At 45.2% G+C, this 142,887-nt stretch overlaps 4 protein-coding genes across 13 annotated transcripts; 2 read left to right on the forward strand and 2 right to left on the reverse strand.

Annotated features, from left to right (window-relative positions):
* The first annotated feature begins 11,953 nt into the window (after positions 1-11,953).
* Positions 11,954-25,591, forward strand: LOC128841095 (aldo-keto reductase family 1 member B1-like). Of its 4 annotated transcripts, none has more exons than XM_054035810.1 (10): positions 11,954-12,041; positions 16,252-16,419; positions 17,147-17,263; positions 18,042-18,119; positions 18,843-18,965; positions 20,748-20,854; positions 21,681-21,762; positions 22,238-22,321; positions 24,163-24,245; positions 25,241-25,591. In XM_054035810.1, the coding sequence occupies exons 1-10, from the start codon at positions 11,976-11,978 to the stop codon at positions 25,278-25,280; spliced, it is 948 nt and encodes a 315-aa protein (XP_053891785.1). In that variant the 5' UTR covers positions 11,954-11,975; the 3' UTR covers positions 25,281-25,591. The 4 variants fall into 4 exon arrangements, with proteins under 4 accessions (XP_053891785.1, XP_053891792.1, XP_053891800.1 ...); XM_054035825.1 differs by lacking the exon at positions 11,954-12,041 and adding an exon at positions 17,561-17,586 and having other exon boundaries at positions 16,329-16,419; XM_054035817.1 differs by lacking the exon at positions 22,238-22,321.
* Positions 25,592-30,003: 4,412 nt separating this feature from the next.
* LOC128841127 (perilipin-3-like) lies at positions 30,004-39,195 on the reverse strand. Of its 3 annotated transcripts, none has more exons than XR_008445778.1 (9): positions 37,432-39,195; positions 36,786-36,856; positions 34,881-35,076; positions 33,944-34,026; positions 33,309-33,558; positions 32,559-32,746; positions 31,329-31,457; positions 30,824-31,234; positions 30,004-30,710 (listed from the first exon to the last, which is right to left on the reverse strand). XR_008445778.1 is itself a non-coding variant. In XM_054035879.1 (9 exons), exons 1-8 carry the CDS (start codon positions 37,598-37,600, stop codon positions 30,884-30,886), a joined length of 1,437 nt encoding a protein of 478 aa, XP_053891854.1. In that variant the 5' UTR covers positions 37,601-39,195; the 3' UTR covers positions 30,004-30,710; positions 30,882-30,883. The 3 variants fall into 3 exon arrangements, 2 of the variants coding, with proteins under 2 accessions (XP_053891854.1, XP_053891842.1); XM_054035879.1 differs by having other exon boundaries at positions 30,882-31,234; XM_054035867.1 differs by having other exon boundaries at positions 30,004-31,234.
* A 5,433-nt stretch (positions 39,196-44,628) lies between these two features.
* LOC128841139 (aldo-keto reductase family 1 member B1-like) lies at positions 44,629-69,282 on the reverse strand. The gene is made up of 10 exons (XM_054035894.1): positions 69,155-69,282; positions 64,112-64,279; positions 57,004-57,120; positions 55,291-55,368; positions 54,411-54,533; positions 50,775-50,881; positions 50,515-50,596; positions 49,790-49,873; positions 48,623-48,705; positions 44,629-45,234 (listed from the first exon to the last, which is right to left on the reverse strand). The coding sequence occupies exons 1-10, from the start codon at positions 69,218-69,220 to the stop codon at positions 45,192-45,194; spliced, it is 951 nt and encodes a 316-aa protein (XP_053891869.1). The 5' UTR covers positions 69,221-69,282; the 3' UTR covers positions 44,629-45,191.
* A 43,837-nt stretch (positions 69,283-113,119) lies between these two features.
* Positions 113,120-138,279, forward strand: BPGM (bisphosphoglycerate mutase). Of its 5 annotated transcripts, XM_054035925.1 has the most exons (6): positions 113,120-113,236; positions 115,667-115,755; positions 117,012-117,107; positions 119,763-120,414; positions 134,166-134,379; positions 136,959-138,279. In XM_054035925.1, exons 4-5 carry the CDS (start codon positions 119,814-119,816, stop codon positions 134,345-134,347), a joined length of 783 nt encoding a protein of 260 aa, XP_053891900.1. In that variant the 5' UTR covers positions 113,120-113,236; positions 115,667-115,755; positions 117,012-117,107; positions 119,763-119,813; the 3' UTR covers positions 134,348-134,379; positions 136,959-138,279. The 5 variants fall into 5 exon arrangements, with proteins under 5 accessions (XP_053891900.1, XP_053891882.1, XP_053891892.1 ...); XM_054035907.1 differs by having other exon boundaries at positions 113,121-113,236; positions 134,166-138,279; XM_054035917.1 differs by lacking the exon at positions 115,667-115,755 and having other exon boundaries at positions 113,121-113,236; positions 134,166-138,279.
* Positions 138,280-142,887: the final 4,608 nt, after the last annotated feature.

A 142,887-nucleotide genomic window follows, 5' to 3' on the forward strand; every position in this document is an offset into this window, starting at 1 on the left:
CATGTTCTTTTCCTACTTTAGCCTCAGAGCCTATCCCATTTACACTGTTGTTTTCTATGTTAGCCAGCTGATCCCTGCTAACTTTCTTGTGAAAACTGAAACAAAAAAGGCATTTAACACTTTGGCCATTGCTGCATTTTCTGTTGTCATCTTTCCCTCCTCATTTAAAAGTGAGTTTAACCTGTCCCTAGTCTTCCTCTTGCTTCCCATGTATTTACAAAATGCTTTCTTATTCTAGCTAGTTTAATCTAATTTTGGCCTTTACCTTTCTAATTTTGTTCTTACATGCATGTGGAGTGTGTTTATATATATATTATATATATATATTCATCCTTTGTAATTTGACCTTTCTTTTTTGAGTTTTTGGTCATTGAAGATCTCCTCGTTAAGCCAGGGTGGCTTCCTACCATATTTCCTATCTTCCTATGTATTGGTACAGTTTGCTTGTGCCTTTAAAAAACTACTAACTCTCCTGCACTCTTCCCCCCCTCCCCCCTCAGACTTCTTCTCATGGGCTCTTAACTAACAATTTTGTGAGTACTAAACTCTGCCTTCTTGAAGACCTTTGTCTTTATTCTGCTGTTTTCCCTCCTACTATTCCTTAGAATCATTAACTCTACCATTTCATGCTACTTTTACCCAACCTGCCTTTCACCTTTAGATTCTTAATTACTTCCTCCCAGTTTGTCAGCATCAAATCCAAAATAGCCTCTCCCCTAGTCTTTTTCTCCACCTTCTGTAATAATGAGTTGTCTCCAGTGCATACCAAGAACTTGCTGAATAATTTATGCTCTGTTGTATTATTTTCCCAACAGATGTCTGGTTAGTTGAAGTGCCCCATCACCATCCAATTCCTGTGTTTTGCATGTTTTTATTAGTTTTTTAAAAAAAGTCTCATCCACCCCTTTTTCCTGGTTATCTGGTCTATAGTAGACCCTTACAATGACATCACCCTTCCCCCCTTTTATCCTTATCCTGAGACTAGCAAGAGGTCTGCCTCCCACTTTTGTCACAACCTCAATGGAAGCGTATACATCTTTGATATACAAGGCAACATCTCCTCCCTTTTTTCCCAGCCTGTCCTTCCTGAACAAGCTGTACCCTTCTATGCCAATATTCCAGTCATGTGAATTATGTCACGAAGTTTCTATGATGCCAATTATGTCATCTTTGTTGGGCCCTACCAAATTCATGGTCCATTTTGGTCAATTTCACAGTCATAGGATTTTAAAAATAGTAAATTGCATGATTTGAGCTACTTAAATCTGAATGTTCATGATGTTGTAATTGTAGGGGTCCTGACCCAAAAAGGAGTTGTGGAGGTGGGGGTCACAAGGTTATTGTAGGGGAGGTTGCAGTACTGCTACCCTTACTTCTTCGCTGCTGCTGGCAGTGGTGCTGACTTCAGAGCTGGACAGCTGGAGAGCGGTGGCTGTTGGCTGGGAGCCCAGCTCTGAAGGCAGAGCCACTGCCATCAGCAGCGCACAAGTAAGGATGGCATGGTGTTGCTACCCTTACTTCTGCTTTGCTGCTGGTGGGGCGCGGCCTTCAGAGCTGGCGCTGTCACTTTCCAGCCACCCAGCACTGAAGGCAGTGCAGAAGTAAGGGTGGCAATTCTGCAACCCCCCCTAAAATAACCCTGTGAGGGACCCCCCCACAACTCCCTTTTGGGTCAGGATCCCCAATTTGAGAAACACTGATCTCCCCCATGAAATATGTATAGTATAGGGTAAAAGCACACAAAACACCACATTTTGCTGGAGCGGGACCAGATTTCACAGTCCGTGACACTTTTTTCAGGTCCATGAATTTGGTAGGGCCCTAGGTATTTGTGATTATTCACTAGTATTTCTACTTTTTCCTATTTATTCCCCATACTTCCTGCATTAGTATACAGACATCTAAAGATGTTTATTAGATTTCTCCACTATATTTTCTTGTCTTGACTTTGTCCATGCTGCGATTTTCAATGTTCGCCCCACATTCTGACCTTTCACCCAAGTCTCCGTGTTTTGGGCTCACCTGTGGGCTTTTGCCTCCTGCCCGTCGGACCTAGTTTAAAGCCACCTCACTAGGTTTGCACACCTCCCAGCATGCCATTCAGGCTTGCAGATGGATGCCTCTGTCCCCATTAGAAGGGAGTCACTAACCACCACCACCCTTTGATTTCTCTTGGGAGTGGTGACGCGATTCTCCCAGTCTGGGGGGGTACATTGTTTCCTTGTACTCCCCGGTCTTCCAGTATCCAGCTGTCGTCTTCTCTAATACTTCATGAGGCAGGGACCATCTTTGTGTGTGTTTGCATAGCACCTAGCGCAATGGGGTTCTACTCCATGACAAGGTCTCCTAGGCACTATGGTAATACAACTGATAAATAAAATAATAATAAACCTTACTGTATAGTCCTCATTGAGATATTACATTGTGGCAGAGCTTATAAGCAACACCTTTATTCACTTGGAAGTAAAATGAACTCAAAATATAATTGTCAACCATTATATAAAGCTTATATATAAACAAACATTTATAAACATTATATAAAGCTGAATTGGGTCACACCTATAACTGTCTGTAGCACAGAAAGTAGAAGGATGTTACAGGGGATATTTATTCTTAGTAAACATTGAACCTAGAATAATTGATTTTGGATGCAGTGGAATTATTTAGGTTTAACACACATATGGTTCAAACTCTAAATTCATCTCCAGATTTGGATCCAAACTTCTCCAGAAATTGGGAATTTGTTCCCATCATTTATAGACAAAAGGGCCAGTTGACAATTTTGAAGCTAGATGCAAACTTTCCCACAGGAACGTTAATATGCAGAAGTTTCAATTCTGCATTGTGCCTAGTAGCTGCTCAGCAATGCTAAGGGAAGAATTACACAGGAACTTACATGTTACTCTGGATTTAAACACATGTAACTTTTATGTAGCAATGTAATTCAGTTGCAGTCATTTACTGTGGATTTATGCTAGAGTAATGTAGAGCAGAATTTGATTTATTTAACTCAATCCTGCCACACAGTGACTGCTGAGCTAGAATTGATATGCAAACTAGACACAATCAACTCCGGTTTGAATAAGGACTGGGAATGGCTGAGCCATTACAAACATTGAATCTCCCCTTGTAAGTATTCTCACACTTCTTAACTGTCTGTACTGGGCTAGCTTGATTATCACTTCAAAAGTTTTTTTTCTCTTAATTAATTGGCCTCTCAGAGTTGGTAAGACAACTCCCACCTGTTTATGCTCTCTGTATGTGTGTATATATATCTCCTCAATATATGTTCCATTCTATATGCATCCGAAGAAGTGGGCTGTAGTCCACGAAAGCTTATGCTCTAATAAATTTGTTAGTCTCTAAGGTGCCACAAGTACTCCTGTTCTTCTTTTTGCAGATACAGACTAACACGGCTGCTACTCTGAAACCTGCCACACAGTGGACAACCGAATAGATGACTTGCAAAGTCCTATTCCAACCTTAATTGTTATACTCCTAGGTACATTTGTTTGCACTAGGGCATTCACCATGAAGCGTTCTCCCTACTGGTAACACCTAAGAGTCATTTAAGATAAATTTATTTATTAACTTTCTTCTCCGTTGTAAAGAGACATTTCACCTAAATCAAAAGCTACCTTGAACTGAACTTTGTTTCTCCAGATACTAGTTATTGCAAATTTTCAAACCGAGTTGGAAAATTCTATCTATACAAGAAATTGTATACATGTATAGCCTTCTACTCAAAGGGAAAGCTTGGCTAATCTAAGTTATATACTTTTCAGAAAGTATTTATCTAGCTAAGTTAAAAAAGCCTACACATGGTTTAAATATAGTAAACCAAGATTAGGTTTATTACTTGTTATATCTACTGTTGATTTTTCTGATGCACTAGAGTTACCTTTGAATCGTGAAGTGCACACTTGGGTTTAATATATAATGTCTGCATGCATGCACAAAAAATAATTTTGGATAAGACATTATTTGGACAGGCAATGAGGAATGCAAACTATAAAACAATGACAATTAGGTTTTTTCTATCACCTTTTAATATAGGAATAAAAACAATCAGTGAGAATAATTTCCCCTTCTATTTTACTGCACTCATTATATTTTGTGTGAGAAAATTTAAAATATTTGGAACCTTAGAGTCTGAATTAAAGCCGAAAGAAGTCAATTAAAATAATTCCATTGATTCCAATGGGCTTTGGATCAGGCCCTTAGTGGATGGCTTAAAGGAATATGATTTCCAATACAGCATAAAGAACAGGTAGCATCTATATTTTTACTAGCAATAATTAAATCTACAAGGCTATTAATCCAGATGAATCAGAATATAAACTGATTACCAACTGGGGACAGGAAGAATTTCCCCTCAAAATATTGTATTGTTCTATACACATTAGGGTTTTTTTTGTTTGTTTTTTTTTTTTTTGTGTGTGTTCCCCGAAGTAGTCATCATAGGCTAATTCTTCAAGAAGGAAGTTGGACTTTGTTTTCTGCAGTATGTTTTAGGATATAAATATTTATTGAGAGAGAACAGGGAGTGTGAATAATGAGATCAATATAGTCAAACTTAAATTTCTGCAATGATTGTTCCCGGACCTCCAGACTAGCTCAGGGTGGGGAAAAGTATGTCAAATCTATAAGAATTAAGAAATAAAATAGAACAAATGATAACATTCTTTCTCCAAGGCTGCATATCCAAGGACTGGTTTTCTAAAATATCTTTGTAATGAAATGCCATCTTCTTTGCCTATTTATCAAAAGGGTCATACTGTGAGGTGGTTGTATGCAACACTGTATGTAAACTAATGTACAAAGATAATAGACTTGCTAAATACTAGGACAAACAGCATTAATGACATTCTTCACTGCCTAAGTACAAAATGGAGTCCACATAACAATGTAGTTATTTTTTCCTTGCAAACAAGATATTAGTTTGTCCACAACTATGCCATTAGTTACTTATGGCTGACATCACTTTGGTATTGGAGCACCTTCCAGGCATTGATCAATTTACCCTCACAAAACCTCAGAGGATGCACTTCACTTACTTTTCCTGCAACGGAGCCTCTTCTTTGGATTACGAATGTCGTCACTTTGGCCAATAAGGTAGCCTGTCAACACTACTGCTTAAGTAGCTGGTGTCACCTTTGATTGATAGGATGTATTTTCTCCTACCAGGGTCTGACTTGATGCATTTTAGCCCTGCTAAACGCAGGAAGCACAGACACAGAAGTGAAACTGTTTTTGCTGCATGGCAGTGTCACAGGGTCAGCGCAAAGGACAGATAGCTAGCTGCATCATTTTCAGTGTGAGATACAATGGGATTGTCAAGGCTGTATCCCCACTTTGAACTTCAGGGTACAAATGTAGGGGCCTGCATGAAAACTTCTAAGCTTAACTACCAGCTTAGCTCTGGTTCCGCTGCCACCAGTTCAATGGATTCCCTTCCTGGGAAGCCTTGAAAAACCTTCACCAATTCCCTGGTGAATACAGATCCAAACCCCTTGGATTTTAAAACAAGGAAAAATCAATCAGGTTCTTAAAAAGAAGGCTTTTAATTAAAGAAAAAAAGTAAAACTCATCTCTGTAAAATCAGTATGGAAATTAACCTTACAGGGTAATCACACTTAAAGAGCTCAGAGGACTCCCCTCTAGTCTTAGGTTCAAAGCACAGCAAACAAAGATAAACACTCAAGTAAAAGGTACATTTACAAGTTGAGAAAACAAAGGAAAACTAACACGCCTTGCCTGGCTATTTACTCACAAGTTTGAAATAGGAGAGACTTGTTTAGAAAGATGTGGAGAACCTGGATTGATGTCTGGTCCCTCTCAGTCCCGAGAACGAACACACTCCCAAACAAAGAACACAAACAAAAACCTCCCCAGCCCCCAAGATTTGAAAGTATCTTGTCCCCTTATTGGTCCTTTAGGTCAGATGCCAGCCAGGTTACCTGAGCTTCTTAACCCTTTACAGGGAAAAGGATTTTGGAGTCTCTGGCCAGGAGGGATTTTATAGTACTGTACACAGGACAGCTGTTACCCTTCCCTTTATAGTTATGACAGGAATTGTGTTTGATTGGTAACATTTGAGGATGATCTAAAAGAGCGGTCATTGATATGAATTGGACAAGTAGCATGATGTGTGGAATAAAGCCACAAAACCATACATCTGCAGTTACAGGACATCTCCTTGAGGCTACATCTCCAGGGGGAAAGGAATTTTCACACATTGTATGAGACAAATATATTCATGCTCTTGCCTAGACCAAGAAATGAGGCCATTCACAGCAGCAAGACCTTCAATAAAACAAACAGAAAAGGCCAAAAGCAGAGATATAGAAGACTTACTGCTGGCACTGGTAACCTTTCTATTCCCTCTCTTGCTCTTAAGATTTCTGAGTCTTACTGAAAAGGAGCACTGAGGTAGAAACAGCAAACTGTGCTAATTCCATTGCTTGATCTCTGGCTGACTCACCCTCAGGCTTCAGATGTTCTTCAGTTCCAAGAAACAGCAAAGAAAATAGGAGAGAGTTATTTTGGCATTAGTGGGAGTCAGTATTGGGTAACTCATGAATATGTTATAGCAGCTTAATATCACTTGGACATAAATGTTTATTTCAGGCTGAAGTTTGGCTTATGCAGTCTGAACTGAGTAAAAAAAAATCTCCCCCCCCAAAAATAATCACACTATCAACTTTAATTTATTAATGAGAAAAATATTGTGTAGAGTTCCTTTTTTGTGATTAATAAATTAAACTGATTCTGAAATTAAACAGAATCAGACTTGTCAAGTGATTTGCCTTGTGGGCATTCACCCAGGAATGACACACAGAAGAGACATTAAAAAGGACCTTTACACTCAGTGAAAAGACAGAGTGTAATGAGACTGTTTACACTAAACACCACTGAACTGGGTGAACAACATTAGGGCATAACTGTTAACAATTTGAACAACTACTGATCACCAGGGCCGCCCGGGGGGGGGGGGGCAAGTGGGGCAATTTGCCCCAGGCCCCTGACTCCACAGGGGCCCCCACGAGAATGGCTGAGGCTCCCTCCCCAGCCCGACCCCACCTCTGCCCCTCACCCGGAGCCTCAGCGCACTGCATCCAGGAGCAGCCCTGGACAGAGCTAAAGCGGCTGGCTCCAGCGGGGCCTGAGTTCCCTCCCCTTGGCCTGGAGCTCACAGCCCCGCCCCCTTACCACGCGGCGCTGAGCGGGGAGGAGCTCAGGCCCCACCGGAGCCACGCTGCAGCGCTGTCCAGGGACGCTCCTGGATGTGGTGCGCTGAGGCTCCGGGTGAGGGGGGAGTCAGGGGTAAGGGGCCGGGGGGGTTGGATAAGGGGCAGGGAGTCCCAGGGACAGTCGGGACAGGGGGGTTGGATCGTGGGTGTTCCAGGGGTTTGTCAGGACTTGGTGTGGGGGGATGCATAGGGGTTGGGGCAGTCAGGGGACAGGGAGTGGGGTGGGGTCCTGGGTGGTGGTTGGGGGGGGTCTCTGGGGAACGGTGAGGGGACAGGGAGCAGGATGGGTCGGGGATTCTGAGGGGGGCAGTCGGGGGGCAGGAAGTGGGTGGGGGTCGGATAGGGGGTAGGGCCAGGCTGTTTGGGAGGCACAGCCTTCCCTACCCTAAAACTCATTCAGCAGTTTGAGGCTTGCAGAAGAGCCAAGCTGTTAGCTTTTGCCTTAGGGCTACCATCCCTTTCACTTCTCAAATGCCAAATTATAGTTTATATTTAATTTCAGTGCCATAGGGAGATTAATGTCAGGGAAGGGAAACTTCATTTAAAATTAGCCACTGGGGGAGGGATCACATGAGAAGAGCAATATCCTACACCACCTACCTCCTTCCCAACCCTACCAAGGGAAGCCTCCCACTCCCCTGCATTCCCCAAGGCTTCAGAGGGGTTAATTCAGTGGTTCTCAAACTTTAGTACTGGTGACCCCTTTCACATAGCAAATCTCTGAGTGCGACCCCCCCCCCTTATCAATTAAAAACACTTTTATATATTTAATACTATTATAAATGCTGGAGGCAAAGCAGAGTTTGAGGTGGAGGCTGACAGCTCACGACCCCCAGTAATAACCTCGTGACCCCCTGAGGGGTCCTGACCCCCAGTTTGAGAACCCCTGGGTTAATTTAATTTTAGCACCCTGTGTCCATTTACATGCGTGTGCTATTTTGAGCATTTCAGTTTCACAACATAGGCTCATCCCAGATTATGGAACAAGCTCAAATGCTTAGTTCGTGGAGTATGTACATAAGCTATACTAAAGACAAACCCACAGTAACCATCTAGTTTGTGAGGGACCCTATGGAGCTAGTCTCTAGGAAACAGTTAAATGCATGGGTTTGTCTAAGTCCATTAATGGCTATTAGCCAGGATGGGTAAGGAATGGTGTCCCTAGCCTCTGTTTGTCAGAGGGTGGAGATGGATGGCAGGAGAGAGATCACTTGATCATTACCTGTTAGATTCACTCCCTCTGGGGCACTTGGCATTGGTCACTGTCAGTAGACAGGATACTGGGCTGAATGGACCTTTGGTCTGACCCAGTATGGACATTCTTATGTTCTAACCTAAATGAACCCAATGTTATGGAGACAGATACGAGTCAAGGAAGCCAGCAGAATATCAGAAACCTGGAAAAATCTGACTGGATGGGCTCAGGCGTTTGGTCACAAGCTGAGGTGGTTCAAAAGTTTTGGATTTTTTTTAAGCAGAATTTTTTTATTGTTTCTTTAAACAATCAAACACAGCATGCAGCAAATATTTGGCCACACACTTCTGAAACCCCAAACCATGTTCAGGTTTTGGCAGACTAATTTCAGCTTTTCAATTAAAAAGAAAACAACAAATTTTGAAGGAAAGCAGACATTGTCAGTGATTTTTCCTGCTTTTTAAAAAACCCTAGTTTTTGATCCAAAAAAAGTTGACGGAAAATATTTGTCCAACCCTTTTAATGAGCTTTAGTGCCTTTTAGCACTAGCTGATGCTGAGAACCAGTGATACCTTGTAAAGAAGTTCTCAAAACTGGGTTTGTGCCAAGGTGCGGAAGGTTTGTTTTTCCCAGGGCTGCTCATGGGGGGGAGCAAGTGGGGCAATTTGCCCCAGGCCCCACATGAGAATATAGTATTGCAAAAAAAATTTATGGAAGGGGCCCCTGAAATTGCTTTGCCCCAGACCCCCTGAATCCTCTGGGTGGCCCTGCTGATCACAAGAATTCTTTGTGTCTAGATGAATTCTACTGCCTGAGGCCCCACATATTCCTGCAGAAGAGCCATATCAGGGATTCTAAAGTCTTTAAGGCTATGTGCTGGGCTGGTGGCTCTCAATTGTAGTTATTGCCCTTCTGACCCTGTGAGCTGAGGCTCTCTCTGGTCCTTAACTGGCTTCTCCAGAGCCTTCCTGTAGCTCTTCCTTTTTGGGCTGCTATTCATAGGGTTTTCTTACTGATCTCCCCTCTTCAAGGTGAGATGATTCTTATTCTGGCCTAAGTCAAGCCATCCCTTCCCCAGGCTGAATTTCAGAAACCCCCCCTCTGTCCTTTCAGGGGGAGAGAAGATGGCTCCCTCCAAATTCCATTCCTAAAGCAATCTGACTGGCTAAGAGGGACTTGGCTCTTCATCAAAATCTCCTCTGAATCAAAGTTGCAGCTGTGCAGTGCCTTGCTGAAAAGACAGTCCTGGCCTCTTGTACAAGACCATTTTCTTTGTTTGATGGCACATTTCTTGCCCATGAGCCCAATGGAGAAGCCTGCTGCATTTCCACCATATTCAAATAGGAGCCTCAAACAGGCTTCAGAAGAGATTTTTCTGAGGTAAAGCCTTTTCAGAAAAGGAATTAAAATGCACAGACTCCTCAGAGGGCCCAATGTGACACAGGAATTTTTGGTACCATATTAAGTTTGGAGCCTCAGTCGGTCTTTAGAAAGAATTTGAGGTAACTTTGTTCATAATGAGCACAGACTCCACAGAATGTCTAATCAAAACCCATAATTGTTAAATTAAATTAGGAACTTCAAATAGGCCTTAAAAAGGGATTTTCTGAGGTAATTGGTTTTAGAATAGAGTTGAATGCCCAAAATTAATTATTATATGGAGATATATCTCTCATAGAACTGGAAGGGACCTTGAAAGGTCATTGAGTCCATTTCCCTGCCTTCACTAGCAGGACCAAGTACTGTCCCTAAGTTTTTTTTTTTTTTTTTTTTTTTAAATCCCTAAATGGTCCCCACAGGGATTGAACTCATAACCCTGGGTTTAGTAGGCAGATACTCAATCCACTGAGATATCCCTTGGTGGTGTTTGGGGCCTGTGCTATACAGGTGGTCAGACTAGCTGATCTGGTGGTTCCTTCTAACTTTAAATTCTGACTTGAGCTCTGTGCAACTAATAAGAACATAAGCAAGGCCATAGTGGGTCTGACCAGTAGTCCATCTAGCCTGATATTCTGGTCTTCCAACATTGGCCAATGCCAGATGTTTCAGAGGGAATGAACAGAACAGGGCAGTTATTGAGTGAGCCAGCCCCCTTTGCCCAGTCATAGCTAGCAGGAGTCAGAGGTTTAGGAATACCCAAAGCGTGGGGTTGCATCCCTGACCATCTTGGCTAATAGCCATTGATGGACCTCCCCTCAGTGAGTTTATCTAATTCTTTTTTGAACCCAGTTATACTTTTAGTCTTCACAAAATCCCCTGGCAATGAGTTCCACAGGTTGACTATGCGTTGTGTGTAGTACTTTCTCTGCTTTGTTTTAAACCTGGTGCCTATAAATTTAATTCGGTGACCACCTCATTCTTGTGTTGTGAAGGGGTAAACATTTTTTCTCCACATCATTCATGATATTCCCCCTCTTAGTCTTCTTTTTTCTTAAAATGAGAAGTCCCAGTCTTCTTAACCTCTTCTCACAGGGTAGCTGTTCCATACCCCTAATCATTTTTGTTTCCATTCTTTCTACTTTTCCCCCCCAATTCTAATATACATTTTTTTGAGACGGGAAGACCAGAACTGCATGCAGTATTTAAGGTATGGGCATACCATGGATTTATATAGTGGCATTATGATAGTTCCGGTCTTATCTATCCCTTGCCTAATGGTTCCTAAAATTATGTTCTTTGACTGCCACTGCACAGTGAGCAGATGTTTTCAAATAATTTATCCACAACGACTCCCAAATCTTTCTTGAGTAGTCTGAGGTATTTTAGACCTCATAATTTTGCATGTAGAGTTGGGATTATGTTTTCCATTGTGCATTACTTTGCATTTATCAACATTGAAATCCATCTGCCATTTTGTTGCCCAATTACCCACTTTTGTGAGATCCCTTTATAACTGTTCACAGTCAGCTTTGGACTTCACTATCTTGAGTAATTTTGTAGCATTTGCAACTTCCCCACATCACTGTTTATCCCTTTCTCCAGATCATTTATGAATATGTTGAACAACAGTGGTCCTACTACTGATTCTTGGGGGACCCTGCTATTTACTTCTCTCCATTGTGAAAATGGACCATTTATTGTTACCCTTTGTTTCCTATTAATCAGTTACTGAGCCATGACAAGACCTTCCCTCTTATCCCGTGACAGCTTACTTTGCTTAAGAGATTTTGATGAGGGACCTTGTCAAAGACTTTCTGCAAGTCAAATACACTATATCCACTGGATCACCTTTGCCCACTTGCTTATTAACATCCTCAAAGAATTCAAATCATACAAGGACACATACAAAGCCTACTGCAGACTTGCAGACTGTAATTCTTCCTCTTTGGAGAATTACAAAGCCCTGTAGAAGGACAAAGCGAAACCTCCACCTTCTGAGGCTTCTCCCCTTCATTCTCCCTTCCTACTCCTATCTGCAGCCAATCACCAGAAAGCAGGTGGAGCAAGAACCTCTTTAAGGCTTTTGCCAGGGTACTGCCCATTCTTTTACATTTTTCCATTCCAAAGGGGATTAGAACAGACAAGCCATGACAACCTACGTGGAACTGAGCACAAAAGCAAAGATGCCTATCCTGGGACTAGGAACCTGGCAGGTAATGATGAGACCTGCCTACTCCAGTTCTGTACATATGCTTATAGCAAATCTAGTTTGTAACCTGTATGACACTATGAAACTGCTACGGGTCATCAAGCCTGTTGCAGCTGTCTCTCCAAGAGAGTGCAACTCCTACCTGGGAGCTTATGGTCTCTTGAAATTCTGCAGGTGTGACTGTTCAAATACAGCTTTAAGCACTTGTCAAATCTTTTGAGAGTGAATGGGTGGTGTTTATGTGGAGATTTGCCTTTTGATGTAAGGGCCGATGTCCCTGAAAACTGCTTAATGTGATATTTCCTTATACTCAATGCTCATCTGTTACTTAAATTCATTCTATCATCTACTCTGATTAAAAATCAAAGTGGATTTACAAATGGAACTTTGTACTAACTACTTGGATGTTGCTTTATTTATAAAGCACCATAGTTATGCACAGGGCTGCCGAGAGCGAGTTCAGGCCCCGGTGAAAAACTTTTTTCGGGCCCCCCAGCAACGGCGGACCGGCTAAACAGGGCCGACGAGGAGATGGGGGTGGGAGGGAGCCAGGCCCGGAATTTTTTCGGGCCCCCCAGCCAGGGCGGACCGGCTAAACAGGGCTAACGAAGGGAGGGGGGGAAGCCAGGCCCGGAATTTTTTCAGGCCCCCCAGCAAGGGCAGACTGGCTAAACAGGGCCAACGAAGGGAGGGGGGAAGCCAGGACCGGAATTTTTTCAGGCCCCCCAGCAAGGGCAGACTGGCTAAACAGGGCCGACGAGAGGGGGGGGGGAAAACCAGGGAAGCCCGGCCCTGGCCCCCTTCCAGACCGCTGGGCCCCAGTAATTTGTACCGGCTTTCCCCCCCCCCCCCGGTTATGCATGGTACTTTCCAAATAAATAGGTAGTGCAAGTTCCTGCCTGAGGATCTCACATTTCTGATTTGGGGTGCAGGAGAAGGTTTTTAGAGCCTATTCAAATTAATTTCCAAGAAGTAGGCAAAATGGACAAGTGTCCCCAAAATCTGCAACATTAAAAGATGAAAGGTGTTCAGCCATGTGTTTTATTAAAGCTCTGTAAAAGGTTACATTCGTTCTATATTTCCTCTCAGGCACTGCTGATTCTCAATGTATTTGTGTGTCAATAGGGTTTACTTATGTTTATACTTTCCAGTTGTCATCCTCTATGTGGGTCTAATCACAAAAGGTGCTAAGTGCCTTCAGCTCCCATTGACTCCAATGCTAATTGTGCATGCCCAGTACTTCTCAGGATGAGGCCCCTGAACTCATGTTACAATCCCATGCTTGCAATATGAGTTATCAGTGATGATTTGTGAAATCTTTGAATGAACCTGATAAGTGCGTCAGGCTGACAGGAAAGATTTTGGGATGTAAGAAGCCCCTGGCACCTGCAAAAAAACTTATCTAGATGCAATAAAAATTCAATGTTTGTTTCCACAAAAAAATCACTAGGGTTATTTTGTCAAGACTATTCAGTATTAATGTTCCCACAGTATCCTCAACTGTATCTGCATTACAACAGGATCTTTCTTTACACAGTCACACTGTACTCAAATTGAAATGCTATTCAGTAAATACAATGGAATTTAATACAAGGGATTAAATTCTGAATCTCTCATATTGCAGTGTTGTGTAACCATGGAACAAATTGCCAAACCTGTCTCTCTCCCTGCGCCACCAACCAACACAATGGGAAAGACCACGTGTTTTGTTTCTTCACAAAAAGCTTTGTCTTCCACACAGAGCTTTTATACTATACTTTAGTACAGCGGCTCCTAGATACTGTACAGCATATCGTATAGCGGTGGTTCTCAAACTTTCATGCTGATGACCCCTTTCACATAGCAAGCCTCTGAGTGTGATCCCCCCCCTTATAAATTAAACATTTTAATATATTTAACACCATTATAAATGCTGGAGGCAAAGCAGGGTTTGGGGTGGAGGTTGACAGCTCATGCCCCCTCCCCCCCCCCCATGTAATAACTTCACAACCCCCGAGGAATCCAGTTTGAGAATCCCATTGCATAGCGACTGACTCGGACAGGAGCACTCACCTCCTGACTGTCTCCTGTCAGCTGGGTGTGGCGCTTCAGTCTCTTTTTCCTGCTGCTCCTGGCACCCTCTGTAGATTGCCAACCTTGCTAGGCAGGTCTTCAGTGGCTCAGCTCTCTGGCCAAGTACCACAGTCAAATGGATGAACTCCCTCCAGAGTAGCAGAGTTCAACACTGTTAATCCTCACCAGAGTCTTCAGCCATGTCTCCAGGCCCTTTTTAATCCAGCCCTTCACTAGGGTTTAGGCCACTTTGCCACTGGCAACACCTGGGCCCACCCACTACTCCAGGTCCAAACCCAAGGTCCCTATAAACAGCAGCCACACACCCCACCTCCTTTAATTCCTTCAATTAATTCCCTGGGCCTCTTCCCAGCCATCCATTACCTTAGGGCTAGAGCTCACAGGTCCTCTCACCCCCAGATTTGGCAAATACAGCCCATCAAGCTCCCTTGGCCCCGAGTTCCCTCTGGCCCCAGCCATGAACTGACCTATTCAGCCACTGCAGCTCCTTTTATCTGAGATTGCTGGGCTTTGATTGGCTGCTTCTAGGCAGCCTCTCTAGGCAGCTCTGGGGACCCACCTTTGCTGCTCCTTCCTGGAATGGGGTGATGGTAGAATTGAGGGGCCTCCAGCAGGGGGCCACACAAAGAGACTGGTACATCCTGGAATGCTGCCACTTTTACATTCACCAGCTAGCTTTCCCACGCTGCTGAAGGAACTGCAGTTATTGAATCTTATACAAGAAATGAGATGAATTCAGACCGCAAGAGTTATACAAAAAGTAGACATTCACTAGAAGGGATAACCAGTTCCTGCTTGTTTTTTACCCCAGGCAAGAAGCCAGATAGAGGTGTTATTTTTAGAGTAATAGAATTTAAGGCCAGAAGGTACCACCAGATCTTCTAGTCTGACCTCTTGTATGTCAAAGGCCACCATCATCACTCAGCACCCGAACCAAGCAGCCTTTGATCAGCAGGACTCAGAACTATGGGCTTAAAAAAAAGTGATCAGTGATTATATTGTTTATCTTATAATGCATTAAATGTAGGAATGTGTAGTTTTGCTTTTGCTGCAAGTTCTTACTTGAGATGCCTCTCCTCTTTCCACTTGACTTGGTATAAGGTTGTCAAACAAATTTTCAGTGTTCTTTTCTAGCCAAGAAAGTTATGTGGTTCATATTGATAATGAATCCTAAACTATGTGCCTTATCCAGAGAGTGGCACTTTCTATAAGGTTTTGCATTGTATCAACATATGCCTCCTGTCCCATCTCCTCAATAGCAGGCTTGTTTATTTCCAGGAGTCAAGAGGATTTCCAGTGATTTTGTCTTTCCTTGTGTTTCCCAATACCCCACCTTAAACTTGGTTTCTCCTCTTTTTCTCTCTTGGCAAATTATAACTTAATTCCAGGTGTTGATTCCAAGTAACTCAACATTGATTCCTATGGTCAGTTTAGCAGAGCTCTTCAAAGATTATCCTGTCAATTTCTCACTCTCAGAATGACTGTGGCTGCAAAGGAAATGTTAAGCAGGTGAATGAAGGTTTCCAACAGGGATGTGGAGAATCCCCTGGAGGGCACTCCTAATGAGACAGTTCATGGCCAGTAACTTTCAGCAAGGGAGGACTGGAGAATTCTTGTATCACGTTTTCCTTCCTCCATGCTCTCAATCTGATGTCTCCAGGAACATGTACTTACATTGTAGGGAATTCTTGCAAAGTTTCCACGTACAGATCTTGGAGTCTGTTACTGTGTTTTCAAAGCAAATGTTGAGCAATATGATTACCATATCTTACTTTGACTCCCATTCCTTGAGATTTGCCCCTTTCTTGCCCACCCTCTTGATCTACATGATTGGCCATCGGGGCAGATTTCACCCTAAATAGATGCATATGGCATAGTACAGTCTTGTATCTATCTTGTCCTACCTGTCTATGGTATTACTTGGGTGCCTATTATCATAGTTTGTGAGTGCCAGTCACAGGTGGCTTAAGACTCAAGGTTGTCACTGGTTGTTTTGTTCCATAAACCTCAGTGAAAATGGGAATCAAACTAGGATCACTCAAATACTACCTGATTTTAGGAGAGGATGAACCATTATCACACTGGAAAGCTGGAAATATTTTTCAGATATTTAAATTTCTGGCTTTCTCTTTTCATTTCAGTCCCCAATTGGGAAAGTGAGAGAGGCCGTGAAGTTTGCCATTGATGTTGGATACCGCCAGTTCGACTGTGCCTATGTGTACCAGAATGAAAATGAAATAGGGGATGCGATCCAAGAGAAAATTGAGGAGGGGGTTGTGACACGGGAGGACCTCTTTGTCGTCAGTAAGGTACAGCTTTGATTTACCTGAGTCTAAGTATGGGGTCAGGTTGATGGCTGGCAGGAAAAGAGACAAAGATCACATAATGCAAAGGGCAGGCTCCATGGAGTAAAGCTAGTCAGCAAATTAACCCCTTAATACTGTATCCACTTTATTAATTTTGTTTTCTTTATTCCAGTAGTCAAGTAAAGGGGATGGAGGGAAGGAAAAAAGAAACTCTTAAAAATCCATGGCTGATTAGAATGCACTTTTCTGTGTACTCCTCTTTTGCCAGCAATAGAACTCAGCCTCTGCTTTCAGTGACTCCGAGGAAGAAAGCATGGCTACAGTATTCTTGCTCATTCCTGCTGCAGGATTGAATTTATTAATTTATTAGTATTATGTTAGGTTTTCTCCCCGGCAGCAACAAGGGTAAGCAAAAGAAATAGTTTTCTACCTACTGGAAAACTTGTGAGTGGGTCGTCACCAATCTTGCTTTTTGCATTATTTTCTTTAATTGCTGTCTTAACTGGTGACATTGTGCTATATCTTAATCTGGCAGAATCCTAATTTAGTCAAGTGTACTGCCAGTAACAAAATTAACTGTAAGAAAATACCCATCAACTCCACCTCCCCTGTAGATGAAAGGCATAATATTCCCAGACCTGCCTCTGGTAGGTGTGACATGCCCCTGTCCTGCTGCGGATATTTCATAGTCATTTAAAGTCAACTGTCATGCTTAGTTTTCTCTCTCTAGCTGTGGTGCACATTTCATGAGAAATCCCTGGTGAAGGGAGCATGCCAGAATACACTTGCTGCACTGAAATTGGATTATCTGGACCTCTACCTGATGCACTGGCCCATGGGATTCAAGGTACTGTGACTTTAACTCCTCTAAGCCTTTCTGTCAGAGTCCTAGGGAGGCAATTTCCTCTTCTTAGCAGTCATGCCATAGTTATCTTCTAACCAGGTAAGGAAGACTAGACTTTCTTCAAAGTGTATTGGTGCCACTCCCAGTACCCTCTGGAAAGTAGTGCTGCCCTTGACTGGTAAGGCAGTAGCTATCTCACAAGGTCATTCTTATTGTACGTCTATGCCGCAGCTATGCCGCTGTGGCACTGTAATGTAGCCTTTTTGTCATTCTTATTTTCTTTCTTTTTTGCTTCTACAGCATTTCCAGCACTTCTGGATTACAGGGTAATTGATACAAATCAAATGCAGGTCTCTTGGCTCATAATATCTAGTCATTTGGCTGTCTACAATATTCTACAATATTTCTGTCTGATGGTGTCTATGTACTGAATTCTTATCTATCTCTGTCTTTACTTGGGATGATAGCTAAGTCCTCAGCTCCCTACTCCAGCGACTGTTCTGTCAACCTCCATAGAGCCCCTACAAACTGACAGAAGCACTGATAAGCTTCTGTCCTTCCTCTGCTTGAGTTGCAAGTCACACTGATTGGCATGGTGCCAGTCTGCTCATAAACTAATTACTTTAATAAGAGTTATTCTTTTTTCCTTCTTTTTGCCCCCAAAAACTCAAGTCAGGACACCCTGTACAAATCCATCTTCACTCACTTGCAAATTAAAAAAAAAAACAATAGCTATTTCGGCATGGAGGATATCTTTAAACTATCTGTCTTACAATGACAGGTCGGAGAAGAACTATTTCCCGCAGATGAGACTGGTATGATCATTCCAAGTGGCACAGATTTTCTGGACACATGGGAGGTGGGTTCACTGATCAGTTGAGATTCCCTTTGTTTCTGTCAGAAATGCTATTGGATGAGGGTGGCAACAGGAACTGTGTGTGCTCAACAGTGCTATGCCAAGCCTTCAGGAGAGAGGAGAATGAGATAGTTGTCACCAGATTTAGAAGGAATACTTGGGAATCTTGTCCTTTTCTCCATTCTGTCAGATGGGGGACTGAATCAAGTCTTATTGTTGACTTACAGGAATAAAAAGGAAACTGCAGACTGATACTAATGATAACAAGCACAAAAAGAAAACTGTTCTTAAAAGAGAATGAGATGTCTCTGCCTCCTAAGGGGAGGATGTAGTGGGCTATTTTTTGTGTATCCCCTTTCTCAGCTAGACTCTGGGACCTGAAAAACATGATGTATTTGGCAGGTCCAACTACCTGGTTTATCATTTGGTTTTGTGAAAGAAAATAGGCAAGTTAACAATAAGACCACCAACACTTTGTGCCATGTTTGTCTACATGGGGAAACTGACTTGCATAACTTTTCTGGGATAACTCTGAAAGAAAAGTGACATTATTCCAAAATTATTATTCTGCTTTGTAAACAGACTAATTATTCTGGAATAAAATTACTTTTATTCTGGAATAGTGTGTTCACAGGGGGAGTTATTCGAGAATAACTATGCCAGTCAATTTCCCTGTGTAGATAAGCCCTTAGTTATATAGAATGTCTGATTCTCTTGTATCCTTAGGCTATGGAAGAGCTGGTGGATGCAGGACTGGCAAAATCCATTGGAATCTCCAACTTTAACTGTGAACAGATAAAAAGGCTCTTGAACAAACCTGATTTAAAATACAAACCAGTGAATAACCAGGTAGACTGCTTACAGACTCATTAGTGTTGGCAGAACACCTGTCTGAAGGATGCTGCAGGTAGATGATGTGACTTGCATGTGTGTCTGTGTATGTTTGGGAAGGGTGTAATTGGTGAATGGACCAGTTAATTAGTTTTTCTATGATACATAGAACTAGAGTTATATAACTTGGAATTTCCATCCCGTGGGAAATTCAGACATTTAACATTTTTTTTGTTCTAAGTTGAAATTTCAAAATTGCTCACAGAATAAAATTTCTGAAAAAAAATTAGTTTCAGGTGAATTGAGACATTGTTTCTATTTTGATGTTTTATGTATTTTTAATTTTGTTTTTATTTTATATTTTCTATTATAAATTGGTAATTGTTTTTTAAAATTGATATTCTAATTGCTAAGTAGTATTCTAATCGTTAATTTGCTTGGTAATTGGTATTCTAATTGGTTTGGTAACTGGTACTCTTTGCTATTCTAACTGATCATTTGTATTGTTATTCTAATTGGTAACTGATCTAGTAATTGGTATAATATAAAAATAAAAAATAAAAAAATATATAAAAATGTAAAATAAACATTTTTGAAACAAAAAGCCATTCTGAAACAAAAAATTGAAATGTTCCATGGTGATAAGGTCAAAATGGAAACCGAACATTTCAACCTTATTAAAAATAAAGAACACATGATTAGTGACCACCTATGAAAAGCTCGTTTAGTTGCCCACAATCACAGTCACTCTGTGGCATATTACCGAATGGAAGCAAGCTTAGCACAAGGTTGTGCTTAATCAGCAATGAGATCACAAGAAACTAAAAGTACAAACCAATCCAGTTCGTTCAAGTCAGTTCTTTAACTATTCCTTGCAGAAGGAGTGCCTTTAGATAATTTAAAGTACAGTAGAACCTCAAAGATATGAACACCAGAGTTATGGACTTACCAGTCAACCGGCCACCCTATGAAACCAGAAGTCATCAATTAGGTACCAGCCCCAAACACCAGCAAATACTGTACTGCCTCAGGGCTTTAGCCCTGGGGCTCATGGCTTCAGCTGGGGACTTCTGACCCTCGGGAGCACTGGGGCTCAGGGCTTTCGACTGGGGGGAGCACTGGGGCTTGGGACTTCAGCCCTGTGACTCCGTTCCCAGCTTCAGCCCTGGTCATCGGGGCTCTAGCTACGAGGGGAGTGTCAGTTTCAGCCCCAGTGTTTCCCCCCGATAGCTAAAGCCCTGATGCCTGGCAACTCCCGTGGGGCTGAAGCTGGGAATGGAGCTGCGGGTCTGAAGCCCTGATGCCCCCTGCGAGGCTGAAGCCAGGAACAGAGAGGCGGGACTGAAGCTTCAAGCCCTAATGCTCCCCCCAGGTCTAAAGCCCTGAGCCCCAATGTTTCCATAAGGCAGAAGCCCTGAGCCCCCTGCCAAGAGTCCTGGCGGCCCCTAGGGTCAGATGCCCTGACCCCCATCCCCACCCTGCAGCTGGAGCCCCAACTCCCCCGTGACTGAAGTCTGTAATGTTTTGTTCAGAGTTATGGACCATTTCAGAGTTATGGCTAGCCTTCATTTCTGAAGTGTCTATAACTCTAAGGTTCAACTATATATTGAACTAGTTATAACTATTGAACTATATATATAACTAGTTCCAAAAGAAGCCATCTTCTGGAGGTTAGTGGGGATGTATTCTATGGAGAAGCTTGTGCTATTATATATCCTTCAGTAAATCACCACAGTGTCCGTACTCTGAAGAACAGTAGTACAGTCTGCCTTTGCATAAACTTAGTGTTCATGCTTGTAGATTGAGAGCCACCCATACCTTCCTCAGGAAGAGCTGGTTAAGTATTGCCAGTCCCAAGGGATCGCTGTCACTGCATACTGTCCCCTTGGAGCTCCCAACTGGCCTTGGTAAGAATGTTTTCTATATCTTGTTTTCTTTTTAGATCTGAGTTCAATAAATTAATATTCACATATTACCATAGGTGGATGAAATAAAAAATGAAAATAATTGATAAATTATTATAGATTACAAAACCTCAAAATTCCTCTTAAATCTGCACAATTACATAGAAACCATTAATCTCTTATTGAATTAATGGATTAATGTGTGGGACTCAGTCTGATTGGATGGATGTATTTTAATAAAAAAACAAGCAATCAATTTGTGAACTGGTGAAGAAAATTCTTAGTTGAATTCTGATCAATTTATTTAACATTCTTTAACAACTTAATGAAAGATTACAAAATCATAATAAAAAACCTGTCATGAAAACATCAGTTTCATGCATTCATTGTAACAAACATTTGGTGAGCTTGAGATAGCTTGTCTCTGGTTCTAATCTTCAAAACCCTCTAGACTATCTCAGAGACATCCACTCTCCATCCATTTCCTACCAGGGAAACTCTGATCATGAAGGATGAAACTCTTGGGAGCCAGAGGGAAGATATTCTCAGTGTTAAATCCTAGACTATAGAACATCTTATTGGAGTATATTGGAATGAGCTATATCTAACTTCTATGCAAAACTTGGCTATTCCCAAATGCCTACTCATGATAAAATAATGTGAAGAATGATATTTAGGGGGGAAAGGGGCAGCGTGAGGGGGTGAATTAAAGTATGCCATAAATTCTTTTGTTCCTAAATTACCAATTATCTTATGAACCCTATGATGTTTAGTGGTGGAAAAACACAATTATCTTTTCCATCAAAGTGTCTACTTTTTATTTTTGTAGGCCCAAGTCCGAAGACTTTTTCCTCTTGGATGACCCCAAGATAAAGGAAATTGCAGCCAAGTACAGCAAAACCTCAGCTCAGGTACAGACTTATTATACAGCTTTTTTTTCCCTTTCTAAAATGTAATCCTCTTGTGCTGGCTAACGTCTTTCACAAAGGAATTGCACCCAATTCTGTCCCCTGTTATGTTTCCTTTGTAGTATGATGCTTTAAATATATCGTATTTAATCTGATTGCATTACAGAAGGGATGGGGAAAGATTACTGACCAGTAAACTGTGTGAAATTGAGGGCATTAGCTTGAAAGGGGTAGCTACATCATTCATATGCATCACCATTAGTCAGCCTCAAATTTTCAGTCAATGGCAGTCATTAGTTGCCATCTTGGTCTCATGAATACTAGTAATAAATGAGTATGTGCAAAAATTAGGTTGGCTTTGCTACATTGCTTCCTCCTGTGGTAACTCTTCGAGCTAGGGGATTTATTCACTATGGAATGTGAAAGGAGGCATGGCATTGTCTTCTGAATTTGCCACATTCCTGATTTGTTGCTGTAGGTTCTGATCCGGTTCCACATCCAAAGAAATGTGAGTGTAATTCCCAAGTCTGTCACTCCACATCGTATTGAGGAGAATTTTAAGGTAATGTTGCAAATAAGATACTTATAGGTCCCATTGCAAGTTTATACAGGAAACCTGCTTTACCTTACCAATATCATAGTTTTCCCTTATACACCTCTACCCCGATATAACGCGACCTGATATAACACGAATTTGGATATAACGCAGTAAAACAGCACTCTGGGGGAGTGGAGGGGGGTGGGGTGCATGCTCCGGCAGATCAAAGCAAGCTCGATATAACACGGTTTCACCTATAACACGGTAAGATTTTTTGGCTCCCGAGGACAGCGTTATATCGGGGTAGAGGTGTACTTAGAATGAGAAATAACTGGGGTCTCTCAGATATGACTATATGATAACATGGTAAATGCTGAAGTTTTTTTTTAAATGGTGACCACTTAGCTTACTTCATCAGAACAACCAGCAAATAAATAAATGTGAAACCAAATCCTCCCTCTGGAAGAGGTGACCTAACAGTTTGATTTAAAATTCTATTAGTGAATTGCCTGTTTACGTATACTACTTTCTTTCAAAATATGGTCTCTCTCTCTCCATCATCATGTCAGTTCAATGCTAGACCATTCCAAAACACCCAAATCCCTTTGTTTAATGTACATGATTTCCCATACTCAGTTGATTCTTCTAGGCTCCAGTAACTGTATAACAACTAAGAATTTGGAGACAATTAAAATAGAGTAAATAGAATTCTCATTGACACCATCACCTCTTTGAGGTAACACCCACAGATCTGAAGCTAAGTCAGTCACTCATACCTACAACAATTCTTAAGTGCTAACACAGGCTACACTGTGGTTACCCCTAATGAAGAGCCAAACCCTGCATACTTATACTAAAGTAAATATCCTACTGAATATATGAGAGATGGCTTGAGTAATGGTTTGGAGGATCAGGCCATGCAAACATATGTTTCCTTCCTCTGAATTATCCCTCATTTGTAAACATTTGAAAGTCTAACTGAACTATCTCTTTCAGCAAAATAAAAAAAAAATTGATCTTGTCGGTGAGTTGAGTGGTTAGTGACATCCTAAATTATAATACAAGAACCCAGCTGGTAGAATCATGCTATATTGTATTGTAGAGTAGTATTCATAATTCAAGGCCAAAATTTGGAACATGCAGCGGTGGCTCCAGGCACCAGCGCTCCAAGCACGTGTCTGGGGTGGCAAGCTGCGGGGGGGGGGGGGGGGAGGGGCGCCCTGCCAGTCCCTGTGAGAGCAGCAGTCAGGCAGCCTTCGGCAGCATGCCTGTGGGAGGTTCGCCAGTCCTGCGGCTTCGGCGGTAATTCGGCGGTGGGTACGCCGAAGCCGCAGGACCGGAGGACCTCCCGCAGGCATGCCGCCAAATCTGCGGGACCGGGGACCTCCCGCAGGCAAGCTGACGAATCTGCGGGACTGGGAACCTCCCACAGGCAAGCCGCCGAAGGCCATCTGCCTGCCGTGCTTGGGGCGGCAGAAAAGCTAGAGCCGCCCCTGGAAACATGGCACCAATAATTAAGCATATAAATTAAGTGACCTGATACTCACAGGTGCTGAGCACTTGCAAAGCCATTACAGGTCCCTTTGACTAAATTAGGAGTTGCAACTGTGAAAATCAGGCCATTTAATTTATAGGCCTGGCTTTAGGTACCCCACATTTGAAATTTTGGTCCACATATTTTATTACCCACTCAGAAATGTGGGCATTCATTGCAACATTTGCTCATGAAGTTGTGTTCCTTCTGTCACCTAAACAACTATAATGCATTCCTCCTCATCTCTGCAGTATCCTGACCTGGAAGCCACTTAAATATACTTCTTGTACATCTTATTTTGTGTGTTTGCCTCTCTTGCTCTCCTTTTAAGGTGTTTGACTTTGAATTAACTAAAGAGGAGATGGAAACCATCCTCAGCTTTAAGAGGAGATGTAGAATCTGTTCCATAAACATGTGAGTGTCTCATCTAGCAGAATGCATGGCAAATCCACATTTATTGTAGAACATTTATATCCTCATTTTTTAAATGGTGAGTAGGAAACTGAACAATGGACCTCTAACAAAATGTCATATTCAAAGCCACTGAAATCCCATGCTAGCATTCACTAGAATACTAGTCAGCTTGTACCCCTTTGCAGAATTGTGATTTATACAGGATTTATCATGTTAAAATAGCTTTTAATATGTAGATGTCAAGCTACTATGAGCTAAACATGTGTTAGCAAATTAAAATAGATTTACAGCTCCAAAATAGATAGGTTTCAGATTTCTCAATTTTTTGCTACTCATCTGACTAAAATATGTTCAGTGTAAAATTACAATTCAGAAATTAATGTTCTACTAAATTATCTAATCCTTGTAAGTTAGTAAATCTAGAAAAGAGAGGTCATGTATTACCCATACAGAGATTATTAATGTAGTGTCTGTATTGTAGAGTGGTTGGATCCTGACATTTCAGATCTATTCCTAGCTCTGCTATTTATTCTCTTTTCCCAATGTAACAATCTGTGAAGTGACTACTACGGACATACTGTACCTCACAAATGTGTGGCTTAATATTGCAAAGAAATTTGGTAGCCTCGGTTACGGTGTGCTAAATAAATGTAAAGTACAGTATATTCCTTCTGACATCAAGATCATAATGTAAAATCTAAACAGTTACAAATCTACAGGGGAAAACTACCTTTTGAATGACAGGAGTTCAAGCCTGCCTATTTAAATTGCAGAATACCCAAATCCTCTATTGATTACAAAAAGCAGAGAGTTAACATGAGTTATCCTGTATAAGTTAGGCCAGTGAGGGAGGCTGGATAAACACTTTAAATGTCCACTATAATTAGAGATTATGCACATTTCAAACTCCTCTCTTTAACCTTGAGACTGCATCAGTGCTGATCCTTGTAGTGTACACTGTAAGGACTTTAGAATAACTTTCTCTCTTTCTCTAGGTGCACAAATCACAAGGACTATCCTTTCAGAGAAGATTAAACCTGGCATTGTCTTGACATTCTTCAGGGCTTAGAATGATTGGATTCTGCTGATCCTTTAGTCTGGTTAGCTGAACTGATGAGCATGTTCACGTGCACTATACAATTATGGCATCATTTAATCACCAGTGTAAATGTATTATGTACTGCCTACTGGCAGAGAAGATTCTACAAGAAGCTTGAAGAACAAAGCCTGAAGACAGTCCAATTTGCTGCCCTTACATCTACTATTACTACTGTAGTCCTTTAGCTGTCTGAGATTTTGTTTTTACAATAAGCAACAGAGGGTCCTGTGGCACCTTTAAGACTAACAGAAGTATTGGGAGCATAAGTTTTCGTGGGTAAGAACCTCACTTCTTCAGATGCATCTTCTTCAGAAGTGAGGTTCTTACCCACGAAAGCTTATGCTCCCAATACTTCTGTTAGTCTTAAAGGTGCCACAGGACCCTCTGTTGATTTTTACAGATTCAGACTAACCCGGCTACCCCTCTGATACTTGTTTTTACAATATAAATGCATGTTTTCACCTTTAGTAAAATTTATTCCACAGGCCTTTAGTAATGAGACAGGTAAACAAGTTTTAATAATCCTTGACCTACCGGCCTTGTGAACAAATTTCTAGCAATTAAAGTAAACAATATCTTTTGTAGCGGTATTAACAGAATGCTCATGGCATTTGGACTCATTTCTTTGTATAGTAGCAGAATCTAGTCCACTAGCATTAAGACACCTAGTCCATCGTTAAAACATAATTTAATCTCAGAAGATATGTTGACACCTAAATACATAGGCATAAAACAGCTCATTCAGTTTCAAGATGCCTTCATGAGATAAGTGGATATAAATTCTTTGTTGCTATAACTTCATTTAATACAAGGGAGCAGAACAGTTAGGCCTGGTCCCCACTAAGCCCCCGGACTAAGGTACGCAAATTCAGCTATGTTAATAACGTAGCTGAATTCGAAGTACCTTAGTCCGAACTTACCGCGGGTCCAGACGCGGCAGGAAGGCACCCCCGTCGATGCCGCGTACTCCTCTCGGCGAGCTGGAGTACCGGCGTCGACGGCGAGCACTTCCAGGATCGATCCAGGATCGATTTATCGCGTCTTAACCAGACGCGATAAATCGATCCCAGAACATCGATTGCCTGCCACCAGACCCTCCGGTAAGTGAAGACGTACCCTTAGACTTTAAGCTGTTTAGGTCAGACTATTTTACTGTGCATTTATACCTAGGGCCCTACCAAATTCACAGCCACGAAAAACGTCACAGTCTGTGAAATCTGGCCTTTTGTGTGCTTTTACCCTATATTATACAGATTTCATGGGGGAGACCCATGTTTCTCAAATTGTGGATACTGACTGGAAAGAGAGTTGCGCGGGAGGGGGCGTCACAAGATTATTTTAGGGGGATTGTGGTATTGCTACACTTACTTCTGCGCTGCTGCCTACAGAGCTGGGTGGCCGAAGAGTGGCGGCTATTGACTGAGGGCCCAGCTCTGCAGGCAGCAGCACAGAAGTAAGGGTGGCAATACCAGACTAGGCCATCCTTACTTCTGTGCTGCTGCTGGCAGCGGCGGTGCTTTCAGAGCTGGGCTCCCGGCCAGCAGCTGCCGCTCTCCAGCTGCCCAGCTACGAAGGCAGTGCCACTGCCACCAGCAGCACAGAAGTAAGGGTAGCAGTACTGCAATCCCTCATCCCCACAACACTCCTTTTTGGGTCAGGACTCCTACAATTACAACACTATGACATTTCAGATTTAAATAGCTGAAATCATGACATTTATTATTTTTTAAATCCTATGACTGAAATTGACCAAAATGGCCCATAACTTTGATAGGGCCCTAGTTATAGGGCATCTAATGGAATGAATCTTCCCCCCACGCTCAGATAGGGCCTTTAGGTGTTGCTACACTACTACTACTGAACCCCCAGAAGCTGTGGCTGAAGACAGAATGAGTAGTATTTTAAGATAATACAGCATCCCATACAATAATGATGCACTTTATACAAAATGTATTAGAAGTGCATCCATCGTTAGGGAACATGGGGCTGCTTAAGCTTAAAGAAATAGCCACTGTTGAACTAGTTTCCTGCATTTCCTGATGAGCTAGCTGTGTTTGTTTTAATCTTTTCACATTGTAACCCTCTCCCAGTCAGGCCACACGCTGATGGAGGAGAACAGCTGTTTTGAACAGTGAGCTGAATCAGAAACAGACACCAAGCAAGAGTAGATAAACAGGGTCTGTGTTTGGGGGTGGGGGGGGGAAGAGAGAAGGTTATGGAAGCTAAACAGGAAACTTCACCTCAAGTATATTCCTTCCCCTTTACTGATTCCTGTTATTTAGTGCAGCTTGTGCTTTCCTACAGGTCTACAGTAGCCTCCACAACTGGCAAGGTGCTACCATTAACTTGTGTTAGTCAAGGGTCCTTGCTACTGAACTCAAACTGATGATTGAAGTTTGAATGTTGCCCTGGGTCCCCTCACAGTATAGTAAGAAGACAAAGTTGATGAGTGTGTGATTAGAATACAGTAACTCCTCACTTAACATTCCTGAAAAATGCAACTTTATGCAAAATGATGTTAAGTGAATCCAATTTCCCCATAAGAATTAATATAAATGGGGGTAGAGGAGAGTTAGGTTCCACAGAATTTTTTTTGCCAGACAAAAGACATTATATACATATACAGTATATGTTTTAAACAAACAGTTTAATAGTGTACACAGCACTGAATGATTGTGAAGCTTGGTTGAGGTGGTGGAGTAAGAGGGTGGAATATTTCCCAGGGAATGCCTTGCTGCTAAATGATGAACTAGCACTCGGCTGAGCCCTCAAAGGTTAACATGTGGTTGTTAACATAGCCTCACACTCTCCAAGGCAGCATGGACTGAGGCAGGAGGGAGGAAACACAGTAGATGCCAGGCAATAGCTGCAAACACTTCACTGCAAAAACTGAACATGATGATGAGCCCATGCTATCCAGTTGGAGTGCACCACTCCCTCCTCCTGACAGTACATGCATGGCTGCTGGGGAGTAGGTGCACGAGTGAGAGAGAGACGTGCATTGCCCCTTTAAGTACGCTGCCACCACTTCAACTTAGTTGCCTTTTTAAGCAGAACGGAAGTAACAGCTTTCAGCAAGCTCCCTCCTTTCTGTCCCTGAGCCTTGTCCCCCTTTGTGGAGAGGGGGCATGGAGCAGGGGGACATCCTGATATCAGCACCCCTCTCCCCCCACAAGCAGGAAGCTTCCAGTAGCAGCTCCAAGGCAGAGCAGGAGCAGCACAGAAATGGGGGAGGGGGAGGGACAGCTGAACTGCTGCTGGGCAACATACCTTACAGGGAAGCTGATGGGGAGTGGGGCTGCCAGCCCCCCCTTGGTTCTAATTGCCACAAGGAGGGGCTGCTCTTCCAAAGAATCCTGCAAGCAGTGGACAAAAGCAGGCAGCTGCCAAATGATGGAGCATTGCACAACTTTAAACGAGCTTGTTCCCTAATAGCAACACAACAAAACAATGTTAACCTGCCCAATATTAAGTGAGGAGTTACTGTACAGGACTAGGAGGTAGGCTGCTTGGCTCTAATAGACTTTGTGTGACCCCCACCAGGTGACTTTCTGCACTGCAATTTCCTTATCTGTAAAAAGCAAAAAAATAGTGACCTGTGCAGGAGCCTGTTTGTATTTTGTAAGATACTTGTGCAGGTGGTGGTCTACAAATGTGACGTTATCATCTAATTGCATTTCATCCCAAGTGAGTAGAAAGCACTGGCCTGAGAGACAAAACAAGCCATTTCAAGCAGAATGGTTATGGTGCAGTAGCACACAACTGCAACATGACCCCTGGAGATTCTAGGTCCTGTACCCTTTATTAGAAAAATAGGAAGTTTTGAAACATGACATCACAGCTGTAATTAAAAAGTTGCTTCAGTTAGTACGTGGTCTACTATTCATATGTAGTTCCCAAAAGCAGCAGATGTAGTGGGACTCATGCTTTGGGAGATCTATAGATCAGTAGCAGGTAGTACTGAGTAGACAGCAGTAAGAACATTAGTTCAAAGAATAGTAAATGGATGCAGGACTCATTACACAACCTAGAAATTTGTGTACAAGATTATTAACCAACATGTATACTGGTGTAATTTCACATTTTATGCAAATTAGTAGAGCCACACATGCTTTGAATTATTTTAATCCCTGTTTTATGAAACCAGAAGCTCCTGCAGTGCTATATCCAATTTGGAGATTTTCAAGTTACCATTTTTGATGTTGAGGCTAAAGGCACCCTCTACTCCTACTCTCCCTCTGGTCTGATACAGAGGGAGGCAAATAATGTTTATCTAACCCTCAAAAGAAGTTTAGGACCCTAAGGGCCCAGGAATGAGGATCTTTATTGGTCCCAACTAAACTAATAAGAATTCTGGGATGCTATGTGGAAACACTATCTTCCTTAAGATCCTGATGAAAGATGTGCGTGAAGAAAGGACAGGCAGCTGTTTGTATGGTCTCATACCTTTTCTTAATGGTATCAGGTTGCCAAGGGTTGTTGTTGGTTCTCCAGCCCTGGAAATTTTTAAAGAGATGCTCATTCACTTACAGTTATTAGACTTCCTGCAATGGATTCCTGTGTTATGCAGGAGATTAATTATAATTACAGTAGTCCTTTCCAGTATTTAACTTTAATCATAGCTAAAGCAATTCAAGAACAAGCTCAGACAGGTTTGTATGCAATATATATGTTTATTTTACAAGAGACAAAAGTTCTCTACTACAGCAGTTTGAGGAGAAGTTACAAGGGAATATGAGTCAGTTACCAAAACAAGTGTAAAGGTAGTCACCAGTACACTAGCCTGTGTGGTATGGTTAGTCATCTGAGTAACAGTATATATTTTCATGCACTAGAAAGGCCATGGTTTATGTCAATGACTTGTTCAGCAATCCGCCTAAGACACCTAGAGCTGAAGGTGTATTTATTACCATTTCTCCCTGCTTTAAGAAGGAAGTCTTGAGTTCTAGCAAGAACTTCTCTAAGTTGGAGAAGTCTACTTCACTAGAGCAAAAACAGCTTTCACCAGAAGTAACCTAGTTCTTAGCCACTACACTTTAAGATTGTGGGGAGTGTTCCAGATGTAGGTTGAGCTCCTGGAGTATAGTATGCAGTTCGTGTATTGTTTTACATTCATATTTCACCCTCACTTTAGAGAGATACTTCTGGTGACATCATTGCTATTTAGAAAGCAAAAAAAAAAAAAAAAAAAAAAAACCCCCCACAAACAACCCACCATTGTTTTTATCTTAGCTCAGCCCCAGGTAGCATGCAGCCCATGCAAGATGTGAGATTGAGTTCTACCCCATGCTATCCAGGGGAGGAAGTGCCTCTCCAGGATTGTGGTGAAGAATGTTTGAACCAGGAGCTGCAAGCAGCTTCATTTCCTACAAGAAAAAACAATTCAATCTAATGTCAGGAGGTGGCTGCACAAAGGTTTAAGCTTTCAGACCTTATTTGTTAATCACTATAAAAGTGTAAGAAAAATTTGGTCCTTTACCAGTGAGCTACAGTAAGTTTGACAGAGCTGATTACAGAAGCTATTTAGTCTTCCCCACCTTCATTCTGATGGTTCCATGGCTTCATCTGGTAATTTACCAGACAGCATGAAGGGTCCCACTAGCCAGGACAGAGGAGTGTTGTGCACTATGTATTCTAGCAGCTCATCCATGTACCCCTGGGCTTTGGTGACCTGTTTGCGGCTCTGGGTCAGGATTCTGCTAGAGAGGTCTTGGAAGGAGTGGACCGTGGAGAATGAAGCCTGGAGCTCTTTTGTGCTGTGGCGAACCTGCTGCACCTTATCCTGGATGTTGGAGGGGAAGCCTTGGATGCTTGACATTAGGGTCAGGCAGGTTGCCTGCAGCTGCTGAATAATGCTCTGAAACATTGTCAGAGCATGAGACTCCAGTTGCTGAAAGGAAACAAGTTGTTAGTGAGGTAGAAGAAGACTCTTGAGATAGGCAGAAATGCCACCGCCCAAAGCTGGATCCTGGCTAATTAGATACCTCAGGTTGTACCAAGTCTGGGTCCTCACCCCCTCCTGTCTGCCTCTTGCTCCAGTCCAGCCACATTTGGTGGAGCTTCTCTTGGCCATCTTGAAGCTTCTGATCCACTCCTTGCTTCATGTATTCGATCTAGAGGAGCAAGGAGAAAAGGAGTCTTACCACAACATGTAGCACCTTTTATACATCACAAGCATTTTAGAGCATCTATGAGATGCTGGAGCTTCCTCCATGCCAGTGATGACTGGACTATATTTCAGTATGTTTGGCATATATGCCAGAGACATACACAGAGTGCTCCATAGCCAAGAGGAAATTATCTCCCCCCCTGCCCCCCCACTCACAACACCTGCTTTCTTCAGAGATCTCCCTTTCAGAGAGGGAGTTGGCCAGGTGTTGCTTAGCTTGTGAAGTTTGATGGAACCAAGATATTATGGCAGTTGGAGTTGGCTGCTTGCCTAGACCAGAGGTGGGCAAACTACGGCTCACAGGCCACATCTGGCCCGTGGGACCCTTCTGCCTGGCCCCTGGCTCCTCCCCTACTGTTCCCCCTCCCCTGCAGCCTCAGGTCACTGTGCAACGAGTGCAATGCTCTGGGCTGCGAGCTCTTGTTGGGCATTGCAGCTGCAGAGCTGTGGCCTGAGCTGGTGCTCTGTGCTGCACAGTGGCATGGCTGGCTCCAGCCAGGTGGCATGGCTGCCTGTCCTGGTGCTCCAGGCAGCATGGTAAGGGGGCAGGGAAATTTGGGGTGTGGGGGGGTCAGGAGTGGGGATAGGTGTCAGGGTGGTCAGAGGATGGGGCACGGGGGGGGGCGTTGGATGGGGCAGAGGTTCCCGGGGCCGTGAGGGAGAAGAGGTGGTTGGATAGGGCAGGGGTCCTCGGAGCACAGTCAGGAATGAGAGGAGGGGTTGGATGGGGCAGTGGTCAGGGAGGAGTGATGGGGCAAGGGTCCTGGGGGGCATCAGAGGGGCCAGGCCACCCCTGGCTGTTTGGGGAGGCACAGCCTCCCCTAACCGGCCCTCCATACAATTTCAGAAACCTCAGGCCAAGAAGTTCGCCCGCCCTGGCCTAGACCCAAGTTAGAGACTAGCTTAGGAAGCAGCTAGTTCCAGTGGAACATAGGTAGTCAGGGAGAACAGGAGAGCCTAGACACCTTGTAGAGAAGACACTTTGGTCTCCGTCTGCTCAGCACAAATCAGCTCCAGAATAGAATGCTGCAGAGAAAGTGCCTACCAGATCAATGGTTTGATGAAGCTGGGAGAGAGTCTCTTGGATACTCTGCCTGGTATTTTTAATCTTGGCTAGAGAATGCTGGTAGGCACGGTGGCGGAGTTTGCTTGACAGGGAGCCTAAGCGCACAAAGTAACTTTGAGGCTGGAGAGGAGCCACTCCATCCGCCTTTATAGATGTTGCAAGTTCAGCTGAAGGAAATAAATGGGGTTTGACACAAAACAAATCACACACTTCATGCCTTCCTCCCTTTTGCCATACTGCTAGACTACAGCTACTTTCCATATCTTGTTGGATTCATTATGTCAGGAAGTTGCTAGATGTGTCACAAGCAATAGTAATCACAGCTATTCCTATTTGGAAATTGCCTTTTCAGGCACATTTGATAGCTGCACTAGGAAGAGTTGAAGGGGAATGAGTTAGTGTCCAAATCCCTTCATCACTCCCCCCCCAAAGAGCCCAATACATCTCATTGTCTGGATAGATAAGCCTCAGGATACAAGTTACATTCTAACCATCTCCACCTACTTTACAGTAGCCTGTGAACTGGTCAGCACTGTTCAGCTACCTTTGATGGTACAGGAAAAGCAGATGTCTAAATGAAGGACCAGATGTGTGAATGCAAGACAGGCTGAGCATAATATTTGGCTCCAGCTTTGCAGGTCATAAGGTGAAAAGGGCCTTCTTGAAAATAAAAGAACTAAGACCTCTAATGAAGGCAACCAGCATCTCATGATTCAGATGTGTTCTGACCTAGTTCCTCATCTGTTATGGGGAGATATTGATCTAACAGCTCCTCCGATTTCTCCAGCACTGCTTCCACACCACTTGCAGCCATCTGGCCCATTCTTGAACCCATGACTGTGTTCACACTGTGGGTCATAACTGACTTGGTGGACTCCATACTCTCTTGCACAGCTTCTCTGGTCACATCTACTAAGCTGGAGAATCTGCTGGCAGCTTCCAGTTTGGATGGCACCAGCTCCTTGGGGTCTGAAGCAACCTACAGAGGTGACAGCAGAAGATATTTGATAATTTTTCTTCATTTATTGTTTATAAAATTCTCTGCTTGAAATCCAGAGGTCTGTCCCTCCTCCCCCCACCATACCCTTTCCTCAAATTCTACATAGCCTTCTCTAGGGAAGAATCATTATACCACGATCTAGTTGAGCACTATTTACTAGACTTTAGCTACCCTCCTACTTTTGCCTCATTCTAGATAGGCAACAAATCTCTGTTCCTGGGTAGCTCCTTTACATGATTCAGCCACTTTCCTGAACCAGAGTCTGTTCATGAGGCTGCCTCCAGAGCTCTGGACTGGTCCAGTTCTTACCCTACATGGTTTATGTGGCTACAACCTTCTCTAGAGAAAAGCAGAATAAGTTTACCTTATCTGCTGTAATTTGAAGGCTTGGCAGCTTCTCTTCCAGTGTGTCCAGTCCCTTAATAGCATATTCATTTGCTGTTGCAACTATAGAGAAAGGCAAGTTTAGTCCCCTACAACTCAAACGCAGTTTGATCAACTAAAGTGCAGGGTCACTGCTATGACGACAAATTCAGCCAGATCTTCTCCAAGGGTAGTAAGCTACTGGAGAAAATGTATGTAGGATTATGATGGAGACGCCATCCCTGGGAATTTAAGTCAAGATTGGATGTTTTTCCTAAGACATATGCTTTAGTTCAGCCTTAGCTATTGGCCTTTATTTCAGGGAAGTCCTGCATTATTTTTGGGGCTTTTGTTATGCAGCTGGTCAGACTAGATGGCCACAGCAGTCCTTTCTAGCAACCAAACCCATTCCTGCATGAATCTTGATATTTAGAGGGACCTGACTTTTAGGTGTTCAGCACTTCTGAAAAATGAGCCCCTTAAAAATCTAAGCATGAGCACCCAGGAGTCATCCCAGATTCCTTATTTCTAAAAGGCCATTAGAATTTAACAGGTTTCGCACTCAAGAGGATTACTTTATGTGGGCAATCTATGGATTGGGTTAGTCAAGTTGTCTGTGCATCACTAGAGACTGAAGACAGTCTTGCAGTCACTGAAGTTATTTGGCAATGACTTCTCTGCCTGTGAGAAACTGACCAAGTCTCAAAATAGGCAGGAACCTTAAAACGAAAAAAGGTAGATGCTCAGCAGGGTAGGATCTCTGGACTGTAGTTATATCAAGGAGTAAGGAGAAGACCCCCCAAGCATAAGTGCAAGATATAGGCCTTCAAAAAGAAACATGAGACATGGGACTGTGAGCCATTGCACTCTATGTCTGCACTTGTGATGGAGACACTTATGTTCATTCATAAAACAACCTGCAAGCCCAGCTTACTCACTCTGTGGTTCAAATGAAGTCAGAATTGGCTGTGCCCTGCTGGCTGCAGCCTCACTAATGGTCTTCACGCCTTTCTCTGCCACATCACACAAGGACTTTAGATAGGGGTGGCTCTCCTTGGTGGAGGTGTAGGCAGTTGCAGCCATGTCATAGGCAGAGCTGACCAAGGGCAGACTGGCCACCCGCCTCAAGAGATTCTGCAAGCAAGAAGGGGGGGGGGGAAGAAAGAGAGAGAGAGAGATTTGTGAAAGAGCCACTGAGAGCATCATACTGGAAAGCCTACAGAGGCAGGAAAGTCAGTTAGCACCTTGCAGGTATTTCATAGTCATGAACCTTTCCTCCCACACTAATTCAAAGGCTCTCAAGTTCTCAGCAGTCTTAAGGGTTACAGAGTCAAATGGTAGTCTAATTACTATGGGATACTGTATTAACTAGTTGAAAGATCCAAGTGTGAGTCTTCCTCTTTGAGGGGAGACCTATTATTGCAACTTAAGAGCTATTAGTTATCTGGAAGGTTTATTCAGATTTATAGATCAGTTCCTAGAGTAGCTTTCAGCTAGGTCAAGCTTGCATGTTTTAAGAAAGTTTCATTAGTGCTGAAGAAAGCCAATCACACTGTCTCCTTCATAGGATGGGAAACAATCACCATGAATATTCAGCTCTGGAGTCACTCAACTCCAGACTATGATGGATTGCTAGAACACAAGAAAGACCATTGGTTTGATCCAGTATGGCTAAATCTACCCTAGTATATAGTCTTCCAATCATGGCCAATGCCAGATTGCTTCAGGAGGGAATCAAGTGATCCATCCCCTGGTGTTCACTCCCGGTTTCTGGCAGTCAGGCTAGAGAAACACCCAGAGCATGAGGTTGTATCCCCTGGCCATGTTGGCTAATAGCCAGGAATGGACCTCTCCCCATGAACTTATACTTATGGCCTTCACAACATCCCATAGCAATGAGTTCCACAGGTTAGTGTGTTGTGTGAAGTAGTTTTTTCTTTTAAGCCTGCTGCCTATCAGTTTCACTGGGGGACCCCTGGTTCTTGGGTCATGTTTACTCCTTCACAACACTTCCCTATTCACCTTCTCTACACCATTTGTGATTTTATAGACCCCCCCCTTAGTAATCTCTTCTCTAAAATGAGCCACCCCAGTCTTTTTAATCTCACCTCATATGGAAGCTGTTCCATATCCCTAATCATTTTGGTGCCCTTCTCTGTACCTTTTTCAATTCTAATACATCCTCTTTTGATATGGGGCAAGCAGAACTGTGTGTGGTAGTCAAGGTGTGGGTATATTATAGATTTATATAGGGGCATGATGATATTTTTCTGTTTTATTATCTACCCATTTCCTAATGATTCCCAACATACCTAGCTTTTTTAACTGCTACTGCACATTGTGGATAGTTCTCTGAAAGCATCTGCTCAATGACTTCAAGAAGTTTCTTTTGTGAAAACAGCTAATTTAGATATCACTTGGTGTGTGGGATTATGTTTTTTTCAATGTACATTGGCAGATGAGATTCAGCTTTGATAAATGCAAGCTATTTTGTTGCCTAGTCACCTACTTTTCTGAAATCCCTTAGTTCTTTTCAGTCAGCTTTGGACTTCACTATTTGCAAATTAATCTAGTTGAATGGGACTCTCTTCATTTCCTACCTGTACTTTGCCAGCTTCCATCCTCTCCTCCTTACTAAGAGATAGAGAAGCCCCATTAATAGATCCTCTCCTAAGGGATGTCTCTGTCCAAATCATGTACTCCTCTGCACCTGATGGCTTTCCCAACCGCTACACTTACTTTAAAAACACCGCTACAACTTTTTTTTTTACATTTAGTAGAATATCTTTTAGACAGTGATAGGGGAGAGTCAGTATATCACCCTCTTAATACCATGTACATACCTGTTGCTCCTGGTTCTCTAAGGAAGAATCATTTATTTGCTTCTCAGAAGACATAGCGGAGTCAGATACAGCTGAAAGGCAAGAGAGGTGGAGCAGTTACAGGTCAAGAGCACAAACTCATTTGACTAACGTTGCAGCTTAACAACATTCACATCAATCATAGCTTAAGAACTATGAAATATCTAGTTTTAACCTCTTAGATATAATTTACAGACTATTTCTCACATATGATGTAGGATTAAGAGAATCTCTGAGCAGTCACATTTGAGAGGAGTTCTATCTCACCAGCCTAAAGTCTTGTTCTTACATATCAGGCAGGAAAGAAAAAAAGCCAAAGCTATCAGTTATAGATCACAGTAAAGAAGCCCCCAACTTAATGCCTCCTCCCTCTCCCCTATCAGGAAGGAAGTAGAGAAGGAAAAAACAAAACAAACAAAAAAACCACAAACCAGAAATACAAACTGCATCACTCATAAATTTTAAAAAGTAGCATTTTACACAAATTACTATATACTTGAAACTAATAAATGCATAAAGAAAACAATCAAAGTGTTTTATTTACCATCATCTCATCTACAATAATTATTTACCTGGCCTTATCAGCTGTACTTGATATTCTAGTAAGTACTCACATCAACCTACTCACCTTTTATGTACCTGTGGTGATGTCTTTGGGGAGGAAGGTGGTCAGGAGCTGAAGACTGACAGTTCAGCAAACCTGTGAGAAAGAAGTACTCTCTGCTGTGACCAATGAGGATAGAATGTATGTGGGACAACATACAGGGGTTCTTGGGAAAGTGAATAATTGTACACATATGATTGCAATTGACCCCTTTGGTTAATTTCTTAGTAGTTCAAGATGAACTCTCCTGTGAGCAGTTTGGTCCAGATCTACAGAGGTCTTAAGGCACTTAATACTCATTGCTTTCAATCAAAGTTAGGAGTCTAAATAACTTTAAGGAGCTAGGCCTCACTACTCTGTGCAAGTGTTTCTTATTGATGTAGAGCAGGCAGTGAGAGAGCTAATCTGCATGGATTCACTTTGGGTAATTTAAAAGCTACAAGTGTATTATTGTGAATTTTTTAAACTTATTTGCTATAGGGTAATATTATAAGTAGTATAAATGAGAATCAGAAACCTGGGTCCTGAGTAACTTTCCCTTCCCATCATCTTACTGCCTAATGAGCAGCAGGGTTGGGAGAATCTTTGCCCATAACTCATCCTAAAATATAGCTTGCTACCAGAAACCATCTCATGGTATAACTAAGTGGTCCCCAACCTTTTTGTGGCCAGTAGCACATTCATGTTTTCAGAAGAGCGTGGCGGGCGCCAACAATTTTTTAAGGCTTGTTTTGTATTTGTACATTAAATAATACGAAAAACATAATATTTAATATTACATAATATAAGAATCCAGAGAGAAGAGAGAAGCTGGAGAGAAGCCGTGAGGACAGAGAACACTGGCACCTGCAGCCCTGGAGTTCTCCGTCCCCAGCAGGCGCAGGGCCCTGGCTTCTCTCTGGCTTAAGCCACGGCCCACGCCTGCCAGGGACCAAGAACACCGGCGCCTGCAGCCTGCAGCCCCGAAGTTCTCTGTCCCCTGCAGGCGCAGGGACGCAGCTTCTCTCCCCTGCTGGGCACTAGGTGGGAGCACATAAATGTCCCGGTGGGCGCCATGGTGCTCACGGACACCTCGGCGCTCGCGGGCACCGCCTTGGGGACCACTGGTATAACTTGTTATTTTTTATTAGTTATTTGCATAATTGGGTAGAACAGCAAAGGGCAAGAGAGACATGGACAGAACAAAAGAGCTAGAGGTTCTTTAGTTTGTTCTTCATCCATGTAGCAACTTCTCTTCTCTTCATTCTCCACCCTTTATTATTATTTGTATTATTATAGTGCCTGGGAACCCCTGTCATGGACCAACACCCCACTGCGCTACGTGCTGTACAAGCAGAAAACAAAAAACAGTCCCTGCCCCAAGGGGCTAACAGTCTAAGTAAAAGACAAGAGACAACTGATGGAGATGGACAGATGCGGGAGTACAAGGAAACAATACACCTCTACCCCGATATAACGCAACCCGATATAAGGCGGGTTCGCATACAACATGGTAAAGCTCTGACACGCTGCTCTGAGCAGCTTGTTAAGGGTGCTGGGCCAGTCCGGGGCTGAGGGGTTGGATAAGGAGCAGAGGGTCTCGGGGGCGGTCAGGGGCTCCCCCCCCAGGGTCTGGGAGGCAGGAGCTGGGGGAGGGCACTTTTGGGGACCCTGCAGTCCCAGAGTGGCCCAGAGGATTAGTGGGAGGCCGGGAGCAGCCCACTCTGCTTCCCTCACACCAGCTCCAGCCGTGTCGCTTGGGGGAGGGGGCTTGGAGGAAGGGATTCCCCCTTCACTCACCAGCAGCGACGGAAGCAGAGCAGCCCGGCCCCAGTCCGCTCCACTCTGCCAGCTCCCAGCCGCAGTGCTCCGCTTCCCACTGCAGGTGAGTATGGGGGGGGGCATCCTTTCCCCAACCTCCCCGCACTCACTGGCAGCAGGAAGTGGAGTGCCGCGGCTGGGAGCTGGCGGAGTGGAGCGGGCTGCGGCCGCATCGCTCCGCTTCCCACCGCAGGTGAGTGAGGAGGGCGTCCTTTCCTCAACCTCCCTGCACTCATCAGCCGTGGGAAGCGGAGCAGCCCGGCCCCAGCCCGCTCCACTTCGCCAGCTCCCAGCCGTGGCGGTCCGCTTCCTGCCACAGGTGAGTGCAGGACCTTGCACCAGCCGCCCCCCTTGTGCCGTGGCAAGGAGAGTGGAGCAGGCTGGGGCCGCGTTGCTCTGCTTCCCGCCACAGGTGAGTGCGGGGGGCGGGGGGCATTCTTTCCCCAACCTCCCTGCACTCACCGACGGCGGGAAGCGGAGCTGGTGGCTGGGAGCTGGCGGAGTGGAGCGGGCTGGGGCTGGGCTGCTCCACTTCCCGCCGCTGCCGTGAGTGCCTGTCAGGGGATGGAGGTGTGGATAGGGGTGGAGCAGTCAGGGGACGGGTGGGTTGGGTAGGGGGTGGAGTCCTGGGGGTGATTAGGGACAGGGGTCTCTGGAGGAGGCAGTCAGGGAACAAGGAACAGGGGAGCCAAAGCAAGTTTGATATAACGCGGTCTCACCTATAACACGGTGAGATTTTTTGTCTCCCAAGGACCGCATTATATCGGGGTAGAGGTGTATTATATTTGTCAGCATGATAAGCTGTGGTCTCAGCACAGCTAAACACTGTTAAGTTTTTTGTAGGCCTGCACCTTTAGAAATTCAGCTAGCCCAGGGCAAATCTCCCAGCTACAGGAAAAGGTCCCTGATGTGCACTGAGCTGTCCGTTGTCTCCAAAGGAATGGGGACACTTTCCTGCAAATGGTGCTCCCTGTATGATGATATCCTTATAGACAGCCCCTTGGTCATTGTGTATCAGTACCCAGATTTCTTTGCCTAAGCCTGTTTCCTTGTGACAGATCCTTTTCCTGAGCTCACATGCTTCTAAAGAGTCCTAGTCCTGCATTCCTCTCATGAGGGCAACTCACCCAAATGCAATCTCCCAGGCAGCTCATTATGGATTGGGACTTTTTATGTACAGACTTTATGATCTTGTCTCAGTTAAAAGTTCAGCAGATGATCTCTAAGGAATCCAGTAGATATGTTGGGAGTGAAGTGATATCAGGGAGATGTTATACTGACACAAAGTTTGGCAAAATTGTGCTCAGCTGGTTCTGTGTGTTACCAGGCAGCAGAATGCCCCTTTATGAAAGGCTTCATTTGAGCTCCAACCTAAGACTTCCCCCACCTCCACACTGGTGGAAATGGAACTGTAACTGTGGGTCACCATGACCCAGTACCCCTGAGGGGTCAGAGGGCTCACTCTACACCAGCACAGACCCCCTCACCTCCCATTTACCCTTGTAGCATATCCCTGGCATCTAGCCCCTCCTGAACCCTTTTTTATTACTTTGTCATGACTGTGTTGATGGAGTCCATCTCTGTGCTCTTCCTTTCCTGAGACTGGAGCCTTCTTCACCTCTCAGTCATAGGGAAAGGTAGAGAGATCCTGGAAGCCAAATTTAGACTGCTGGGTAAAGTCCAGGACCTCTATGGTAGCATTCTCTGAAATGCTTCCAGTTCCACATGCAGGGCCAGACAGACAGGCAGAACTGCAGGATCTCACTGCATGGTTGAGATTGTGTAGGGAGGAAGGTGTTAGGTTTATTAGGGGCTAGGGAAGCTTTTGGGAAAGGAAAAGCCTGTACAGGAAGGACCAGAATTGCTGGCATATAAAATTAAAAAGGTTATAGAGGTGTTTTTAAACTCTGGCTACAGGAAAACCAACAGGGTGAGAGGAACACACTGTTTGGACAAATACATCCCTAGGGGAGGCTCTATTAATGGGGATTTTTGATATCCTAGTAAAGAGGAGAGGATAGAAGTTGATAAAGTACATGTAGAAGTTGAATAGAAACAATCGAAAGTCCCCTTCAATTGAATATATGCCTATCTCATAGAACTGGAAGGGACCCTGAAAGGTCATTGAGTCCAGCCCCCTGCCTTCATTAGCAGGACCAAGTACTGATTTTGCCCCAGATCCCTAAATAGCCCCCCCCAAAGGATTGAGCTCACAACCCTAGGTTTAGTAGGCCAATGCCCAAACCACTGAGCTATCCCTCTCTCAATTACATTGCATGAAGGCAGACAACTAAATATGGACACATTTAATAAATGCTTGTGTACAAATGCTAGACATCTAAGTATTAAGATGCGGGAACTTCAGTGCCTGGCCTTAAGCGAGGCTATTGATAAAACAAGCATCACACAAACTTTGTGGAACGATGAGAATCAATGGGGGACGGTAGCATCAGCATAAGGTATATAGCAGTGGTTCTCAACCCATTTACTATTGTTGGCCACATCCAATACTACCTGTATGGCCCTGAGGATGTCACACGGGCCGCGGCTGCATGCTGATTTGGCCGCAGGTTGAGAACCACTGCTATATAGGAATGCCAAAGTAGGTTGTGCTGGTTAGGGAGTGGCACTACATGTGAAAGAAAGCAGAGTCAACTATACGAAAAAGCTTAAATGAATCAAAAATACCATAGAAGTTCTGTGGCTAGAAATTCCCTGCTTTATTAAGACGAGCACAGCAATAGGAACAGACTACTGACCACGAGGGTGATTGAAGTACTCAAGGAGATTAGAGGCTACAAAAATAGAAAACTCAGTAATGGGGGATTTCAACTATCCCCATATTGATGGCGTAATGTGTCACCTCAGGACAGGATGTAGAGAAAATTTCTAGACAGCATGAATGACTGCTTCTTGGAGCAGCTAGTCCTAGAACCCACAAGGGGAGAGCTAATTCTTGATTTAATCTTAAATGGAGCACAGGATCTGGTCAAAGTAGTGACTAGAGCTGACAGCTCAGCCATAGTGACCATAATATAATTAAGCCCCCACAATAGCACCTAGTTCCAATTTTTGAAGCTACACAAAAATGAAGAAACTAGTTAAATGGAAACTAAAAGGAATGGTCAAAAGAGTGATGTGCCTGCAAACTACATGGAAACTGTAAAAACCACCATAACAGAGGCTCAAAATTAAACAAAAAACAGTAATAGGACCAAAAAAAAAAAAAAAAAAAAAAAAAAATTCCACCATGGCTAAACACAGTAAAAGGCGATTAAGAAGCAAAATGGCATCCTTATAATTTTTTAAAGTCAAATCCTACTGAGGAAAATAGAAAGGAACAAACTGACAAGTCAAGTATAATTAGGCAGGCCAAAGGAGAATCTGAAAAACAGCTAGCAAAAGACAAAAACTAAACAGCAAAAAGAATTTTAAGTACAGCAGAAGCAAGATGCGTGCCAAAAAGTCAGTGGGGCCACTGGACAATCGAGGAAGACAAGGCCGATGTGAAGAATTTCAATGAATTCTTTGCATTAGTCTTCACTGCACATGAATGTGATGAAAATTTCTATACACGAGCAATTCTTCTTAGGTGACAAATCTGAGGAACTGTTCCAGGTTGTGATGTCACTTGAGGGGCTTTTAGAACAAATTGATAAAATGAAACAGTAATAAGTCACCAGGACCAGATGGTATTCACTCAAGGGTTCAGAAGGAACTCAAATATGAAATTGCAGTCATGGGATAAGAGGGAAAGTCCTCTCATGGATCAGTAACTGGCTAAGAATTAGAAAACAAAAGGGTAGAACTAAATGGTCAGTTTTCACAATGGAGAGCAGGAAATAGCAGGGTCCCCCAAGAATCTGTACTGGGATCAGTGCTGTTCAACATATTCACAAATGATCTGGAGAAAGGGTTAAAACAGTGAGGTGGCAAAATTGTGGAAGATAAAAAAAATTACTCAAGATAGAGAAAAAGCTGACTGTGAAGTGTTACAAAGATCGCACAAAAGTGGGTGACTGGGCAACAAAATGGTAAATGAAATTCAAAGTTGATAAATGCAAATAAATGCACATTGAAAACTATACATACAAAATGGCGTCTAAATTAGCTGTTGCTACTCAAGACAGATTTTGGAGTCATCGTGGATGGTTGTCTGAAAATATCTGCTCAATGTGCAGTGGCAGTAAAAACAGGCTAACAGGTAAGGAATTATTAGGAAAGGGATAGATAAGATTTATTGGAAAAGATACAGAGAAGGGCAATAAAAACTATTAGGGGTATGGAACAGATTCCGTATGAGGAGAGATTAAGAAGACTGGGACTGTTCAACTTAGAAAAGAGACGACTAAGGAGAGAGATGACAGAGGTCTATAAAATCATGAATGGTGTGTGGAAAGTTATTTATCCCTTCACATAACACAAAAACCAAGGGTCACCCGATGAAACTAATAGGCAGCTGGTTTAAAAAGAAACAAAAGAATGAACTGTGCGAAGAAGTACTATCAGCGTAGGGAAATTGTGAAGTCCATAAGTATAACTGGGTTCAAAAGAAAAAAAAAATTAGGTAAGTTCATGGAGGGTAGGTTCATCAACAGCTCTTAGCCAAAATGGTGAGGGATGCAACCCCATGCTCTGGGTGTCCTTAAGCCTCTGACTGCCAGAAGCTGGTCTGGACAACAGGGGGTGGATCACTTGAAATTGCCCTGCTCTGTTCATTCCCTCTGAAGCATCCAGCAGCGCCCACTGTTAGAAGACAGGATACTGGGCTAGATGGACCATTGGTCTGACCCACTATGGCCATTCTTCTCTTCTAGAAACCCAATTTTCTGTCAAAAATAATTTGCCAGACCATTTTTGACTAGCCTCAGTGGCAAGTGCTGTAATTATGCACATATTAAGCTCTGTACTGGCACTAGCCCCTTCAGTCATCACTAATGTGTGCTAAAAATACCTTAGTTGTGAGGATCCTAAAATGTGGCCTGAAGTATAAATGCAGCTGATGAATTTCAAAGTATAGGAAAATGCATATCATTGAAGTGGTGGCTTTATGGTTATTGCAATTTATCTGATTTGCGGATTCTTAATGTAGGTGTTTTTGCACACCATCTTTTAGTTTGGTTATTTAAGAAAGGCTGAAGACTGCTTTTTGTAGCTCAGTAAGCCTTTGGTGTAACCTTTGTACTGGCCATCCTAATGCACAGTACTCATGTGTTTTTGCATCAGTACCACAAAAGCTGCAGGATAACCAGGATAGCAGGTTCTGCATAAGAAGTTAGTATGACAGGGAAGTGAGCTTTCTGTGATTAGACACTAAGAATGATTTTCTAGTCTCGTTTGAGGGCTGGAGACAGCTGCACACAAAGGGGCAGCTGCAGAACTACTGTCACGGCAATGCTGAAATAATCTCATTACACGTAATAACTAGACAACGTTTTATTACAAGCGAAGAACAGATTTATATTGCCAAAAAAGCGCCATTGTTTGGGAGAGCTGCACAGGTAGCAAATGTCCATACTCAGAAGTCAACTGGCACTTCAACCTGGAGTGAAAGGTAAAGGAGTGTTCCAAAAAAACAGGAATTTAACAGACAAGGCTTCAGAATTGCCTCTTCCAAATGAAAGCAGTCTAACCCTTCCAGCTGGGAGCAGAGACTAATCTCAATCACATTACAACCTGTTGTGAAACAGTGTGAACAGAGAATTTGAACTACTGTATTTTCTGTTCAACTTGAGCCAATCTCAGCCAGACATCTTGGCAAAAAACACTCCCACGTAATAAGGAGGTCAAAATTATATTCAGTGTTTTGTTCTTCAGACTCCTTGTAAAATTTCCTTTGAGCACATACACTGTACTTCTATTTTGGCTACAGAAGGATAGCTTCAGTGTGAAAGACAGCTATTGGGACAAATGAACAAGTCAGAGGAAACAGCAGAAGTGAACCACTGCCAGGGGTCAGGAAGCATGGCAAGACACCACCAGCTTTAATACTCAGCTTTGAAAGGATAGTCCTTGTGATTTGTGCACCTGAGGAAAAGAAACAGAAGAAAGGTTATTCTGAAATCGGAATTAACTACTACTCATGTTGGCATTGGTGCCTTTTTTTGGACCGACAAGAAGGGTCTGAATGGTGCACAAGCAGTCCGCACTGGCATTAAGTTCCTACCAGCCTCAAACATATCCAGTTTATACACAAACTTCCCCAACGCCTTTGCATTTAGGCATTGAGAGGTCACAGGCAGGGAGATCTGAATGCTTTTTAGATTAAGTGTTTACATTTGTGCTGTGTCATTCAAATGACAAGTTTTTAGATTTTTGAACAATCAGTTTTGATGTCTGAGCTTGATATTGCAAGGTGCTATGATCTGTATAGAAGTATTAATACTTCATACTAAACACTTCAAACTTCAACACTCAATATCCCTAATGAGATCATGTCCATATTTTAAAGATGGGGGGGGGGAAAGTCTGGCAGAGAGATCAAGTGAATTGTATGTGACAAATAAGCTGGACAGCCAGGCTCAGGATTTGGGAATTTAACTCCTAATATTGTGTTAATTTCTCTATATTGCAGTCTCTTTAATTTCATACAGACAAATGCAAGATTGCTTGCTAAATTTGTTATTGTGTTAGAATTCTATTTACAAAAAACCCAAAAGACCCCAAAAAACTTTCACTCAGTTTTGAAAATTTAAGCTTAGTTACATCATTGACCTGTTCTTCAGATGGGACATTAGTAATAAGTATCTGAGCTATTTTAAATTCACCCAAGGCAAAACAACAAAAACACCACTATTGTTTAGGCTAAAACAACCTTACTCAGAGCTCTGTTTGACACTTGATTTGAAACAGGGTTACTGTCCATTTAGGACAGCACCCTTTAACACACTCCGTTCCAGAGATCATTTCAGAGTGCGACAGAAGAGTGAGAGCACTCTGCATAGACATGCACACGGGGTGTGCCCCGGCACACCCTAATGCCCTGAGCTCCGGCTGGGAAGGCTGCTCCTCCCCCGTCCCCTCCTCAGCTGTTTGCCGGGCAGGCTCAAATCAACTGCTTCCTGCCTCCCTGCTCCGGCAGGGGCCGAGTGAGTCTCACACAAAAAGTAAAAAAAAAGCCTTAGGGTTAGGTGTGGGCGGGAGTGCGGGGCTATCAGCAGCAGCACAGCCAGCCCCTGCTTGCCTAGGGCTGCCCCGCACCTCTTGGGCTGGTGGCCATGGCGTCCACGTGTATGGCTGCTCCCTGCCAGCCAGGCTCCACTGCGGCCACAGCAGGTGACCCACGGGAGCCCAGTTAGGCTAGGGCTGGGTGCAGTGGGAGAAGCTCCAGATACCGGCAGGAGCCATGCGGGGGTGGGGGAAGAGAAGCCCCAGACGGGGCTGGAGCCACGTGGGGGGAGGGAGTGGGGGTGGAGGAGAAGCCCGGCAGGAGCTGCACTGGGGGGTGGGAGTGGTGGGGAGAAGCCCGGACCCGAGCAGGAGCTGCACTGGGGGGAGAAGCCCAGATCCCGGCAGGAGCTGCACTGGGGGGGAGGGGAGGGGAGGGGAAGGGAAAGAAGCCCGGACCCTGGCAGGAGCTGCACTGGGGGGGAAGGGAGGGCGGAGGAGCCACACTGGGACAGGGAGGAATAGCCCTGGACCCTGACAGAAGATGTGGGGTTGAAGACCCCGTCTCGGGAGTCCCAGCCACCTTAGTGGCAAAAGTTGCAGGGCTGAAGCCCTGACCCCACTCTGTGTGGAGCTGGCCAGAGCCCCTGTCTCCCATCCCACCTGTGGAGCTGGGGCTGCAGCAACATGCTTCTGCGGGGCAGTGTTTGGCTCCGCAGAGAGGCTAGGACCCTCATCTCATGGTAAGAGGTCCAGGGTCAGGGGGGTTGGATAAGGAGTGGGGGCAGTCAGGGGACAGGGTGGGTTGGATAGGGAGTGGGATCCTGGGGGGATGGTTAGGGGCAGGGGGTCTCTGGAGGGGGCAGTCAGGGAGCAGGGGGGGGTTGGATGGGGCATGGGAGTCCCATGGTCTGCCAGGGGTCAGGGGGTGGATAGGGGTCAGAGCAGTCAGGGGACAGGGAGCAAGGAAGGTCCTGGGGGGGAGGGGGTCTTTGGAGATGGTGGTCAGGGGACAAGGAGCTGGGGGGGTTGGATGAGTCAGGAGTTCTGGGAGGGCTGTCAGGAGGCAGGGGTTGGAGAGGGGTTAGGGGAGGCAGGGAGCAGAGGGGATTGTATGGGTCAGGGGTTGGGGAGCGGTTGGATAGGCGTGGCAGTCCTGGGGGTCTGTCTAGGGGCAGGGCTGTGGATAAGGGTCGGGGCAGTCAGGGGACAGGTAGGGGGTTGGGTCCTAGGGGGGCAGTCAGGGGACAAGAGCAAGGAGGCTTAGATGGCGGAGGGGTTCTGGGGGGCAGTTAAGGGCAGGGGTCCTAGGAGGTGGTAGTCAGGGGACAAGGAGCAGGGGGGGTTGGAGGGAGTGGATGGGGGCAGGGCTAGGGCAGGGTGGGGCTCCGTGAGTGCACACCCCAATGAAATGGGCTGCGCACGCCTATGACTCTGATTCTGGGATTGCCTAAAGTCTGAGACTTCCCACTCAAAAAAAAAAAAAAAAAACGTAGTTGAAAAGAAACAAATAAACAAACCAACTAAACAAAATCCCCCACTACACCCCAGCAACAGATAATCAGGACTGCCTGATTTCCTCTCATCCATTAAGCAAAAGGGAACAAAGGGATAATTTTGAATCATCATGATGAGCAGGGATATGTTCATGCACAGCTAAGTAGGAATGCAGATCTATTTGGATGGAAGAACACTAATTACTGGTTTCATCTTGGCAGGTATTAAAAATCAATTTAAAATTATTTCATTTTATAATGTGGACTGAAAACTCAACTGACAGCACAGAAGCTGATCAATGCATCTCAAGTTTTAGGGCTTCCACAGGCAATTTAATTCCTTAATTCTCCATTGGAATTAAGTATTTAGCATGCTAAACTCCAGAGAGGTAGGTATCTCCATTCTACTGACAAAGCATGAGGCAGATAGTTAAAAGGCTCAATCAATATCACAGATACAGTCCCATGTCAGAGCTAGCTTTAGAACTAGATACTAAGAACTACTGTGTTTAGGGTCTTACTTCTTGATAAATAACTGAGTTTAAATCAAATGTAGGTATTAAAAACAAGGCCACATGTTTATCACTGTGAAGATGTTAAAACCTTCCTGGGAAGGAAAAAAAAAAAAAGTTTTGGACAGACCTGTTTGTCAGACAGATCTTAGGCAAATTTCAGTTTGCAGAGGTTTTTTTTTTTTTTTTTTTTTTTTTTAATCACACACACACACACACACACACTCACTTCCTGGATATTGTTTTAAGCAATCTGCATAGAATACTTAGCACTCAGTGTTTTCAAACATTGTCACCTACATGGTGAATGCACAGGCTCTCCAGTTCCTATTAAAGGTGAGGATGGTTTCCATCTCCTCTTTAGTCAATTCAAAGTCAAACACCTGACAAGAGAAAAACTTTTAGTTAGCTTTTCAAACAGTGTAGTCAAGACTTGCGTGATCACAGATTCACAAGACTGAAAGAAAAGCTTCATAAACACTCCCAACTTGACCTGAAAAACTGGTGCTGGTTAAAAGCAATGATTGCTTTGTACAACTAAAGTATTTCCCTTTGGACAGCTGCAGTCTACTGGTAGAGAAAGGTGTAAACTGAAGTGATAGACACGTCAGCTATACTGAAAGCTTTTGTGAACTGTTACAATAATTAGCTACACATTCATCCTGCTCTTTTGTTCATATTCATTGACAGCTAACGCCTCTGAGTATGGGTAATACGTTTTACTGGCCTGTTAAGAATACAATGCTTGAAAAATTCAGTGGTCCAGTTAGGGTAACCAGATGGCAAGTGTGAAAAATCGTGACAGAGGGTGAGGGGTAATAGGAGCTTATATATTTAAAAAAAAAAAAAAAAAAAAAAAAGGGACCCAAAAATCAGGACTGTCCCTATAAAACCAGGACATCTGGTCACCCTAGTTCTAGTTAATCCAATGTGTAGGTTCTCAGAACTTGTTTAATTTAGCAAATAATCAAAAAGTGTTTTTAATTCACTGGTAATTCAGTAAAGTACCACTGAATTAAGAACAATTATATGACAAATTGTGGAGGGAGAGAGAGAGAGATTGTGTGTGGAATATATGATATCAGAGACTGGATCTGAGTAGAGGAAAGCTATTTTCTTGACACTGCTTTGTATACTCAGTTTTTGTGGCACATGACTCCACTCAGGTATTAGGCAAGCTTTACTTGCTGGTTGTTCAGCACACAAGAGAAAGGAAACACTAACTAGGACCCTGAACAGTCACTTTGTGCATTTATTTTTAAACCAGTTCTGCTCACTTTTGCCCTTAATCCTGAGTGTTAGTTTAACCTTCATTATACTATATATAAAGGTACTAAAGAACCTTCCACCTCCTTTTCAGGGTAACCTGGGAAGAGTGAGAAAGTATGGCTACCTTCCACATAAGCAGTTGGACTCCAGCTAGTTACTATACTTCAAAGCCAACCTGAATGTTATTTGCAATCTTACCTTAAAGTTTTCTTCAATACGATGCTGTGTAACAGACTTGGGAATCACAATCACATTTCTCTGGATATGAAACCGGATCAGAACCTACATAATAGAACAGCAGTGTTACTTGCAAGTCATTCATCACCAGTAAGAGACCAAAACCTCCTGTTCTAAACAAACAATACTATTAGAGCTAAGATTCAAAACACACTAAGATGCAATTTATCAGAACCACTATTTCTAATGCTCCTCTTTTCATCATTGCAGTACTTAAGACCAAGCTGACACTTATTGAACTGCAAAAACAACAAGGAGTCTGGTGGCACCTTAAAGACTAACAGATTTATTTGGGCATAAGCTTTCGTGAGTAAAAACCTCACTTGCATCCAAAGTGAGGTTTTTACCCACAAAAGCTTATGCCCAAATAAATCGGTTAGTCTTTAAGGTGCCACCAGACTTCTTGTTGTTTTTGTAGATACAGACTAACACGGCTACCCCCTGATTATTGAACTGCAATGAGTTGAACAGTGGTGGCCAGGTGAAAGCTGGATGTTTCCCTTTCCTCGGTTATCCAAATACCTGGTGATCATTAATTCCTTACCCTTACAATGAGATTTTAAAAATGGAATCAGATTGCAAAGGATGCGGAGTCTACACAAGATTAGAATGCTGAAACAAGAGGATACATTACAAAGGAAGCAGCAAGTATCATGCAGCGACCTCACTTTGCTGGGCACAGATACCTGAGCTGGGGTTTTGTTGTGCTTGGCTGCAATCTCCTTAATCTTGGGGTCATCCATGAGGGAAGGGTCCTCTGGTTTAGCCCTGTAAAAGCAAGAGATGGAAAGTAAATGGTGGCAAGTTTTCATAAGATGACTCTACATACTAACAGAAACATGTACCCATTACAACTGCCTTACTTGTTCAACTTGCCTCAGAGTTTCAAGTTCAACATTCACATTGTCACTATCAGGCAAGTTAGGCTGAAAAGCATTCTTCTTACCATGGCCTGTCAGGAGATCCGAGGGGACTGTATGCTGTGACAGAGATTCCTTTGGATTGGCAATACTTAATCAGCTTTTCCTGGGTAAGGTATGGGTGGCACTCAATCTGCGAGCACAAGGACATAAATTTACTCAGAGGCAGACTGCACTAATGCTGCTGTGTTCCAGGGATCATTTCCTATTCCACTTACAGGAAATATCTTTAGTAGGTTGGAAAGTTGTGATTAATTATACACTCTGTGTATGTTACGCAACTTGTAGTTGTTTGGTATTTTATGAAATTTTCTTAGTTTTGTGTTTTATCTGTTGGGTTTCAGTTATTACAGGATATTGCAAGGCAGGGGAGGGGAGGGGGGGAGCATACCTCACTTATGTTTTAATTATCAACTTTGTTCTCCAAAGATTTACAAAATAGTCAGCCTCAGAATTATACAACTGAAGTAGGACAATAAAGGTCATATCCAAAAGTATAGCATAAAATCAGAGTAATCTAGTTGAAGTGAAATTCAAATGACTAGGGCTATTTCTTCCAATTTAAAGTTTTCTTGTTTAGCTTCCCTAATTAAAGATACAAATATTTTGGAAACTACTGTAGCATCAATACTATGAACTGCAGTGTTCCAGACCATTACTTTAGAATAACGTAAAATTGTTTTGATGTTAAAGGGTAAGGTACATGTCAATCAACTAATTTATAGGGAAGTTTCAATACTGGTTACTGCTGTACATGAGTGCTCTTGTTGAAAGTGGCCCTATTCAACCAAAATGTAACTACTGAACAAAATTTTAAATTGTTGTCTGTTATGGAATTTCTTTTCCAGACAATACATGTGTGTGCCTACCATTAGTTTTAATGGGATCATCTGCACACCACGCAGAGCAGAGAAAAGACTACAGAACCCTTAATGTTGGACCCACATTCTGGTAAGCTACTGCAGTACAACCCACAATACAACCAGGATTATCACAAAGTCATGGGGCACTGGCTCAGTTTGGACAATTGAGGCTTTGGATAATTGAAGGGATTTTCAGGCTACCTACATATTGGGGAGCCTAACCTTGTTTAATTGAGCCTGTCCTGTCTGTCATTCAAACCATCTGGATTGTTGCTTTCAGACCGAAGGCCTTGAAATCTCATGCTGCTGGCAGGTGGACCAAGACAGCAGTGCACGGCACGGAACTGCAGCCTGCAGTTTTATTTATGGTTCTAGCTGCATTGCTGTTAGGAGATGATCATGTGGCCGTTTCCCAAAACTCCTAAAATAGTTTGGAATATTAGTCACCGCGCAGCTTTCGGCTGGGTTCAGCTGGATAGGTGCCGCATAGCTATTTTGTTTCCTCAGCATGCAGAAATCCAGCTACTCGTACAGTCTATAATGAAGGTGCCCCTTTCCATTGGCTGGAACCGCAGCCACTCGGAGCTGCGAGCGGCTGTACCTGCAGACGCTCAGGTAAACAAAGTGTCTCGCGGCCTGCCAGGGCTTACCCTGAACAAGCCGTGAACCAAGTTTGGGAACCCCTGGCCTAATAGAATAAATAGAAACTACTTTAAACAATTGCTAAACCCTGTATAAAACATATGAGCGAGTATTGGGGTTAAAGGAAAAGACCTTCCATCAAAGATTAAAATTAGGATTTTTTCCAAAATGAATTGCAGATAGAATGGTTCATGTGTGTTTACAGAAGAATGTTTGAAAATATCTGCAAATAACTGAGTGGGAATTTCATCCTCTAGATTTTATGGATCATTGGGCTATGCATGCACTACACATCTATTCTTGGGAACAGACACCCATCAGAATTATTTCTAGCTTGTATTAAACAGGTTTCCAGTTTGTCTTGTAAAACAAATTGCTCCAGAAGATGTTATGTAGGCCAAGGAGTATCAACACCCAACTGCTGTACTTCTTAATCAAATGAATATATAAAGAGGGGCAGCATTTGAAATGGAGCTTTTTTCCCCTCTGACATGTGGCGGTCTATGCAATAAATGAATCCACACTATCGTCCTTTCAGTTAAATACAGTATTCCTTTGGCCTTCCCTCTCCCTACCACTCTAAGTTCTATGTTATACAAATTTCAATTTAACATCCCCTGCCCCCCCCCAAAGAGCTATTCTAAAATATTTTGTATTGAACTAGAAATATGCCAAAAATATTAGTCTTTGCTCTGTTAGCTGGACAGGAGCTCTAATTTATGAGCAAAAGACCACAGGATGCCAATTCCTTGATTTCCAACTTTTACAAAAAAACAAAAACAAATGCTAAATAACAAAGTTGCTTTTACAATGAAAAACTTTAACTAAAAAAAGTCATTATTTGACCTGCCGACCCACTACTATCTTTGTTTGAAAGAAAATTAATTTAACTGAATGGTGAGATACACTTTCAACATCCATAGGAAGGAGGCATATATTGATTTTGAAATATTATAATTACTATTACTAACAAAATACAAGAATGAGGTTCAGATTTTGTTCTCCATTTTCACTTAGGCATTAAAGTAACCCTCCCTTTTGTTCCTTTGATAAGAGAACCATTATTGAACTTGGATCATTTATACCACGGTACCAGAGAAAGGTAATAATCACAATCTCCTTATTTTGTATTTGAGATTTTAAAAACAGACCAATCAAGCAAATCAGTTATTTTTCCTAACACAGCCATTATTTAACCCCCCCACCCCCCACATTATACTGTAGCTCAGGGGTTGGCAACCTTTGGCACGCGGCTCGCCAGGGTAAAAACCCTGGCGGACTGGGCCAGTTTGTTTACCTGCCACGTCTGCAAGTTCGGCCAATCGCAGCTCCCACTGGCCGTGATTTGCTGCTCTGGGCCAATGGGGGCAGCGGGAAGCGGCAGCCAGCACATACCTCAGCCCGCGCCTCTTCCCGCTGCCACCATTGGCCCGGAGCAGCAAATCGCAGACAGTTGGAGCCGCGATCAGCCGAACCTGTGGACGTGGCAGGTAAACAAACCAGCCCGGCACGCCAGGATGCTTACCCTAGCGAGCCGCGTGCCAAAGGTTGCCGACCCCCACTGTAGCTAGTAGCTGAAGTATAGGCAAGATGTTTCTGTTAAACACTTTTATTCTCTCACGTATGGCTTAAGCCTGGCAGCATCCTCTGAAGTCAATGGGAATGGAAGGTTCTCACTCAGCCCCTTGCAGGATGGTGCTCTTAGCTTTCTTAGGGGTTGTCTACATGACAGCAGTGATGACTACAAGGGGTGTAAATTGTACAGCATGCTAACGTGCTGCGCTATAACTGCCCTGGTGGCGAGAACTAAAAAGGTACCGAGTTCGCATTGAGGTAGTCCCATTTCAAGCAGACTACATTAACATGAACTAGGCACACTTCCCCACTCTGTGCCCCCGTTTCCCCACTGTAAAATGAAGATAATGATACTTACCTCTGTCGCAAAGCATTTAGTGCTTTTCATCAGGAAATCACTAAGAGCTACGTATTTATTAACATTCACTCCCTCAAGCACCCCTTCAGAATTCTAGAAGGACTGAAAATGCATTCTATGCCTACTCTATTTGCCCACTCCTTACCTCCCCACTGTAAAAGAACTGACATGATCAGATCCTCATGATCCCAGAGACACTGAGCTGTTGCCTTTAAGCAGCTTACCTGGTTGTTGGCAGGCCTGTATTTTAACCCAGGCTTGTTCAAGATTCTTTCAATCTGTTCATGGTTAAAGTTGGAGATTCCAATGGCTTTCACTAGACCTGCATCCACCAGCTCTTCCATAGCCTAAGGGGACAAGAGAATCTGAGTCTATGTAACCAGATACACAAGGTAGGGCCTAAATAAGGCATTCTTGCTGCCAATATGGTATATTTCTTTGACGATAACCAGTGATGGGACACTTAGTTGGACTCATCACATATGTTCTGGAGTCCACCAGGGAAAAGGATCCACTAGGGAAAAGGGATGCAGAGAGAACAGTGCTTCTCTGAGATTTCTTTTCTGGCTGTGAGGTTTTTATGCATCTTTATTAATCATATGAGTGAGTTAGAAGAGACCTATGTCAAATAACCCAACACTGGCACAATAATGGACTATCCTCAAGATTGTGGGTAGTATATAAACCTACAATTCTCCTTTTACTTCTGCAAGTAATAAGCAGAGCTGAGGATTTTCAGCAAAATGTTAAAATTTCAGCGAATTTACTTTGACTATGTCCTGACACACTGCATGTTTGTTAGTATTCTAGCAAAGAAGGTTTTCAAAGTTTGAAGCTGAATCAACTGAAAATTTACATTCTCATTTCCTGTGAGCTAAGTTACCCAAGGCAGCCAGTCAGGGAACAAAAGTATCATCTGACTTACATAAATATACAGTGCAAATTTTGGAATATTTACATAGAATTCTAAGTGATGTGCAAACCAAGAATGAAGGTATTTACAAATAATTTTGAATGAATTATAAATTCTTTGCAGAGAAATCAAATATAAAAAGATAATCTAAATCAGAGCCAAAATGAATCTCACACTGCAATAAGACTCACCTCCCAAGTGTCCAGAATATTTGTGTCACTGGGCAAGACCATGCCTTTCTCATCCGCAGGAAACAGCTGCTCTCCAGCCTGTCAATGCAAGACAGAAAGTCTGAAATATTCTGTTGAATTTTCTGCTGAAAGACTAGAATTCTTGGGAAGTCAAACTGAACTCTCATTCTGTATAGTAGCCCAAACTCTTAGGGCAAAAGAAGAGGAATAGTAACTCCTATTTAAGTTGTTCAATCTGGCAAGGTCTCCCTTCCTCATGCTACACATTCATCATTCCAGCCAGAGAATCCACCCCAATAAATATGGTTAATTCTGTGGCTGGTCTGCAGGTCAGTGATAGATCCAGCAAAATAGAACAGTGACCCACCATAGTACAAGTACAACGGGGTTATAGATCTATTCCCAATGGGTGTAGCAAAGCACACAGTTTTTACACGTTGTCCCATTATGTACATGCAATCTATACATTATGTACATAATGGGACATTCCTTTATTAATCCAGATTTATATTTGATTACATCTGTTGCATGAGTGATGGTGTGCTGTTGCAGGCCTTCAGTGGGAGACTATGTGTAGATTGCAGGGAATGGGAGAAAGACAATGGAACGGACTATGTGCATAAATTACTGTCTATGTTCTTGCTACTATGAAAAGCTCCCTTGTCTAGACTCCTTTACAGCCTGCCTGCAGAACTGTGATACCAGCACAGCCGCATTTCATCTGCTTTGTCCATCCTAAAAAACAGTTAAAAGATACTGGAGAGTGCATTTGGGAGTTGCACAGAATACCAAGGAGAAGGTATTTTTATCAGGCTCTAACAGAAAAGAAGAGCCAAGACAAGAGAGTCAAAGTGAGACATCACCAGCTTCAACCATATCTTTAATCTGCATATGGGCTTTACAATGAAAGTTGCCACTTCTGAACGCCAAGGATTACAGAACAACAAGGCTCTTATGGCAGATGGTAACTACAAGTTTGTACTGTGCTTGGGGATTCCAAGGGCAGGGGGTGGGTGTCAGAGAAAAGAGAAATTAAGAGCTTATTTTATTGCCTGCTGCTTAAGTAAGGCCATGTCTACAATATCAATAGATCAGCGCAGCGGGGTTCAATTTAGTGGGTCTAGTAAAGAGCTCTCTCCACCGCAACAAGAGGAGTAAGGTAAGTTGATGGGAGACGCGGTGTAGACACCGCAGTAAGTCAACCTAAGTTACGTTGACTCCAGCTACATTATTCATGTACCTGGAGTAGTGTAACTTAGGTCGACTTACCCCGGTAGTGCAGACAAGGCCTAAGAGTGCTACTAGCAACAAAGAAAACCAGACTTATTGTTAAGAAGAAAGGGATATAGTTGTCCTTCCCATAAAGAGGAAGACAAACCAGTACAGAAGGAATTGGTAATCAAATGGTTAAAGGTATAAACTGCCCTGTCAAGTGGGAGACCTGGATTTGATCCGAGATTCATCTCTCCTTGGATCAACAGGGGCAGGGAACATGGCAGAAGCAGCATGCTCAGCTTCACGGATGAAAGCTTGTTCACACACCCATACAGTAAAGCTGAATAAGCAGCACAAAAAGAGTGATGCTGAGATACCCCGGAGGTATCCTCCTTGAAGGTAAGAGGGTTGGGGCAGTAACAGGATAGCTTACCAGGAGGACAGTGCTTCTCCAGAATCTGTCAGGAAAAAACAAAAAAGTATTAAACGCTACAGTACCTTAAATCCTAAAGGCCAGTGAATGAGATACAGATCCAGGTAATTCAGTTTCAATGCATCAAGGGTTTTCTGGCATGCTCCCTTCACCAGAGATTTCTCATGGAATGTGGACCACAGCTACAAAAGAAAAACCAAACAAAGCAGTGATCTCACAAGCAAACGCTCTTACAAAGCTCTCCCAAACAGGACAAAGTCATATCACACCTGCAAGAAGCAGGTGTAGGAATACTATTACCCCCATTTACAGGCTCAATCTGTGAGCAGAGACAGAGGGAAAGTTTCTTGATGCTAGTATTTTCAGTAGCATTTACCTGACAAAACTGGGTTCTGACCGATTAAGATGGTAAAAAAATTCCACCAGTTAAGGCACCAACAAAAAGTCACTTATTGCAAGACACAGTATTGGGAGAGAGAAAACTAAGTGCTACAAGGTAATGAAGCTTTCCAGCCATCTGTGTCCAGAAGCAGGAAGATGGGGAAAAACCTCCTGCATGAGTTTGGCTCCTTCTGATTTGATCCCCTATTGAAGAGCCTAGATAAAGAATAGTTTCAAACACATACAGTGCAAAAAATGTATTTGGGCCCCCATGGTTTTTGAATTGTCACATGGGCCTGGGTTCACAAAAGTACTAAGGCACCTTAGTCACAGCTTTAGGCTCCACTGGGAACCAGGAAACTCCTGCCAAACCCAACAGGCTCCTAAACTCAATTGGCACCTACATTTTCAGGGTAAAAGTTCCCGAAGTGTCTAAGTTTCTGCCTCTGGGCATGCTCACTGCTGCCCCCACACCCTGCATCTGGATGCCTTTCTCCCACCTAAGTCCCAGAGCAATGCACAAGCCAGGGGAAGATAGCAATTTGTCTGCCTAAGTCACATGCTGGGCCCAATCCGGAAAGCATCTTCCAAGGCCCACTACCAGATCAGGTATAATTCTAAATCTCATCAAGGGGCACTCACCTGGGACGTGGAGGACCCAGGTTCAATTCTCCCTTCAGGCAGAGGGGAAGAAAGGATTTGAAGAGAGGTCTTACCTTTCAGGAGAGTGCTCTAACCATCAAGCTTTGGGATATTCTGGTGTGGATCTGCAATCCCTAAGGAAGCTATTCCACTCCAGATAAATGATGGGCGATCACTCGTTACCGAGTATGATCATCTTCCATGGGAGTTACGGGTCCTCAGGTGGCTAATAAGACCAATCCTTGAACCACAAGTTCTATTACAATGAGGGTAGATGTTTTCAGGCTCAGCAGGAGGCTGTTGACCATGACTGGAAACCAGTCTCTCCTTCCTCCTGCACCTCTTGTCCTCTTCAGCTTGTCGGCGAGCAAGTTCAAAACGCAGGCGACCGTCACGTAGGGCTTCACTCCATATTAAGCGATCCTGGACAAGTGTCTCCCAAGTGTCAATGTCAATATTACACTTTTTTAGATTGTCCTTCAGCAAGTCCTTATAATGCTTCCGTTGTCCACCCACGTTATGGTGCCCTTCTTTCAGCTGAGAGAATAGGACCTGTTTTGGGAGTCTGGCATCTGGACAACGTGTCCAGTCCAGCGGAATTGCTGATGGATGATCATTGCCTCGATACTCGTAGTCTTTGCCTCTTCCAGCACACTAATATTGGTGTGCATGTCTTCCCATTTCATCTTCAGAATCTTACGAAGGTGGCGTTGATGGTGCCTCTCAAGGACTTTCAAGTGGTGTCTATAGGTTGTCCAAGTTTCAGACCCATACAACAGTGTTGGGAGAATAATGGCTTGATAGACAAGAAGCTTGGTGTCTGTTCAAATATCATGATCTTCAAAAACCCTGTGCCGTAAATGAGAAAAAGCTGCATTGGCACAGTTCAGGTGAATTTCTGCATCAATATCTGCTTTTGATGAAAGAGGATTTCCAAGGTAGAGGAAATGATGGACATTCTCCAGTACCACTCCATTGATTTTGACAGACGGGGCATGTAATACCACATTTGGAGAGGGCTGATAGAGCACTTTAGTCTTCTTGATATTAAGAGTGAAGCCAAGACATGCTTAAGCATTGGCAGACACATTCAAGATAGTTTGAAGATCTTTCTCAGAGTGGGCAAAGATTGCATTGTCATCAGCATACCAAACAGCTTTCCATCCATTCTGTAAATGATTTCAATGCAAGCTGTAAACTTCCCAGCAATTAGGTAAAGAATTATGGCAATAAAAACTGCAAACATGGTTGGAGCGATGATACAGCCCAGTCTGACTCCTGTTTGTACTCTGAAAGGTTCACTCTGGGAGCCAATGCTGCTCAGAACAGTCACTTTCATGTTATCATGAAGCAATTTTAGGACATTGATGTATTTATCAGGACATCCAATCTTAGAAAGTACAGTCCAGAGGGCACAGCAATTCACTGAATCAAAGGCTTTAGTTAGATCAATAAAAGCCATGTACAGTGGTGGGTTTTGCTCCCAACACTTTTCTTGCAGCTGCCGTGCTGTGAAGATCATATCCACAGTTCCATGACGTGTCAGAAACCACTCGGTGACTCCGGTAAAATTTCTTCTTGCAGGGGCAGAAGGCGGGTTGCAAGGACCTGCACCAGAACTTTTCCTGCAATGGCTAGGAGGGAGATACCACGATAATTTCCACAAACCACTTTATCCCCTTTCTTGAAGAGAGTGACAACACTGGTCTACAATTTTTGAGAAGTCGTCTGCTTCAGAGATAAAATGTGCTATTTATTATGTATTTTGGTGTGCTGAATTCAAATATGACAATTAAAACAATTGATTGGCTACTGTTTCTAAGATATTTCAGTTTTTACATTTTAGGTCTATGTATATTGTGTAGATAGTAGAGTTTTAATCATAAATTGTAAACCTAGGTCTTTTCATGTGTTTATTGTTGCTTTACATGATAATATTTCACTTTTTCTGTTTATGTAACACTTTAAAAATCAGCAGAAGGGTTATATAAATAAAATTTATTATGAAACAAAAGGCAAAAAACTATTATGTACATAGTTTAGTCCTATTCAGTGTCTACTCGGCGCTTCTTGGCTTGTCTCTTGTATTCATTAAATGGAGCATCTCTTGTCACTGTCCAGCAATAGTCTGCAAGCATTGATGGGCTCCATTTGCCCGGATAGCGTTTCTCCATTGTTGCAATGTCCTGGTGAAATCGCTTGCCATGCTCGTCGCTCACTGCTCCGCAGTTCGGTGGAAAAAAAAAAATCTAGATGAGAGTGCAAAAAATGTATCTTTAATGACATGTTGCAACCAAGGCTTTTGGATGCCTTGAGGAGGTTTTCCACCAACAACCTGTAGTTGTCTGCCTTGTTGTTTCCGAGAAAATTTATTGCCACTAACTGGAAGGCTTTCCATGCCGTCTTTTCCTTGCCACGCAGTGCATGGTCAAATGCATCAGCTCGAAGTTCACGAATCTGAGGACCAACAAAGACACCTTCCTTTATCTTAGCTTCACTTAACCTTGGAAATTTTCCACGGAGGTACTTGAAAGCTGCTTGTGTTTTGTCAATGGCCTTGACAAAGTTCTTCATCAGACCCAGCTTGATGTGTAAGGGCGGTAACAAAGTCTTCCGTGATTCAACAAGTGGTGGATGCTGAAAACTTTTCCTCCCAGGCTCCAATGACTGTCAGAGTGGCCAATCTTTCTTGATGTAGTGGGAATCTCTTGCCCGACTATCCCATTCGCAGAGAAAACAGCAGTACTTTGTGTATCCAGTCTGCAGCTTTAAGACTCGTCTTCGATGAAACAATGAACAGTCTCCACTCATCTGGATCGTGAACGATGTTGAGGGCTGCCATCACACCATCGAAGTTGTTGCAGGCTACAAGATCACCTTCCATGAAGAAGAATGGGATAAAATCCTTTTGACGGTCACGGAACATGGAAACCCTCACATCACCTGCCAGGAGATTCCACTGCTGTAGTCTGGAGCCCAACAGATCTGCCTGCCTCTTGGGTAGTTCCAAATCCCTGACAAGGTCATTCAGTTCACCTTGTGTTATGAGGTGTGGTTCAGAGGAGGAGGATGGGAGAAAATGTGGGTCCTGTGACATTGATGGTTCAGGACCAGAAGTTTCATCCTCTTCCTCGTCTGACTCAAGTGAGAATGATTCTGGTGCATCAGGAACCGGCAGTCCTTCTCCGAGGGGTACTGGGCGTATAGCTGATGGAATGTTTGGATAATGCACAGTCCACTTTTTCTTCTTTGACACACCTTTCCCAACTGGAGGCATAGATTTCCTTTTCCTGTTCAACCACTGGCGAAGATTTGTTGCACAAGTGTTGCAGCATATGTGTGGGGCCCACCTCTTGTCCTGCTCTCCAATTTTGCAGCCAAAATAAAGATAGGCTTTCTTAACCATAGTGGTTATATTGCGCTTTTGTGATGCAAAAGTCACTTCACCACAAACATAGCAGAAGTTATCTGCACTGTTCACACAAGTACGAGGCATCTCTGCTCACTTTGGCTAAACAGAAATGTGTCCCTTTGCAAAATCAAACACTGACAAATAAGAGAGCACGACACTATGATTTCTAGAGCTGATATAGGGCAATTTGTTCAGCAGAGTGATGTAAGCTTCATTATGATTGCATCATCCATGACTACTAGGAATAACATGATGCAATCCATATCATGTATGACGCAATACCAGCTTCAGAGTGCATCATTCATTGTTTTGCCTAAAAAGCAAGTACTGTCCAAACCCAATCATAGATTTATTCATAGATCCAGTTAAAGATGTATTTTAGTAATTTCTGGTTTAAATTGAGATCCCTTCCCTTTATAACTCACTTATCCTCCGCCATTCCCAAGTCAAGGGTCGTATATACTGACCCAATAGCATATCTTGAAAACTAGAGCCAATCAACAATTTTAAGCATCATTTTTGTTCTCAGTGACCCAGAATTAGTAAAGTTTGACTACATTTATTTCAGAAGTATTTTGGCTGTAGAGCAGTGCAATCAGGGCATCCCTCATTTCACTGGATATCTCCTCCTTTATCCAGATTTTAAGGATAAGCAGGTAAAGCTGCCAAATTAGCTCTGGTCCATCATCTTTAAAGATTTCAGTGAGGATCCCATCTAGACCTGCTGTCTTGTTCTTCACCTGCTTGTGTACCTCATACAAATTGGGAGGGTCTCCGACCTCATCCCTAAATGGGTTGAGGGATTTGCTCAAGGACTTCATCTGCAACCACAGAATTACGGTTAAGGAGATCTTCAAAATGTTCTTTCCAGTGAGAATGGATGGCTTCGTTGTCCATCAAAAGTGTGGTTCCGTCCTTAGAGCGAAGGGGATTCATACCATGGCAAATTAGCCCATAAACAGCCTTGGTGGCACTAAAGAAACCACATGTATTCTGGATGTCCGCGAGATGTTGGACTTCTTGTGCTTTCTCAGTCCACCATTTGTTCTTGAGTTCTCTAGTTTTACATTGGACTTCCACCCTCGCCATGGCATGGACTTCGCTCTTTATATTACAATTTATGTGCAGATAAATAATGGACAAGCAATTGGAGCAGAACGACTGGACGTTGGGTCTCCCAAGTGTGCAACTTAATGACCATGCTACAGAGTCATTCTTGTGTGCACACAAAAAAGTCCCATAGTTCAAAGGTTAGCCCACCCTCCTGAGAGGTGGGAGATCCCTGTTTGAATCTATTATTATCCTCTGCCCGTGGGGGAGAATTGAACCCACTGGACTAGCAATCATACAGTGGATAGCATCACCACTTTGTCTGGTGTTAGGCACCCACCTGATTCATTCTCACAAGAAGCAGTTTAACTGCCTAAGGTGCTTGACATCAAGAGAGCAGTTCCTATTTGTCAATCACTAGCAGAGACTGGTGCCTATTTCAGAGAGAGGGGCGGGGCTTAGCAGACATCTCTCAAACAACATCTCCCATTGGTTAGATTAAATGGCTCCCCACCTAGCGGGATGGCTTTTGTGAATTGCATTCTTAGCTGTTCATTTCTCCCCATTCATTGCACAGGAGTCCAGGCACTTCACTCAGGCTTTGTGAATTGCAGTGTGCTCCTGTGATTTTCTAGGTGCCCAAAAGTTAAGTGTTGCAATACTGAAATACCTTTCTGAATACAGGTCAGTCTCAGCAAGCCACAACCTGGTCTCTCCTTCCCCAGCAGCAGAAATGGAAAGAGACCCAAATGGTAGTTTGCCGCATTGCCCCCACTCTGGAAGTTGCACTGGAAGGGTGTGTGGAGGGGGGGGCGGGGGAGGAGAGAGAGAGAGAGATCTTGTAGCCCCTAATGCCCTCCCATGATTTGAGGACTTCAGTAACTCAGCGAGAGGTTAGGGGTCTATTACAGGAGTGAGTGGGTGAAGTTCTGTGGCCTGCAATGTGCAGGCGATCAGACTAGATGATCATGATGGTCCCTTCTAGGTCCTAGGTCCAGCTCTAGGTCTACATCAGGGGTCGGCAACGTTCGGCACGCGGCTTGCCAGGGTAAGCACCCTGGAGGGCCGGGCCAGTTTTATTTACCTGCTGATGCGGCAGGTTCGGCCGATCGCGGCCCCCACTGGCTGCGGTTCGCCGTCCCGGCCCAATGGGGGCGGTGAGAAGCCGTGGCCAGCACATCGCTCGCCCGCGCCGCTTCCCGCCGCCCTCATTGGGCCAGGACAGCGAACCGCGGCCAGTGGGGGCCGCGATTGGCCGAACCTGCCGCGTCAGCAGGTAAATAAAACTGGCCCGGCCTGCCAGGGTGCTTACCCTGGAGAGCCGCGTGCCGAACGTTGCCAACCCCGTTCTACATTATAAGCTCAGCATGCCAGGCAAAAACAGTTGTCCCTTCCTCAATCATTGGAAGGGCACAGTATTCCCACCTCCATTGCTGGTATGTTCACTAGAGAAGAGCCACTCCAAACAGGAGAGAATCCAAGATGTCTTTTATTCTTCCCTGTGCATGCCCTTTATACCCATCCCACATGAACATGTGAATTAGGAAACAACTCAAGGATGAAATGTACCATGTCTTGAATTGCTTTATCCCACAGAGTCAGAAAGGAGTGAGGTGTTTGATCTTTCTACAACACCCTGGGTTCACTGAATCGGCCCCATGACCTTGATCTTCCTGCCAGAACCATACCTTACTGACGACAAAGAGGTCCTCTCGTTTTACAACCCCTTCTTTGATTTTCTGCTGGATCCCATCCCCTACTTCATTCTCATTCTGGTACACGTAGGCACAGTCAAAGTGGCGGTATCCAATGTCAATGGCAGCCTTCACTGCATCCTTTACTTTCCCTGGTGGAGACTAATCAAAATAATAAATTAAAAAAACCACAGACACTCTAAAATATCCCATTTCCCAGGTGGCTAGAGGCTCAGAAACCCCAATAAACTTTATTTCTTCTATGGTGTTCACCTTTCAGGCATCTGGGCACCTTGCAATCAAAACAAAAAATGTCTCTCTGTGGTTGTCTAGTAACTTATTATCTGACTTAATGACAGCATCCAATAATGCATCTAGCAATCCATCCTGCATCTTACATGGATCGTTTAGCAAAACAAAGCTGTCTCACACCATGACCCTACTCTGGATAGCTGTCAAGGAGCTATTTCTATGTGAGAGGGCTCTTTAGCAACACCCCCTTCAAGTGGTCCTAAGAAAAAAAGCTATACTGGGAACTAGATGTCAAGGCTTATTCCCCACTCTGGCACTTCAAGTGCAGAAGGAGGGGGCCTGCAAGGATTTAAAAATTAAAACTGACCACTCCAGGCTTGTATTAAACTCCCAGGGTTACAGCTTTTCTCTGACTTTGGATGGTTAGATGCTGCCACCACCCAAGTGCAAAAAACTCTTTTGGAACCCAGGAAGGCGCACTTGGGAATTCCTTCCTGTGGGGTACCCTCAAGTCCTTTCACCCCCCACCCCCAGGGAAGAGCTTAGAAAGAAAACAAAAGGAAATCAGCTGTTGCCACCAGTTAATTAAACAACACACGGACAAACCTCTTAGGGATACAAAAATTCAATCCTGTTCTTAAAAAAGGTACATTTTATTAAAAACAAAAAGAAAATACATCTGGAACTTAGGCTTTTTGCTAGGTTTTTTAAAAAAAAACACACACAATTACAAGGATTAAACATCAAGATAGCTTCTTGAGGTCCAGCTTAAAGGTTACAAGCAACACAAAAGCACCTGGGGTTAGCACAGAGGAGTCCACAAGCCATAAAGAAATAAAAGAGATAAACCTAATCACGTCTTCCTAGACATTTCCTGATCTACTTACATATCTGGGGTTTCAAATGAGTAGTTTCTAGGTATGATCTGATGAGTTTACATACCTGGCCCAAAGCTTTTTACAGTATAGTTCCAGCCCTGTCTCCTCTCTCCGGAGAGCAGACAGACAAAGGGGAAGTTTTTTCCCCAATTTTAAAAAGTTCTAGCCTTCCCATTGGCTCTTTTGGCCACTCCCATCCTTTTACCTATGGACTTTAACCCTTTACAGGTAAAGCAAGTAGAGGACAGCTACTAACTGGGATTTTATAGCTAACTGGCTGGCTGGGTGTCCATAAAAGGGAGCTCTCCCCCATCTTCACTTATCACACTAGCAGAAGCAGCATCCCATCTGAGCCTATGGGAGGCAGTGTGGTGCATTGGGAAACGCAAGGGACAGAGTCAGGTGACCTAAGTTCTGTGTGATGCTGGGCAGATGACTTGACCTCTCTGTCCCTCAGTTTCCTCATCTGTAAAGTGAGGATACTAATAACCACCTTCTTTGTAAAAGCTTTTCAGCTCAACGGACAAGAAGCGCTATAGAAGAGCTACGTATTAATGATCACAAAGGGAAGCATCCCACAAGAGAGGAGGCTGGGGAGATGCAGAAGCGTCCCGATCACTAAAAGAGTGCAATCACCACTCTGAAAAGAGAATAGGGAGCCAGAAGTAATATGGCAGATGCACAGACTGCTGAGGGGAGGACGATTTCTAATGTTACATAAAGCATGGTCAAAAAAAAAAAAAAAAAAAAAGAGGGCTTTTCCAGCAAGGATTCTTAGAGCTAGCCTCCGCACCTCAGAATGCACTCATCTCACAGTACAGCAGGGGAGTCACTTAGGTACCAATGACCAGTTCTACTGTCTTGAACCCCGGCGCTTTGGGCATGCAGAGGAGATTGCTTAATGCTTCCCCTGAGAAGACCATTTTCCTGCCAACCATGGGAAGTGATCTGAACTGTTGCAAACCAGGACCTTGCCACAGTACCAGAGCTGCTGCTCTGTCCCTCAGGGCACATGACTAGACAACAAGATGTAGACCAGTCTACTGACTGACATCTATGAACCAATATTAGATTTCGGAGTCTGCAGTGTGTATTAGACAAAAGAATTAGAAGGAGAACATTTTGCTCAAGCAAAAAAAAAAATCAGCGCCTGCATTTTCAGGTATTGCATAAATCCCGCTGTTGCTGATGACTGCTATTTGATTTTGTTCCAATTCTGCTGGTCAAAAATTGCTTGAAATACCACGTTTACCTAAAACACTGGCTTGATGCTCTCAAAAGGTAAAAATAAGCAGACACTGGATTTCAGGTTATGCTATGGTATATCCAGCACTTCGGGCCTGCATAAGGCAAGTTCTCTGTGTAGGAGCAGTATGTGATCCTCAGCCTGTAAAAGGCCAGTGGGAAAGACGTGGGGAGAAAGAGACATAAGGAAATTATTTATATGAACACACAATGCATAGGTGCTGACTTCTGCTCCCCCCCGGTGGATGCTCGACCCCCCCCTCTGCCCCTGCCCCAAAGTCCCCACCCTAACTGCGCCCCCTCCCTGCCCCTATTCCGACTCCTTCCCCAAATCCCTGCCCCAGCCCTGCCTCCTCCCCTGAGCACGCCACGTTCTCGCTCCTCCCCCTCCCTCCCAGCACAGGGCGGGAAGCTGGGAGGTAGGCGGAGAAGTGGGGACTCAGCGCGCTCAGGGGAGGAAGAGGTGGGGTGGGGGGGGAGGAGAGCTTGGCTGCCAGTGGGTGCAGAGCACCCACTAATTTTTCCCTGTGGGTGCTCCAGCCCTGGAGCACCTATGGAGTCGGCGCCTATGACACAGTGGCCACTATGACATATTGTTCAGCAAGTCACCTATTCTATTCCACTATAGCATGCTGTTTGAAATAGCATTTTACAGGAGCGTATGAGACACTGTCAGCTTTGTGGGACCACATAATGCAGAGCTCTGTCATAAGGCATACTTACAATGGCATACACTTTGAAGTTGCAAGTCCGGTTGGAGTTTGGGCTATGAACCCCCCTTCCTAGGCTTCAGAGCCCAGGCTCTAGCCAGTGCTTCTATATTGTGATGCCAACTTTTCCCAACCCAGCGCTAAAAATTTCCCAAATCTGGTGAAAAATTCCCAGATAAAGGTTTTTTTTTTTTTACAGTGCTTCTATATCCTGGGAAATTTCCCCAAACCTGGGAATTTGTGCATAAAATATTTTGAATGAACATTCCCAATTTGCCAAGTTGAAACATTTTACGCACAAATTCCCAGGTTTGGGGAAATTTCCCAGGATATAGAAGTACTGGCTCTAGCCTGAGCTGCAACTTCAAAGCGTTAGCCCTGCTACCCCAAATCAGTCAACCAACCCAGGCTGGCAGGCTCACTACCTCAGGCGATGTAGACACACCTTACTTTACAGATACCAAACAGATTAAAATTTTGGATCACCGCCCTGCATTAACTTAGTATTGGGATCAGCATATCAAGCAATGGATAGCAAAACCATTGCACAAAGCTGACATAGAAAAGTGCTTTTAAAAAATGTAAAAATAGCTCGGTTTACCTATAAATCTGTTTGGAACATATACTGATTTCACAGACAGAAACCATGAGTAAGTTTAATGACATTTTAACAAGATCCACTGTCACAAATTTGCCCTATCTCGAATAATAATTGCAATACTGCTTTGCGCTTCAGTAGGACTTTCCAAGAGAGGATGGATGCTCTTTATAAGCATTAATCCTCTCAACACCCTTGTAAAAATAGGTCAGTAATATCCATTTTACAGACAAAAAAAAGCAAGGCATGAACATTTTCCTCAAAGTCACACCCAAGTCTGAAGTCAGAATTAGGAACAGAACCCAGAAATCTAAACTCCTGGATGTATTAACTAAAATTATAATTCTTTCAGTCCAGTCCCTGCCCTGAGTTTTCTAGAATCTACCCTCGTATGTTATTTCACTTTTAAAGTGATACGGACAAACTTCATGAGACTTGAGGTGATATTCTTTCAAAAACCAAGTAATAAAAAAATCTAAGGCCAATAGAAAACTTTTGAAAGAAAAGGCTGATAAAAACAGCTGTTTTGAAACAAAAAGGGTTCTCTTGCAGTGTCTGAAACCCAAACATTGCAGAAGAGCCTAAAAGTGAAACTGACTTCTTTCGTTTTTAATCGGTTTTCATCCAACCAGAGAGAAGTGGTAAACGGAAACTTGGGCAGGGACAAGGAAACTGCATTTTTAAAATGCAATTTTTTAAACACGGGAAATTAACTGTAAGAGAGGCAAAGAAATTAGGCCAGAATACACTATTTTTAAATTCACAGTGCCTCTTTAAATAGGCCAACTTCCTAGTCAAATTTTGGAGTGCAAGAAGCCTTTACCCTCCTTCCTCTCCCCCTGAAAAGATGCATGAATTACACAAGAGGCACCATGTGCCCAACAACTTTTAATAGCTACTCTCAGACGCAGCAAAGGCTGGGTATGGAAGCGTGACACACAGCGACACAGTATATGTGTTACATAATGGCCAACAGCTATTCAGGGGGTGAGTACACTGAGCGCATACAGACACCCCCCCCCCTCCACAGCCGCATCCCAGGCCTTGCAGACGCATCAGGGGACAGGACGCTTTCCATGGCGGGGGCGGCGGCAAATCTTGCCAGCAAGAAAATCAAACCGTTTGCAAAGGAACTACCCAGTGCTCAGGAAGGGCCGGGGGCTGCCTGCCCTGTAACAAGAAGCCAAGCCGAGGCCGGCAGTTTTGGGCACACACTTTGCAAAGGGAGGACCAGATAGAAACAGATCAGCAGTTCTAGAGGCAGCGAGGAGGGACGGATGCAGTGCACCCGAGCGCAGGCGCTGGTGACCGCTTGGTACCATGCCCTAGATCCCACCTTCTGCAATTACTGTACCTTCCAGGTGCCAAGCCCCAGGATGGGCATCTTTGCCTTAGTGTTCAGCTCCAGGTAGGTCCCCATGACTCCAGCTCTTCGGCCCTTCCTGGATCGCGGCCCTAGAGGGAGAAAAAAAAAAAAAAGCAACCACCCTCTTTATAGAGACTGGCCCCGCCCCAGCAGCTGGTCTCTGAGTAGCGGCTGCGGCGGGCGGTGAGCGCAGGGATTGGGAAGGGCTCCGGGAGAGCAGCCGAGCCTACCGTCGTTGAGCTGTGCACGGCTCAGTGCACGCTGGCCTGGGCAGGCTGGGGGCATGTCTCTCCTTGCAACATTAGCTGCAGGTGCTGCACAGACCTTGCCTAAGTTGCCTGCAGCCTCCCCACTGTTGCATGGTCCAGCCCTCCTGTTGGAGTTTTCTGCAAAGAGCGACACAGAGTAGCTTGCAGATTCCTCCCTCCCCCAGTTCACTCAAACCTCAAGGGCAGGCAGTGCGGGCTATTTTCTGCTGAGGACAGAGAGCTTTCAGGGACCTGCAAAGGCCAGACAGTGTGTGACTCCAGCTTTCCATTTTGGAAGGCACAGAGAGAAGTGTGTGTAGCCATCTACAAAAAAGTTGGGTGGGATCAGGACTGAGCATGCACCAATCCCGCAGCAACACTGAGGGCAGGCAGCATCAACACTGGGGTCTAATCCCTTGAATCTCCGTCCCACTAGCCCTATACAGATAAAATACAAATGAAGTGGAAACTGGAATGTGACCCATCATTCATGTTCTGCACTAGAGGAGGGAGTGAGGGAGGCCTGCTCATGGCTAGCTAGCGTTAGGGTTACCATATTTTGAGTGTCCAAAAAGAGGACACTCCACGGGCCCCAGCCCTGCCCCCGCCCCACAGTCCCCACCCCAACTCCGCCCCCTCCCCTGCTTCCCGCGAACATTTGAGCACCCCCGGCCCGGGCCCAGCACCGCCAGCCCGGCCCCCGGCTCAGCACCCCCAGCCCAGCACTGCCGGCCCGGCCCCCGGCCCCGAGCCCAGCACCGCCAGCCCCCGGCCCAGCACCGCCGGCTCAGCACCGGCCCCTGGCCCGACCGCCAGCCCGGCCCCCGGCTCAGCACCGCCAGCCCGGCCCCCGGCTCAGCACCCCCGGCCCAGCACCGCCGGCCCCTGGCTCAGCACCCCCCGGCCCAGCACCGCCGGCCCAGCCCCCGGCCCTGCCCCGGCCCCCGGCCCAGCACCGCCAGACCGGCCCCCGGCCCAGCACCGGCCCCCGGACCGGCCCAGCACCGCCGGCCCCGGCCCCTGGCCCAGCACCCCCGGCCCCGCATGTCCTGATTTTCCCGGATATGTTCGGCTTTTGGGGATTTCCCCCCGGACGGGGATTTGAGGCCCAAAAAGCCGGACATGTCCGGGAAAATCTGGACGTATGGTAATCCTAGCTAACGTCTCCTTATCTCCCATTCATTACTCCCCTGAGACCTACATTTTCAGAAGGGCCCTCTCATTTTACGAAACTCAATTTTGGGGGACCCTGTTATAGGAATCTCAGATTTTCAAATTAAGGCCCCCAAATTAGGGGCCACTTTTGAAAATTTGAGTCTGGCAGAGGCAGTGGCTAGCCTACTGCTCCTTCACTCGCTATTTTTGTGCTGTCCGGTTGCAATGGTAATGAAATGTAGCTGGTGCTTCTGAAATTACATTGCTCTGGATTGAATTTTATCTTTTTAAAATTTGGAACAAATTCATAGCCATCTAGAATTCCTTAGTTGTCACTGTGCTGAACAGCTTGGTCAGTCAGAACTTCAAGGCAACAGACTGCAACAGGACGTGATCAGGCCACTAATATTTTCTGGGCAGCGTGAAAGGTCATTGCCCAGGCTGATTGAACCCACCAGTCCAACTCAGGTGTCCAATGCTGTAAACGTTTCAATGCAGCTCACAAACCTGTTCTGTACTGGAGGGATCCCACACCTGACCAGCAGCCTGACACAATCTGTCCCTTTCTTTTCATCTTGCCTCATTACCACAGCCCTAATGTGACTCTATCATAGTAGCGAGTAGTATAGTTGACTAAGGAAAGTGTGCAGGGGTGGCAGGTTTGTATAATTTTTGGTGATGCCCAGAATGGGTCCAAGTCCCATCTCCCCCCCCCCCACACACACACACACATTTGCCTAAGGCACTGGGAGGGAGTTTGGGTGCGGGAGGGGTGCAGGCTCTGGGAGGGAGTTTGGGGTGTAGGCTCTGGGAGGGAGTTTGGGTGCAGGAGGGGGTTCGGGCTCTGGGAGGGAGTTTAGGTGCAGGAGGGGTGAGGGGTAGGGCTCTGGGAGGGAGTTTGGGTGTGGGGTACAGGCTCTGGGCTGGGACAGGGGGTTGGGGTACAGGAGAAGGTGCGGGGTTCGGGCTCTGGGTGGGAGTTTGGGTGTGTGGTTGTGGGCTCTGGGATGGGGCAGGGGGTTTGGGTGCAGGAGAGGGTGAGGGGTGTGGCGCTTACCTTGGACAGCTCCCAAAAGTGACCCACATACCCCTCTGACAGTGGCTCCTAGGCGGGGAGGCTGGGGGATCTTCACACGCCACTGCCTGCAGGCACTGCCCCCACAGCTCCCATTGGCTGCAGTTCCCAGCCAATGGGAGTGGCGGAATTGGCACTTAGGATGGGGGCAGCGTGCGGAGATCACCCTCCTTCCCGGGGTTGCAGGGATGTGCTGGCCGCTTCCGGGAGTGGCGTGGAGCAAGGGCGGTCAGGAACAGGGCCGGCTCTAGGCACCAGCAAAACAAGCTGGTGCTTGGGGCGGCACATTTTTAGGGGCGGCATTCTGGCGCGTGTCATGCCGCCCCTAAAAATGTGCCCCGGCCGCCCTAACTCACCTCCGCTGCTGCCGCTCGCGCGCCACGGCGTGCGAAACGGCTGATTCGCGCGCCGCTGCTCGCCCTCCCTCCCAGGCTCTCAAACCCGGGAGGGAGGGGGAGATCCCGAGCGGCCGCAGCGTGTGAAACAGCTGATTTGCGTGCCGCAGCCGCTCGGGAGCTCCCCCTCCCTCCCGGGCTTGAGAGCCTGGGAGGGAGGGGGAGCAGTGGCGTGAGAATCAGCTGTTTCGTGCGCTGAGGCTGCTCGGGATCTCCTCCTCCCTCCCAGTTTGAGAGCCTGGGAGGGAGGGGGAGACCCCAAGTGGCCGCAGCGCACGCGCTGCTTCTCCCTCTCCCTCCCTCCCTCCTAAGCTTGAGAGCCTGGGGGGAGGAGGCAGGGCTGGGGATTTGGGGAAGGGGCGGAGTTGAGGCGGGGCCAGGGGTGGGGTAAGAAAAAAACAGTGGGGGGCGGCCAAAATTGTTTTTGCTTGGGGCGGCAAAAATCCTAGAGCCGGCCCTGGTCAGGAAGCCACCCTAGCCCCACTGCACTGATGGTGCTGGTGGTGGTGGCGGTGGCCCCCTGGCCCTTTTAAATCACTCGGGGGAGAGACCCGGCCCCAACATTGGTGGAGCTGGGTCCCCATGGCCCTGAATATTCCTGGAGCACGGACACCAGGGTCCCATCTTACTCACCGCCCCTGAAAGTGTGGGATCTGGAATGGGAGGTTGAGAGGGGAAATGTCCATGAAAAGAATCTATAATTTAAAGCGAGGCCCACAATATGATTTTTTGAAATATGTGCACACAGTTCTGCAAGAGTCACTTTAAGAAAAAAATGTGAGATTCTTTAATAGCACTAAGCACTGGCCTTACTCTGCTCCCACTGAAGTCAGTGTTGGCATAGGAGCAGAGTTTGGTCTACTCTGAATGCCTTCCAAAATCCTACTCAAAGGTCTGCTTCACCACTGCATTATTCCCTGTTTTTGCTGTTGTGATGCCATTCATTTTAATGGAGTTACACTGGTATTAAACTGGAGTGATGCAATGGTGAATCTGGCCCTAAGACTGCTATAGCCTTCCACTTCCATCCTCACATACACTTATTTTCTCACTCACTGAATGCCAAGTTAGTGCAAGTTACACTTCTCTACCACTTAGACCCTATTTCTGACCATTTTACACCTGTCACATTCAGTTTACATGACAGTTGAATTTGGCTCCTTTTTAATGTAGTCATAAACTGAAAGGCACAGCCCAGTTATGCAAACAAAGATAATAACTTTTGTTCCACTCTCAGACTCATGTACTTCTGTTTATGCTTGAAATGAACCATTTAAAAATCAAGCAGGTAATCACCAATGTCAAGTTTCATTTGCAATGTTTTAATAACCTTCAGAAACTTTCCAGAGGATTTCATTTCTTATCAAAATGCTGACTCACTCTGTGTCATTTTTTTTCATGTTTGTACTGTGCTTTGACCATGTAAAGCAAAGTGCTAAGTATTATTTATATGTGGCTAAATGTTGAAAGATTTTGAGCACCGGCAATTCACTATCAGCATGTCTTGAAATTCAGCCCATATCTCATCACCCTTTCATCCAAAGGTCCCATAGTACTTCACAAATTAGGGACCCAACCTTGCACCTTTGAAGTCATTGGGAGCTATGCCATTGACTTCAAATCCTTGAAATACTGTTATGGCAGGAGCCAATCTACGGCACACATTGTCTTCCAAGTTCATTTTCTTAGTACGTGAGTAAGTGTCCTTTTCTTTGGCCTGGTCTACATTAGGAGGTTATGTCGAATTTAGCAGATTAAATCGAATTAACTCTGCACCCGTCCACACAACAAAGCTATTTAGTTCGACATAGAGGTCTCTTAAATTCGACTTCTGTACTCCTCCCCAACGAGGAGAGTAGCGCTAAATTCGACATGGCCATGTCGAATTAGGGTAGGTATGGATGGAAATCGACGCTAATAGCTCCGGGAGCTATCCCACAGTGCACCACTCTGTTGACGCTCTGGACAGCAGTCCGAGCTCGGATGCTCTGACCAGCCACACAGGAAAAGCCCCGGGAAAATTTGAATTTCTTTTCCTGTCTGGGCAGTTTGAATCTCATTTCCTGTTTGGACATCGTGGCGAGCTCAGCAGCACTGGCAACGATGCAGAGCTCTCCAGCAGAGATGGCCATGCAATCCCAGAATAGAAAGAGGGCCCCAGCATGAACTGATCGGGAAGTCTTGGATCTGATCGCTGTGTGGGGCGATGAGTCCCTGCTTTCGGAGCTGCGATCGAAAAGACGGAATGCAAAGATCTACGAGAAGATCTCAAAAGCCATGACAGAGAGAGGATACAGCCGGGTTGCAACGCAGTGCCACGTTGTGACGTTGTGCAGTCTATATGGTTTTATAAAAACTTGATAATAAGTCAATATAATGTAACTGGGATAGTTTTAGAGAAAATACGGTAATAAGTGAATGTAACGTAACTGGGATATGCTTCATGCAAAAGGTCTCTTGTAAGGTATCATTACAAAGCTTATAATCTACTGAGTATGATCATCTGATTTGTATAAATGTACCACTCTTGTATCTAAAACTAGAAATATAAAATGTTACTCTGAGGGCCTATTGTAATTATGTAAAGTGTGGGCCATTAATGATGGTTTGGAATCTTGATGACTCCCATTGTCTGCAGATGGCTGTATTTACCTGTGAGTCTTCCTGTATATGTGTGTGCTGGCAAGTGAGTAATGAAGTCTTGCAGTGACATGTGATCATGTCACCTGAACTGGAATCCATCTTTAACCTTTTGCTTTTCCAGTGGGGGGGGGGGGGGGGTGGAAACCCAGAGAGACAAAGGGTTCCCGCCTTATGCAAAAAATATATAAAGGGGTGGAAGAGAACAAGGGGGGAGAGGAGCCATCATGAAGAATCCCCTAGCTACCACCTGAGCTGCAACAAGAGCTGTACCAGGGGAAAGAATTGTGCCCAGGCCTGGAAGGTGCCCAGTCTGAGAAAAAACTTACTGAAGCATCTCTGAGGGTGAGATTATCTGTATTCAGTTTGATTAGGCATAGATTTGCGCATTTTATTTTATTTTGCTTGGTGACTTACTTTGTTCTGTCTGTTACTACTTGGAACCACTTAAATCCTACTGTCTGTATTTAATAAAATCACTTTTTATTTAGTAATTTACTCAGAGTATGTATTAATACCTGAGGGAGCAAACAACTGTGCATATCTCTCTATCAGTGTTATAGAGGGCGAACAATTTATGAGTTTGCCCTGCATAAGCTTTATGCAGGGTAAAACGGATTTATCTTGGTTTAGACCCCATTGGGAGTTGGGCATCTGAGTGCTAAGGACAAGCACACTACTGTGAGCTGTTTTCAGGTAAACTTGCAGCTTTGGGACAAGTGTTTCAGACCCTGGATCTGTGGCTGGAGCCAGACGGGAGTGTCTGGCTCAGCAAGACAGGGTGCTGGAGTCCTGAGCTGGCAGGGAAAACAGAAGCAGGGGTAGTCTTTCCACATCGGGTGGCAGCTCCCAGGGGGGTTTCTGTGATCCAACCCGTCACACACGTGAAAATCAAGGAGCTGAGACAAGGGTACCAGAAGACCAAAGAGGCAAACGGACGCTCCGGATCCCAGCCCCAGACATGCCGTTTCTACGAGGCACTGCCTTCCATCCTAGGTGTGGCCGCCACCACTACCCCACCACTGACCGTGGACTCTGAGGATGGGATATTGTCGACGGCCGCTTCCTCGGAGATGGTAGCAGACGGGGAAGATGAGGAAGGAGATGAGGAGGACGAGGCAGTTGACAGCGCTTACAATGCTGATTTCCCAGACAGCCAGGATCTCTTCATCACCCTCACAGAGATCCCCTACCAACCGTCCCCAGGCGTTAACCTGGACCCAGAATCAGGGGAAGGATCAGTCTGTAAGTGTTTTAAACATGTAAACATTTATTTTGAACAGAACATTAATATTAACATTTGGTTTTTCATGATTACTTTGCCCTAGGCGCTTAACGTTTTAGTCCTTGGCAGTGCAACTACTGCAAAAAAATCTAACAATGTCCGGTTTATCATGATTGGTTTGCCCTAGGCGCTCTACTGTTTAGTCCTTGCCAGTGCAGCTACAGTAAAATTCGGTCTATATGTCCGGGGATAGAGCTGAAATCCTCATGGGACATCTCCATGAAGCTCTCCTGGAGGTAATTGGAAAGCCTTTGCGTGAGGTTCCTTGGGAGAGCGGCCTTGTTGTGTCCTCCGTAGTAGGAAACGTTTCTGCACCAGGCTAGCAGCAAGTACTCCGGAATCATTGCCTTGCAGAGCATGGCGGCATACGGCCCTGGTCTTTGCAGGCTTTCACGAAGCATGCGTTCTCTGTCGGTCTCTGAAATCCTCATCAGAGTGATGTCACTCATGGTGACCTGCTTTGAATTAGGGGAATGTTAGTATTGGGACTGCTTGCCTGTTCCTTTACAGAACTGTAAACGGCGGTTTACAGCCATGCGGTGGAGGCGGGAGAGGGGCATCATACAGGGATCTTTCCTGGGGACAGCCGTGAGGGGGTGGGACAGGGGCAGAGTTCATGCTTGCCGGATTGCTGGCAACAGGAACTGGCCAACGCTAGGAGCATTGCTTTGAACGTGAAAGGAGGGCAGTGCTATTATTAAAGTTTTAAGCAGCCACAAGTCTACAGCTTACCACGTAGTCTGTAACCACCCTCCCCGGCCACAAAGTCCCATACCCCCCTCACCCAAAGTCCCAAGAAGGAGGGGCGGCAGAGTCCGTGAAAACTGTCACTCTACCCCTGCAGACTGCTCAAGTAGCAGAAGGCTATCATTCCCCAAAATTTGATAAGTCCTTTCCTTCCCGCCTCACCCAAGCCCCCATCCCAGTTTCATCCCCTAACTGTGCAGTTGCTAATAAAAAATACGTTTCTGTTAATTACTGTTTCCATCATCTGTTTGAAGGGGGGGAAAGGAGGTTGGTAATTGGACAGGACAGTCACCTTTACCAGGGTACAGACACGGGGGCAGGTTCAGCAGCAGGTCACACACACAGTGCAGTCACTAGGCACCCTGGTGAGTCTGGGAGGTAGTTTTCATTTTCTGTGGGGGGGGGCTATGTGACTTTGTGGCGGGGGAGGGCGGTTAGAGATCTTATGCAGCGGCCCTTATCCTGGATCACAGAGCCACGCAGCAGGGGATCTGTAACCGTCCTCCCCCTGCCACAAAGTCACATAGCCCCCACACACAGAGTCCCGAACAGGAGGGTTGACAGGCTCCATTGAAACAACCAGTCCACCAGTGCGGACCACTCTAGAAGCAGGAGCCTGTCATTCCTCGAGTTTAGAAGCGTCCTTTGCATCACTACACTACACCCGCTCCCCACCGCAGTCTGCGTCCCAGTTTCAACACTTTACCGCGAAAACAGTAATAAAGAAAACGGTGTTCATTAACAAATTTCCAGTGATTTTATTTTTAAACGTGTGTTGGAAGGGGGGAAACGAGGGGAACGGGGTATGAAACTGGACAGGATAGTGAACATTCACTGGGTAAAGAAACGGGGGCAGGTTCAGCTTCTCTGTAAACAAACGTAATAGTCACAGGTTACCCTGCTCACTGAGGAACCTAGCTTTCAAAGCCTCCCGGATGCACAGCGCGTCCCGCTGGGCTCTTCTAATCGCACGGCTGTCTGGCTGGGCGTAATCAGCAGCCAGGCGATTTGCCTCAACCTCCCACTCCACCATAAAGGTCTCCCCCTTGCTCTCACAGAGATTGTGGAGCACACAGCAAGCTGCAATAACAATGGGGATATTGGTTTCGCTGAGATCAGAGCGAGTCAGTAAGCTTCTCCATCTCCCCTTGAGACGTCCAAAAGCACACTCCACCACCATTCTGCACTTGCTCAGACGGTAGTTGAAGAGTTCTTTTTCACTGTCCAGGGCGCCTGTATAGGGCTTCATGAGCCAGGGCATTAGCGGGTAGCCTGGGTCCCCGAGGATCACTATAGGCATCTCCACATCCCCAACAGTTATTTTGTGGTCCGGGAAGTAAATACCTTCCAGCAGCCGTCTAAACAGACCAGAGTTCCTGAAAACACGAGCGTCATGAACCTTGCCCGGCCATCCGACGTTGATGTTTGTAAAACGTCCCCTATGGTCCACCAGTGCTTGCAGCACCATTGAAAAGTAGCCCTTTTGGTTAATGTACTGGCTGGCCTGGTGGTCCGGTCCCAGGATAGGGATGTGAGTTCCATCTATAGCCCCACCACAGTTTGGGAATCCCATCGCGGCGAAGCCATCTATGATGACCTCCACGTTTCCCAGGGTCACTACCTTTGACAGCAGTACCTCAACGATTGCGTTGGCTACGTGCATCACAACAACCCCCACGGTAGATTTGCCGACGCCAAAGTGGTTCGCGACTGACCGGTAGCTGTCTGGCGTTGCAAGCTTCCAGAGGGCTATGGCCACTTGCTTCTGGACAGTCAGGGCTGCTCGCATCCGGGTGTCCTTGCGCTTCAGGGCAGGGGACAGCAACTCACAAAGTTCCAGGAAAGTTCCCTTCCGCATGCGAAAGTTTTGCGGCCACTGTGATTCATCCCAGACCTGCAGCACTATGCGGTCCCACCAGTCCGTGCTTGTTTCCCGTGCCCAGAATCGCCGTTCCACAGCATCAACATGACCCATTGCCACCATGATGTCCACGGCGCGGAGTCCGGTGCTTTGTGAGAGGTCTGTGCCCCTCTCAGACTTAATGTCCTCACCGCGCTGCCGTAGCCTCCTCTCCCAATTTCTCAGCATCTGCCTCTGGAAAAGGTGGATGATAAGGTGCGAGGTGTTGACAACGGCCATAACTGCAGCGATGGTCGCAGCGGGCTCCATGCTCGCAGTGCTGTGGCGTCCGCGCTGTCACTCACCAGAAAAGTGCGTGAACTGATTGCCCGCCGGCGCTTTCAGGGAGGGAGGGCGGGAGTGACGGTTGGATGACGACAGTTACCCAAAACCACCCTCGACACATTTTTTTTCCCCAGCAGGCATTGGGGGCTTGACCCAGAATTCCAAAGGGCAGCGGGGACTGTGGGAACTGTGGGATAGCTGCCCACAGTGCACCGCTTCCAGTGTCGACGCTTGCCCCGTTAGTGTGGACTCACACAGTCGAATTACTGTCCTTAGTGTGGATACACACGTTCGACTTTGTAATATCGATTCCACATATTCGATTTAAGTAAAATCGAACTACTCTTGTAGTGTAGACATACCCTTAGTAAGTGTCCTTTTTCTTTTGAGAAGTGCTGTACTGCAGGATTGTCACAGTGTTTCTCTGTGGGGGAACTACTGTAGGCCACAGGAGAGCTTTTCTCTGCCTAAATCTCTCTAAGTAGAGTTCGTTCTTGAGGAAAAGTTGCTCCCCAGGAATGGGGCTTTGGTATTTGGGCTGCGATGCCTGAAAAAGGAGTTAGCTTGTGTGTCATTTGTGACCACTTTTGTTTAAGGACATATATAGAGAGTAAAATAAAAAAGTTGCACTAACACTACACCCAGACTCTATGTCCTCCAGTGGGAAGCTGGTCTGCAAAGCCCAGACATCTGCTACTGCTTTGTAGAGGGGTGACAACATATGCAAAAAAAACACTATAGAACAGTTTAGGGCAGGAATTAAGAAGACTTCTGTACGTACTGAAACTTGGAGGCAGACTATGGTTATCCAAACTGGAATTTGCCCAAGTTACTAGGATTAATCTCTCAGGCGAAATGTGCCATGGAAAAGTCAGTGCCTACACACGGGGTCTGTTCCAGCTCCCAGAAAAGTCAATAGGAGCAGGATCTGTCCCTTGGGGCTTAATCATGCACCACTGAATTCAATGGGAGTTTTGTCATTGACTTCAGTGGATGCCAACATCAGACCCAAGGTGAGGATCTTGGTTTTTCTGTATAAACTGAGAGACTAAGGCTACATCTACACTACAGGGGGGAGTCGATTTAAGATACGCAAATTCAGCTACGTGAATAGCGTAGCTGAATTCGACGTATCGCAGCCGACTTACCCCGCTGTGAGGACGGCGGCAAAATCGACCTCTGCGGCTTCCCGTTGACGGCGCTTACTCCCATCTCCGCTGGTGGAGTAAGAGCGTCGATTCGGGGATCGATTGTCGCGTCCCGACGAGACGCGATAAATCGATCCCCAAGAGGTCGATTTCTACCCGCCGATTTAGGCGGGTAGTGTAGACCCAGCCTAAGTCTGGCCTCTCCATAAGCAAAGTATCTCTTAATGCCATCCCCAGTGTTGGGAGCAAACACATATTTAGGCCTGACAGAAGCCTGCAGTGGATTTTAAAAGTCTGTTTTGATAATATTTAATAGCTTAAGCATAAATAGAATTGTGTATGTGTAAGAAATTGCAGATTAATCATGTTTGTGAGACCAAGAAAAGAGAAAGTAACTAAAAGGGTAGAAAAGACCCATCTGAACTAACACTAAACCTGTACTGACAGGGGAAGATAGTTAACATAGAAATGAGAGACTAATACATAGGTATAAGAAAAGGTAACAAAAAGTTATATATAAGTTTGTGTAACAAAGGGAGATTGAAGCTGTATTGTCTGGTGCTGGAGGTGACTGTGAGGAGATCATCCTAACGAGCTTCCCTCTTGTAAGTAATTGATTACTACTTGCTGAGTGTTTTGCCTTACTAATCATAGAATATCAGGGTTGGAAGGGACCTCAGGAGGTCATCTAGTCCAACCCCCTGCTCAAAGCAGAACCTAATCCCAATTAAATCATCCCAGCCAGGGCTTTGTCAAGCCTGACCTTAAAAACCTCTAAGGAAGGAGATTCCACCACCTCCCTTGGTAACCCATTCCAGTGCTTCACCACCCTCCTAGTGAAAAAGTTTTTCCTAATATCAAATCTAAACCTCCCCCACTGCAACTTGAGACCGTTACTCCTTGTTCTGTCATTTGCTACCACTGAGAACAGTCTAGATCCATCCTCTTTGGAACCCCCTTTCAGGTAGTTGAAAGCAGCTATCAAATCGCCCCTCATTCTTCTCTTCTGCAGACTAAACAATCCCAGTTCCCTCAGCCTTTCCCCATAACTCATGTGCTCCAGCCCCCTAATCATTTTTGTTGCCCTCCGCTGGACTCTTTCCAATTTTTCCACATCCTTCTTGTAGTGTGGGGCCCAAAACTGGACGCAGTACTCCAGGTGAGGCCTCACCAATGTCGAATAGAGGGGAACGATCACGTCCCTCAATCTGCTGGCAATGCCCCTACTTATACAGCCCAAAATGCCGTTAGCCTTCTTGGCAACAAGGGCACACTGTTGACTCATATCCAGCTTCTCGTCCACGGTAATCCCTAGGTCCTTTTCTGCAGAACTGCTGCCTAGCCACTCAGTCTCTAGTCTGTAACAGTGAATGGGATTCTTCCGTCCTAAGTGCAGGACTCTGCACTTGTCCTTGTTGAATCTCATCAGGTTTCTTTTGGCCCAATCCTCTAATTTGTCTAGGTCCCTCTGTATCCTATCCCTACCCTCCAGCGTATCTACCACTCCTCCCAGTTTAGTGTCATCTGCAAACTAGCTGAGAGTGCAGTCCACACCATCCTCCAGATGATTAATGAAGATATGGAACAAAACCGGCCCCAGGACCGTCCCTTGGGGCACTCCGCTTGAAACCGGCTGCCAACTAGACATGGAGCCGTTGATCACTACCTGTTGAGTCCGACGATCTAGCCAGCTTTCTATCCACCTTATAGTCCATTCATCCAGCCCATACTTCTTTAACTTGCTGGCAAGAATACTGTGGGAGACCATATCAAAAGCTTTGCTAAAGTCAAGGAATAACACATCCACTGCTTTCCCATCATCCACAGACCCAGTTATCTCCTCATAGAAGGCAATTAGGTTGGTCAGGAATGACTTGCCCTTGGTGAATCCATGCTGACTGTTCCTGATCACTTTCCTCTCCTCTAAGTGCTTCAGAATTGATTCCTTGAGGATCTCCTCCATGATTTTTCCAGGGACTGAGGTGAGGCTGACTGGTCTGTAGTTCCCTGGATCCTCCTTCTTCCCTTTTTTAAAGATGGGCACTACATTAGCCTTTTTCCAGTAGTCCGGGACCTCCCCCAATTGCCATGACTTTTCAAAGATAATGGCCAATGGCTCTGCAATCACATCCACCAACTCCTTTAGCACCCTCGGATGCAGCGCATCCGGCCCCAGGGACTTGTGCTCGTCCAGTTTTTCTAAATAGTCCTAAACCACTTCTTTCTCCACAGAGGGCTGGTCACCTTCTCCCCATACTGTGCTGCCCAGTGCAGCAGTTTGGGAGCTGACCTTGTTCGTGAAGACAGAGGCAAAAAAATCATTGAGTACATTAGCTTTTTCCACATCCTTGGTCACTAGGTTGCCTCCCTCATTCAGTAAGGGGCCCACACTTTCCTTGACTTTCTTCTTGTTGCTAACATACCTGAAGAAACCCTTCTTGTTACTCTTAACATCTCTTGCTAGCTGCAACTCCAAGTGTGATTTGGCCTTCCTGATTTCACTCCTGCATGCCTGAGCAATATTTTTATACTCCTCCCTGGTCATTTGTCCAATCTTCCACTTCTTGTAAGCTTCTTTTTTGCATTTAAGATCAGCCAGGATTTCACTGTTTAGCCAAGCTGGTTGCCTGCCATATTTACTATTCTTTCTACACATCGGGATGTTTTTTTCTTGCAACCTCAATAAGGATTCTTTAAAATACAGCCAGCTCTCCTGGACTCCTTTCCCCCTCATGTTATTCTCCCAGGGGATTCTGCCCATCAGTTCCCTGAGAGAGTCAAAGTCTGCTTTTCTGAAGTCCAGGGTCTGTATTCTGCTGCTCTCCTTTCTTCCTTGTGTCAGGATCCTGAACTTGACCATCTCATGGTCACTGCCTCCCAGGTTCCCATCCACTTTTGCTTCCTCTACTAATTCTTCCCAGTTTGTGAGCAGCAGGTCTAGAAGAACTCTGCCCCTAGTTGGTTCCTCCAGCACTTGCACCAGGAAATTGTCCCCTACACTTTCCAAAAACTTCCTGGATTGTCTGTGCACCGCTGTATTGCTCTCCCAGCAGATATCAGGGTGATTAAAGTCTCCCATGAGAACCAGGGCCTGCGATCTAATAACTTCTGCTAGTTGCCGGAAGAAAGCATCGTCCACCTCATCCCCCTGGTCTGGTGGTCTATAGCAGACTCCCACCATGACATCACCCTTGTTGCTCACACTTCTAAACTTAATCCAGAGACTCTCAGGTTTTTCTGCAGGTTCATACCGGAGCTCTGAGCAGTCATACTCCTCTCTTACATACAATGCAACTCTCCCACCTTTTCTGCCATGCCTGTCCTTCCTGAACAGTTTATATCCATCCATGACAGTACTCCAGTCATGTGAGTTATCCCACCAAGTCTCTGTTATTCCAATGACATCATAGTTCCTTGACTGTGCCAGGACTTCCAGTTCTCCCTGCTTGTTTCCCAGGCTTCTTGTATTTGTGTATAGGCACTTAAGATAACTCGCTGATTGTCCTGCTTTCTCAGTCTGAGACAGGAGTCCTCTCCTCTTGCACTCTCCTGCTCGTGCTTCCTCCCGGTATCCCATTTCCCCACTTACCTCAGGGCTTTGGTCTCCTTCCCCCGGTGAACCTAGTTTAAACCCCTCCTCACTAGGTTAGCCAGCCTGCTTGCGAAGATATTCTTCCCTCTCTTCGTTAGGTGAAGCCCGTCTCTGCCTAGCACTCCTCCTTCTTGGAACACCATCCCATGGTCAAAGAATCCAAAGCCTTCTCTCCAACACCACCTGCGTAGCCATCTGATGTCTAATAAATATTTGTTAGATCCATCTGTTGGGTAAGTGAATCTCAATCCAATACCAGAGTATTTTTGAGTAGTAAAGAGAGAGGGATGGCAGATATTGAAGCACTTCCTGCAGCACCTGTGTGTTAGTTACATGTATGCGTGGCAAATTTTAATTAAATTTAGGTTACACCATTTTAAAATGATAAGATCACAATTAAAAAAAATCTGTATGTTCTTCTGTGTTGTTTTAAATCCCAAACTGGACTTGCTTTTAGCCATCATTGAGGGCTGGTAACCTGGACCATCTTCAAACACCTGCCTCTTAAACTGACAATGAGATCCATCATTCAAAGTAAGGAATGAAACATGCATATTTTATTATTTACAGTGTGTTCAAATCATCTAAAGTACACCTATTTTCAACAAAAATATGACCATGGATACGATGTAATAAACACTGTAAAATGATTCCCTTTGTCACACACCCTTGTAAAAAACCAGAACGCCCACAGAATCCACATTTCACTGAATTATTACGTTATGTAAACTTAGCCAGCAGCAGCTTAGAGAGGTTTTACTGCTTATTCATTCTCTCAGAATTCATTCATCTACAAATACTTAATTGTACATAAGATTATGCAGTCTTCTCTTAGTGTCTCTCCCCTGACCAAATACCTGCCCTCTTTGCAGTTGCATATTCTGCCCCTGCTTGTCATGGAGATGCACTGGGAGCGAACAAGCTATTTACATTTTTGTTTTAGTTTTCATCCTCCCATTGTGTCATTGCCACCAGATATTTCCTCTACATCTCCCAATAGCAGCTTTCCATGGCATCCCTTAGACAGCTGTATAACTCTAGGGATTCACCTCCAGCCAGTCTTTCTCTCTTTCAGGGCTGATTCACTGCCCACTATAGTCAATGGAAGGAGTCCCATTGCTTCAATGAGCACTGGATGTTGTGTTCACCCCCACACAAGGCAGAGCAGGTTAAATTAGGTTAATTAACCTCATAGGCTGCCCCTGGGGGAGAGCCAAGGCTTGAAAGGCTGATTGATGATGAAGTCCAGCTGAGAAGGAACAGGTGGGGCTGGAGGTGTATTTGAGGCTATGGTGTTAAGTAGTCTGCAGTTACTCTCTGGGAAGAGGGAGTTTGAGCTGGTACTCCCAGAGAGGGGTGCCAGAAGCTGTAGGAAGGAGTCCCAGGAAAGAGTAACAGAGTCTGAGGGAAAGAAGACCATAGTTGCTACCCATATGGTTCCTGGACTGGAACCCAGAATAGAGGGCAGGCCTGGGTTCCCCTACCAGCCACTCGGGGAAATGCTGTAGACTGGGCAGTGGAGCAGAAGACTGCCTGGGACAGTTGTCTGATAGGACCTTGATGCCTCAGAAGGGGAGGACTAGCCAGAGGGCCAAGTCCTTAAGAGAGAGTATGTTGGGTCACAGAGAGAGAGGTGGCAGGGCGTGCGAATGAGTGATTGAACGGGGTGCCAGACCTGGAAGGAGCTAATCCCAAGAGCTGCCAGGAAGACATGCCCTAGGGGGAGGGGAGCCTGTAACAGTTGGATTGGGCACTCAATCCACGCTACTAAACAAACTGTTAGAGATAAAGTTCGTAAACTGCCAGTGCAATGGGTCACAATACACATTCCTCCTTCCTAGTCCAAGCACCTTCTCAGTCCCTCCCACCTAAATCAAGAAACATCCACACTGGGCATTCCCCTGCCCAACATCCCCTTGCTCGTTCAGGCAGACACTCTCCCAATTCTTCCCCACACTGCAGGACGTCTGTCACCACAAGTGCTGGCCCTGGGTGCCAACAGGTATTCTTGGTGAATGGTTCTGGGTACAGGCGAGCATTAGTGTTGAGGGTCATGGCTGTGGGTGCCTGTAAGTGCTCCTGGGTAGGAGGAGGTGGATGGTGGTTCTGGGACTCAGAAACCTTTGCAATTTCTTTCTGATCATTGCTTCAAGACCAGTGCTTGCAAAAGTCTGAAGACAAAGGCATTTGTACTAGTCCTGCCAAAGAGTTTCTCTGCCTTGGTAAGTCATCAAATATTGGACCTTCAAACATGAAAATCAACACACTTATTAGATCAGCATGTTTTAGGGTTTTGGTTGTTGAATGTCAATTCTGGAAAGTGTACATATTTTTATAAAACTTACAGAAAAGTTAGAATTTGTCCCCTGCTTGAGATTCTCTTTCAGCAAAGTCTGAGAGCCCATTTGAGTTCTATGTTGCTGCTGCTCCTGTCATAAACAGATCCTAGCCCTTACAGATTCATTAAAATGTGGAAATAAGTGGAACTCACTATCTTTTTTTCTTCCAAGTCCACTTCACTTCAATTCATTGGGCAGCTACACATTTTCTTAATTATGGACACAGGAACTGCTTTTAATGTCAACAGGACTCAATCTTAGTACATTTAAGTGACACCTGCACTTTAATGTCAGGTCATCCTTATTATCATCTTGCTTTCCCCATGACTATTCAGTTCTGCTAGAACTGAAGTAAATAGTTTCATGATCTGCAAAAACCAAAGATGAATGCCATTAATGCCAATAATGCATTGATTCTAGGTCTAACCAGGTTTCCCCATTGAGTAACGGGGGACGTTAACTACCGATGCATCTGTTGGAAAAGTAATACAGCAAAACGGGCGTAGCCACAGGTGGGCCTGGGTGGGCCATGGCTCACCCACTTAGTATCCAGGCCCACCCAAATTTGAGCAGGGGACACCTGGCAGCCTGCATCCTTCCATCCCCGCCGATGACTTTCAATTCACCCGCAGGTGGGTGGGGTGGGAGCAGCATGGAGCCCTCCCAGCAGGCAGCGGCACAGTACAGCGGGAGGGGTCAAGTGTCCTGGCTGGAGGAGGAACCCCGTCTGTCCCTCTCTCTCTCTCTTTCTCTCCCCCGCTCGCTGGTGCACTCCGCTCGCCTGGGCTGCTCCACAGCTCTCCCTGGGACTGCAGTCATTGTGTCACTGCCCCCCCTCACCGTAGGGGGAGCCACCAAGTAAGTGGCACCGAAAGTTCAATACTATCCACTCTCACCCTGCAAAACGGTCAGTGCTGCAATGTAATTTGAGATGTAGATTTCGCCTTGTAGGTTCCCAAAGTTTGCAAAATATCAATAAAAAGTGGCTGGTTTTTGTTTTGGGTGGTGGTGGGTTAATTTGCCTCCCCCCCATACAGCAGCACATGGCAAAGGGAAGCCTTGGACACACACGTGCCTGGCCTATTCCTACTCGCCCCCTTCCCTGCTTCCATACTCAACTCTGCCTGGCTCCCTTCCCTTCCCCTGGCCGCTAGCCCCTTACCTACAGGCCAGTGCCATAGGTAGGAGTGGAAATTTGGATGGTAGGCACAGCCTGTCATTGCCCGCCCAACTGAAAGTCAGGGCCCACCCAAATTTCAAGTCCTAGTTATGCCACTGCAGCAAAACATAACATTTCTAATAAGTTCTTGGAGTGTATTAGGAATAGGGTGACCAGATAGCAAGTATGAAAAATCAGGACAGGGCATTGGGGGGGTAATAGGAGCCTATATCAGAAAAAGACCCCAAAATCGGGACTGTCCCTATAAAATTGGGACATCTGGTCACCCTAATTAGGAATAACTTTTTGTTGCAGAAAGTGCAGGAAGTAATCAGAGGGACAGCCATTTTAGACTTGATTCTGTCCAACAGGGAGGAATTGCCAGTGAATCTAAAGGTGGAAAGCAACTTGGGTGAAAGTGACCATGAAATGACAAATTTCATTATTTCTAAGGAAAGGGAGGAGTGAGAGCAGTAGAATAAGGACAATACAGTTTAAAAAAAAAACACCCCAGACTTTATCAAGGTTATAGAACTGGTAGGCAAGGTCCCATGGGAACACAATCTAAGAGAAAGGAGTGCAGGAGAGCTGGCAGTTTCTCAAGGAGACAGTTTTAAGGGCACAACAGCAAACTATCCCAACACAAAGGAAAGATAGGAAGCATAATAAGAAGCCAATATGGCTCCATCAGGAGCTTTTTAATGATCTGGAGATCCTAAAAGAATCTTACAGAAAGTGGAAACATAGACAAATTGCTAAGGAGGAGTACAAAAGAATAGCACAAGCGTGTAGGAACAAAATCAGAAAGGCTAACTCACAAAATGAGTTACACGTAGCAAGAGGCATAAAAAGCAATAAGAAGAGATTCTTTAAATACATTAGAAGCAAGAGAAAGAAGAATGACAGTGTTCGTCCTCTGTTTAGTGGGGAAGGAGACCTAATGACTGTCTGATGATATCAAGAAACTGAGATGTTTAATGCCTATTTTGCTTCAGTCTTCACTAAAAAGGTTAATGGTGACCAGATACTCAACACAGTTAATATTAACAACAAGTGGTAAGGAACACAAGACAAAATAGGGAAAGAATAGGTGAAAGAATATTTAGATGTATTCAAATTGGCTGGGCCTGAGGAAATTAATCCTATGGTACTTAAGGAACTAGCTGAAAAGCAATCTCAAAACTGTTAGCAATTATCTTTGAGAGCTACCGAGGGATGGATGAAGTCCCAGAAGACTGGAAAAGGGCAATGTTTAAAAAGAGGAACAAAAAGGACCTGGGGAATTATAGACCAGTCAGTCTAACTTTGATACCTGAAAATATATTGGAACAAATTAAACAATCAATTTGTTTGTATGCACTTGGAGGATAATTGGGTTATAAGGAATAGCCAGCATGGATTTGTCAAGAAGAAAAATCATGCCAAGCCAACCTAATTTCCTTCTTTGACAGGGTTACTGGCCTAGTGTGTAATTTTAGTCCCAGATGACATTCTCATAAGCAAGCTGGGGAAATGTGGTCTAGATGAAATTACTATGAGGTGGGTGCACAACTGGTTGAAAGACCGTATTCAAAGCATAGTTATTAATGGTTTGCTATTAAGCTGGGAGGGTTTATTTAGAGGGGCCCCACAGGAATCAGTCCTGAGCCCAGTACTATTCAATATTTTCATTAATTAGTTGGACAATGGACTTTAGAGTATGCCTATAAATTTTGCAGATGGCACCAAACTGGGAGCGGTTGCAAGCACTTTGGAGGACAGGATTATAATTCAAAATAACTTTGACAAATTGGAGAACTGGTCTAAATTCAACATGAAATTCAATAAAAAAAAAGGGCAGTATACTTTACTTAGGAAGGAAAAATCAAATGCATAATTAGAAAATGGGGAATAACTGGCTAGGTAGTTGTACAGCTGAAAAGGATCTGGGGTTATAGTGGGTCACAAATTGAACGAGTGAACACCGTGATGCAGCTGTGAAAAAGGCTAATATCATTCTGGGGTGTATTAACAGGAGTGTTGTATGTAAGACATGGGAGGTAATTGGCACATTCTACTAGGCACTCGTGCAGCCTCACCTGGAGTACTGTGTCCAAGTCTAGGCTCCACACTGTAGGAAAGATGTGGACAAACTGGAGTGTCCAGAGGAGACAACTAAAATGATAAAAGGGTTAGAAAACCTGACCTATGACAAAAGATTAAAAAACTGGGCATTGTTAGTGTTGAGAAGAGAAGACCGAGGGGGAACTTGATAAGTCTTCAAATGTGTTAAAGGCTGTTATAAAGAGGATATTGACCAATTGTTCTCCATGGCCACTGAGGGTCAGAGAAGAAGTAATGGGCTTAATCTGCAGCAGGGGAGATTTAGGTTTGATATTAGGAAAATGTTTCTAACTATAAGGGTGGTTAAGCTCTGGAATAGGCTTCCAAGGGAGGTTGTGGAATTCCATCACTGGGAGTTTGTAAGAACAGGTTGGACAAACACCCGTCAGGGATGCTCTAGGGTTACTTGGTCCTGCCACAGCAAAAGGGCTGGACATGATGATCTCTCAATGGCCCTTCGAGCCTGACATTTCTGATTTTTGGAACAGCAACTGCTAAAGTCAAGTCAGATTTGCAGCAGAGTCTAAAAGGCAAGATTTGGACGTCAGAATGATGTGACTTTAAGGTCCAATATCTTGCTAATAACTAGGGCTAGAAAGATGAGATTCCTTTGTTAGAGAAAAGTCATCCTTCCTCTTTCCTTTTCCTGTGTGGAGCCTCACATTGCTGTTGGTGATAGCCTCAAGCAGTCTTTGTGCTCCCTGAGCATAAGAGCAGGGATTACATCTGCCTACAGAGCAGGGCTGTGTAGAGGCTGAAAGGCAGGCTGTCTCCTTACACCCTCACATGAGGATAAATGCAATCTGGCCCTTTTGTTTTTCTTCCAATTTTTCAATGTTTTCCTCTGCAGCCTGCTCATTCTCTCACATCACCATTCACAGAACAAAGTGACCTTTCCAGTATGAGTTTTCTCTTAGGAAAGATATCTCCATCTTTTTAAAAGGGCTTCCTTTTCATGCAGAAAATCTGGGAGTTTGATTTCACACTTTCTAGAGTGAAAAATCCCCCTGCACCCTGAGAACAAACTGTCTATCAGCCACTTGTCTGTCAGCAAGGACTAGCTGTGCTTGTTATTCAGCTGGTCCTTGGACCAAGAAAAATTACTGTTTACGTAACTGGCTCAAATCCAGACAACTTGTGAGGAAAAGTTGGTAACATCATCAACCACTAACATACATAAATTGTGTCCTTCAGAAAAGCTCCAAGGTTCTTTTATGATGTAGTACAAGATGGATGAGGAGCAATGCTCATGTAGCCGTTTAATGTTAAAGTCACTTTGAAAGGTGACTGTAAAAGTGGTGTCATGGGGTTCTATGTTTGTCTCAGTGACTCCAGATTAAACAATGAAGTACTGTCAGTTTGGTCTCTGAGTATACCTGGATTTTAAAATGATCAAACTGGTAATACAGTAGGAAACTTCCCAGCTACTAAAATCTGCTAGGCCAGATGAAGTTATAGGGGAAAAAATACATAGGTTAAAAGGCAACATGATCACAGTCTTATCACCTACAACAATGGGGAGAAGACATCAGATACTAGAAGACTCTTTAGTCTAGCAGACAAAGGCATAACAAGATCCAGGGGCTGGAAGTTGGAATCTGTAAAGTTCACACTGGAAATAAGTACATTTTTAACTGGAAGTGTAGTTAATCAAAACTTACCAAGGGATGTGGTGGATTCTCCATCACTTAAAGTCTTTAAATCAGAACTGGATGACTTTCAAAAAGAGATCTAGTAATTGAACTAGAGCATGGTGGGCTAAGTTCAGCAATAGACAGCGTGAAATCTCTGGCCTGCAGTATGCAGGAGGACAGACTTAGAGACGTGTCTACACTAGGAGCACTTTTGGTATTAGAATACTGGTATACTACCAGCAAAGCACTCCTAGTGTGGATGCAGCTATAACGGCAAAGCTGTACTTTATATCAGGAGCGTAAAACCACCCTTCATGAGCAAAACAAGCTATACTGATAAAAGCACAGCTTTCCTGGTATAATCTGCATCTCCACTAGAGATTTCTACTGGCATAGCTATGTCAGTCAGGAATCTCACCTCTTAACATCTCTGATTGACATAGCTATGCTGGCAGAAGTCTGTAGTGTAGACATAGTCTAGATCAGGGGTCGGCAACGTTTGGCACGTGGCTCGCCAGGGTAAGCACCCTGGCGGGCCGGGCCAGTTTTTTTTTACCTGCTGACGCGGCAGGTTCGGCCGATCGTGGCCCCCACTGGTCGCGGTTCGTCGTCCCGGGCCAATGGGGGCGGCGAGAAGCCGCGGCCAGCACAGCGCTCGCCCGCGCTGCTTCTCGCCGCCCCCATTGGCCCGGGACGGCAAACCGCGGCCAGTGGGAGCCATGATCGGCCGAACCTGCCACGTCAGCAGGTAAATAAACTGGCCCGCCCGCCAGGGTGCTTACCCTGGCGAGCCGCGTGCCGAACGTTGCTGACCCCTGGTCTAGATGATCACAATGGTTAGGTCTAAATATCAAGTCTATGATAACAGTAAACTGAATTTTAATCCATGATGCAGGCCTCCAGTTCCCTCTTCTTTAGAATCTGATGAACAAAGGACTGACTAGATATCCTATGCCAGATACAAAATCTAAAATTTTGCTCCTAACTCCATCAGAAAACGTTGGCATCTCTGCACAGAGGAAGGGTAATCTGGATAAACGCCAGTGTGAACAAACATCATTGTCTCAGATCTGCTTTACTCCTGGGGGTATTCTGCTCCACTCCACAATGCAGAATTTTGCAGAAATTAACTTTGTGCGTGCAGAATTTCCTTTCCCCTATAGAAATGGGCTGCAGTGCTGCTGGCTGCCCCTAGGGGCTGCTGAATTCGGCAGAGCCCGGCTTGCACATAGAAGACACTGCCAGGGGAAGCGGGAGGGAGCTAGAGGGTTCCTGGCAGCTGCAGTTCCTGCACGCCTTGAGGGAAGGAGACAGCGGTGCGCAGGAAACTCCATGCAAACCTGGGACCAAGCATCAGGCTGTTTCTCCCTCTGGATCCCTGGGCTCTGGGGGGGAGGCGGACAGGTGTCTGGGCTCTGGGGGGGGAGAGGTGCAGGTATCTGGGCTAGGGGTCCCTGCGGCTAGGCTCTGGGGGGAAGGGAATGCGGGTATCTGGGCCAGCGGGGCCCTGCAACTGCTCTGGGGGGAGGGGGTTTGGGTGTATTGGCTGGGGGGGGGGCACTGTGGCTGGGCTCTGGGGGGAGGGATTGTGTGTGTCTGGCCCCTCGGCTGAGCTCTGGGTGGGGGTGGGAAGAGGGCAGAGAAACAGAAACTGGGTTGTCATCGGGGTTTCTTTAACTCTCTACTCCTGTGGGAATTTTTCTGTGTGTCTGTATTATTGCAGGTATACTTGCTGACAGGTATTTTGAAATATATTAGCAAAATAATTGAAACTGGTATGATTATGTAGTGTTATTTTGACAAATAAAATTTGCAGAATTTTGCAGAATTGTAAAATATTGTGCGCAGAATTTTTAATTTTTTGGCACAGAATGGCCCCAGGAGTAGTGCTTGCAGCAGAGTTGTTTACTACAAAGATTTCACAAGCTGTAAGGCCCATCTTGAGGAGGCTGGGGACCAGCAGGCATTTTCCCAAGGGTATTGCTTGGCAGAGATTAATGTAAATTGGGAGCCTCTGATATGGTCCCCATTATTTCTTAGGCTAACACTTCTCAAAGACACAATTCTCCACATCTAGCCATTTCACTCTCTGCCTCTTGCCACCATGAGGAAGAAGGTTCCGCTTTACAATCAGTGGCAAGATTTTGCAGAAAAACCTACATTTTTATGGCCTAAAGGCCAGATTTACAAAGGTATTTAAGCATCTAAAGATGCAGCTAGGCACCTAGAGGTATTTCCAAAAGCAGCATAAGCACCTAACTCCTATGGAGGCTAGGCACTTAACTCATGTAGGCATATTTGTAAATCCCCCCAGATGTTTATCTGCAGCTTTAGGTGCCTAAATACTTTTGTAAATCTGACCCTAAAATCCTGATTCAGCAAAGCACTTGATCAGATGCTTAACTTCGTTGTCCCATTGACTTCAAGTTAAGCACATGCTTAAATGCTTTGCTTCATCAAGGCCTACAGGCCAACTATGGGTCTCATCAAAACTAATGAGAGTTTTGCCATTGACTTTAATGGGACTAGGCTTTGATCCTAAATCCAATACAAAAGCAAAACTGTTTATTTTAAAAACAAAGTGACGTCAGTGTAGTTAACTCTCGCTGGATGTACAGACACAAAGCACGTAAATACAAAGAAATGAATTGTTAAGGACATCATAAGTCTTGCATTGCTCACACAACAAATAGTTCTCTTATGTATAAAGAAATGCATATGTGATCAAAGCACAACAAACCTAACTCTGACCCTGGATTGTTGAGGGTTTTATGTATTGTTTTTGCTATCTTGATTTCAGTAGCTAAATATTTTCTTTTAAGTGATACTGTTAAAAGAGAACTGATGGCAGAACTTTTTGAAAAGTACTTATACTTGCTGTTCTTTGAGGAGAGCACTCTTTATTTATTTTAATAGAAAGATTGTATAACATTATAGATTTTTCGGAAAACTTGTCCTTGGGGTGGTTATATTCCTGGCCAGCCCCCAGAGTGGAGGAAACAAAGGAAGCAAGATCTAGGACTGATGCCCAGGGCCGGCTCTAGGCACCAGCAAAGCAAGCAGGTGCTTGGGGCGGCAAATTTGCAGGGGCACAAGAATCCAGCTTATGAAAGCTGAGAACCAACAGGGAGCCCTGGGAGCTGTAGTTCCTTGATTAGCTCCCTGCCTATAGAGCCAGCCCTGGAGCAGGGAAAGAACTACATTTCCCAGCAGTCCGTTGGCCACAATTAACAGGAAAGGGAGGGGGAAGGAGTGTAGAACTGAAACCTCATGCTGCAGCTTGCTGTGAATGGTAGGGACAGAGCCAGCTCTAGGTTTTTTGCTGCCCCCCAACCCAGCCCTGGGCTCCCCCGCACCTCTGTGTTGCCCCAGCCCTGGACTCTCTCCCGCCCACACCCCCTACTGCCTCATCTCTTGCCCCCACCTGCACCCCAGCCCTGGGCTCTCCCCCCACCCGCATCTCCTGCCACCCCAGCCCTGGCCCCCACCTGCACCTCCTGCCGCTCCAGCCCTGGGCTCTCCCCTCACCTGCTGCCCCAGCCCTGGGCTCTCCCCCCACCTGCACCTCCTGCTGCCCCAGCCCTGGGCTCTTCTCCCCCCCCCTCCCTTGCACTCCCTGCTGCCCCAGCTCTGGCCCCCACCTGCACCTCCTGCTGCCCCAGCCTGGGCTCTTCCGCCCCCCCCCCGTACCCGCACCTCCTGCCGCCCCAGCCCTGGGTTCTCCCCCAAAGAAAGAATTGGGTGGACTAAATGGACATTGCACCTCTCTATCTGAAGCCTAGCAAGGCAGGTACGTGGATCCCACTAGAATTTAAAATGAAAAGTAAGGGAGGGGAGGCTCTACTAGACTTGGCAGCTTTAGATACAGTACCAGGCATGTAGGAGGATTTACTCTTCTGAGCCATGGAAGCAGAAATTGACTTTTCTTTTCCAGATATAGCTAATATTCAGAAAGGGAATCCAGCACCTGCCTTCCAGATTTGAACACCCTCAAAATTCAGGAATACTCAAGCTCAGTTTGGGCAGCTGTTACTTCATTTCTCCCAAATCAAATATACTGATCCACTGTAACTTGCTGTAGAAAAAGTAGAATAAATTGAGCAAGAAATGCTTCCCAGTGGTTATTAGGACTGGAATTGCCATTTTCAACAGCCATTGCTTTTTTTATTATTATTATTATTATTATTATTTAAGTTTTAGTTTTATTTGTTTAAAAGGAAGACAGTGATATTGCATTGGGGAATTTGCCATAGAAACAAAGAATGGAATAAAAGAATAATAAAGGCACCTCATCTCCTCATTTATGTAGGACAGTCTTATAATATGCATCCAGATATCCTCCAATCACACAAGCTGAAAATTGTTCCACTTTACTGCAGTTCTGTAACCATATGGGAACCAATCCTGTCTGTGTTCTGTGCACACCCAAAATTCCTGCTGAATGGCCTGCCCTGGGAGCGAGTTACCAGTGACCCAGGACTGGGGTGGCAGGAGGGTGCAGTGGGGGGATGGGGGAGGCAGCCAAAATTTTTTTTGCTTGGGGCAGCAAAAAACCTAGAGCCGGCCATGCTGATGCCAGAATGGAGGAGGTAAAATGAGTCTGAGTTAATGATCTTATGATAAAAGTTGACTTTTGAGCATTACCTTTTTAAAATGCAACATTATCATATAATCAGGTTTGGGGGTCGATTCTCCATTACCCTGCCCCTTTGTCATTTTTCTCCAGTTCAAAGTTAGTTCATAATGGGTGTAAAATGCTGTCAGATATGAATGGCAGCATTTTACCCCAACATGTTGCTCACTGCATGCAATCCTCAGATCTGGCCAAGTTTTGTTTGGTGCAAATCCCAGGAAAGAGGGACAGAGATGGTTGAAGCAACCACCACTCTCCCCCCAATCCTGGGACCAGCTGAGCTGCTCTAATTTGGGCTGGGCTGCAATGACTCCAAGGGGCTAGTCCAGCAGCAGGGAATTGCCAGAGTGTAGTAGTGCTTTGGCTGTGCTCAACTACCCTGGCTGCCCCCTGAAGTGGTGTTCTCTGCTTGGTGCCGTGCTGGGGTGGTAGCAGAGAGCTGTTGTGCTGGCTGTACACTACCCAGGGATTCTGCCATACCAAAGGATAGGGTGACCAGACAGCAAGTGTGAAAAATCAGGATGGGGGTGGGGGGGTAATAGGTGCCTATATAAGACAAAGCCCCAAATATCTGGACCGTCCCTATAAAATCAGGACATCTGGTCACCCTACCAAAGGAATCCTCCAGTAGCAGGCTAAACCCACTGTGAGGCTATTCCGTCTGATGGACCAGTTCAACCCAGCTGCATGGGAGTGAGGAGCTGGCTCTCTTTTCACAGGTGAAAGTGACTTCGTGTAGTGAGAAGAATCCGTTCCATAATTCTGAGACTCTTATAGACTATTTCCACTTTGTGCAGATAGCACCGTCTTCCTGCTGATGGTACTGCCTGACCTCTAGTGGCAGTAGAGGCAAGTTACTGAATGATTTTGCTAACATGAAATAAATACAGTATGCCCCGTAAGCAATTATTCGGTGTGACCTGGAAATAAGTTTTTTCAAAGAGGCTAATGTGTATTAGGTTTGAAAAATGGAAATGAATACATTTTTGAAAGATCTGAAACAGAAGACAAAATACAATGCAGGAAACCACTGTTAAATTCTGATGGATTATTTTTGTTTATTTTAGATAAATCTGAGTTTACAAAAGTATAAACAAAGTCTGTGTTTCAAACATCTACAACATTGTTTTCAGGGTACTGTGTGGTGTGTAATGTATTTTTTCATCAGATTTGGTTGCAAATATTGTATGATATTCTGATGGGCACTGCCCCCGTCCCTCTGGTGGAAAGACTAATGAGCATTCCTGCACTCAGTCAGCACCAATTAAGAGCACTTGCAGAAGATTCTCCACCTGGAGAAGGAGAACATAAAGGATGAGACTAGCCACAGAGCAGAAGGGTACAAGAGAATTTTTCTAGGAACAGGGGAGCTGCCAGTGAGCTCCAGTAACAAGGGGAGCTCAGCCTAAGGCAGTTGCTAACCTTTTCCTTCAACTGCCCCCCATCTGAGGCAGGCAGATGCTACTTTGCTTGGCATGAGCAAAAACCCTGGAGGGCTGCTTCCAGCCAGTGACCTATGGCGTTTCCTGAGAAGAACCATCAGGGGCTAGAGACTGTATACTGGGCTCTAAAAAGGCCCAGGACTGGGCAGAACAGTACAGTTGCACTGGGAACAGTGCAGTTGTCCAGGAGTGAGGCTCCTGTAGGGAACCTGGGGCAAGACACTCAAAGACACTATGGTTCGAGCCCAAGCTGAGGTTTGGCTGACTACAGATATTAGCACATAAGAAGTGCAAGATGCATTTTAGATGTACTCGACAATTTAGTGGGTTAAACAATCTTTGCTTACTAAGTTTTCTCCCTAGAATTACCCTGGTTCACTGACTAACAATGAAGGTCTGTTGGTACCTGAATTCATCTTCCTTACACGGCTCCCATCACTGTTGTGTTTGGACTAAATCTGGCCAAAATTTTCCCATCAGAATGTTGTGTTTATTTTTAAATGGAAAATAGCTTTTTGATTAAACAGATAATTTTGAAAAATCTGCTTTCATCTACAATTTCTGGGTTTTTGATAAAAATTTGGAAACATTAAAATGAAATTTGATTCAAGTGAAATGTTAGTTTACATCGATTTTTCATGGAGAAAAAATAATTTCTCAACCAGATCTAATCTAGACACATCAAGTATTTAAAAAGATATAACTGTCTGTCCCAGCCCTTAGTGTGCGTTTCTGTGAGTTTGAAGCACTTATTGACAATAGTGATGCTGGAACAATTTGTATAGTTGGGGTGCTGAGAGCCATTGAACCAAAGTGAACACCCTGTATATGATGGAAAGGACTTCAAGCCAGAGGGTGCTGCCATACCCCCAGAATCCCTGCACCTGTGATTGAGAGGGCTAAGTTAAAAAATGGGGGGTTTATTTAGTTCTGAAAGTGGTTGGGCCCATGGTCATTATCTCCTCCAGGAATGAGTTCCACAGTTTAGGTCCATCTGCTGAGAAAGTTCTGTCTCCTATAGTCACAAAGCCTCCCCAGTTTCATTGTGCTAATGGAACATAGCTAGTATGGAAGCTCATGATAGATGGTCATCTCATGGGCCAATCCCATGGAAGGCTTTGAATAGTAAGACAGATCTTGTACTGTACTCTGCATTCAATGAGGAATCAGTGAAGAGAGCAGAGCACTGGAATGATGTGTTCATGCTGATAGTGTTGCTAAACAGATGGGCTGATGTGTTTGGTATCAGAAGCCTTTTTTGGGAGTGTAGTTTCATTTCTAAATATAAATTGCAACAATCAAGATTAGAGGTTGCTAAATGTATCACTGTGGCCAGGAATGTATCCGATAAGATGAGGTACGATCTTCAGCCCGTTGCTGATGGAAGTGGGGCTTTTGTTTTGTTGCTGCTGTTTCGCCTTTTTGAGTACTCTGTAGCCTCGAAGTTCCGTAAGCCCCCAAAGGCTGCAGAGAGCAATTTCCTAGTTCAGGTAAGGCAGTGAAATACATTTCTAGAACCCCCTGTGCAGAGGCGCTGGAACAGTTTGTATAGTGGGGGTGCTCAGAGCCATTGAACCAAACTGTAAACCCTGTATAATGGAAACCACTTCAAGTCAGAGGGGTGCGGCATGGAGCCTGAAACATGCCAAACAAACGATCATCAGATTCATCAGGATTCCATTGTGGTATACTATAGTAGTAATGCTGTAATGTTAGACTATTTTTAAAGCACTTTCATGTTGTCATCCTCATTGCTGTTATTTAGAAACAGACTTAGTTAAATTGGTGTAACTCTTTTGTGTAGACACTCAAGCTGAAACAATTGTCTACACAAAAGAGTTACACCAATTTAACTAAGCCTATTCCTTACATATTTATGCTAAGGCTATATAAGGCACCCTTAAACCAAAACAGGAGTCCCACACAAAGGGGTTGCAACAATTTAATGACATCCGTTTCTAAACAGATGTCATCATATTAGTTCCACTTTCTTGTGCAGAGATGGCATGCGATTAGTTGCTGGAAGAGGGGAGCAAGGCAGGATCTATCAGCCCTTTGATCAGTCCAGAAACAAACATTCTGAACATAAACCAGAGAGCTGGGCAAATAGGGGAGTCTCATGATCACTTAACATCTTCATTTAATGTCTCCTGGCCAAGCACTGTGAGCAAAACAGGTCCTGCAGAACTGGCATGTGTGCATCAAATGCCTTATCCTGTTTCTTAATTGCTTCTGTGGAAGGGTAGGCTAGATACCAAGGTGATAGGTATCTGATGAACACAATGTAAATTGAAATGCAGCAATAACATCTGGCCAACCCTGCAAACTGCCTTGGACTGTAAATGGAAAGTGTGTTCATCCCATATGTATATTCATGCACAGCTCAGGTCTAATGGTGTGCACACAACATAACGGAAATTTTCTGTTGCGTGTGCTCAGCTGCAGTTTTCCAAGGCTCATCACTCTATGAAAAACAAATTGATGTCTTTCACACCAAAGCAAAGACTCTTGTCCTCAGTGAAGAATATTTTCATGCCCAGATTCATTCTGTTCTTAGAAACTTCTTTACAAAGGGGAAAACAGATTTTCACTCTTATTGAACACAAAAATGTTAAATATTTTGCTCAATCTTAAAAAATAATCTGGGTCATAGGCACACATGAAAAGTATCAGCTCAAAAGGTGAATGTTTGAGAAGTTATGCAAACAGATGGTTATAATGGAAGCTGTTTTGCAGCTTTAACTATAATATACAGTGACCAAGGGTCTGCTGTAAAACTAGAGGGAACAGTTGGCACTGGCATGCATAGGAATCAGCATTTTAGTGTGTGGATATGTAACTATTTGCCACTTTGTGGTGATGCCTCTTGTTGTATCATCTTCAGTAGACTTTATATGGCCGAGGAAGAAGTCCCAGATTTCTGTGAATTGTCTAGCTTATCCTGTGGGGTGGCATTTAGACATTGGTGAGATTTCTCACTCATGTAGCCATTGTGCATGCAAGGGTGTGTCTTTCCCATGTCTGATTACAGGTTGGCATACAAGCATTGGCACCATCTCCCATTTCTCCAGAGGGTCTGAAACATAAGGATCCTCAGTGAGACAGGATAGGCTACATTTTATTGGTATCTCCCTAAGAAAACTTTTAGGTCCTCATTTACATTACAATACAGTAGCTCATCTCCCAGAAATGAATTGTTTAAAATCAGATTATGGGATTTCTGCAAATATTTTCTTATTAATGGCAAAACCATACTGGACAGATTTTGCTATCAGACAGATCCATTGGGTTGATCTCAATTCAACATCTTATCTGGTGTATCCTGGGGTGAGTGACTTGTGACTGGGAATCTATAGGATTCTCTCACACTTGAGCTAAGTGTTAATAACCGTAATAGTTAGTGTTTATGACACTTATGAAGTTACAACAGTATAAAACTAGTGTGAGGAGGATAAGGCCTGCTGTGTTTAACATACCAGTTCTAACAGGTACAAAAGCATGGGCATATGCAATACACAGTAATCAGCCCCTTGCTGTCTACTTGGGTTTCTGAAATCAGGCTGTCTCAACTATAGGGGTTGTGTCAGAGCACTGTCATAGAAAAACTCATTGACATGCAAGGTCAACTTCTGTGCTTTTGACCACATTCAGGGAAAAATATTGTAATAAATCCAAGGACAGTACTATACGTACTTGCCAGAAAGTTCATATTTAACCCAGTTTCCACTTTTTGTCGTAATATTAAAGTAATCAAACTTTTAAATAACCCTCCCCATAATGGATCACTATTTTGTGGTGGAGGGAGATGAGTGCAGACAAGCCCCTATTTTGTCCTTTGTGGGTTCCCCATCTGCCACCCCTGTCACCAAATTTCACTGGAGTTCTCTTTTCTGTCTTTGTTTTTGTTTGCCCAGATTCTAGCATTAGAGCACAGCAAAAATATATCAGTACTATCCAGTCTGTTTTTTACTGACTTATCATGACTAGACTCAACACTATCCCCTCCCTCTCTTTGCTCAGAGAAGCCCTTTAAGCTTATCAAGCCTCTGACAGTCTTTTACTGACGTCTGGATGTTTTTCAGAGAAAAAAAGTTGTCAAAAACAACTGAAATAAATTCACTCTCAGTGTTGTGGCACTGGAAATATAGAAATGCAAAACAACAAATGTTAAAAAAAAAAAGGTTAACACCTCTGACCCTTCAAAATGGTTCCATTTCTGGTTCAAAAAAATGGGCAACAATTTGGTCTTGGTGGTGCATGTTGGTTTTCCTGAATTAGTTCACTTTTCCATAGTGTTGGACTACAGTATCGCTTATTTTATATTGACTGTCTTGCAGTTGCTTTGGAATCTAATATCTAAGCATATGATTCAGGAAAGCATTTAAGCACATGCTTAAATCTCATTGAGGTCAACGCTTAAAATTCAGCTTGTGTCTAAATGCTTTCTGGAATGAGAGTCTTATTCCACACACACACCACCCTACTATCTGAATCCATGTTATCTGCATTATATACAGGCATTTATTTGTCATGGCTCCAGTTCTGCATTCTTTCACCACACTGGCAACTTTGTGCACAAGGAATGTAAGTTTTGCCCCATGTGTCTATTTTTTGCCTGGGGTATGCAGAAATGGAATCCTTTTCAAGTTAAGGTTTCAGATGAATACTGTGATACCGCAGGGCCAGAGGGCAGCAGGAGAGTGATCTTATTGGGTGCTGGGAAGTGGGTGGGCACAAGCCCCAGGATCAGAGCCTTATTCCTTGTAGACTAAGGAGAGGTTACTACAGGTTAATTAGAACACCTGGAGCCAGTTAAGGCCCTGCCCAAGACCAAATGAAAACCCCTGCTTCAGTTAGACAGGAGGAGGGAAGGAGAATTGACCGTGGTTTAGAGATGTACTGGTGTTGACCAGAGGATTAGAGTACCAAGGGAAGGGAAACCCTGTCCAAGGAGGACAGAGGAACTCCCCTAGCATAGAGGACCGAGAGAAACCCCGCTCAAAGGGAAAGAGGGTAAGAAGCCTGTGAAACTGAAAGTGCTGGGACTAGAGTAGAGGGCAATCCTGGGGCCCTTTGCCTCTCTCTCCCCCACCAGGGCACTTATGAAGCCCAAGAATAGGGGCAGGGCGGTGCCCTGACCCACCACACCAAGGAAAAGCATGGGACCTACCACAATAGCACTGGCCATTTACCACAATGTGTTGCGATGTCTTGGATATTTTCTGGGGGACTTTTTCACAGCAGAATGAAGTTTCCATGGTAACTTTAGAACTACCTCTCTCTCACCAATAGAAGTTGGCCCAATAAAAGATATTACCTTGCCCACCTTGTTTCTCTAATATCCTGGCACCGACACAGCATACTTGTCCAAGTTTTACAAATATATGCCCTGAAATCTGCCTCGGTAAATATTAAGGATGTTTTAAATAAATCAGAAAATCCCTAGTCTCATGTTTAAATGGTAATAACAATTTAGCTAGATTCCCATTTATTTGAAATTTTCTTTTGGAAGCTCTCAGACTTGAAATGTCTCAACTGCATTAACTAAGGTTTTAAAAATGATCAGATTTTTTTTTTTAAATCAAAGTTTAACTTTAGTTAAACTGATGCCTTGTGCCAAAATGTCTTTATACTGCCTGGAAAAAAAAATACCTGTGGCATGCATAAAATAGGCTGAAGGATGACCTCCTTCCATGGATGCATGATGCAATGAATTTGTATTAATATTTATAGGAATAATTGTGAAACTAGAACTAGATTTTAACGTTTGGATTCAGGAACATACCTGATGTAAGATATGGGCGTTTCTGGGGCTTTGCTGTTATAATCAATAAGACCATTAGTCTCATATTGCACAGACAAATTCTGCTCTTAGTTATGTTGATGTAAATCTGGAAATACTCCATTGAAATCAGTGGAATTCCCAATTGTTACACCAGATTAACTGAAGGAAGAATTTAGCCAGCGGTGGGTAGAATCCTAGCTTTACTCAAATCAGTGGGAGTTTTGCCATTGACTTCAACAGGGACAGGGTTTCACCCTGTGTGTATTGTTTAGACTAGAGATTAGCTCAAATGGCAGAATCAGCATCTGGATCAAGACTATTAATCCCCTGAAGTTCAGCGTTGCAAGAACCTGGGGTTTGAGGTAAGCCCCAGAGACGGGGGCTCACCTCTGAAATTCAATTCCAGATTTGGGTTCAGATTCTAACATGTACATGCAAATATCAATGGTGATTGGATGTGGCGTCTCACTGAACGTATCTATTTATTACTTAGTCTACTGTTTGGTAGAGGAGATGATGCAATGAAATTTATATTGTTGCCTACAAATATTAGAGCTGCAATCCTGCTAACAAATGCAGGGCTGGTTTGACAGTTTACTCACTCGCTTTTTGTTTTGTTTCAACTGAGATTGGCCTGATTTTAACCTCACACTTAGATGAATTTTTAAAAAGCAGTTGTCATAAGGTGCTGCACTCACTGCTGGTGCACCTCCTACTGGCTGCATGTAGGGATTAGCTCTGCCAGGCCACTGCCCCTTCCTGTGGTTGCACTCCATCACTCTGAGGCTAGGTCTACACTACCCGCCTGAATCGGCGGGTAGAAATCGACCTCTCGGGGATCGATTTATCGCGTCCCGTTGGGACGCGACAATCGATCCCCGAATCGACGCTCTTACTCCACCAGCGGAGGTGGGAGTAAGCGCCGTCGACGGGAAGCCGCAGAGGTCGATTTTGCCGCTGTCCCTACAGCGGGGTAAGTCGGCTGCGATACGTCGAATTCAGCTACGCTATTCGCGTAGCTGAATTTGCGTATCTTAAATCGACCCCCCCCCGTAGTGTAGATGTAGCCTGACTTTGAGTTTCAGGACTCAACTCTTCCTGCTTTGTGGCTTGGCCCTCTGGCCAGGTCACTGTACTTTTCCCCTTCTGGGGTGTGTGTGCATCTATGCCCTGGTCTACACTACGAGTTAAGATCGAATTTAGCAGTGTTAGATCGATTTAACCCTGCAGCCGTCCACACGACGAAGCCATTTTTATCAACTTAAAAGGCTCTTAAAATTGATTTCTGTACTCCTCCCCGACGAGGGGATTAGCATTGAAATCGACCCTGCTGGGTCGAATTTGGGGTAGTGTGGATGCAATTCGACGGTATTGGCCTCTGGGAGCTATCCCAGAGTGCTCCCTTGTGACCGCTCTGGACAGCACTCTCAACTCAGATGCACTGGCCAGGTAGACAGGAAAAGCCCTGCGAACTTTTGAATTTAATTTCCTGTTTGGCCACCGTGGCGAGCTGATCAGCACAGGTGACCATGGAGTTCCAGAATCGCAAAAGAGCTCCAGCATGGACCGAACGGGAGGTAATGGATCTGATCGCTGTACGGGGAGAGGAATCCGTGCTATCAGAACTCCGTTCTAAAAGACTAAATGATTAAGCGCAGCCAGACACCAGGGTGGTTAGAAGAGTGCAGCAGGGTGCGCTGCGCATCAGAGAAGCTTTGAAAACCAGTTTCATGACTGGCCAGGCTATGGTGTGACAGTTCTGTTTGTTTCTCCTTGATGAAAACCCACCCCTTGGTTCACTCTACTTCCCTGTAAGCCAACCACCCTCTCCTCCCCGCTTTGATCTCCGCTTACAGAGGCAATAAAGTCATTGTTTCAAATTCATGCATTCTTTATTAATTCATCACACAAATGGGGGGATAACTGCCAAGGTAGCCCGGGAGGGGTAGGGGAGGAGAGAAGCACAGGGGTGGGGGTAGTTGTAGGGGCACCCCCTAGAATGGCATGCAGCTCATCACAGAAGCGGGATGTCTGGGGCTCTGACCTGGAGCCGCCGTTTGCCTCTCTGGTTCTTTGGTAGGCTTGCCTGATATTTCAGGCAGGACTGAATCGCCATTAAACAAAACTTAAAGAAGGGAATGACCTGCAGTCACTCCCATTTATGTCCAGGCACCCCTGCCTGACCTCACCGAGGCCAGCCAGGAGGAACCAGAAGACAGCAGCAGACGGTACAATACAGCTGCTAACCATCTTTGCTAACTTGCAAAGGCAAGGAGCTGCTGCTGTGTAGCACTGCAGTACTGCGTCTGCCAGCGGCACCTAGGAGACGTATGGTGACAGTGAGCTGAGCGGGCTCCATGCCTGCCGTGGTATGCCGGCTGCACGGGTAACCCAGGAAAAAAGGTGAGAAACTATTTTTTGCCGTTGCTTTCACGGGGGAGGAGGGCCTGATGACATGTACCCAGAACCACCCGGGACAATGTTTTTGCCCCATCAGGCATTGGGAGCTCAACCCAGAATTCCAATGGGTGGCGGAGACTGCGGGAACTGTGGGATAGCTACCTACAGTGCAACGCTCCGAAAGTCTACGCTAGCCTCGGTACTGTGGATGCACTCCACCGACTTAATGGTCTTAAGTGGGGAGACACACAATCGTCTGTATCAAATCAATTTCTAAAAAATCGACTTATATTAAATCGACCTAATTTCATAGAGTAGACATACCCTCTGTCTCTCAGGACCCACTGTCCCAGGCAGCTATCCTCTCACTGTGCCTTAATGGTGCAGCTTCCCCAGTGGCTGTTAGGGGAACCTAGGTCTGTCCTCTACACTGGGTTCCAGCCCAGAGACCCTACAGGTAGCAGTCAAGGTTGTCATAGTACTATCCCTTACTGCTGTATCCCTGGGCTGCTTCCTATTTCACCCTGCCAGTGACTGAGCCTGCCTCTTTCTGCAGCCCTCTTCTACTCTCAGCCAGTGGGCTTTATACTGGCCCCTATTCCTTTCCAGGTGTGCTTCCTCTTTAATTAACCTTCATTACTCCCTGGCTCCTCCTCCAGGTGAAGCCAAGGTGGCTAATGGGTTCACCTAGCCACTTTAAACCCTTCAGGGCTTATGTGGGCTGAGCACCCCATCCCAATCTGGCATATTTTATTAACTTCTGAATGGATTTATTGTATTGTTTTGTTTGAGGCATAAAGCAAGTCTGTTAAAGTTGTTGACACCACATTTGTTATTGTTATTTTATTACACCAGCATGATCAGAGTCCCACTGTGCTAGGCACTCTGCAAACGCGGACTGAAATATGGTCCCTGTCCTGAAGAGCATACCCTCTAACTAATGCAAGACAATGGGAAAGCTGGTGGTGTGCGGAGACCACTGCCTATCTTGCTGACCAGTATTGTCTGACTAGTAGCTGTGAGCCTGTGCTGTCACAATTTGTGTAATTTGTAAAGTGTTGTGTGAGTAGTTTCAAAGAACTGTGGCAGTTGAGCCTGTAATTCACCAGCTGTGCAGTCTCCCTCATACAGTGTCATTGGCTGTAGCATGCAAATGAGCTATAGAGTGAGGGTGCAATTACTTGCATTACCTCTGATATCACAATGGTCTAGGACTCTTGGCTTGGCATAGGTACATGCCTTGCTGCTGCATTGGTGTCATTTGTAAAGTCAAAATGGCTGAGAACTTAAAAATTGGACAGTAATAGACTGCAAGGCCCAGTGATGATTGAACCTGGTGATATTCTGAACAAAAAGAGCCTCAGCCATGCTTGTAGTTGCTCCCATCGTTTCATGCTGACTTAACAGACGTTCTAGGCTTCAGAGTGACACACAGAGTGACAAACCTGAAATCTTATAATATAAATTGTTTCCTTATACTCCTCCCTATCTGTCAGTATCCATCCATCCAATATTGAGATTATAAGCCCCCCAGGGCAGGGACTGTCTTTTTGTTCTGTTTGTACAGTGCCTATCACAATGGGGTCTTGGTCCAAGACCAGGGTTCCTTAGTGCTATGGTAATAAAATAGTTAATAATTAATTTAATTTAATATTTGGATGTAACAAACAGTCAGAAGAACTGAGGCAGATCCTGGTGCTATGACAACATACTCCAGCTGAGAATCTGTGCCCACAGAAAGGTCAGCTGTGTGCTCAGCTGGATGAGTGGGTTTGGAAGAAGACGGTGATGTTTTAGTCTAGTTTGGGAACAGCGTTCTGGAAGAAAACCATGAAGGTGCTTGTGAGAAAAATGAACAAATGGGTGATTTAGGCTGGTATCACTAGCGGGGCAGAGAGGTGATGTAATAAGATACAAGAGTGCATAAATAGGGAGGTGCAAAGGTGTGCAGGGACTTAAAGGTAAGGGCAAGAAACTTGTATTGGATGTGGGAGAGAAGGGGGAACCAGTGGAAGGGGATAAGATCAGAATGATGGGGCAGGGAGATGATCTTAGCCACTAGTATTTTCAGTGGAGGTGAGGGAAGTGAAGGGGGTGTCAGGAAGCCTGGATAATAGGTGATTATAGTAACAAGGAGGAGATGACATTGGCTTGGTTGAGAGTTTTAGCAGTGTGGGCAAAGAGAAAAGGCTGGGTCTTAAAGATATTGAGGGAAAATTGCCAAATGTGGGACACTTGGATGTGCAGTCCAGCAAGAGATGGAGTCAAAAGACTTGTCTACACAGTGAGTTGGGGCGCAGCAAGCTAGGGTGTGAATCTACAGTGCACCAGCTTGTCATGCAGCAATGTCCTGTGTGGACACTGCAACAGAGCAGTGAAAGTTCCAGAGTGCGGCTGGCTTACTACTACTTGAAAGCTCTGAATGCCAAGCCATATTCCAGGACTTTCGGTGCACTGCACCAATGTCCACACAGGATGTTACTGCATGGAAAGTAACTGCAGATTCACACTCTGGCACGCAACACAGTACGGTGCTGTGTAGACAAGCCTGAAGAGAATGCCTTGGTCACAGGTCTGAGTGACAGGGAGGATGGGAGTGTTTAACTGTGCCTGAGGAAAGAGGGAGATGTGGAGGGTTTGGGAGTGAAGACCAGGAGTTGGTGGCAAAAAAATCCAAGAGATGTCAGAATGAGATGCACCCAGAGGCAGGATTTGGGCAAAGAAAGCCCCTTTTAAAATTGGAAACTCTGTAATGATGACTGTTCATGTGTCAAAAATAGCTTGGTATCTAGGTACAGTGCGTTCCAAAAATAACTAAGAAAATATCAAGGGGGTAGAAATTAGTCAGCAGAGAATGATGAATATTTTGACAAATGTGAACAATATACCACTTATTCTACTATTTTCCTCCTAATTTTATTTCCTTCTGTTTCTACTCTTCTTCATTCTTCTCTTACTACTCTTATTTATAATATGACTGCATCAGTATCTGCATGAAACATAATCTGATGAGAAAAGGACTTTCCTAAATCATTTGTACCCTAAAAATTCCAAGTGAGAGAAGCTGTTATGTCCTGAAGAGGTTCCAGTTTGAAGACCTGGGGGCGGAACAGTCTAGCTGTTCTGAGAGATAATGGCCACCAACTGAGTGAAACTGGGTGGAGCAAGAGTAACGAATGGCAATACAGGCCAGATCCTTGTGCAGGTAAAACTCAAATTGAAGTATTTTTATGATGTTAATGAAATTATCTGGTAAAAAGGCTGGTAATATGCAGTGATAACAGTTATATTTAATGGCTGTGTAGGTCCTGGCTAATGGCATGAGTTGATGTCTAATTAGTTTAGATTATGACTGTATATGGCATATCATGGTTGCTTTCAATTGTTTATGTAGTCAATGGTGGCAGTATATCCCATACAGTGTATAAACACAACCTCTTGTGTATATATCCAGCCTCTAGTGTATTTCTTCTTGCAAAGTGAACTGAGCAACTTGAAAGGTGCACTGCCATATTAAAAATCAAAGTGCTAATATATATGTGCACCACTGTCCTCTCTGAGACGGATTCAGAACTGCTTGGCTTTTGTCATAGGCCCTATCCTTTGTCAGAGGCCTATCCTTCTCCATGGTTAATGGAGATTCAAGTGGGGTAGCTGAAGAGGTGTATGGAGTATGCACATCTTACTACCTCCAGTTGCATGGAAATTAGTCAGAAAAGGTACAACAGCAGCAAGCTTTATTATCCTTTCCCAGCAGCTCCCACTCTTGGAACCAGCCAAACAAGGGGGCATACTGGATACGATGGCTTCATTGGAGCCAAGGGGGTAAGGGATTGCTGGAGGCCAGAGTTGGTGCTGAGGCACAGGGACTCCAGGCAGATGGGCCCCCGTCTCCCATGGATTTGTACAGATGCCCTGGCATTTGCCAGATTTGGGGATGGGGCCCCAATGTCTTTTCCAAGGAAAGGTTTGTATAAAACCCTACTTGTGATGTGAAAATATGGAGGTGATCTCAGTGAAGGATTCTAGTGGAGGTTTCCTCCCCCTGATTTGTCTTGTGCATTTTTGCACAGGATGGGATGATTGGGACCCAGGACCTGGATCTGTTCTCTTTCTATCACTTCTCTGCTCATACTCATAGATATTTCATTGGCATACATTCCTCGCTATCTTTAACTGGCAGTAGGACATGTGTTAACGCTTTGATACAGCAGAGGGATCTGTCTGAGCAAACTTGGGTTCCCCATAGAGCCCAACTGCCAGGCCCAAGGTTCAGCCCGTGTGGGACTGACTGAAATCAGGGCCTAGATATGTGCATAAATGGGTCTGCTCACCACGCCTACATTCTGTTGCTTTTATTTCGGAGGTGTAATGTCTGTTTTTTTTTTTTTTTTTTTTTTAAACCTCCTTATTGCAGTTATGGGATGTAAATCACACTCATCAGCATCCAGATGCAAGGAGGGAAGAGGCTTGTGTTGATTTGCATTCATTGGGTTGTTCCCTGGAAGGGTTATGATTTGTTTTCTCCTTTCAGGTTGTTCGTTTATTGCAAGGTAAGGTTTGATTGTGCCATTTAGACATAACCCTGCATTAGGGGCTGTGCAAAGTAGCCCTGCCCCACTGGCAGTACTGGAAACATTCTCTCCAAGAGAGACAGAATGCCTCCCAGAGCTCCCCCGTGTACAGTGGGAATGAACACACTGCAGTGCCCCTTTAGGAGGTGTACGATGCTCCCCATCTCAAGGAGGCTGGCCAACTCCACTGGCTGGCATGAAAGAGGAGGGTGGGGTTATGGCGCTGCCTCTCTGGAATGCTGTGCACCCCCAGGGAGTAGTTAGGGGATGATTCATGTGTTTCCCTGAGACTGAATTTCTGCCCTGTCCTTAGGCAGACTACCCAAAATGGGGAGATGCTCTTTACTCCCCTCCCTCCCCCGGCTGCACAGACACAGTGGGGGATCTAGCCCTTAAAAATGTCAAAAATAAACCCATCTTTTCTTCTGAGCCCACATTAGTCCCCATACTCCCTTTATTTGGCTGGCCCCAGATCTTTTTCTGCAGCTTCTTGCCCTGCTTTGACCATTAGGAATCTGAATTTTGTCTTTTTCAGTTTCACATATTTTTATTTAGCCTGGGACAAATCCAGTGTCACTTTTATCTCTCTTGTGCCTCTATGTCCTTAGTTTACAACAGGCACAGCCAACCTACAGCTCTTGAGGCTTTAAAATGTGGCCATTGAAAGGCTTCTGTCTTAAGAAGAAAATGTGCATTTGATTCCAAATGGAAAATGTGTCCTGCGGGTTTTAATGGGCAGTGTTTGAATCAGGCCTACTATTGCTATGGAGACGAAGATGGTGCCTCCTTCCTCCTGACAGCCTCCCAGCGTCGCTGCTGTTCCTTCCTTGCTCCAGCTGCTCCATTTGTTTGTTTGTTTGATTCTGAATCAACAGTGCCTCATGGATACGAACGTAGCTAAGATGGTGTAACTGGTAACATTCCAAACCACTGTTGCCAATTCTGGAGATTTTGGTCTCTGTTGGAGCCAGTCTCCCATGACAAGAAGATCCGGCCCTCAAGCAAATGTGAGCTCTGCTTCGGGAAATCTCCCCCTATTCCGCTGCCTTCCCCAATTCCTAGCATGAGCTTCCTGGGCAAGAACAGCCAACTAGAGATGCTGCAGGAAGCCCTCAGATAGGGTTACCATATGTCCTCTTTTTCCCGTACATGTCCGGCTTTTCGGCAGTCAAACCCCCATCCGGGGGGAATTGCCAAAAAGCTGAACATGTCCGGGAAAATGGCGGCTCTGCTCCTCCCCTGACTCTTCGGCTCTGTTTAAGAGCCGGGCTGCCCGAGCGCTACCGGCTTCGGGCAGCCCCCGTGCCTCCGGACCCTGCGCCGCCGGAGCCTGGGAGGGGAAGTGCCCGGCTGGGGGCGCAGGGTCCGGAGGCATGGGGGCTGCCCGAAGCCCGAGCGCTACCGGCTTCACGGTTTGCCGGGCAGCCCCCAGACCCTGCGCCCCCGGCTGGGCGCTTCCCCTCCCGGGCTCCAGCTGCGCTGGGGAAGCGCCGGCCGGGGGCGCAGGGTCTGGGGGCTGCCCGGCAAACCGTGAAGCCGGTAGCGCTCGGGCAGCCCTTTCCGCGTGGCTGGGAGTGGGAGGGAGGAGGGGGCAGAGTTAGGGTGGGGAAGGGGTGGAGTTGGGGCGGGGCTAGGGGTGGGGAAATGGGCGGGGCCAGAGCCTGTGGAGGGTCCTCTTTTTTTTTATTTATTAGATATGGTAACCCTACCCTCAGAGCTTTCACTCTGTCCTTGTTCCCCTGGGCAGGGGCCTGTGTGTTTGTGTGGAGAGAGTACCCAATACATTCTCACAGCAGGAGAGGAAGATTGCAAAAAAGATCCTAGCAGCTCAGGGTATTTGGCTCCATTTCCCCATCTCCTGTGAAAAATGGGTAGGTCTCCTCCCTCCCTCTACAATCCATCCCTGCAACTCCAGCCCTGGGGTGGGTTGGGATAATCCCTGGAGCTGTAGGAGGGGCAGAGGTAGGGACAGATGTGGGGTGCACAATTAATTACTAGTCTGAGGGGCACAGAATGACTTTGAATTTTGGGGTTTGGGGGAAGCTGGAAGCTTGACATCATCAAACAGCATTTCATACAAACCCATTGTTTGTTGATTTTAGCTGGGGCTTCTGCAGCAGGAGCCATGTGAGAGAGATGTTAAAACTCTGACTGCCTCACACACATTAGGAGTGGGCTGCGGTGGGGGTTCAAAAACCAAAAGACAGACCAGAAAACACAATATCATTTTGGGGCCAATCTCATGCATTTGGGGGTGTCTGACTCATGGCTTTTGAACTCTTGGGATTGGCAATACTGAAGATTCAACTGGAAATGAACAAATTGGTGGGTGGGAGGGATAAACAACTCCAAAAGTCATATTAAGAGGCTAATAAGGCAAGACAAGTTTTGTACTGGGGCTATAGGATAAATAGTTAAAATATTCAGTGTGGCCTCCTCGTCCTTTTGAAATAATATTTTGGCTCTCAGGCCAAAACCACTGGTCTACGTAATGTCTGTAATTTATTGATGCTATGCCCTTCTTTGCCCTCTGCTTTTGTGTGTCAGGCGCTTACTTCTAGGAGGATATTTTTTGCTGCTGATCCTTCCTTTCTCTTTAGTAGGGGTGTCTGTGTGTGTTTTTAAACCTGTGACTTGTTGCCAATATTTTACCAAGGATTCCCCACAAAAATCCCCCCCCCCTTTGCCTGTGATAAACCCCTTGTACTGGGTAAGTATGCTTGCAGGGAGGAGAGGGTAAGAAACTGGGAAATCTTACTTGGGCTTCCTCTGTAAACAAAAGCTCTTTCTTTCCTAACCAAGGAAGGAGGCAACACAAAGAGATGTGATTTTGCATTTGGTTCTTGAAAACTATGGGGAGCGTACTGTGCTGAATCTGTTTACTTTCAAACGTTGCAGGTGGGTGTATAGACACCTTGGCAGGGGGCTTGGAGCGAGCGACCCTCATCTTGGAAAGAGTTTGGAAAGTTCCTGATTCCTGGTGCAATTTGGCATATTCCAAAAGCAAACAATGTGTTTTACAGAAATCGCTTTTGTGCCAGCCCGAGGGACAGGATGTGGCAGGCAGCTGGTGTACCAGCGTCCAGAGAGAGGGGGTGGCAATGGTTCCATCACAGAGTGGGCAATCACTCCAACTCCCCACGTCACACGAGAGCAGAGCTTTCACAATGGGATCCCAGAGCTCCCGCCAGCAGCACGTCCCAGAAAACAAAACCCTGCTTGATCCCATAGCAGCCAGTAAACCAAATCCGATTGGCTTTCGATTACGTTTATCTGGTCCACCAGCCAATCAAACTCTCTTTCTCCCATAGCATCACAGAAATTAGAGCCGGAAAAGACCGATTAGGTCACCTAGTCCAGCCCTAGGCCCGGCTCTGATAGGGAGCGGCCCGGCTATTTAATGAATGACAGCTCAATACCCCGCTCACACGGGAGCTCTCTAGGAGCCGGTTTGAACCTGTTAGCGTGTGAGGCTGCTGGAAGGCGCTGCATTGATATTGCTGGGTGGTTTAACTCTTCGCTGTCTGCCAGGTAAAATTGTTTTGATTGGGGGAAGATTTAATTAACACAGCCAGCTAGAGAGGGATTGCATTGGTGAACCCAGAGGGGTGAACTGCTCATGCAGAGGAGGGATCTGCTGGCACAGTCGAGGCTGGTGCAAATGCAACGTCCCCCCCATCCAGCTCCGCCAATGCACCTCCGTATTCCTGGGCTCTTCGTGGTCCGAGCGGCTTGCCCCGAGCCGGCTCCCCATGCGGCATGCAGGCGAAGCGTGTGCTGGTGACGCCAGCCTGCGGGGAGGGAGGATGGCTTGTAGGTTCTCCCGACTTGTGATGTGAGTTAGGATTTGAGGTCGGCTATACGCTGGCTCACTGAACAGAAGTGGTAATTCTTAGCGCTACTGATCTCTCTCTCTCTCTCTCTCTCTAGCCGCATGAAAGCCACTTGGGACAACTTAATTTCCTCCCAGGCTGTTACTACCCTGTTTGTTTGTTTTTTACAAATCAGAAATGTGAGCTGTGCAATGTAAATGATGGGGCAGGGGGATTGGTGCTTGGAAAATAGCATTTTAAAAAAGTTACTAAATGAGCAATCTCTAAGGTGCTGTTCAGTATCGCCTTTATGAATGGGGAGTGTTTTCACAAGAAACATCTGCCATTCAGAACTAGATTTTTTTCAGAGGTGCTCAGAGCCATAATGTCATCTGGTCAGAGTAGGAGCTGCAGGTACTCAGCATCTCTGAAAATCGGGCCTCGAGACAGCATTGTGTTCAAGGCTGTGCCAGTCTAAGATGTTGCCATGTTCAATAGTTACCTTTCGCTTCATTGTGAGGCACAGCCAAATATGCTGTTCTACAGTAGGCCTGATCCTGCTGTCCTTATGAAGGCTAAAGTCCTTTGACTTCAGTGGGACTGGTGTGTGCATCAGGTCTGCAGGTATGAGGCCAATGGGTGCAGTCTGGGGAATAAACAAAAGTTATCAGTAAAAATATTGGGGGGAGGAATACATGTAAGGGCTATCTGAGAATGAAACCTGAGCATTTTGCAATGAGAACATTCTTAAATAATCAAAGTGATGTTGAAAATAGGCTGAAAAGGTGGAGTGGGATGTGAAACCATCTATGAATACTTGAAAGGTGCAATATCCAAATAGGAAAGAATCTATTTGGTGTGGCACTATAGGGTATCAATAGCTGGACATTATGAAGGGGGGGGAATTTTGAGTAGACATCAGGAATAATTTTATCAAACTGAGATCTGTTATTGGGGAATATTCTCCTAGGGAAAGTGGTGGAAGCCCTGTGAATTGTCACTTAAAACTTAACTGAACAAAGAACTGGCCCTGTGGGCAGGCAAAGGAAAAAATTTTCAAAAGTGTCAAAGTCCTAGTTTCAAAAGCGACTTAAGCACGTAGGCACCTTGTAAATCTCCGTCTAAGGTGTTAGGTAGGTTTGGGCACCTAACTCACTTACGCTGAAATTTTCAAAGATGCGTGAGTGAGTTATATGCCCAAATCCACCTAACTCCTTTGATTTGGGATTTACAAGGTGCCTAACTGCCTAAATCACTTTTGAAAGTAGGATTTAAGCTCCCTTTGTCGCTTAGGTACATTTGTTAAATCATCCAAGGTAACATTTTTCAAGTCTTCCCTTCCCCCTCCCTCCCCCCCATCTCTGACTTTTGACTGTCAATCCTGAAGCTTTCAAATTCAGCTACTTTTAAAAAATATTTTAATTCTGATAAAAGATCATCCAGTTAACTGACTCTGAAAAGTGCATAACTTCACTTGTGACAAATGGTAGTGTTGTGTATTTAGATACTAAATCTACCTATGTGCTTACAGAAATACAGAACCGATCTGAAAATATTGGAAAAGTCTACTGTGGCTTAATAGAGACTGCGTTATTTTGTGTTGGTATCTGTTCATAGGAAGTAATGCAGTGGCCTTTTAAAATAAGGGAATAAGGAGAGAGCACAGTTTTGGAAAGCTTAAAAATGCAGTTTAATGTTATTTGTTTCAAATAGAGGGCCTGATTCACCTTGGTCCTTCACCTTGTGTTAAGTGTGTCTAAAATGGTACCAAATCAGAATGGCAACCGTGATGAGCCCATTTGACTCAAATGTGTTCAAATCTCTGCAGTGGGAGAACTGTGCAAAATGCATGTTTGCCTGTTATGTAGGCAAAATCCTGTATTTGTTCATGTAATCCAGATAACTGCAGGTGCAGAATACTTCCTGAGCAAGCACAATTACCTGACTTTCTCTAACCAGTGCAGAGTTTTGTCTCCACCACTGATGAGTATGAGTACTCTGCAATGCACAAACGGTTAACTTTTAGTCTCTTTATAGCATCTGGGATATTTTGCATGTGAGTGGTTTCTAAATAAACAGCATGTAGCTGGGCACAGAGGCAGCTGATCTTTTCTCCACTTTGTCATTTCCCCAATCTCCTTCCCTACAGGTGACGTTGCCTACTTCACCCAGGGAGACAGGGTCAGTGTCTCCCAGAGAAGAAGCCAATCAGTAACTTCCATCTGTCTGAACCCACATGTAAGGATGTCGGGGATCTTGCTTTAGAGAGCTAGAGTCCTCAATTTCTTGCTCAGCCCCAGGAGGTGGGGTTCAGAGGCTTGGTTTTTGGTTCCTCTTTCTCCTTCACTTCCCATATAGAGGATTCTTCTAATTATGAATTGTTGATTGTTCCTCTGTTATTGTGTCTCTACATTCTATCCCTTTCTGTTCTTGCTGCTATAACTTTGCTTCATTCCATGGTCGCTTCTGATCTCTAGTACTGTAGCCTCCTGCTCCTGCTCTGCACCTCTTTCCTGCATCCCCCTCCAGGCTACAGCTACATGACTCCCAAGATCATATTTATTTTCACTGCTCTGGCCACATCACTTCTCCTCTCAGATCTTTCACTAGCTTCTGTTCTTCAGCACTAAGTTCAAGCTTCTCAGATCTGATTCCCCACTCTTGTCACAGCTGTTTTAGTCCAGTGTAATTCCATTGGCTTCACTGTGTGTAGCCGAGTGGAACAACAAACCTCTCATCTGTAAGATACAGCTCCATCCTTACATCTACACCCTAATATAATTCTCCTCCCGACCCCAGTTGCTGCTTAAACTCCTCCACATCTCCTAATGAGCCTCTTCTCCCCTTGCGCTGGGCTTTGTGCCATCTACCATGCTGCCCTCTTCACTTGGGACAGGCTCCACATGTGTCCAACCCATTTCTTCAATGAAGTCTTTCTACATTGGCAATATCCCCTTTATTGTTTCCTACCTGTATCCTATTCGTCTGTAAGCTCTTCAAGACAGAGACTGTGCTGCCTAAACAAGTCTCTGGAGAGGTGGGGTTAGTGGCTTCTTGGAATATCTGGGGGGCAAGCAGATTTCTCTCTTCTGAAGTGCTCGATCTGTGTCATGCTCAGCTGGGAGGTGATTCCCAACCCAGGCTGACAGATTCACACTAGCTCAGCTCAAGCAAGCATGCTAAAATAGGAGTGTGGATGTTGCGGCAGTGGTGAAGGCTTGGGCTAATTACCAAAACTCAGATCCAGGAGATAGTGTGGGACTGAACTTAGGTAGCTAGCCTGACTGTAACATCCACAGTGCTATTCTCGGCACACTGTCTCAAGCGGAGCTAGTGTGAGTCTCTGCCTGGTCTGGGAGGCACGCGCCCAGCTGCCATGTAGATGTACCCAAAGAGGCAGGGTTGGTGGCTCACTTTGACAGCGTTGCCATGACTATCTGTCGGTGTAATTCCTTCCTGTGGCAAGACTCTAACTGCCTTTTCTTTTCCTGCAGATAGCTTCATACTGAGGCCATGATGTTCTTTTGACAGCAGCTCAAGTCTCTGTGCCTGGGGGTTTGTGCCAGTGGAATGCATTTGCAATAGTTCAGGTGAGGACAATTACTTCTATATGTCACTCTAGTTTTTTAGCTAATTATTTCAGTATTGTGCTGATATTTAAGGAAACCTATTTCTGCCCCTCCCCTCTAAATATAATTACGAGAATAGTGGTCCAAATCTTGTATATAATTGTACTGAAGTCCATAGTTATGCCCAAGACGAATTTATCTCTGAGTGGGTCCTTTTTTCCCCTATCTCTAGGTGACTTGTGTTGGGCTTCCGTGATGCCCAGCTCAGAACTTATGTAAGAGGGTGCAACTTTCTTGCCTTTCTGGTCACATCAGGTCTGAATTTGGACTTGTAAATCAGTTGATCAGTTCCTGTGGATGATACAATCCTTTGATCTCGACAATAAACGTTCAGTATCTAGACAATGAACCTTCTTTATAAACTGTGGGCCCTTTATGAGGTTATAGTGCTATAGGAACTTGCATGCTATTTTGTTGTGGGCAGCATATTTTTAAAGTCTCCGTGGGAGGAGACCACTGAAAGGGAAGCACTTTTTTTTTTTTTTTTCCTCTTTCCTCTTTCCTCCAGAGGGAGAAATGCTTTGTGGCATTTTTTTTTCTTAGAACCCTGGGCTCTCAAAGAGATGGCTTAATACTGTAAGCCTCTTGCTTGCAATTTATGGAGTCACAAGCTTCAATCCCATCAGGGTTGACTTGAACTTCCTGTAGTACAAACCTGATTTCTATGAATTTAGGGTGTGTGTGGAGTAGGACATGTGTTGATGAGATTCAGAACTAAGTAGTCTCCATGGAGAATCAGGAGAAAAGATCTGTGGCCCTTTTCTGTAAGAGCAGCTGTTTTACTCTGTGGCCTTCATCTTTGTTTTCCCCTCCCACTTGTCCACCTGGTTTCCATTCTTTGTTGAAGAGGTCTGCATTTTTTTTTCCTGTAAAATGCTTTGGGACCCTGTGGCAGCCTGCCTGGAGCCGAATGGCCTATGCCATGAGCTTGGCATCAGATAGTGGGTTACTACTGAGGAGCACCTCTCCTGTGGCAGCCTCACCAGCACCCTCCCTGAGAGGGAGCAGGCAAGCCGCCATCACTGGCTTGCTGGCTCTCAATTGGTCAGTGTCTCCTCCTGGCTCTTCTAGGCCCCCACAGCAACTAGTTTTGTTGGTAGCCCGGCCTGTGTGGGTTTTCCTTGAGCTGAGGTGTCTGGATCCTGATGTCTTCAGCCGGGTGCAGAGAGAGTCTGATAGACCCCATCGCAGATGCTTTGTAAACGTAAGGTAAAATTGTACGATCTTTAGGACAGGGACTTTCTTGTTCTGTTTGTACAGCACCTAGCACAGTGAGGTCCTGATCCATGACTGGGGCTTGTAGCTGCTATAGCAATACAAATAGTAACCAAACTGAAATGTGTAGCTGGAAGAAGTGCTTCATGGTACCATTGTGTTATGTCTGTACACTTTGTTCCATGGTGATGGTTGAGAATTCTAGCACACCGTTCAGTGTGATCACACTGTTGTAGTCAGCAGCATCAAAACACTGATTCCATTTGATAATTTAGCCCCTCTGAATAGCTGCTGAAGACCTAGTCTGCAAAGCTGATGTGTTTTGTGCTGTTCAGAAGGCAGTGGAATGCATGGTCCCTGGCCCACACCATTCATAATGTAAGACCAAAAATGGCTGGAGACTTTTGGGGTTCCCAGCTTGAGAGACTTAAGGGCTGAGCCCCCAAAATTCCAGTCAGTGTTCATGGAAGTTGCAGATGTTCAGCACCTCTGAAAATCAGGTCCCAGGTATCTCAAGCTGGGCACCCAGAAAATCTGTGGCCACTCTGGAAAATGTTAGCCTAACAGCCCAATCCATCTCCCACTGAAGATAATAGACTCCTGTTGATGAGGCAAACAGATAAACAAAAAGAAAATGTGCTGTGCTTTGATAGCTTTCCTCTGGATATTGTTGTTAAAAATCAATAACCCCAAATTTGCCCAATGCTGTACAAGAAATGAAAGGGCTATGGTCCCTGCATGAACATCTTGCAGTCTAATCCATGGACACAAAAGAAATGAGATTTACTTGGAAATCAAGAGGAAGGAATAACCAGTGTGTCTTCCGTGGGCTCTTTTATTTATTATTTATGTATTTATTTATTTATTTTATATAATATATGCTCACTAGTTATGTGCATCCTAGAATGGCCTTAATAAGGCGTTCAACTGCTGAGAATGTGGCTGGATGAGTGGGATGGGGAGGGTGTTTCATGTGTAAGGGGAGTTGTGGACAAAGTTACAGGAATGGGAAGAGAGTGAACATAGACTGGCATAATGGTCAGAACGAAGGTTGTCTGGGGAACTGTGACGAAACACGATTAGATCTGTAGACCAAGGTTGCACTATATAAGGACTTGAGGGAAGTCTGTATGTCAGATCTGACATGCAATCTCTGCTGCTTTAATTAATGTATCAGCATGACCTAAGTGGGCTAAAAATTACAAGTTGGGTGGAAGAAGTGAACTCTAAGGGAAGGTGGTGGTCACTTGTTATGTAGCAGGGAGGAAAGGAATGCAAAGGCTAGCAATCGGCACAGAGGACACCCAAGAACTTCCTTCAGTGGATACAACACTTAAAGTACATACAACTTAATTTTACTTTATTCTCTAGTGACATACTCATTTCATATCTCTTGTCTAGATGGCTCAACATTAAACACTAGACTATAAGCTGAGTGAAGCCAGAATCAAAATGAATAAGTGCAAACTTGTTCTGTTAAGACACGGGGAAGGAGCCTGGAACAAAGAAAACCGCTTTTGCAGCTGGGTGGATCAGAAGCTGAGCAGCGATGGGATAAAGGAAGCTCGGAACTGTGGGAAACACCTCAAAGCACTAGGTTTTCAGTTTGACCATGTGTTTACATCCATCCTAAGCCGTTCTATTCAGACTGCTTGGCTGGTGTTGGAAGAGATGGGACAAGAATGGGTTCCCACCCAAAGTTCATGGCGTCTGAATGAACGCCACTACGGTGCACTGATCGGTCTCAACAGAGCTGAAATGGCGCTGAACCATGGTGAAGAGCAAGTGAAAATATGGAGAAGAAGCTATGATGTTACTCCACCTCCCATAACTGAATCTCATCCTTACTACAAAGAGATCTATAATGATCGCAGATACAAATGCTGTGATGTGTCGCAGGACAAACTCCCAAAGGCTGAAAGCTTAAAAGAAGTTCTGGAGAGACTCCTTCCCTATTGGAATGAAAAGATAGCACCAGAACTGAAAAGCGGCAAAATGGTCCTCATATCTGCTCATGGAAACAGCACTAGGGCACTGCTCAAGCATCTGGAAGGTAAAGATCTTCACAATCTTTCTGCTTTAGTAGTAACAGTAACCAGGCTTCTGTTTGTTTAAAAAGTTGTCTTGTAGGCTGTTCCAACCCTTTTTTTTTTTTTTTTTTTTTTTTTGCATTTGATACATAGAGCCAGTTTTGCCACACTTGCAGCAGTACACTGACTTAAATGGCAAGCAGCATTTGATCCCATAAGATCGTTCCATAAAACAATGTAAGAGCTTTAATATCTGGTGTCAAAGGACAAAATAATAGATTGGTCTCTTGAACAAAAATCAGATGGGAGGAAGGCAGTGCCACACAATTAGTCTGCTTTTTCTTCATCTTTTAAGAGATTAGATTTACACCAGTGTAAAAAAGAGGAGAGTAACCAATCCAGCTTCGGTAGAGTTAATAGACGCCAATGTGACCAAGATCAGAATCTGGCCCTGTTTCGTTTTGTTTTTCCACACTGTCACCTATTTAACTGTGCTGATTGATACAAACAGATTTTATACTCTGTTTTTCCACTCACCATATCATTAAAGTGGCTGGCTGTAAGTGTGTGAGGGGAATACTTATCTGTAACTGTGATGTAGATCTTCTTTTAAGAGTAATTGCTTGCGAAACATCACTGATAAGTCATGGTTGTATTGACATACTGTGTCAGGTAGATGCTTGTTAAAACATTCATCTATACATATACTATCCTTTCACAGTGAACAGCTAAACTTGCATTCCTGGACCTTGCAAAGGCTTGTTGATTCCTTTAGGGACTGAGGGGGTGTGAGCTGGGATAGACCAGGGCCAATTTTGGGACAGGCTTTTTTTATACAGACATGGGTCCAAGTTTAGGTCCTCCATAAATTAGCACAATCCACCTTCCAGTTCTTCAGTTACAGATGTAGGTCCTGGTCACAGTATGACTTTTTTTTTTTTTTTTTTAACCATGTTTTTGTAATCTGCTAGAGTTGTAGTCACCTCTGCTGGTTGCAAGTAGATACAAGCCAGTGTTACACAGCACTTCTATCATCAAACCCATGTTTGTGCATCTGCACCTACTGCACTGCCCAACATCATTTTCTTTCTGGCACAGTCTGGGCAAGTATTGTCTCACCAAAGTGTGCAGAGAACGTACACCTACAGTGGTATGCAGAGAGCATTGAGTGTATTCTGGAATGTACTTCACAGAGCTGGGAAGAAGATTGCTAAACCAGTTATATTTGCATGGTATGGATGTCTTGTGCCCACAAAAAAAGTGCACTGAATCAATTACAGAAAAACAGCTATGTGCCAGCCAAGAACCCTGGCAAGGGGGATACACCACTAGCTGAGCACAGTTTCTGTGTAACTTTTTTAACCACATTGTGTGCAGACACAAACCATGTTCAGAGCCAGCTATGTCCGTGACTAACCCTACAGGCTATAGCAGGGGTCTCAAACTCAGATGACCACGAGGGCCACATGAGGACTAGTACATTGGCCTGAGGGCTGCATTTACTGACACCTCCCCCATGCTGCCCTTGGCCCCGCCCTGGCCCCACCCCTTCCCTGCCCCCATTCCAACCCTTTCCTCAAAATCCCCACCCCAACTCCGCCCCCTCCCTGCCCCCAGAGGGTGCAGGAGGGGTGTGGTGTGTGGCGGGGGCTCAGGGCAGGGAGTTAGGGTGTGGGGTGCAGGAGGGGTGTGGCAGGGGGTCAGGGTGCAGCAGGGGGCTCAGGGCAGGGGGTTGGGGTGCAGGGTTCAGCGGGGGCTCAGGGCAGGGAGTCGGGGTGCAGCAGGGGGCTCGGGGCAGGGGGTTCAGCTGCAGGAGAAGTTTGGGGGGGCGGGCTCTGGCCTGACGCACACCGGGGGCAGGGCAGGCAGCCCCCGCACCGGGAAGCCGATGGAACCTGGGGAAAGAGGGGCGCAGGGGTGTGTGTGGCTGTTGGGCTGTGCCTGAAGCAATAGCCACACACACCCCTGCGCCCCTCCTTCCCCAGGTTCCATTGGCTTCCCGGTGCGGGGGTTGCCTGCCCTGCCCCCAGTGCGTGTCAGGCCGGAGCTGCTCTAGGTAAACGCTGAGGGGGGCAGGGGGCTGCGAGGAGCTCGCGGGCCGCAGAAAATAACCCCGCGGGCCGTGTGTTTGAGACCCCTGGACTATAGAATGAGTTTGTAACCAGCGACTCTCCTGCACCAAGATCCACTTGGTGCAGGTGTGGGAGGGGAGTGAGCTGGTTCCAGCTCCCTGATTCTGAAGCTGCAGCTGTCCAATCCTCAGCATAAGTTAGAGTAGCCTAGGGACTGCTCTAAGCATAAATCAGCTGTGTATGGTCCCTAAGGAACTATATATACTACAGCAGAGAAATAACACAGCTGAGCAGAGTTGCACCCCGACATGCCACCTTCTCTTCCGATCTAATACTCCATCTATACTTGAGCAAAACTCCCATTGAAGTTAAATGTGGCCATGGAGGAGGCCTTGCCCTCTGAGGTGCTGACCCTTTCCTGAAAGGTGTTGAGCCCCTTGCTCCCACTGGTTGGAGTCCTGCCTGAGTAGATCCTGATTCTGCTGTCTTTTAAGTCGCAGATGAATTTGTGTGGCCCAACGCATTTGAGTGGCCACAGTCTTTTTGGGTGACCAACTTGGGATATCTTAGCTCTGACTCTTTTAAGAGGCTCTGAACACCTGCGCTTCCCATTAACTCAGCTGGAGTTGTGGGTTCTTGGCACATCTGAAAATCAGGCTCATGATGTCTGAACTTGGGTATTAAAAATTCGTGGCCACTTCTGAATGTTTTGGTTATATTGACTGCTTTATCTTTTGAGACTACAGCTGCATATACCTTGATTTAAGCCAAGAGGCTTTGAACGGAAGTAAGTACTAACAGATTTTCCTTTCTCTGGTTAAGACAGGTAAAATAACACATAGTTAATCATTTCAGAGAAACTTTCAGCAAAAGACTTTCCTAAAGAGGTTTCACTGACTCCTTTATAAAGATCTTTGGAACACAGCTGCTTCTAAATCCAGGCCAAGTAGTTCCTTGGACGTGGACATTGCCCTCATTATGGTTAATTACAACAAAGCTTGAAAGGCTCAAGCTTGCTAACCACATTTAACCCGCCCCCCACCCACCAAAAAAAAAATTCTGCTCTGGAGCCGCAGACTTTCCTGGCTGACAAGGCTTTGATTGTGTGTGTTCGGTGGTAGGAATGGATTTAAGCAGGATGTGTTGAAATGCCTGAAAGATCTGTCATGATTTCCATGGAAGATGGTTTTTAAAAAACAAAAACAGCCAAGCAGTTCTGCTGAAAACAATATTTAACACAGATTGGGACACACACACCCCTCTTCTCCCCCTTCCTCCATGCATTTGGAGGTGAAACAAACTCCTGCGCAGAGCAACGATTAGTGCTTACGTGATGCATAGTTCCTCAGCACAGGAGTGAATTTCACCCAAACTAAACTGTTTAAAAGCTCTCATTCCTACAGCATCAACTCTTCAATAACTACTTCAGGCCCAATTTCATCCTCCGTGTAATTCTCCTGAAGTCAGTGACAGATAAATATGGTTCTGTGGTTTGTGTGATCCTGCCCATTAATGCAAAGTGGGATATAAAATTGTCCTCCCTAGGAGCATGTGCTCTTTGTGCCCTGTTCAGATAATTTGTGATGGTGGTAGATGCCTTTAGAACTACTTAAGGGAGATTTCCCGATGCTCAGAGTGCAGTTAGGTGTCCAGCTCCCATTGAATGTCAATAAGTCGGGTGTCCAACTTCTATTTATGCTTTTGAAAATCTTCCCCTTAAGTTCCTCTTTCCCTCTCTGTTTTGTGTTGGCTGGTTGAAGCCTCTTGCAGCACCCTGGCTGCCTGTAACTATATATATCTACATTGTGGTTTTGAGAGAAGTGATCTGGTCATGCCGCGTGTCCTTTTCATTAATTTCTATTTTTAAGGGCCAGATATGGTGAAGTTAAGATTTAGTAGCACTACAGCAGTCTGACGTCAAAGGCTGGATTCCCTTCATTGCTTAAGTGTGAAGCTGGGGTGCACACAGGCAATCACCTTAAATACTTCCGCAAAGGAACCTGCTGCATTTTTTTTCTGGTAACTGGGTCTTCAGACTTTGAGGACCTTCTGTAAGAGCCCCCACCATGGAAACGCTCCCAGATGTAGTGCTTACTACTGTGAGTGGTCTTACAGTATAATTTCAAGGGGACAATTTGCAGAGGGATATTTGGAAAAGAGACTGCAGCCCCAGGCTGTTAGCTTTGCCGTGCAAGCCTTACATAAGGAACCTTCTACATCCCTTCCCAGCCAACACTCTTTCCTCCCTGTGGACCCACTAAGTGCTCCTTCTGGATACAGGTACTGCAGGAGCAACTGAGTTTCCCTTCCATGTGGATGAGAAGGGAGAGCCACATATGCTTCTGGGAGGCATTGTTCTCTGCTTTGCTCCCCCACTGAAATGCAGCCTCCTCTGGGGTAAAACCCAGTCACTGTTTAACAGTACTGTGCAATCGTCAGGACAGGCAATGTAGAAAAAAATATTGTATCCTGTTGAAACTGCGGGCATACACAAAGCGGGCTGGGTTGCCCACTATCAGACTGGGCCAGGAAAATCAAGCTCTTGGGCTGGGCTGTCACCAGGAGAGGACAGTGACTTACCAGAGTCTGAAGCAGTGCTTCTCAATTGGCAGGCAGGGAGCGTAGCACCTCCCTTTGTTTTCTTCCATGCTCCGGCCATGATGCTAATGGGGCTGAAATGTACAAGCAGGAAGGGCACATGTGCAGGGAATGATCTGTGTGTGAACCCTGGCGTGACAGAGTGCTGGAGACTAACAAGTGAGCCAGTCCTCTGATCACTTAAGGTATGTCTACACAGCAAAGAAAAACCCAGGGCTGGCCCATGCCAGCCAACTCAGGCTTACAGGGACTGTTTCTTGCTGTGTAGACTTCCAGGCTCAGGCTTGAGCCTGGGCTCTAGGACTTGGCAGAGTGGGAGGGTCCCAGAACTTGGACTTTAGACTTCTGGGCTCGGGCTACACAGCAATGGCAACAGCCTCGCCGCGTGAGCACCATGAGCCTGAATTTGCTGGCATGGGCTAGCGATGCGTTTTTCTTTGCTGTATAGATGTACCCCTAGGCACCATACGTTTCTCTGGAGAAGGCTGATTGGGGAATGTGATTAATTAGCTGATCAGTCTGGGGACTGATGAACCAATTAACCTTCAGCTGAGTGGGAGGTAGAGGGAAATGACTGGGTTAGGAGAGCTCAGTATGCTCTGAGATCCCAAGGGAAGTGATCTGTTTCTCCACCTCTGTGGGAAAGGGTGAGAAACCACTGTAAATACTTTCCTGCACAAGATGTATTCAGGTTGGTGAGACAATAAATAATGTGAAGGTGCTATGCACTGGAGAGTCTGAGTGGCTTCTGGGCATCAGAGGGTGAGGACAGAGCATGCCCTCTTACACCTGTTGGCAATAAGTCTCATGGATTTATTTATCTTATGGGTGACGGGAGTGAGACCTATTTCTAATACTCCTGGGGGAATTCTGCCACTGCACGTGCACAGAATTTATGACCCCTGCAGATTTCTTTGCTTCCCTGCAGAAAAATCCCTTTCTGACAGGGAAGCAAAGGGAAGCCACAAGAGTGGTCATGCGACCTTCCCCAGCAGTATGTTTCAGGTACCCAGGGCAGCTGGCAGAGAGGTAAATCACTGTGGGGCAAGGGGTGGGACTGGGGAAGACCTGGCTGGTGGCTCCTACCCTGTGCTGGGCTCAGCTGCTAGTCCCAGCTGGGCTGGAGAGGGTGGGACTTCCTCTTCCCCTGCATGGCATGCGGGGCTGTGTCAGACCCATGCCCAGATTTCTCCCCCGGCTCTAGGAGGAGCAAACTCTCCTTCTTCCCTCCCAGCCCCCCTGCTTCCTGCCCCCCATTGCTCCTCAGCTGCAGGGGGAGGGATCCCTGTACAGGGAGTTGCTCCCCCATCTGCCCAACCCCCATGCATTCAGACCCCCTCATACCCAGACTATCCTGCCAAGCCTTACTCTCCTCACTGCACCCAGAGGCCCCCCCCCCCGACAAGCCCCACTCCCCCAGCATCTGGATCCCCCTGCAAAGTCCCATTACAGTTGCACCCAGAACCCCCCAACAAGCCCCTCTGCACCCAGATCCCCCAGGGAGCCACCTGTACCCAGATTGCCCCACACAACCTTCTCGCCCCACACCTGGATCCCTCCACACTTGTTTCCAGTCTTGCTGAGCCTGCCTGCTCATACTTGATGCACCTGGCACAGAGGGTCAGAGCCATGGGGTGTTTCTGGGGCAGGCCCAGTCCTTGTGCTGGGTCGGGGTTGGGTGCAGCCTCACCGCTGAGTCTGTGTCCCAGGGGTGTGGGGAAAGCTGCACAGTGATCTCCCACCTCTGTGTGGCCAGTGGCCTTTGCTCCCCAATGCCATGCTGGAGCCTCCACATTTATTTGACAAATACAATTTGCAGAATTTTAAAATATTTTATGCAGAATTTTTAATTTTTTGGCACGGAATGCCCTCATGAGTGTTCTATGTAACTTGCTACATTAATGTAAATAGGTCCTTCATTTTGCCTCCTCGGTTTCACTAAAGCAATCTGAGTACCATAAAGATTAGTAGCCAGATTCTGCTTTATACCTATGTAAATCCAGACTTTTTAATGGAGTTCTCTGTGTAATTAGGATCCAAATCTGGCCCTCTACATACTGCCAACAGGAATAATACATTGGAGCCTCATTTAATAATCTAAACATCCTTGGCCAAATTCTGCACTAGCCATTAATGGGGTTGCAACTGTGTGCAAGCTGTCACGGAATTTGATTAGTACTGTGCAAAATTCTGTACAGTATGTCTGAAGAATCATGTCCTGAAGATGCAATTTGGGTGCAAGCACTGTTTAATTGGGGCAGATATTTGGTGTGGTTTTTATGTTTTGTTTTGCTGTGACCATAGAGATGGAAGGAAAGGAAAAGCTTGTAAACAGTAAGACAATGACCTCATAGGGGTTCTGAAATACGTAGGTTACTTATTAAAAGCAGATGAGACAAGCTGGACTGACTCTTGAAAATGAGTCACGTTAGAAAGCCAATGCAATCAGATGCCCATCTACAATGTTTTCCTAAGCAGAAATGTTTCAGAGCAGTAATTTGTATGGGTTACCCATTAAACAAAAGTTAGTGAAACTCCTGTTCCAGTAGTGATTTCTGCTTATCCAGCAAGTGCTGTGTCCTTGTTCCCTTGCAGGGGGAATCCTCGGATGCCCCAATTAGGCAACCTTGTGTTGTCAGAGTGATGTAAAAGGTCTGGACCAGAGGCTGGAATCTGGCTCCACGTGTGTCCTTAAGCCTGAAGATGTCATGTACTGCAAGGGGGTAAAGCTCTTTTATAGCAACAAACTTCAAACAAAGATTGTAGAAGGATAACAGCATAAGAAACCTTTGACACTTCTTCAGTCCGGTGGGTTTCAGTGGATCAAATTTGGCAGCATAAATAAATGTGCTTGGAAATTAGTTCTGATCCAACAGTAATAACTTATTAGACCTTCTCTTTACAAAGTAGGGATCACTTACTTCACCTGCTCCTGAAATGGGTGCTGAAATGGTGCCATCACTGAGGTGGAATGTGGTACCTGTTTAACAGCGTACAAAAACATCACACAACACTATGGGATAGGAAGTAGAGAACAGAATGGCCACTTGAAACTTCAGGAGGAATTTTAGGTAGGCAGAATGCAATTATCTAGGTTGGACTCTCCCCAAGACACAAGTGCTGTGCTGTAGGATTGCAAGTAGGGATGTAAATACCATTTAAAAAGTTAACAGTTTAAGCAATAAAATATTTTTTAAATAGTTAACCGATTAAAGGGCCAGCTGGAGCTGCTCGGGCCAGCTGGCATGGGGGTTAACGGTTAACTGGTAAGACTAATGCTTACTGGTTAACATTTTACATCCCTACTTTGCAAGTGACCATGAGTAGGCAAAATCTTACTCTTAAGACTCCTGAAAGATCACATCGCCAGTAACACTGTACCCACTAACACTGTGCTGGGACACTGGCTTGGTTTTAACTCTGAGGAATGAGTCCTACCTACTGAATCATAAGTATTTCCTGCCACACCTGGGTATTCTTGGAGGGTCAGTGTTCAACTACTGACCTTATCTTACCCTGCTTAGAGTGGGAGAGAGGATGGATCTCAACCTGGACTGATATGGATGCAGAAGTGCAGTAAAAGGTCACTTGGCTTGTGTTACAGTGTGTGAAGTAACTGGATAGCAGCTTTAGCCGACACTTATGCTAGTCAGAGTGGCATGTTTCCAGTGTCTTGATTTCTGTTCAATGTCTTAGCCAGGCTGGCGTCTGGAAGTGCTCTTGGATTTTTATCTGTGCAGTTTTCAGCAAGCAACTGAAATGGGTGCCCAATGTGCTTAATAAATATCTTATTCTGAGTAAAAGATTCCCATGTGCAAATACTCTCATTGTGGTAAAAGTAACCAAGCAGGTGTGAAGCGCCTCTCTTGGATTTCTTCCTTCTCTCCTCAACCTTCACCTCTCATCTTTGGCTGTGATCTTGTCAGGTGGCACATAATCTAAACAGTCTGGGTTTTTCTTAGGCTGTGGAGTAGACATAGCTTCTGTCGGCAAAACTTGTGTCCTTTCAGGGGCATGAATATTCCACCCACCTGAGCGTTGCAAGTTACACCGACATAAGCGCTTGTGTGCACAGGGAGAGCTGCTCCTGCTGACATAGCTTCTGCTGCTCGCTGGAGGTGGGCTTTTTATGTTGATGAGTGCTCCTGTCAGCCTAGTGTGTCTTCACCAGATGCACTGTAGTTGTATCAGTACTGAATCATGGCTGAATTTTAGAGGGGGGGGGGGGGGGGAGACACAGCAATTCCTCACTTGTATAAAGCCAAATTCGCCATGTCTGTAAGGAAGCCAGTTAATCTGCACATGTTTACATCGGGGTGAATTTGGTTTATAGATTATAAAGTTCTTAAGGATCTTTTAGGTGAGTGCCATGTGAATTTTTGAAATCCATTAGCATTACAAACACAAAACCTTTGAATACAAGACACCATGTCCTACAGCCTTTATTTAAATGAAGAATACAGCAGCCCAGAGTTTCTGCATGGGAATTCTAAAAGTTTATTGATTGAAGAGTATTCTCTTGGAATATGGTAGTCTCTTGGAGGTTCTTGGAGCTGTTGGTTAGAATTCTTCTGTTCTCAGCCAGTGTCTTACTGTCTTACAGACTGACTTTGATCAGTTATAGGATAGTGAGTAAAGCTGTCAGAAACTTTGGTGCTTGCACTTTGCAAGGGTTTATATGAACATCTCTCCAGCTGCATACGTCCTCCTGAATTTTGGGGTTGAAACCCAAATCTGTCATTTGCAACAATAGTCTTGCTTCAGTTCACACTGAAACCACAAACTTAGAGTATATCAGGGCAAAATTATAAAATGAATGAGATTTGCTCATGAGATCTGTGAACTTTACTTTTTGTTTAGCAATTTTTTGTATTAAAGGAGCATACAGTTGTAGAGCGGTATAAGTATCCTGTTAGGATTAATCTGCCATCCTGTTCCCATGGGCAAAGGAATTTTATTGTTTAACTGCTCTGAAAGAAACAATGGAGAGCTTTAAATGAAGCTAAACCTTCCTTATTAAAGCAACTGATAGTTCAAGTTGTGATCAGTGTTTTTCCTGCATTCATGATAACAGTGCTCCTTTGAACGTCTTGACTGTTTTATATCGGGGTAGGCAACCTATGGCATGTGTGCCAAAGGTGGTACGCGAGCTGATGTTCAGTGGCACTCACACTGCCCAGGTCCTGGCCACCAGTCCAGGGTGCTCTGCATTTTAATTTAATTTTTAAATGAAGCTTCTTAAACATTTTAAAAACCTTATTTACTTTACATACAACAATAGTTTAGTTATATATTAGAAACTTATAGAAAGAGACCTTCTAAAAACGTTCAAATGTATTACTGGCACGCAAAACCTTAAATTAGAGTGAATAAATGAAGACTCGGCACACCACTTCTGAAAGGTTGCCAACTCCTGGTTTATATGTTGGTGATTGCCTTCCACCTAATGTGAAAATCATTTGTCAATTTACCCCCTTTGCTCTGTGAGAACGGTCTGTTTTCTTAGCTGCTCACCTGTACTTTGCCTCTTGTCCCTTTGTCCATTTGGCATGTTAGTCTGTTTAGAAAGTTGGTTGTGTTTATTTTCTGAACTTGTATTACTTCAGGCTACCTAGTTTTCCAATTACAATCTGCCTCCATAATCCTCTTTCCTAAAAGGGAACCAAGACATTATCAACAACTTACTCTGGTGCACAGATTTTTGTTGGGAGAAAACGTATGTGTAGACATGGGGCAACATTTTCACACGCACGTACATGATTACTTAGTCATATAGGAACCAAAGTATATGTCTACACTTGGAGCTGGAAGTGGAAATTTCCAGCTCTAAAAATAGCGTAAAACAACTAGTCCCTCCAACTGCTCACCCAGCTGTGGCTGCACTCTGTCTTTCAATGCACTAGCTCGAGCAGAGCTAGCATGGGTATGTCTCCTGGAGCTGGAATTTACACCTTCCAGCCCAAGAGTGTAGACCCCAAAATCACTCTGATGCTTTTGAAAATTTTACCCATTATGTAGAAACAACCTGCAATGACTCTCTGGCTACATTTAAATCCTGGTTTTCAGCTGTCTGTTTGGTGTGTGCGGGCCGGTGTGTGTTTTGGGAAGAAGGACTGATTGAGGGTTTTTTCTCGTGATTTATGTGACCAGTACAATACAGCTTTATTGTGTAGTCTGTCTCCTAGAATCTCTATCCCCAAAATGCATTAGAATTAAAAACAGGTGGACTTCAATAAAAGTAGGAGAGAGAAATGGCCATCTTTTGTGGAGTCAACGAGGTGGAAAGAGGGAAAACTGCTCCCAGATGGCAGCAGCTGCAGAAAAGACTTGTCACTGGTTGTCTGTGGCAGTCAGCACAAACACATGGAGACCGAAATAAAGCTCCCTTTACTCTAGCAATTTTCTCACTGTTGATCTGGCAGCAGTGGGAGCAGTAATGTCGGGAGGGCACAAGTGTTCTTACTACCATGTTGTTTAGGTCTGGCACAAAAGTCTGCGCCTGGCCTACACTAAAATTTTAGGATGACCCAGGTACAGTGCTCAGGGTGTGAAATCCCCACTCCTGATGGATGTAGTTAAGCTGACCTAACCCCAGGTATAGACAACACTAGGTCGACAGAAGAATTCTTCCGTAGGCCTAGCTACTGCCTCTCAGGGAGGTGGATTACCTTTGATGGGAGAACCCCATCCCTTGGTGTCGGTAGTTTCTACACCAAAGCACTGCAGTGGCGCTTGTGCAGCTATGCTGCTGTAGCGTGTCAAATGTAGACGAGCCCTGGTACTGGTAGCAGTGTGGTGGAGCTGTATCAGTGCTAGGCCAAGGGTATGTCTACAGCTGCACTGCTATCACACTTCACTGTAGATACAAGCAGTGCCTACTGGAGGGGTTCTCCCATCAGTGTAGATAATCTACCTCCCTGAGAGGCGGGAGCTAAGTCGATGGAAGAATTTTTCTGTCAGCCTAGTGCTGTCTGGGGTGGGGTGGGATGTGTGTGGTTGGGTCGGCTTAACTCCATCGCTCGGGGTGTGGATTTTTCACAGCCCTGGGAGATGTGTCTATGCCAGTGTAAGTTCCCAGTGTAGATCTGCCCCTAATAGCAGGAGAATTAAGTCTGTCTTTCTAGACTCTAGCTGGAGCATTCAGGGTTTTAAAAACAAGGGTGGTGGGGGTGTGTGTGTGTAAATCTTGAATAATCCCTTCAAAAGGACTGACAAATTGGTTGTGTATCAGAGGTTGTTTCATACTGCAGTCGTGCCTTTGGGCACCAATTAAGGATCAGCGCCCTGCCCTGCTATGCACTGTGCAGACATGCCGTGGAAGGCAGGGGAGAGGGACGTCCCTGCCCAAAAGAGCCACCTTCGAGAAAGATGTGTGTTCTGCAGGGAGATTTTCTTCCCTGCCTCACTTACGTGGCCCAAAGGGAGAAGAAACTGATTTCATTTCCCTTGCTGGAAATTCCCCCGTTGACATCCTGTTCAGGTCAGCCAAAACTGCGAACCACCATGTTACTGCTCTGCCTCAGTATGAGTGAGCTTAGCAGCAAGAAAGCTATGTATCAGCTCCCCGATGCACCAGCTTGTCTGCCTTGCCCAGCAAATTCTTCAGGATGCTGCCAGTCCACACCTTGCCTTGCAGGTAACAATCAGTGAACCCCAGCTCCCAAGTTCCCCAGAGATGTCTCTCTGCAGTGTCCAGTCCCTCTCCCTGTACACTCACAAGAAGGTATTGTATTTGCTGCCTCCAAAGAGGGCCCATCAGCCTGTCAGGTGAGCTGGAGACATACATTGAAGTGAAGTGCAACAGCACTGTGAGAGGGCTTTGTAAGAAAACAAGAATAAGTTTATTAACCAAGAATATAGGTTTCAGTGATTTCAAGTAAGACTGAAAGAGAGGAAAGGTTACAAACAACAAAATATGATTTCTAGTGACTTAAAGCGTACTTCAGCAAGTTACAGTCTTTGTTTAAGTAGGTTTCTCACTATAGTCAGCCCCCCAGAGAGTTCAGTCCCCTTGAGTGAAGGTTCCACCTTTCTCACATTTCAAGAACTCCTGGCTCCTTGTCTCTCAGGTGATGGATGCCAAAATGGCTTTCTGTTCCTGCTTATATTTCCCAACAGCCATTGTCTCTGTTTCAAGAGGCAGGCAGGCTTCCTGGAGGTACAGCATCCCCAGGGCTGGCACCAGGCAACCAAGCACATGCTTGGGGCGGCACCTGGTAAGGGGCAGCCAGTCTTGGTGGCGGGGGGCAGCACGGTGCCACGTGGCATTTCATGGGGGTGGCGCTCTGATGGTGCGGCGCTCGGCGGGGGACGTGGTGCTCGGGGCGGGGTTGCGGCGCTCGGCGGGCCAGCGCTTTCTTTTGCTGCTTGGGGCAGCAAAAAAGTTAGAGCCGGCCCTGAGCATCCCCTGTTGTGATCGTTGGTGGGAAATCTCTCCTACACTTGCTAGTTTTGATGGCTTTGTTTACCTTCTGTGTAAGTGTACTTCCATTGTTTCTGGCCTCACCTTGCTCCGTTTCCACTGGAGATGCAGGCAAAACATTTCTTTGCCTAGGACAGGCTGGACTTATGCACTGTGTGCTGAACACACTTTAGGAACATAGTTCCAGCACATCTCTATAATTCCTTATACACCGCCTGCACATAAATCACACAATAATATTCATGCCCAGCTTCTTACCAGTTTGCATATGACATCCTACACAATGTGTCCAGCCTGATGTGAGTTAGGGTATGGTGTGCGCTTTGCCAGTTGGCATTAAGGGGCTCTCTGGGTCCCAGAAGTGAAGTTCCCAGTGTGCATCTAGCTGGTTCCCATGCCACCCCTCCATGTCGTGTTCCAGCTCATTGAGAGTCTCCTAGGGACTGTTGCCAGCTCTCATAGGTTAGCGCTAACCTGCACTGGGGCTAGGGTTGAGCCAGGCAGATAATCAAGAAGCCATAATGGGACCTGCACCTCAACTCCTTGCTTAGCTGAACAGATTGCTGTTGCAGCAGAGAATGTGGACCAACGTCTTTGGAGATACTTGGGGGCAATCTTAAAGCAGGAGATTGTCTTGTGCTGGGTTTAACTGTGTGGCATTTTTTGTTCTCTCTTTTTGCAGGCATCTCCGATGAGGATATCGTTAATGTTACCCTCCCTACTGGCGTGCCTGTGCTCCTTGAACTCGATGAGCATCTGCGCCCTCTTAGCCGTCACCAGTTTCTAGGTGATCAAGAGGCTATCCAAGCTGCCATTAGAAAAGTGGAAGATCAAGGGAAAGTCAAACCTGTTGAGAAGAAATAATGCTTCCGGATGCTGCCCCCACTCCCGTGTGTGTGCGTGTGTGTGGTAATAAGTAGTGCTTTGTGAGTGTTAAGTTGCACTTCGTAAGTTTGTTAATTTTTAAATATTAGGAGTGCTAGTGATGCGTTAGGTTAGTACACCAGCCTTTCACCTTTGGAGACTAGAGTTCAAATCCCAGTGTGGGTTACAGGTGAAAAGGAGGTGGCTGATTTCATCCGAAGCAGTAGGAAGGAGAACATAAAATTGCTATCGTCTGCCACAAATCTTTGCCCAAGAAAGGCCCAAGCCGGCAGTATGGTAGGGTATATTACAGGTCAGGATTAAGAAGTATTGACCGAGCTCTGTGAGGAAAGCTTGCACTGCGGAACACTTGGCTCCCAATAACATTTGACGTCCCTCGCTTTCACAAGCACTAAACGCTCCCAGTTTGCAAAAAGTATTTGGTAGTAAAGTGCCAGTTAGATTGTTCTTTACTGGAAGACCTCTTAAGAAGCCTGCCCGTGGCACTAGCATATACATTACAGGCAGTTCTCTGGTCGTCTTATTGCAGTGACACTGCTGTGCTTGAGAATGCATTTTTGCTAGCAGCTCTTTTTTGAAGCACAAAAAAGTATCTTGTGGCTTGACTCTTCCAAGGTTAGTTCTTGCTCCAGAAAAAGTGCATTCCTACTATCCACACAATGGAGTGGGGTGTGCTTGGAAGAACACCCCACTCCATTGTTCCCCCTTTGCCTTACTTTCAAAAACCGTTTTTATGGGCTAAATTCTGCTAGGTTGCACCAGTGATAGGTGAAGGATGGCCCAGTGGTTGGGGCACTGGCCTGGGACGAGGGAAGCCCAGGTTCAACTCCCTCCTCTGCCACAGACTTTTTGTGTGTGACCTTGGACAAGTCACTTAGCCTCTCTGGGTACATTGACACAGCCCACAGCAGCGAGCTTCTGGGTCAACAGACAGCCTCATGGGGCTCATGCTAGTGCTCTAAAAATAGCTCTGTAGACAGCACTTGGACGGGGTGGCTTGGGCTCTGAAGCCTTGGGAGAGGGGTTAGAGTACTAGTGTGAGCTCCGCTAGATTGAGTCTGTCGACCCAGGCTGGGAAGCTTGCTTCTGCAGGCTGTGTAAACGTACCCATAGTGCCTCAGTTCCCATCTGTGAAATGGGGCTCCCAGAGGAGCCGGGCACCCTGTGATAAAACCACCCATTGAAATGACACTCCTGCAGCCAGGTTGTTCATGGGATATGTACACGTGCATGCAAACCTAGTGGAATTTCACTGTTGTAACTTAGCAGACGTTAGCCCTCAAAACACAGAACACAAAGAGGTTAGTGCATGAATAGAACTTCAGACTTAGCATGGACTTAGCCCTTAATTAGAACAGTAACCTGGATAGGTTTCAAGCACTTAACAGAATCTACAGGCTTGATCCAACTCCCATTAAAGTCCCTGATAACACTGACTTGACTTGAATAGGGCCTGATCCAAACCTTTGAAATTCCCCACTTCCACCACTCTGTGGCACTCCAGATAAGGGCTAGAGAGTGGTCTCCACTGAACTCTACAAACATTTTTCAAGCGAGATTACCACGGTGTTCCCAAAACTAACTCCTTGCAAGAGCAATACTGAAGAGATTGTAATGGGGAGTAGTGTATGTGCAGTGCCACTCCAGGACATAAATACAGCTGTTTCATCATGTGATGTAAACAGTAGAGAACATTAATATTTACTTCAGAGTTCGTTCCTGTGAACCTCTTATCACAACTACCTACTGCAGTGTGTGGTGTCTTTAATTTCCTTTTCAAAAACAAAAACCAAAAAACCTCAACTTTGTGGTTGTTTTTTTTTTTTTTTTTTTACAGGTACTCTTGTCCGGAAATTCCACGTTATGAGGCTTTACTCTTGTTTCTCTTGCGCTGGTGTAAAACTGCTGTAGCTTAAATCTGAATCCATCCCAGTAACTGAACTCTTTCAATGGTCCCAATTTTGCCCTCTGATGCACAGAGCTCCCACTGATTTCAATGGAAATTGCGTGTGCCTGTTGGAAGGCAGAATTTGGCCCTTTGTATATTCAGTGCAGCCAAGCTATGACTGCCAAGGGAACAACTGTGAATTCCCTGAGTGCAATGCCTGTAAAAAATCTCACATGTAGCTGTTTGCGGTGAGTGGCTTGTTTAATTGGATTTTTATAGGTTCAAGAAAATGACCGCCTCCTGGCGAGTCAAGCAGCCTTGCACTTCTTTAGCGCTCTGACTTTCAGAGTGTAGTAGTAGCTTGTGTCACTAAAGCATGCTGATTGTAACAGACATATTGCTGGGTATCTTTCCTTGACATGAATGGCATTTGGACTCCTAGGTTTTTTTCTTTGTTTATATTGCACTAGCAAAAGGGGGCTGGTGGCAGTCTCTCCTGTTTTTAAGATAAAGTTTCTCTTTCTAAAATACGAAGTCACAGTTTACTTTAATCCTCAAATGTATTGTGCACTAGATGAGAACCTCTATGCAATCCCCTATACTTGTGACATTGATAAGCAACCTACAGCCTGGTGTATGGTTTGTTGTATATATTATTCATCTGTATATGGTGTTTGAGTCAAATGATCTCCTCCTCCACAGTAGCATCAATACGTTGGCTGCCAATCGGTGAATGTTCACTTTCCAGAGCCATACTGAAGAGCCTCATCACTAACATGGCTTACTCTTTGGTGTGACAACTGACACTAGCACTGGTAAAGACGTTCATGAAGCAGCACTACCACAGACTTCAGCAGGAGTGGAGTCCCTCATCTGTATGGTTTGAGATGTACTTAGATGCCTGAACGTGGTGTGGTGGGAGTGAAAAGAAATGTAGGTAATCTAGTATTTTTTTGTAGAGAATAATTAGTATAGTTTAGCAACTAAGGCTACCAGCACCACATGCTGCTCTCTGCTATATACATGCAACTCCCATTGACCACACTGGGATTCATGGACTTGTACCTGAGGCCAGAGCATGGCTCTCGGCTGTTTACCATACTGCAATGCCAAAGCAGTGCAACATAGGAATTTTTGGGAACTTGAGATGCTGCAGCTACAGTGTAACGCTCAGAATGCTGATAAATAAGCCCAACTGTGCAGGCGTGTCACATAACACACAGGCAGGGCTAGATATCAATGTGTCATGCTCTCACGCAGAAGGGAAAGGAGCACTGATCTTAGGAACACCTGACCTTTAAGTAGACAGGTTGGAGGGAAAGTGCTGAGTAAATGTTCAGAAGCCCTAGGTTCAGCAACCAGCCGAGTGGGGCAGATCAAAAATGGTTTCAAATGGAACGGGTTTTTTGCAATGCGCTGGTAGTGCAGCAGGAAGTTAGACTGCAGGTGTTTGGGCTGAGACTCTATTCGATGACAAAGCAGCTCACCAAGGTTCAGTACTCATGCTCTTCTTCCTGCACTGGCAATGCTGCAACAGACTGAGACCTTGATCATCTCCTGGGGGGCTATAAAATGCCCCTCAATAGGGAGCAGAATTGGAGGCTCAAGCCAGGAGTTTGAGCACTTACCAGCACTGGTCTCTTGGCATCACTTGTAACTATATTACTGACACACAATGAGGTGGGGAGGGGAGGTATACTTGAGGACAGAAGCCAGCATTCATGGGAAAGGGGGCCTGATCTACAGGCTCTGTTATCTTACAGCAAAGGGATGGATGAGAAGCAGGCTGGTGACCCTTCTCAGTCCATGATTAGAAGATGCATTTGCCCTTGATCTTGAGTGAGCTTCAGAGCTCTGGAAATAATACAGCATTTCCACAGCTGGCAACATAGGCATGGTTGGTTTGCTTATGTGTTTGAAATGTGTGGTTTGTTGTGTGATCCTGTTGAGAACACTTAAATATTTACTTGTAGAGCTGGCAAGTTCTTTAAAATTCAATAAACCACCTGACATGCAACTTTAAGATGGTTTGTCTTCATCTTTTTTCCTTATTTGTCTATTCTTCCCATAGATCTGAAAACGATGGGTTTTCACAAGTTGACTTTGGCTATGTCTACACTAGCACTTTTGTCGGTGTAACTTGCGTCGCTCAGGGGTGTGAAAAAACCACCTTCCTGAGTGACGCAAGTTTCACCGACAGACGCACTGGTGTGGACGGTGCTATGCTGGTGGGAGATGCTCTCTCCCCAACATAGCTACTGCCGCTCGTTGGGGGTGGTTTAATTTTGACGGGAGAACTCTCCTGTTGGCATAGTGCGGCTATATTGGAAATCTTATGCCAGTGTAGCTGCATTGGTACAGCTGTGGCACTGCAAGGCCTCTAGCATAGACCTGGCCTTCATCATCACCATAGCCTAGCACTTTCAGTTTAAGGATGCCAAAGTGCTTATCAAACTATCATTACATTTCAGTGATGTGTGATGAGCCACTTCTGGGGTAAAATATGGCTGGCGTTTAAACCGTGCATGCATACTGCCCAATGTCTCTTCTTAAATGAGAGGAAGTTGGGGTGAGGGAGGGGTGTGTATCCATTTCAAACTCTAGGGGAATTTAGATAACTAGAATTTGTGCCTAGTGTTGCCATCTTTTGTGATTTCTAGTGTCACAATACCTAAAGCTTTGGCTGCTGGAGACAACTTCCCCCAAATACTCTTTACCCCAAGCAGAGTGCCCCCTCCCGCCCCAAATTGGAGAAGTGTCCGACTCCATGGGGTCTGCTCGACACATGGCTGTTGCTATTGATTTTACGTGGATGGCACTCGCATACCATGGTGAAGGGTGGCTGCATAAAACTCTAAGGTAGAAAACCCAGAAGGCAAAAAAAAGCCTCAAAATGTGATCTTTAAACAAAACAGCACAAACCCTCATGGTTTTTAAGCCAATCCTGTAATTTTGGGAGGCCTGACTGTGATGTTTTGAGGATCACCCAGACCACGGAGGCGTTCTGAAACTGCCTGCCCATAACCTTGAGGGACTTTATGCTGTGCTGCTTTGGTTCCGTTCCCTGACACCAGTCGCCTGCCCACGAGCACAATGTCTCACTCAGGCTTCAACCACCACGGTTACTCCACAGGGTGACACTAACCACCCTTCCGTTCCTAGGCTCCCCAAATCCATGCTCCTTGAGCTCTTAGGCTGAGCATCTGGTACTTCTCTCCCTTTTGTTCGTCAGCCCCAGAGGTGTGAAACCTGGCCCTCGCCCCCACTTATCAGTTCACTCTGGCACACCTACTCAACACAGTTTGCACAACAGACCTGCTTGGGATGAAAATAAATGTAATACAAAAATCACAGATTCAAAGATGAAATAGTAAAGGAGAGCACATGTATACAAGTTACACAGCCAAATAAACAAAGGTGTGACCTCAGGCTTTACACTTCCATAGTAGATGATAATCCCTTTTTTTTTTTTTTTTCCAATTAACTAATGGTCCATCGTAGTCTTTTCCTGGACTGCACAATCAGTAGGTACTTGTTGCTTTTGTGTAAACTGGCTTGGGAGGGGTTCTTCCCTACTGTGATGTGTCGTTAAAATTGTACAGATTGAGCATAGTTTTTTTTTATATATATATATATATATAGAATCAGAGAACTGGAAAGGACCTCAAGAGGTCATCCAGTCCCCTGCCCTCATGGCAGGACTAAGTATTCTCTAGACTAGACATAGATTCATAACCACAGTCCATATACCTATTCATGATGACTTAAGAAGATTACAAGCTTTCATAAAAACTTGATATATAGGTTTATAGTACAGTAGGAATGTCTGTAAATGGTGGATTCTCTGTGACTTTGTCTTTAAACCATGATTTGAGGACTTCAGTAACTCAGCCAGAGGTTAGAGGTCTATTACAGGAGTGTGTGGGGTAGGGGTGGGTGGAGTGGGAGGTTCTGTGGCCTGCAACATGCAGGAGGTCAGACTAAATGATGGTCCCTTCTGACCTTAAAGTCTAGGAGTCTATAATCCAGTATGCAATCAGCTGGGTTAACTGCTCATTATCTGTTCTCCCCTTGGGGGTATCTGGATCCTGATTGTCCTGCTGAGTCATGGTTTTTTTTTGTTCGGTTAGGGTTGGCCATGCCACCTAGCCAAGTGGAAGGTGCTCTGGGACTTCAGGAGTACAGGTGCTCAAAAACTCTATAGAACTCTGCCGAAAGCTGGCACCACTAGCAGTGATCCTTAGCCAATGCACAGCATGGCACTAATTCAGACTTAGAGGGAAGAGCACCTCCTGGGGCATCAACAACATCATTTCCTGTATTACTTAAAATGAAAGAACATCTGAGCGCTGGCTTGGCCTGACCCTGCCCAGTTTTAGATCTAAAAGGTTACAGAGCAAGGGCAACTGACTGCAGCCACTCTTAACAAGGGCTTGAAAAAATCAATTCAGCGGGGTGTCTAGGAGTGGTGTTTTTTAAATGAAAGCTAGCCCTCATAGCTGTGAAGGTAACTTCCAAATGCAAACGGAGTACAATCCAATTAGTGCTGCCTTCCTAAAGCGGCAGTCAGAATGCTGCAGTGCTGCTGCTCAAAGCTACCCTAAGATGCAGCAAAATGAAAACTGACCAGAGTCTTGACAGTCTTCAGTACTGGTTTCTTCCCCATATCCATCCACACTCAGTTTCCTCTGACAGCAACAAGAACAGGAGTACTTGTGGCACCTTAGAGATGAACAAATTTATTAGAGCATAAGCTTTCGTGGACTACAGCCCACTTCTTCGGATGCATATAGAGTGGAATAAACATTGAGGAGATATCTCTAAGGTGCCACAAGTACTCCTGTTCTTTTTGCGGATACAAACTAACAGGGCTGCTACTCTGAAATCTGACAGCAATGTAACTGACAAACATCAGGACATGCAGTGGTGGGGTAGCCATGTTGGGTGCAGGATATTAGAGACAAAGGCAGGTGAGGTAATATCTTTTATTGGACCGATTTTTTGTTGGTGAGAGAGAGACAAGCTTTCCTACTTACACGGAGCTTTTTGGGTCTGGGAAACACTCAGGGTGTCACAGCTAAATACAAGGTGGGACAGATTGTTTAGCATAAGTAGTTAACACATTTCAAGAGACCATTCACGGTGAAGTGGCCAGTAAACACTTCTCCTATCATAGGGGGGAAAGGAGAGAGAGGGAGAGGAAAAAAAATCTGGGGAGGGGATTTAGTGGGTTATAGATTGTTGTAGTAAACCATAAATCTAGTGCCTCTCTTCAGTCCATGATTTTTAGTGTCAAGCAAAGTTATGAATTTAAGCTCCCAGGTTCATTGTTTGAAAGTGTGCAGGTGTCCTTTTGAGGATGAGAACTGACAGGTCATATATAGAGTGTTTGCTTTGGGAAGTGTTCCTCCACAGGTGACAGGGTGTTTTTGTCTTGTATCATTTTTCTGTGATGGTTCATTTGTTCCATGGTTTCACACACACAGTTACTATTGGGGCATTTAGTGCCCTGGATGAGGTACACCACATATGTAGGACCCATGGAACTTGAAAGATGTGTTTGTGTGTGTGGTGTTGATCTTTGTAGCAGTGGAGACAGGTCTGCAGCTTTTGCATCTGTTGTTCTGGCAGGGTCTAGTGCCACTTTGAATTGGTGTGTCCTGCTCTGTGAGGAGCTGTCTTCTGATGATGAGGTTGGGGGGCTGTTTGACTGCAGAGGTGTTAACTGTTCACTTCATCTTGCCTCTCTAAGCATCAGGCCAGTTTAGCTGTTGCTTGTGAAAGTTCTGAGCAACAGCAGAGAGAGGCACTGGGGAGGGGGATTCAAATGGAGGCTCCGGAAAGGCTGGGATAGTGGAAACTGCCCCCCTGAAACAGGCAGAAAGCTGAGGGATGAGAATGCAGGCTGCTCCCCAAATCATAGCTGCCAGGAGGCCCTGGGGTGGGAGAGGCAGAACAGAGACAGGGCTGCGTAGAGGGGCTTCACATTTTCCCATCAGCTTCCAGCTATGTGTTGGATAAGATGGAGCCCTGAGCAGGGTCCACGGAGCCCTGTACCCTTCTCTATTCCTCTAAGATGTTCTAACTTACATATTGCTGGAAAAGCCCCTAGGGGCTATAGGCACCAGCCAAGAAGAGCAGATGTCAGCAGTGGCCTGGCCATGCCCCCTTCTCCCTGGCCATGACCCCATGCTGGGGCTGTTGGGCGCTTTGTGATACAGCCATTATGCCACCCATACACTGTCTAGGAATATTCCCTGGCTAACTTATTCTGCTAGAGAACTGTAGGGGGGGCTATAGACTAATGGCATATAAAACCCCACAGGAACAGCCAGAAAGTATCTGTAACAGGATGGCTAATCCCATAAACTGGAAAGCCTGGGGCTAAGCCTGCCCTGATTATAGGATGAGCCATACCTGGGTTGAATCAGGTGCTCCCAGGATAAAAAGAGCAGGAAGGTGTGGTGATGGTGGTAAGCATAGGAAACTGTAGTTACTGCAGGGGGGTAAGAAGGTGTCTGCAGGGCCCTGAGTCAGCGGGGGGGGGGGACTGAAGAAGCATGAGAAAGCTCTGGCAGGGAAGCCTGGGAGAGGCCCTGTGAAAGCTGGGGAGAGACTAAAAGCCAGCTGG

Source organism: Malaclemys terrapin, chromosome 1, assembly GCF_027887155.1.
Source record: "Malaclemys terrapin pileata isolate rMalTer1 chromosome 1, rMalTer1.hap1, whole genome shotgun sequence".
NCBI lineage: Eukaryota > Metazoa > Chordata > Testudines > Emydidae > Malaclemys > Malaclemys terrapin.

Coding starts and splice junctions, on each gene's coding strand:
- LOC128841127 (XM_054035879.1), bottom strand. CDS start 37,600: ATGTGTACAATTATTCACTTTCCCAAGAACCCCTGTATGTTGTCCCAC. Junction 35,077..36,785: donor TAGAGAACCAGGAGCAACAG/GTATGTACATGG, acceptor TCTTGCTTGCAG/AATCTCTTGAGGCGGGTGGC. Junction 32,747..33,308: donor CATAACAGATGAGGAACTAG/GTCAGAACACAT, acceptor TATTTCCTTCAG/CTGAACTTGCAACATCTATA.
- LOC128841139 (XM_054035894.1), bottom strand. CDS start 69,220: ATGGGGACCTACCTGGAGCTGAACACTAAGGCAAAGATGCCCATCCTG. Junction 54,534..55,290: donor ATATTCTGGACACTTGGGAG/GTGAGTCTTATT, acceptor TTGTCCCCTTAG/GCTATGGAAGAGCTGGTGGA. Junction 49,874..50,514: donor ACAACAAAACCCCAGCTCAG/GTATCTGTGCCC, acceptor TCTATTATGTAG/GTTCTGATCCGGTTTCATAT.
- BPGM (XM_054035925.1), top strand. CDS start 119,814: ATGAATAAGTGCAAACTTGTTCTGTTAAGACACGGGGAAGGAGCCTGG. Junction 120,415..134,165: donor ACTGCTCAAGCATCTGGAAG/GTAAAGATCTTC, acceptor CTCTTTTTGCAG/GCATCTCCGATGAGGATATC.
- LOC128841095 (XM_054035810.1), top strand. CDS start 11,976: ATGACAACCTACGTGGAACTGAGCACAAAAGCAAAGATGCCTATCCTG. Junction 17,264..18,041: donor ACTGGCCCATGGGATTCAAG/GTACTGTGACTT, acceptor TTACAATGACAG/GTCGGAGAAGAACTATTTCC. Junction 18,966..20,747: donor ACAAACCAGTGAATAACCAG/GTAGACTGCTTA, acceptor TCATGCTTGTAG/ATTGAGAGCCACCCATACCT.